The following is a 144,179-nucleotide window of genomic DNA, read 5'->3' as shown; positions in this document are numbered from 1 at the left end:
GTCAGACTTTATTTTTCTGGGCTCCAAAATCACTGCAGATGGTTAGTGCAGCCATGAAATTAAAAGATGCTTACTCCTTGGAAGGAAAGTTATTTCCAACCTAGATAGCATATTCAAAAGCAGAGACATTACTTTGCCAACAAAGGTCCGTCTAGTCAAGGCTATGGTTTTTCCTGTGGTCATGTATGGATGTGAGAGTTGGACTGTGAAGAAGGCTGAGCACCGAAGAATTGATACTTTTGAACTGTGGTATTGGAGAAGACTCTTGAGAGTCCCTTGGACTGCAAGGAGATCCAACCAGTCCATCCTGAAGGAGATCAGTCCTGGGGTTTCTTTGGAAGGAATGATGCTAAAGCTGAAACTCCAGTACTTTGGCCACCTCATGTGAAGAGTTGACTCATTGGAAAAGACTCTGATGCTGGGAGGGATTGGGGGCAGGAGGAGAAGGGGACGACAGAGGATGAGATGGCTGGATCGCATCACTGTCTCAATGGACGTGAGTCTGAGTGAACTCCGGGAGTTGGTGATGGACAGGGAGGCCTGGTGTGCAGCAATTCATGGGGTCGAAAAGAGTCAGACACGACTGAGCGACTGATCTGATCTGATCTGATCTGATGCTGACTTAAACACTTATCCTTTAAGTAGATACGATATTCTATATGGAAGTGAATTCAGTGAGCTTCCAATAAATTCATAATGGTTTAGCATAACTGGAAAAGACTCTTGACAATCCCTTGGACAGCAAGGAGACGAACCCAGTCAATCCTAAAAGAAATCAACCCTGAATACTCATTGGAAGGACTGATGTTGAAGCTGAAGCTCCAAAACTTCAGGCACCTGATATGAAGAGCCAATTCATTGGAAAAGACCCTGATGCTGGGAAAGACTGAGGGCAGGAGGGGAAGGGGGTGACAGAGGATGAGATGGTTGGATGGCATCATCGACTCAATGGGCATGAATTTGAGCAAACTCGGAGATAGTGAAAGACAGGGAAGACTGACATGCTGCTGTCCATGGGGTTGCAAAGAGTTGGACATGACTTAGCAACTGAAAAACAACAAAAGCTCCCTTTGGGATCAGTTTGTGTCTCCAACACCTGCGGTACTAGATATTCTTGAATTTAAGCTGTAAAGCAAAAATAAACAATGCTTGTGAAGATGATGAAACAGAACCTGAGTTCCTTTAGTTCTAACATTCTATGTGACCACATGCTTTCTATTTGTGTTTAAAAGCTTAAAACAATGAAACCTCCCACCCTTGCCTTCTCCCACTGATGATTTGAGAGAATAGCACTGAAACATGTAAATTACCATATGTAAAATAGATAACCAGTGCAAATTCAATGCATGAAGCAGGGAATCCAAAGCCTGTGCTCTGGGACAACCAGAGAGACAGGGTGGGGAGGGGTGTGGGAGGGGCGTTCAGGATGGGGCAGGGGGTAACATGAATACCTGTGGCTGATTCATGTTGATATATGGCAAATCCATCACAATATTGCAAAGTAATTATTCCCCAATTAAATTATTTAATTTAAGTAAATAAATAAAACAGTGAAACAGAGTGACCAGGGTGATTATTTGAAAATATGCTCAAATGAATCTGAAATCCAAATACCTCTCCAACGTACTCTTCAAGTGTGGGGTTGGGCCCTTGTGTTTTAAGGGCCCATTCTAGCTACATAATACCATTAAATATCAATAGTATTGCAGTAAGTCTTTAAGTCTTCAGTTCAGTTCAGTTCAGTTCAGTCACTCAGTGTCCGACTCTTTGCGACCCCATGGCCTGCAGCACACCAGGCAGTCCATCAGCAACACCCAGAGTTTACTCAAACTCATCTCCATTGAGTCGGTGATGCCATCCAAACATTTCATCCTCTGTCATCCCCCTCTCCTCTTGCCTTCAATCTTTCCCAGCATCAAGGTCTTTTCAAATGAGTCAGTTCTTCGCACCAGGTGACCAAAGTATTGGAGTTTCAGTTTCAATATCAGTCCTTCCAATGAACACTCAGGACTGATCTCCTTTAGGATAAACTGGTTGGACCTCCTTGCAGTCCAAGGGACTCTCAAGAGTCTTCTCCAACACCACAGTTCAAAAGCATCAATTCTTCGGCTCTCAGCTTTCTTTATAGTCCAACTCTCACATACATACATGACCACTGGAAAAACCATAGCCTTGACTAGATGGACTTTTGTTGGCAAAGTGTTGTCTCTGCTTTTTAATATGCTGTCTAGGTTGGTCATAATTTTCCTTCCAAGGAGTAAGCATCTTTCAATTTCATGGCTGCACTCACCATCTGCAGTGATTTTGGAGCCCCCATAAAATAAAGCCTGCCACTGTTTCCCCATCTATTTGCCATGAAGTGATGGGACCAGATGCCATGATCTTAGTTTTCTGAATGTTGAACTTTAGGCCAACTTTTTCACTCTCCTCTTTCACTTTCATCAAGAGGCATTTTAGTTCTTCACTTTCTGCCATAAGGGTGGTGTCATCTGCATATCTGAAGTTATTGATATTTCTCCCAGCAATCTTGATTCCAGCTTGTACTTCTTCCAGCCCAGCATTTCTCATGATGTATTCTGCATAGAAGTTAAATAAGCAGGGTGACAATATACAGCCTTGATGTACTCCTTTTCCTGTTTGGAACCAGTCTGTTGTTCCATGTCCAGTTCTAACTGTTGCTTCTTGACCTGCATACAGATTTCTCAAGAGACAGGTCAGGTGGTCTGTTATTCCCATCTCTTTCAGAATTTTCCACAGTTAGATAACAGTTTTTCTTTTCAGTTCAGTTCAGTTCAGTCACTCAGTCATGTCCAACTCTTTGTGACCCCATGAATCGCAGCATGCCAGGCCAACCTGTCCATCACCAACTCCCGGAATTCACTCAGACTCACGTCCATCGAGTCAGTGATGTCATCCAGCCATCTCATCCTCTGTCGTCCCCTTCTCCTCCTGCCCCCAATCCCTCCAGCATCAGAGTCTTTTCCAATGAGTCAACTCTTCACATGAGGTGGCCAAAGTACTGGAGCTTCAGCTTTAGCATCATTCCCTCCAAAGAAATCCCAGGGCTGATCTCCTTCAGAATGGACTGGCTGTATCTCCTTGCAGTCCAAGGGACTCTCAAGAGTCTTCTCCAACACCACAGTTCAAAAGTATCAATTCTTCAGTGCTCAGCCTTCTTCACAGTCCAACTCTCACATCCATACATGACCACAGGAAAAACCATAGCCTTGACTAGACGGACCTTTGTTGGCAAAGTAATGTCTCTGCTTTTGAATATGCTATCTAGGTTGGAAATAACTTTCCTTCCAAGGAGTAAGCGTCTTTTAATTTCATGGCTGCAGTCACCATCTGCAATGATTTTGGAGCCCAGAAAAATAAAGTCTGACACTGTTTCCACTATTTCCCCATCTATTTCCCATGACATGATGGGACCAGATGCCATGATCTTCGTTTTCTGAATGTTGAGCTTTAAGCCAACATTTTCACTCTCCACTTTCACTTTCCTCAAGAGGCTTTTTAGTTCCTCTTCACTTTCTGCCATAAGGGTGGTGTCATCTGCAATCTGAGGTTATTGATATTTCTCCCAGCAATCTTGAGTCCAGCTTGTGTTTCTTCCAGTCCAGCGTTTCTCATGATGTACTCTGCATAGAAGTTAAATAAGCAGGGTGACAATATACAACCTTAATGTACTCCTTTTCCTATTTGGAACCAGTCTGTTGTTCCATGTCCAGTTCTAACTGTTGTTTCCTGACCTGCATACAGATTTCTCAAGAGACAGGTCAGGTGGTCTGGTATTCCCATCTCTTTCAGAATTTTCCATAGTTTATTGTGATCCACACAATCAAAGGCTTTGGCATAGTCAATAAAGCAGAAATAGATGTTTTTCTGGAACTCTCTTGCTTTTTCCATGATCCAGCAGATGTTGGCAATTTGATCTCTGGTTCCTCTTCCTTTTCTAAAACCAGCTTGAACATCAGGAAGTTCATGGTTCACGTATTACTGAAGCCTGGCTTGGAGAATTTTGAGCATTACTTTACTAGCATGTGAGATGAGTGCAATTGTGTGGTAGTTTGAGCATTCTTTGGCATTGCCTTTCTTTGGGATTGGTATTAAAACTGACCTTTTCCAGTCCTGTGGCCACTGCTGAGTTTTCCAAATTTGCTGGCATATTGAGTGCAGCACTTTCACAGCATCATCTTTCAGGATTTGAAACAGCTCAACTGGAATTCCATCACCTCCACTAGCTTTGTTCATAGTCATGCTTTCTAAGGCCTACTGGACTTCACATTCCAGGATGTCTGGCTCTAGGTTTTTCTTTTAGGAAGGTGTATTTTATTATTATTTACTGGCATATGACAATAATAAAAAAAAGACCAACTCACAGATGGTTTATAATTTTAAAAATTTCCTTGTAAAAAATGCACCCACTCATTTCCTGCACGCAGGGAAAACCATTCATGTGCTTCTTCCTTGGTATGCCAGATAGGGCCTGATTCTCGGAAATAGCATAGCAATGTCGCATTAAACAGCCTCAGTTCTTAGTATGAATGGACACAGACCAGAATGAAAAGACAGATTGGCATGAGGTCACTTCTGCATGATTGTACAATCCACACAGGACTATTTAACTATCAAAGAAATCAAGTAACTTGCCTAATTGCCTAGTTAATGAATTGCTAAATGAGACAGATTTCTGTGTCTCACCAATATGTATTTTCTCTCTTTCCTTGGCACACTACTGGATCATGTTCCCAGTCCCTTTACATCTAGATGGGGCCATTTGACTAGTTCTATCAATGGAATGAGGCAGGAATTAACTTCTGGCATTTACAGCCCTTAAACCAACCAGACTCTCCATGTTCTTTCTCTTTTCTTGTCTCCTGGCTAGTTGCAGAAGATCCAGTGGAGGACTCAAAGAACACACTAGGTGGAAGGATCCTTGGTCCCTGAATCTCTACATGACTATACATGAGTGTGATCATGCACAAGTTAGCCAGCTGGAGGACAAGATACCATCCCAACTGAGCCCTCTTAGACCTGCCAGCCAGCCAGCTATGCAGATCATCACAGATGTGAGTGAAGTGTGTTAGTTGCTCAACCATGTCCAACTCTTTGCAATCCCATGGACTGTAGCCCACCAGGCTCCTCTGTCCATGGAATTCTCTAGGCATGAATACTGGAGTGGGTTCCCACTTCCTTCTCCAGGGCATCTTCCTGACTCAAAGATCAAACCTGATCTCCTGCATTGTAGGCAGATTCTTTACCATCTGAGCCATCAGGGAATCCCACTGCATATGTATAGGGCACCAAATACATAAATATATAGATGAGCAGTGACATAGGAAAGAAATACACCTTTATGGTGTGAAGCCACTGAGATTTTTATGTTTTTATACCATTGAGATTTTATAGCCATTACTTCCACACTGACATAATGCCATGATTGGAATCAAGGCCAGTTTGACTCCAAAGCCTGTGCTCCCAAACAGCACAGAGCATGACTGGTAACAGAGCCCCCCTGCTAGACCAGTTCACCCACATTACACTTGGCACAGTAGAAAATGTCCCTAAAATCCCAGCCATATGATCCCACCAGTGGCACTGGGCTCCAGGAGAACCCTTAGAGAAATATCTGTGTCAGTTAACTTTTGCTACATAACAAAACACTTCAAAACCAGGTGGCCTACAACAACAACAAAAAGAAAAAGGGGAAACAAAGACATTACTTTGGCTCACAATTTTGATAAGTTGTAGTGTAGGCCTCTTGTGCCTGAGTGGTTCTTGCAGCTTGGGACCATACTCTGCTAATAACAGCTGGGCACTCATACATCTATAATCAGCTGTAGAGTTGACTGGCAATGGGCTAGTCTATGATGGCTCAACTGGGATGGCTTATCTCTGATCATGTGGTATCTCCTCCAGGAAGCAAGCTTGTGCTTGATCATTTGGTGGCAGCAACAGTGGTTGCAAGGCCAGCAAGAGGACCAGCCCCAATATACAGGTGCTTTTCGGGCTGCTCCCTTGGCCAAATCAAGACACGTGACTATGCCAAAAGTCAGCACAGGGGGGCATTATCAAATGCCTGGATACAGGCGGTGGGAACAAATTCAGTCATTACTACAATTAATCTACCCCAATATCCAAGAGTCACTGGGTGGAGACCAGAACACAGAACAAGTGTATCCTAGATATTAAAGCGCCTCAAATAATTTCTTCCAGTTTCTGACTTCCATACGTGCAGCAATCCCATGGTAATACTGATATAATCTATGAGACAACAGCATCAGTTGGTTGTTTCTTGTGTGTGTGTGTGTGTGTGTGTGTGTGTTTTAGTTTATTGAAAGCCATGCTTGGGAGGAAATGACCAACTCACTGCTCTTGTGGATGGTTTGGCAGAACCCTGGAGGCAGAGCCTTCTCCATCTGACAGAAGGATGGTTTTTCTGGGTGTGAGGAATCTTCTTCCTGTAAAAAGAAAAATGAGTCATGATAAGAATAGAGTGCCAGACCTCCTTCGTACTCCTCATGTGGAAAGGAGAATGTGACCAAATCCCTGGTGAATACATCCCTTTTCCTAAGAGGGAAGAGATAAAAGGCTGTCAGGGAGAAGAAAACTGCTATTGAAGCTACTTCCTGGTCTACTCTCTCCTAGAAGTTTCCCTTTTGTCTTGATTTCTATGTTCAAGATCTTCTCTTTGTGGCTTGCTGTTATTTCTATAAAAATGCCTTTCACTTGGCAACATCTTAGCCAAGAAAAGCAAAATATCTACCATGAAAAAACACAGCATGTCTGTCATTCCAGTGACTTAAGGCCAGAGCAATAATGAGTTGTTACAGATTAAATTGTGCTCTCTCAAAATTCATATGTTAAAGTTTTAATCCTCAGTATCTCAGAATGTCACCTTATTTGGAAACAAGAATATTGCAGATGTAATTAGTTAGGATGGGGTCATAGTGGACATTCACACAGAGAACATGCTGTATGATGATAAAACCAGATTGGTGTGATGCAGCAGAAGACAAGAAACACCAAAGACTGGCAGCAAAGCAGCAGAAGCTCGGAGAGAGGCATGGCGACAAAGTTCAGAAGGAACTGACCTCACCACACCTTGGACTTCTGGACTTCAGAACTATGAGACAAATTTCTGCTCTTTAAGCAGCTTGGTTTGTGGTACTTTGTTATAGCTGTCCTAGCAAACTAATACACCAGTGAACAACCACCCATGTCATGGGCTATTTCAAGCTCATTTTCTTTTTTAATACTTGCCCCCCTAAGACTGTTGGCCCCTGTTTCAGGCTGAACCAGAATGGCCAAAAGCCAGATTCAAATCTGGCTCTCCTGACCCTCTCTATACATTTCCCTTTATTCACTGTTGCTGTGTAATGGTTGCTGGCAAAGGCTGGTGGCAAAGCAAAGGTTGGAGCGGCAATTCTAAAGATAGTCACATCCCCCTTGTGCAATAGATCGGTTTCTGAAAGAATTGATTCTTAATCGATTCCTTATAAACTCAATGATATTTTAACTGCTCCTTAGCAGTTTCCTATTTAAAGGAGCCCTGTGGGAGATCCTTTTGTTTAGAACAGGGTCTCTTTGGATTGTGAGTTATCACCTGCCTCTCTCCAAATTCATTTGCTTCACGAGTGTAATTTATTTTCATATGAGAGTTTTTTATGAAAGCAGGCCTGCTGCCTTCAATTCTGCACCTCTGCCTCAGCTGGCAGGGGCTCGGTGAACACTGGCTGTTGCCATTGTGGTTAACGATGGTAATGAAGGACACCCACCAGCAGCACTGTCTTTTAAATACACGTGATGTCTGGAATGATTTCCTCCCCTTTCATGCCATTTGAGCATCCTCAATTTAAAATCACTGCTTGGGTAGAAAAAGGGGAAAACATTTTGTTAAATGCCAACATTTACCTATTAATTACTCCCTAACTATTAGTGAGCTCTGTGCTAATTATTATTCAAAATACCTAGGTGTTTGTAAATTAGCAGGTGTTTCATTGCCTTTTCTGGGTCTGCTGAGGCTGTCTATGCAAAAAGATTCCCCTTAGGGGATGCACATGGTTCACTGGAGATGGGACAGCTGTGGCCAGAGTGACTAGAATCTTACTATTTTAATAACAGCCTCTATTCGGGAATTCAGGTTGCCGAGTTGCCAGTGTTTTCAACTAGTTTCAAGATTCTTTCCTGCAAGTGTTTTTATTATTAACTAATTTGTTAATTTCACAAGCATCATCTGAGTTTGTACTAAGTGCCAGGCACTGTCCTTGAACCTGAGGATGCAGAGGTGAAAAGAACTTTGCCCCCACTCTTTACAACTTCACTGTCCAGTGAGAAGATAAACACGTAAGAGTCAATAAACACAATAATGTGGTGAGTGCTATATTAGAAGGTAGGGAAAAGGCTGGGAGCACAGAAAAAGAATTGCTACACATTGATGGAAATGGCAGAAACCATTTCCCAGAGTTGGGTGGCATTATCACTAAATCTTGAAGGATGAGTAGGAGTATGCCAAATTCATAATATGACAAAGGACATTTCAAGAAAAGGGAATAGTGCACAATGAGATGCAGCTCTGAAAGCCAGGTACTTGGAGACTGGTGGGTGGCTAGACAAGAGAGGTGATGAGGGCACAGCAGGAAGTGTATCTAGAATGATTTTCTGGAGCAAGATTACAAAAGAGCTTGGACATTTTTCTACTAGAAATAGGTAACCATTGGAGGGTTTTATCTTCAAAGGAAGGGTAGCTTGATTAAATTCAGTGGCATGGAAGATGGCCTGAAACATGAAGAGGCTGGAGACAGGGGCTGAACTAGGAGACAAATACAACAGACAGAGGACTAAGCTAAGGGAGTACCAGTGGAGATGGGAAGAAGAGCAATAGTTTAAGCAATAATATCAAGGTCAAATTCTGAAAGTTTGTCACTGGTAAATGAGGGAGAGGAACGGTCTGGGATGACTGCACACCTCAGGCTGGGCATCCAAGGATACTAATGAAAAAGGAGGATGCAGGCAGAAGAACACTCATGTCCAGTATATTTAAAGTGCAGAAATTGCAAGGAAACTTTCAGAAGTGAGAAGTATGCTCACTTCTTCAAGAACAGTTTGGGACCTACTCGCTCATTCTGACCCAGCAGCTCTTAAAAGGCTGCACCTTTAATCAAAAAAACAAACAAATGACATCTCTTCATGTTTGCTTAAAAAGGAAGCACTTGAAAAGGAAGTCTTACCAGTCAACAAAGGAGAGTTTTTTCAGTCAGGTTCTCAGTTACACATAACAGAACTTCCTCTAGCTACCTTAAGCAGAAAAATAATTTATTAAAGATTTTGGGGAATTTCCTTGGTGATCCAGTGAGTAAGAATCCACCGTATAATACATGGGACTCAGGTTCGATCCCTGCTCAGGAAATTAAGATCCCACATGCCTCAGAACAAGTTAAGCCTGCCAGCCAAAACTAAGATCCGACCCAGTCAAATAAATAAATAAATATTAAAAAAAATTAAAATTGGAGGGTTAGCTCAGAAAATCTCTAGAAGGGTCAGAAAGCCAGCCTTGGAGGTGACATGATAAGGTATAATATTTGGACCATACTGATGTCTTCCTTGGAGATCCCACTGAAGGACTTGACACAGCACAGATTTCACACTGCTGACACTGGGACCTGGAAGCCTAAAACCCTGCCTCTGCTGCTCCCAACAGCCAAGTGCCCCACCGTCTTCCTCATCATCAACTGGGCCCCTGCTTCTTCACTCTACTCTTTTCCTAATCAGAGTTTCCCATCAGCATATCTGATTGGCAGAACTCGGATCTGTGAATATACATAACCCAACTGCAAGGACAACTGGAAAAGTGAGTGTCTACTTTTCCCCTGGGGGTGGGCGAGACTTGTAATGCAGAAACTATCCCAAATATAGGAAGGGTTTTATAACATGTGGTTAGAAAACAGATACGCACTAGCTTCAGAGGGCTACTGTTTTAAGAAGAAGCTTGAATTAAGGGTTCTCTTTCTCCTGGGTTTTGTGAGTCACTGCTTTTGTAGACATTACAACTTTTTTATTTTGTACTACAGTTCTTTGCCCCAGACTGCAAAACTCACTATGGCAGATGAGGTGTCATTTTTAGTTTCGTGTACCACAAGGTTGCTGCCACACACCCAGGAAGAGCTCAATAAATGCATCCATCTCCAAGCCCATGGCAACTATAGAACTCTCTCTGCTTATTCATTCAGTGAGCATTTCCTGTGTGCCTACTGTGTGTCCTGACCTACATCAGGCATTTCAGTGATTCAGCAGACATTTTGGACACACATATGCTTATGCTTACAGTCAACAATGCTTTCTAAGCAAAGTGCACAGAGACGATGCCTGGCATTTGTTATCACTATGATAACCTATCATCATTGTATGAGTCATCACAACTGGCCCTTAGGAAGAGCCCTTCCTAGTCATTCAAGGAGGTGATGGCTTTGCTTGTACTTCCCTCCACTGGCTGCATTTCCTCGGCATTGGCTTCTATGGACTCTGCCTCAATAAAAAGAAACTAAATGGGAAATGATACTGTTTCAGGAAGATATAAAGTAAGGATCTTCTAGGCTATTTAGCCAGACTGTTTTTTTTTTTTTTCTTTCTTAAAGATGTTTTTGTATTTATTTATTGTTGGCTGCACTGGGTATTCACTGCTGCAGGGCTTTCTCTAGCTGTGGTGAGTAGGGACTACTCTCTAGCTGCAATTGCATGAGCTTCTCATTGCCATGGCTTCTCTTGTTGCAGAGCATAAGCTCTAGGTATGCAGACTTCAGTAGTTGCAGCACACAGGCTCAGTAGTTGTGGCTTGTGGGTTTATATACCTCTGGGCACGTGGGATCTTCCCAGATGAGGGATTAAACCCATGTCCCCTGCATTGGCAGGTAAAGAGTTCTTAACCACTGGACCACCAGAGAAGTCCTAGCCAGATTCTTTAAAATAAGGATCCTAGACCTGGGAGGCTTAGCCTATAGGTAACTCCTTCCCTATCTGCCTATCCCCAGAAGGTAGTCATCAGGGATGCTCAACCATCCAGGCCACCAGTTCCCCTGCAGCATAGGGAATGGCCCAACACTTATTTCTTAACCCAGCAGAGCTGATCCACCCAGGAAATCTGAATTACTATTAAGGAAAGAAGGTAGTTTATCAAAACTCTGTTGCCACAAAGTTAATCATGACTCCAGTGGGCAGAATTGAGGCACTAGAGGATGGCTTCACTTCTCGCTCTTCAGTTCCAGTGCTGAGGTGTTAGGAGGTCCCATGGGCTCAAGCTTGTTTCCCTAGAAACACAGGCAGAAATAATCTTCAAGGAAGCCTGGAAAATCTACTGTGACCAGGGACCCAGGCCCAACCCTGTCTGATGACTTCATCAACTTCCTGCAGATTGGGGCAGCTGGGTTTCCTAGAACCAAGAATACAGTAATGCCCCTTACCCATGATGATGAGGGTTTAGATGCCCTGCTCCAGCAGTTTTCAGCAGGGTCTAGTGTGTGCTTTTGATCTGAAACAGGGTGGAACTGATTATATCAACTTTAGGCATACTAATATTAGTCACTTGCTCCCTATTATGTCATAGATTTCCATGCTCTAGGTTTTTGTGACCATGGCATTATTTTTTTGGATCTAAAGCATCTTGAAATCAAATCTTTAAGCAATCTCATCTTGAGCTATTTTCATGTTTATGTCTACTTTCAACAAAGATGAATTGAAAATGCCTAAAGTTACCCTCTCTCCTTAGACAATTAAAATACAAAATATATGATTTTAGACATTGGGAATAAGCAGTAAAAGACAGAGTCCCCTGACAAAAGAAGAAACAAGCAAAGGAAGCCCTATGGTTGTCCCAGACTGATGCCTAGGAAGTGTTTCCTAGGCAAAGAACAGAGAGAGGAGTCCAGGGTAAGTTGAGTTGAGGAGATAGAGTTGGGAGTTTGGGAAGCCCAAGGCAGCTAGAGTTCACAGCGTGAAGTATCAGAGAAATAGACTTGCATACAGAAAGGGCTCCAGAGCTCTGCAGAGGGTTCACTTTGATACTTTGGCTGAATACTGATTACTGCTTATGTATGAGGAAACTGGGCTTCCCCAGAGGCCCTGACAGTAAAGAATCTGCCTGCAATGCAGGAGACTTGGATTCTGCCCCTGCATTGGGAAGATCCCCTGGAGAAGGGAATGGCAACCCACTCCAGTATTCCTGCCTAGAGAATTCCTTGGACAGAGGAACCTGGCATGTTACAGTCCATGGGGGTCACACAGAGGTGGACACAACTGAGTGACTGACAAACATATGAGGAAAGTAGCTTAGGTAGGAGGAAGAACCACTGGAAAAGAGCAGAATAAACAACTCTCAAAGCTATACAGGGCTGGGAATAGTTTATGTTCCCAAAATTAGAGTGGAATAGGTTGGGTTTTCAGGAATAGGATTCCAAAGAGTATTGCCAAATTAGCCCCATGTAAAAGATTGCCTGACCTGTCTCTTGAGAAATCTGTATGCAGGTCAGGAAGCAACAGTTAGAACTGGACATGGAACAACAGACTGGTTCCAAATAGGAAAAGGGGTATGTCAAGGCTGTATATTGTCACCCTGCTTATTTAACTTATATGCAGAGTACATCATGAGAAACGCTGGGCTGGATGAAGCACAAGCTGGAATCAAGATTGCTGGGAGAAATATCAATAATCTCAGATATGCAGATGACACCACCCTTATGGCAGGAAGTGAAGAACTAAAGAGCCTGTTGATAAAAGTGAAAGAGGAGAGTGAAAAAGTTGGCTTAAAGTTCAACATTCAGAAAACTAAGAATATGGCTTCTAGTCCCATCACTTCATGGCAAATAGAAGTGGAAACAGTGGCAGGCTTTATTTTTAGGGGCTCCAAAATCACTGCAGATGGTGACTGCAGCCATGAAATTAAAAGACGCTTACTCCTTAGAAGGAAAGTTATGGCCAACCTAGACAGCATATTAAAAAGCAGAGACATTACTTTGCCAACAAAGGTCCATCTAGTCAAGGCTATGGTTTTTCCAGTACTCATGTATGGATGTGAGAGTTGGACTATGAAGAAAACTGAGCGCCAAAGAATTGATACTTTTGAACTGTGGTGTTGGAGAAGACTCTTGAGAGTCCCTTGGACTGCAAGGAGATCCAACCAGTCCATCCTAAAGGAGATCATTGGAAGTGTTCATTGAAGTGTTCATTGAGTGTTCATTGGAAGGACTGATGTTGAAGCGGAAACTCCAATACTTTGGCCACCTAATAGGAAGAGCTGACCCATTTGAAAAGACTCTGATGCTGGGAAAGATTGAGGGCAGGAGAAGAAGGGGACGACAGAGGATGAGATGGTTGGATGACATCACTGACTCAATGGAGATGAGTTTGAATAAACTGTGGGAGTTGGTGATGGACAGTGAGGCCTGGCGTGCTGCAGTCCATGGGGTCACAAAGAGTCAGACATGACTGAGCAACTGAACTGAACTGAACTGAAAAGATTGCCTGGTCCCACTTACCAAAGTTTAAAAACAAACCTCAAAAGGATCAGATGAAAGAACTATTAAACAAAGACCTTAAAACAACTATTAGATATACAAGTACATTCCATATACTCAAGAAGATAGTGGAAACCATGGACATGTTAAGGAGATATATAAAAGATATTTTTTTAAAGATCCAAATTGAATTTTTATAGATGAAAAATACTCCTAATATGAAAAAATATAATAAAAAATGTTAAGAGCACTGTAGAAGATAAGTTCAGTAAATAATAATAAGAATAATGATAGAGTATTCTAAATAAACTACAGAGAGAAAAATTATTGAAAAAAATTACCAAAGTACCAATGAGCTGTGGAAGAACTTTAAGTAGTCTAATATATGTATAATTGATGGCCATAAATGAAAGGAAACGGAAAGAGGAAGAAGATGTAAAAAAATTTTGAAGAAAAAATTTTTTTTCAAAATTTGGTGAAAACTATAGACACAGACCCAAGAAGTTCAAAAGAAGAAACATTACAAAAAGTATACCAAGGCATATCAAAATCAGATTGCTCAAAACCCATGATAAAGCAAAAATCTTTTTTAAATGGAGACTAAAAAGCAAAAAAACATATCACATGTAGAGGAACAGGGTAAGAATCACAGGAGATTTCTCTTTGAGTACAATATAAGGCCCAAGAAAGTGGAGCAACATCTTTAAAATGCTTAAAGAAGAAAACCATCAACCTAGAATTCCGTAAATATTTAAACATTAAACAACACATATATAACTAAACCATGGGTCAAAGAAGAAATCACAAGGGTCCATATAAAGTATTTTGGACTGAAATAAATCTAGTGTAAGAAGAAAGCAAATAATAACAATCTAAACCAATAAAATAAAAAGAGAATAACAATAGATAAAATCAGTGAAACAAAAGCTTTTTCTTTGGGAATATCAATAAAACTCATAAACTTCTACACAGATTGTTCATGACCAAAAAAGAGAAATGACACTAATAACCAATTAGAACAAGAGATTGGATTTCACAATATATCCTATGGGACTAAAAAAAAATAACAAAGGAATATTATAACAAACTTTATGCTAATAAATTCAGCAACTTAGATGAAATGTTAAAAATTATGTTTAAAGGCATTATCTACTGAAGCTCTCTTAAAAAGAAGTATATAATCTGAATAGTGTTAAGCCTATTAAAGAAATTTCACCTGTAGCTAAAAATCTTTCCATGAAGAAGTCTCCAGGCCCAGATGACTTCACCAGCAAGTTCTACCAAACATTTAAGGAAGAAATAATACTAATTCTACACAAATTTTTCCTTTAAAAAATTGAGTAAAAGTAGGAAGGAAGAACAGAACATGTTACCTTATATGGCAAAGGGGACTTTGTAGAAGTAATTAAACTTAAGGACCTTAGGATGGAGAGACTAATCTGCATTATCCTGATGGACCCGATGTAATCACAAGAGTCCTTTCACTTCAGAGAGAGTCAGGAGACTTGAAATGAGAGATCAAAAAAGATGCTACACTTCTGGCTTTGAAGATAAAGGAAGATGATATGAGCCAAGGAATGCAGGTAGCCTCCAGAAGCCAGAAAAGGCAAGGAAACTGATTCTGTCCTAGGGCCTCCAGAAGGAAGTCAGCCCTATCAATACCTTGATTTTACCTCAGTAAAATTCATCTTGGACTTCTGATCTCCAGAACTGTATGATAATAGATTTTTGTTGTGTTAAGCCACAAAATCTGTGTTACTTTGTTGAGCAGCAATAAAAAACTGATATGATAAAGAAGGACCACTTACAACTTATTCTATGATGCCTGCACTACTTTGATAGAAAAACCAGACAATGATATTACAATAAAGAAACCACAGAATATAAACACTAAATGTCATTACCACATTTTAGCAAACCCAGTCTATCAGTATATAAAGAAGATGATTCACCATGACCAAATGGAGTTTAACCAAGGAAAACTATTATGGTAATACTCTATTGTTTTTCCAACCTGCTCCAAATTCATTGAAAAGACCTAGCCTCCAGCAACCCATCCTATATTGTCTTCCATCTTTCCCCATTCCACCCCTAAATTAGAATTTATCTGCATCAGTCTTCTCTCCATTTCCTAAATACTTAAAATACTTCCATATGCTCATACCTTTGCCCACGCCATTCCCCTGCAAACACCACCCCACAATGGCCCTCTCAATGGGGAATGCTTATTCATCCTTCAGATCCTAGAACATCTATCTTCTGTTCTGAGAAGACTTCCCCCTCTGCCTCAAGCTTCTCTTCCCTATCTCTCCTATCTCTCCCACAACTTAAAACTTCTATTATAGAACTTCACTGTCTTTTATATTAATTTCTTTCTTCCTAGACTGTGAGTTCTACCAGGGCAAGAATAGTATTTACCTTTGAATCTTCAATGGCTAGCATATTGTCTGGCATGTGGGAGATTTTTCATAAATTATCAGTCAATAAACACCTTAGCAGAGAATAGTTGACAGTCACTTGAGATACAGTCTAGTGCTTTACAGAAAGAGGACATTAATCCAAAACGAAGAAAAGATCCTCAGAGGGGCTTACAAGAGTTCCAGAAACAAACACATCATCTTTTCCACTCAAAATGTCATCATCTGACTTACGCATTCATAGTCCCACTATGTCCAAGTATTTATACATATAATATTCTATTTGGAGGCAATGAGGAAGGTGTGACTAATTCTACTTTTCTGATGAAGAAACTGAAGCTCAGAAAGGATAAATTATTCACCCAAGGTTGTAGTATGAGATAGTAGATGAGCACAAAGTCTACTTCCAACCTGGCTGACAGTTCCCTACTCTGACTTCTTTTGAGCAAATGCCACAGTTGTCAAACCCCCGTTTCAAGAAAGTAAAAATTAATCGAGCCTTTGTGCTGGCCTGTATGTATCGCATCTGATTTCTGAATTGCCCATCCTTTGGATGACTTCCACCACGGGTCAAGGTGTTAGAAGTCTTCCCAGCCCTGTACCATGCTACTCTTACCTGTAGACCTTCTAGGCATTGCTTTTACCTCCAACAAAGTGCTCAGCTCCCCTTACTTCTCTCCTCAAAATACTAGTAACAACAGAAAAAAGAATGTTTGAACTGAAGCTTAATAGGTAAACCCACATAGTAGGTTAACAGCCCACTGAGTCTTTCCCATTTCACATCTTAGAAATCATCTAATCTCCCAGACACACCCTACCAGCTCCAGGACAGTGCTGCCTTCCACCCTGGGGGAGTCAGGGGTCACTGCCCCAAGCTAATGTGCCTGCAGGTAATCCCTTTATGCCTATTTGCCATGTATCTTATCACACTAATTTCCTCGGTCTGCCTTTTGGTTTTTATCATTTCTGCTTATATATCTTCTTTACACATTCTGCTCAGTTGTCTCCACATCCCCCTGAAACTTGGATAAAGTAGGTAAAATCGCTTTTGCTTTTGCCTCTACTCCTTACCTTGAAAATTTCCTTTAGATTGCCTCTTTTCAGATGCCATTACTCTCTGTCATCTGGAAAAGGAGCTGAATTCCCTTCCATTGATCATTTTTTCATTTGTTTAATGTCATATTTTAATTTCTTCTTCTTTGAGGAGGAAATTGCTCAATTTCTTTATACCTTTGCAACATTTCTCAGTTTTGCATTTATTTTAGTTATTACCATAGATAGCTTGCTTAGAAAGATGCTATCTCTACAGAGTGGCCTTTGGTCTCCAACAACCAAGAAGAACAAACAATAACCTTTGTGTAATGCTTTCCAGTATGAAAATTGAGTTATCAAGTCTGAGGACACAAGAAGAGAGCACTTTAAGCTGCATAAAATAGTAACAGTAATAACAATATCTGACTAAGTGATAAACTTTCACATACATACACTATCCACCTGATGGCCCCCGTCAACCTTTAACAACCATATAAGGTAAGCAGGGCAGGGCAGTTTCCAGCAATAATAAAAGGAATTACTTATTCCAGTGGTATGTGCTCACAAAGGTTTCTGCTTTTGTGTTTTTGCCATTTTGAATGTGACCTGGTGTATTTGGGCCTGCCTTCTCCTTCAGAAAGAAGGATTGGCTTGGCTCAAATTCTTCTTATCTATGCCCTCAGAGGAGAAGGCAATGGCAACCCACCCCAGTACTCTTGCCTGGAAAATCCCATGGACAGAGGAGCCTGGTAGGCTGCAGTCCATGGGGTCGCTAAGAGTAGAAAACCACTGACTGACTTCACCTTCACTTTTCACTTTCATGCATTGGAGAAGGAAATGGCAACCCACTCCAGTGTTCTTGCCTGGAGAATCCCAGGGACGGGGGAGCCTGGTGGGCTGCCATCTATGGGGTCGCACAGAGTTGACACGACTAAAGCGACTTAGCAGCAGCAGCAGCATGCCCTCAGAAAATTTATTCACTTTTCCAAGGTTTCTGTCAACTCCAGGAAGTTTATGTCTCCATAGGCTCTTTTGACTCTAACTTCATGTCACTTCTCAACTCTTGTTCTTATTCTAATTCATACAGTTGTTTGCCCTTTAATTGACCCAGACATGGGTGGAACTCAGTCCTATTCTTTAATTTACAAACACACACATACACCCAATGCCTTTGTAAATAAGGAAGGTTGTATTAAAGGTTTGGGAACAAAGAGGAGTGGGTTTTTTACACGAAAAAATAATACAGAACTTCTATACTGGAAATTAGATATCCCTGTTCTAATCTTCCTACCCAGAGAGCAGGCCACCTGCTCTCACCTCTTTCCTCTCTCTTCCCTGTGCTACATTCTCTTCCCATCCCCCAAGTTCTATGGGAGAAGCAACTACCAGGTTTTTAACCAGGTCTCAAGTTCCTGTTGTCAAATTCTCATCTTTTGCCCCAAGCAAAGTTTTTTCCAAAAACAAAAACAAGAGGAAATCTGGAGATAACCATGAAGATCATCTTTTTGAATTACAAATCTAAACAAGAGGCTCAAAATCTTTCTGTGACTTCCTGGGACTAGAGAGTTGATATCATTTTCAATCCTCTAAAAGCCAATTAAAATAAATAAATTTAAATTAAAAAAAAAAAAAAAGCCTCAGAGACATAACTTTCTAATAAAGCTCCCAGTGCCAGGCTTTGGGCCTATTTTAAGATGTAATCAATTGTGCTTCAAACATTTTGGGGAGAGAGCATGGCATTCTCCACCCAGCTCCATGAGGTGTTTATGAAATAAAATGCGTGACCTACTTGATACTTGTCTCATGTTGGTACAGAATTGTGGGTGTTGCCTCAGGAAGTGAAAACACTAATGTTATTTTGCTTCTACTGTGTGTGATACTTACTGAGCAATACCAATAAAATTAGTTTCTGTTTCAGTAAAAACCCAATTTAAAGATCTTCTCTGTTTTTCTCCTTCCCTTTTGTATTGTGTTCATATACTACTCATTCCTTTTATTATAATGTGATTTGGTCTTGTTTTCCATCAATCACTATTTCCCAACAGTAATAAAAAAAAAATAAAAAAATAAATACTTTTTTCAAATGGTAAACCCTCACTAAGAGTTCTACCCTAGACTGTATTTCTTTAGCCTGGACCAAGCCCCAGGTTGAATTTTATGAGTAAATACAACCCACATTAAAGCACTCCACACAATCAGTACCTGGGAATCCACACACCATCTCATCACAACCTCTTGTGCTATCTCCAGATACATGTCCCCAACACAATTTGGATGAGGAAGTCCAGGAGGGGTAGGACTTGAAACTAAGGAGGAGATCCCAAAGCTGGCACTGAGAGAAATGTGTCTAGTCCTGAAACCACGCAACTCAGATTGGGACTCGAACCCATGGTCTTTTAACTGAGATCGCACCTGGTCCCAAGACTTAATGAAGCTTAAGCTCTTGACATCTCATCGCATAAAGAATTCAGTGAGAGAAAAATTGACAGGTAAGTGGATTTATTTAAAAAGAAGCACACTTCACGGATAGAGTGCAGATTATCTCAGAAGGCGAGAGAGGCACCAGGGTAGGGAGTTGTCAGTTTTTATTGTTGTTGCTGCTCAGTTCCCAAGTTTTGTCCAACCCTTTGTGACCCCATGGACTGCAGCACACAAGGCCTCCCTGTCCTTCACTATATCCCAGAATTTGCTCAAATTCATGTCCATGGAGTCAGTGATGCTATCTAACCATCTCATCCGCTGCTGCCTTCTTCTCCTTTTACCTTCAATCTTGCCCAGCATCAGAGTCTTTTCCAGTGAGTCGGCTCTTAGCATCAGGTAACCAAACTATTGGAGTTTCACCTTCAGCATAAGTCCTTCCAAGGGATATTCAAGGTTGATTTCTTTTAGGATTGACAGGTGTGATCTCCTTGCAGTCCAACGGACTCTCAAGAATCTTCTCCAGCACCAAAGTGTGAAAACATCAATTCTTTAGTGCTTAGCCTTCTTATTTTTTGGGGGGGTGGGGTGGGGTGGGGAGGAGTTGGAGGAAAGGAATAGGGGAGTTTGGGGACGTGAGCAGAGAGCAGACCCTGGGTGATGGGTGGAGTTTGGAGAAGTGGAGGCATCTCGGGTGAGAAGGGGCGGAGGGGCAATGAGGTGGGAGAAAAAAGATGGAGAGAGACCAGCTCTGCCCCCGGACAGGGGCTGGGACCACAGGGTGGGGCGTGTCCCTGACGTGGTGGTGGCTGAGGATGTCTGTGTTCTTTGCACTTGAGCAGCATGAAAAACGGTGGATGGATGGATGGATGAGACCAAAGGAGAGACAAAAGGGTGAGGGAAGGAGAGACATAAAGACATAAAGAGAGAAGGCAGGGGGGACAGAGAAGAATCTCATAGGAAAGAGAGGTAGGTATCTAAAAAAGATATAAAAGACAATGGAGACAAGGAGACAGGGGCCACCAGAAAGGAAGAGAGGAGGAAAGATAGAAAATCAACTGACATTAAGGACTTCTCTAGCCGTCCAATGGCTAAGACGCGGGGCTTTGTCTGCAGTGCAGGTGGCGTGGGTTTGATCCCTGGTCAGGGAACTAGATCCCGCATGTTGCAGCTAAGACCCAGTGCAGCCAAATAAAGAAATAAATATTAGTTATAAATAAATAAATACCTTTACAGCTTAAACAAACAAACAACAAGCCAGCCGACATAGAGAATGAGACTGGAGGCAGGGAGAAAAAGAGATAAGGACCAACCTAGCCAGAAAGATGGGGAAAGGCAGGGAGAAGCAGAGACGAGAGCCAGAGAGAGGGAGAGACAGAGGGGAGAGATATAGATGGAGGGAGAGACAGAGACACAGAGGAAGAGGGAGAGGCTGAGATGAAGAGAAACAGGAGCGAGACAGAGGGAGGAGGCAGAGACAGCAAGAAGGCCGGATGGGGAGAGACTGAGAAGAGGGAACTCAGGTAAGGGCAGGGACCCAGCGCTGGGAGTGCTTAGCCTTCTTAATGGTCCAATTCTCACACCCATACATGACTACTGGAAAAACCATAGCTTTGACTAGATAGACCACTTTGTTGGCAAAGTGATATCTTTGCTTTTTAGTATGCTGTCTAGGTTTGTCATAGTTTTTCTTCCAAGGAGCAAGTGTCTTTTAATTTCATGGCCACAGACACCATCAGCAGTGATTTTGGAGCCCAAGAAAATAAAATCTGTCACCGGTTCCACTTTTTCCCCTTCTTATTTGCCATGAAGTGATGGAACCGGATGCCATTTTCTTAGTTTTTTGGAATGCTGAGTTTTAAGCCAGATTTTTCACTCTTCTCTTTCACCCTCATCAAGAGGTTCTTTAGTTTCTCTTCACTTTTGGCCATAAGGGTGGTGTCATCTGCATATCTGAGGTTGTTGATATTTCTCCAAGACATTTTGATTCCAGCTTGTGATTCATTCAGCCCAAGATTACACATGATGTACTCTGAATATAAGTTAAATAAGTAGATTGACAATTTATAGCCTTGTCATACTCCTTTCCCAATTTTGAACCAGTCAACTGAGAGGTCTGACAGAATGTGGTCCACTGGAGAAGGGAATGGCAAACCACTTCAGTATTCTTGCCTTGAGAACCCCATGAACAGTATGAAAAGGCAAAAATGATAAGATACTGAAAGAGGAATTCCCCAGGTCAGTAAGTGCCCAATATGCTACTGGAGATTAATGGAGAAATAACTCCAGAAAAAATGAAGGGATGGAGCCAAAGCAAAAACAACACCCAGTTGTGGATGTAACTGGTGATAGAGTCAAGTTCTGATGCTGTAAAGAGCAATATTGCATAGGAACATGGAATGTTAGGTCCATGAATCAAGGCAAATTGGAAGTGGTCAAACAGGAGATGGCAAGAATGAAAGTCAACATTCTAGGAATCAGTGAACTAAAATGGACTGGAATGGGTGAATTTAACTCAGATGACCATTATATCTTCTACTGTGGGCAGGAATCCCTTGGAAGAAATGGAGTAGCCATCATGGTCAACAAAAGAGTCCAAAATACAGTACTTGGATGCAACCTCAAAAATGACAGAATGATCTTTGTTCATTTCCAAGGCAAACCATTCAATATCATGGTAATCCAAGCCTATGCCCCAACAAGTAATACTGAAGAAGCTGAAGTTGAACGGTTCTATGAAGACCTACAAGACCTTTTAGAACTAACACCCAAAAAAGATGTCCTTTTCATTATAGGGGACTGGAATGCAAAAGTAGGAAGTCAAGAAACACCTGGAGTAACAGGCAAATTTTGCCTTGGAGTATGGAATGAAGCAGGGCAAAGGCTAATAGAGTTTTGCCAAGAGAACACACTGGTTATAGCAAACACCCACTTCCACCAACAAAAGAGAAGACTACACATGGACATCACCAGATGGTCGACACCAAAATCAGATTGATTATATTCTTTGCAGCCAAAGATGGAGAAGCCCTATACAGTCAGCAAAAACAAGACGGGGAGCTGACTGTGGCTTGGATCATGAACTCCTTATTGCTGAATTCAGACTCAAATTGAAGAGAGTGGAGAAAACCACTAGACCATTCATGTATGACCTAAATCAAATCCCTTATGATTATACAGTGGAAGTGAGAAATAGATTTAAGGGACTAGATCTGATAGACAGAATGCCTGAAGATATATGGGCGGAAGTTTGTGACATTGTACAGGAGACAAGATTCAAGATCATCCCCAAGAAAAAGAAAGGCAAAAAAAGCAAAATGGCTGTCTGAGGAGGCCTTACAAATAGCTGTGAAAAGACGGGAAGTGAAAAGCAAAAGAGAAAAGGAAAGATATACCCATTTGAATACAGAGTTCCAAAGAAAATCAAGGAGAGATAAGAAAGCCTTCCTCAGGGATCAATGCAAAGAAATAGAGAAAAACAATAGAATGGGAAACACTAGAGATCTCTTCAAGAAAATCAGAGATACCAAAGGAACATTTCATGCAAAGAAGGGCTCAATAAAGGACAGAAATGGTAGGGACCTAACAGAAGCAGAAGATATTAAGAAGAGGTGGCAAGAATACACAGAAGAACTGTATACAAAAGAGCTTCACGACCAAGATAATCACAGTGGTGTGATCACTCATTTAGACCCAGACATCCTAGAATGTGAAGTCAAGTCACATTTTCTAAGTCAAGCCTTAGAAAGCATCACTATGAACAAAGCTAGTGGAGGTGATGGAATTCCAGTTGAGCTGTTTCAAATTCTGAAAGATGATGCTGTGAAAGTGCTGCACTCAATATGCCAGCAAATTTGGAAAACTCAGCAGTGGCCACAGGACTAGAAAAGGTCAGTTTTCATTCCAATCCCAAAGGAAGGCAATGCCAAAGAATGCTCAAACTACCACACAATTGCACTCATCTCACATGCTAGTAAAGTGATGCTCAAAATTCTCCAAGCCAGGCTTCAGCAATACGTGAACCGTGAACTTCCTGATGTTCAAGATGGTTTTAGAAAAGGCAGAGGAACCAGAGATCAAATTGCCAACATCTACTGGATCATCGAAAAACCAAAAGAGCTCCAAAAAAACATCTATTTCTGCTTTTATTGACTATGCCAAAGCCTTTGACTGTGTGGATCACAATAAACTGTGGAAAATTCTGAAATAGATGGGAATACCAGACCACCTGACCTGCCTCTTGAGAAACCTGTATGCGTGTCAGGAAGCAACAGTTAGAACTGGACATGGAACAACAGACTGGTTCCAAATAGGAAAAGGAGTACGTCAACACGGTATATTGTCACCCTGCTTATTTAATGTATATGCAGAGTACATCATGAGAAATGCTGGGCTGGATGAAGCACAAGCTGTAATCAAGATTGCCAGGAGAAATATCAACAACCTCAGATATGCAGATGACAGCACTCGTACAGCAGAAAGTGAAGAGGAAGTAAAAAGCTTCTTGATGAAAGTGAAAGAGGAGAGTGAGAAAGTTGGCTTAAAGCTCAACATTCAGAAAATGAAGATCATGGCATCTGGTCCCATCACTTCATGGGAAATAGATGGGGAAATAGTGGAAACAGTGTCAGACTTTATTTTTCTGGGCTCCAAAATCACTGCAGATGGTGAGTGCAGCCATGAAATTAAAAGACGCTTACTCCTTGGAAGGAAAGTTATGATCAACCTAGATAGCATATTCAAAAGCAGAGACATTACTTTGCCAACAAAGGTCCGTCTAGTCAAGGCTATGGTTTTTCCAGTGGTCATGTATGGATATGAGAGTGGGACTGTGAAGAAAGCTGAGTGCTGAAGAATTGATGCTTTTGAACTGTGGTGTTGGAGAAGACTCTTGAGAGTCCCTTGGACTGCAAGGAGATCCAACCAGTCCATTCTGAAGGAGATCAGCCCTGGTTTTTCTTTGGAAGGTATGATGCTAAAGCTGAAACTCCAGTACTTTGGCCACCTCATGCAAAGAGTTAACTCATTGGAAAAGACTCTGATGCTGTGAGGGATTGGGGGCAGGAGGAGAAGGGGACGACAGAGGATGAGATGGCTGGATGGCATCACGGACTCAATGGACGTGAGTCTGGGTAAACTTCAGGAGTTGGTGATGGACAGGGAGGCCTGGCATGCTGTGATTCATGGGGTTGCAAAGAGTCGGATGCAACTGAGCGACTGAACTGAACTGAACTGAAGGTTCTGTTTCTTCTTGACCCACATACAGGTTTCTCAGAAGACAGGTAAGGTGGTCTGGTAAACCCTTTTCTTTAAGAATTTTCCACAGTTTGTTGTGATGCATACAATCAAATGCTTTATTGTAATCAATGAATCAGAAGTAGATGTTTTTATAGGCATGGGTAATTTCCTAGGCTAACGAGTGGCTGAAGTATTCCAGCTATTTGAGGGAAGGGATGGGGATTTCTAAGAATTGGGCCACTGCCCACTTTTTTACCTTTATGGTCAACCTTTGAACTGTCATGGGATTGGTGGGTATGTCATTTAGCTTGCTGATGTGTCAAAATGAGCGTACGCTGAGGTACACAAGGTCCAGTGGAAGCCAACCCATCAGCCATCTTGGGCCTATTTTGTTCTAATCAGTTTGAGTCATGTCCTTGGCCTAGGTCACTCTTTTAAAGGTTGTGCCCTGTCCCTTTCCCTCCTGTCAGAAGGACTGGGAAACTGGGCAGGTTACATCACCCTCATTTGACATTTTGTGAACAACCACTATGCATTGGGCATTGTTTTGAAGGCTGGAGAAAACAGCAATGACAAAATTAAACATAGTCCCTACCCTTACGGAGTCTATAATCTAGAGATGAAGACAGAGAATAATTAAATAATCCCAGAAATGATTATTAATAATATGATACATGGTGTGAGGAAAAGGTACAGAGGGATTTAAGGATGCACAATAGTGAGCCCTCACTGAGTCCGGGAAGTCAAAAGCATTGCTGAAGGAGTGGCATTTACGCTGAGATCTGAAGGATGAGTTGGCTATGTGAAAGATATGTGACAGAGAGAAAAGATCTTAATGAGGAAGGGAATCAACACACACTAAGTAGTCCTGCAGTCAATAAGTATTTATTAAGCACCCACTATATACTGGCATTTGGAATACAAAGATCCCTGCCCTTATGGAGCTTACATTTTTGCAGAATGTGAAAGTGGAGAGCACATGGGTGAAAATTAGGCAATGCTAATCACCTCGGTGTGACTAAATTTAAACAGGAGAGTTTGGAAATTAGGTTGCAGATTACAAAATCTTTCATCACGTGGTGGAACAGGAGATCACAAGGAGCCTACTTCCCTGGATTCTGTAAAGGCAAGGGCGGCATCTCACTCATCTTTGTAAGTCTAGAGTACAATAGTGCCTGACCGGTGGCAGCTGCTCAGCACACGAATGAATGAATGACTTTAGACAGGCCAGTGAACAATGAGAAATACATTTCAGAAAGAGAATCTTTGGTATAAGGCAGATAAATTAGGAGCTTAGGGTTAATGTATATATACTACCATAGTATACCCAATATAGATAAACATATACACACAATATAGATAAACAACAAGGACCTACTGTATAGCACAGGGAACTATATGCAATGTTTTGTAATAACCTATAAAGGAAAAAAAATTGAAAAGAATATATATATTCTTTTTCAGATCACTTTTCTGTACACCTGAAGCTAACCCACATTGTAAATTAACAAAATTTCAACTTTTAAAAAGAGATTGAAAAAAAAGAGATAATCCTCAGTGTAATATACAAGATGGGATTGAGCCAAGACCAGTTAGAAGGAATTGCAATTAGACAATTGCAAAGATAAAAGATCAGTAGTTGCCATATGGGTTTGCCTGTTTGATTATAAATTGTATCCATCAGTACCACAACACTGATACTGTATAGTCATTAATAAAACACAAATAAAATAGGAATTTTATTATTTTCTTCCTCTCCTCCAGTGGAGACTGTCCTGGAGACTAGTGCTCTGGATGATGAGGACTGAACACAAATAGAGACAAAGGAGTTGGAGAAGGGTGTGTTTGAGGACAAGTAGGGGTCTGCTTCCCACACAGTACAAGAGCTGGACAGCAACTAATGAAAAATAATCATGTGTGGATAGACAATGGCACCAAATTGTTGCTCCAACAAATTCTATTGTCTGACCCACATGAAAGAATTTGGTCAGACACATCTCTTCCAAGATTAGTTGGAATTTGGCAGGATAACCTGAGACTGAAGTAAGAAGAGAAAAGGGAAGTTGTCTAAAAGAAATGTGGTTGACAGCAAAGCAAATCCAGGTGCCTGCCTTCTGCTAAGGGTGTTTCCTGACCTGATCTACTGTGAGTAGAAATCTCACCTGGGGCCTCACGCCGTGAAATCAGTTTACAGTTTATCCCCTTGAGTCATGAAGCCAAAATAGAGAAGCTTCTAAAGAAGTGAAGTCTCTCAGTCGTGTCCGACTCTTTGCGACCCCATGGACTGTAGCCTACCAAGCTCCTCTGTCCATGGGGTTTTCCAGGCAAGAGTACTGGAGTGGGTTGCCATTTCCTTCTCCAGGGGATCTTCCTGACCCAGGGATTGAACCCCGGTCTCCCTCATTGTAGGCAGACGCGTTTACCATCTGAGCCACCAGGGAAGTATGACCAAAATAGAGAAGGGAGAGGCAATAGCCAGAAGGCCTAACACATGGATGATTCATCCACTCTAGAAATCCCTATAGGCAGAAATGATATTTTCTCTATCTGCCCAGACTCACACTGTCCATCACCTACCCTGGTAATGATGATCACTACCATTTATTGAGTGCCCACCATGGGCCAGGCATTGACCTAGAAAATTTACATCAAGTTAATGCTCATAGCAGCCTTGTGAAGGAGACATTTTGCTTTCCCTGTTCTCATGTGTAAACAAGGAAAGTGAGAATTAGGAGCAATGACATTGTACCACCAGTACTTCTCCAAACTGAGATTAGAACTCAAGTATGTCTGACTCTGGGCTTCCTGGGTAGTTCAGCTGGTAAAGAATCTGCCTGCAATGTCGGAGACCTGGGTTCAATCCCCCTGGAAGATTCCCTGGGGGAGAGCATGGCAACCACTCCAGTACTCTTGCCTGGAGAATCCTCATGGACAAAGAAGCCTGGTGGACTCCAGTCCATGGGGTTGCAAAGAGTCAGACATGACTGGGAGCCATGGCCTCTGGTCCTAACCTCCTTTCTGGGCTCATCAATCCCCATGCCTGCCCTTTCAGGGGCTATTCTCTGCCGCACTAAATTTCCTACTTCTCCCTTACACACCATCCTCTCCATCATGCTTCTCAACTTGTCTGCCAATGCTATGAGTCCACAAACCACATTTTGAATAACAAGGACCTAGAAACTGACTACAAAGGCAGAATCTCATTTCTGGGCCCCTCCATGCCCCCGCCCCAGACCTACTGAATCAGAATCTTTTAACAAGATCCCCAGGGGATTTATACATGCATTACAATTTAAGGAGCACTGATCTCAACCCGAAATATCCTTTCCTTTGTTCTGCACCATACGACTTTTTACTCAATATCATTTGAGCATTTACTATTTGCCAGGCACTGTGTTTAGAACTAAAGACACAAAATCAAATTAAATATGAGGCACAAACTTAAGATGATAATGTATTCATGAGAAAGATATATAATAAATAGTATTTTTAAAAGGGTGAGTGCTATGAACAACATAAGAACAGGATGTAGTATCTTACATATCCAATTCTAAGCACCATCATAATATCAGATACTAAAAAAAGGTTCAATGATATTTCTGAAGGAAAATAAAGAAGAGAAGACAAAAGACATAAAAGGAAGGAAGGAAAAATGATAGAAGGAATTGCACTAAACTGTAATTTCCAGGAAATTCTCTGGTAGTCCAGTGGGTAGGACTTTGCACTTCCACTGCAGGGGGCACGGGTTCAACCTCTGGTCAGGGAACTAAGATCCCACAAGCCACGCTGTGCGGTCTAAAATGCATAAACAAAATAAACTGCAATTTCTAAAATGACAACTCAGACAAGACACTCATCAATGACTTCCCCATGGGGTAGCTTCATTTGGATGCGCGGTTATATCCCGATATCAAGATCACTGCAACCCTCAACCCACCAAACTCTCCTTCTCTCAAATTAGCCCAGAAATCTGGATTTATCCTTAATGCTTTCTTCTCCTTTAATCTTATAAAGCTATTAAAATTGCTATTATTCTATTCATTCATGTATGAGCTATTCAGTGTCCAATGTATGCTCTGAGCAGGAGTTCAGGGGTTGAAAAGATCATATCTAGCTGAAGTGCTTGCAGAAGTTCTCATGAGTCAGGGGGTCAGATTGTGTGGTCAGACAGAGATCTGAATCTTGACACAGCCACTTGCTATTTGATCCTGGGGCAGGTTCCTACTCTCTTTGCACCACTGTCTGTAAGACAGGATAATGATATTGCCTCACAGACCTAGAGGAGGAATCAATGAGACATACACCATTGCTATTATTATGATTGTGTGGAGCAGGGTGGGATATGAACATTCAGTCAACAACATAACTTACAAAGAGAAGAGGAAAGAATGGCGACCTCTTGAGGGACGGGTGAGCCATCTGCTTGGCTTGAAATCCAGGGTATAGTAGAAGTAGAGAAAAAGGGCTAGAAGCACTGCTTGGAGTTCCGTCAATGGAGCACTTCAACACCAACTCAAAAACCTGTGGTGAATTCAAATAATAACAAAAAATACCCGAAATTTCTAGAATAGGCGGGATTAGGATCAAAATTTGCTCTGCCTTGATGTGTGGGAGGAGAATGGCAAAAATGGAGAGGGAGGAAGCTTCACCTAGAAACAAGGTCATCAAGAGGAGACCCTGGCTTGCAGGAAGAGAGGTGTCAACTCACCGAGATGAACAAGTTGGCAGTATATCCACACAGAAACATCTAGAGGCAGATGGACAAGCTGGTGTTGAGTTCAGGAAATGTTTGGGCTGGAGGGAAGAACTTGGCACACAGACATCACTGAATAATAAATAATTTTGAAAATAATAGTTAAAACCAGAAACATGAGTAAATGCCTTGAGGGAGTTCAGGCTGGGGAGGAGGGCTCCTTAGGAAATATACCCTGGGGGAAGGCAGGAAGTAAGAGGAGTCAGAGAAGCCAAGAGAACTGGGATTTGCAGAATCCTGGAATTAAAAGAAAGCCTTCAAGGGATATCCTTAGTTGTCGAGTGGCTAAGACTCTGTATTCCCAATGCAGGGGGCCCAGGTTCAATCCCTTGTCAGGTAACTAGATCCCACATGCTGCAACTAAGATCCAGTGCAGCCAAATAAACATTTTTTTTAAAAGCACATGCTGTGTGTATTTAAAAAAGAAGAAGAGCATCAAGCCCTGCATATAAGGACTGAGAAAAGGATTTTGTGGCAAAGACAGGCACAAGTGACATTCAACAAGACAGCTCACCAACTAGGCCATCCTTGGTAGTCTCTGCAGCCTATTTTAATGCGAGGCTACTAGAAAAACTTGATGAATATTGGCCACTTGAAGAAGCTGCTGCACCTTGGACTGAACGCATTCAGCAAAGCAGCCTGAGTCCATTGCCAGGGTCCACTTCCTGTTTCCTGTAAGGCTTCTTAGCCGAGCCTGGAAAGGAAACTGGTTACTCTGACTTGAAGTGGCGGTAGGAGAGCTTTACCCACCGCCCCCGCCCCCCCACCGCCCCTGCAGGGAAGAGTCGTTTCTTTAATCATATTCTCTAAGACCTTGAGGATTCAGTTAACCCCTTGCTTGCCTTCGGACCATCTAAGTCAAATAGAAATTATCTCCCTTTTAAGAAATTCCAGGGGTAATTCCTCAACAATTTTTGGTGGTCTGTTACAGTCTCTGAAAACTCTTACCAAGATCAACTAGAAAATAGGCCTTTGTGACCCAGAGTTTCCAAAAAGCTCACTTAACAAATTGAGTAATGAGTCAACTGATAGGAAAAATAAAGTCAGAGATTGACCAGCTTCTAGAAACATGGAGTGTGGGGTCACTGGAGGCTGAGGGAGGCAGTTGTAAAGGGGATACAGAGGCCAGCATCCTGGAGAGTGCGCGCTAGGGCTCTCACTCGGGGAACTGAGAGGCTCTGTCATGCACAAGAACATCAGAAGCATGAAGTACAAAGGAGGAATTGTGTGTGCCCTGAGAATAAACTCGAATGAAGTTATTCACAAGGAATGATTGTCTCCGAGGTCCTGTCATTAAAGCTTTTCCATTTCTTGGTGTTCAGAACTGATAACCTTTGAGAGGAGATAATAGTGCTCAAGACAAAGGATGTCAATTTGACATCAAGTAGGGATGCTAATCGAAGAAGGCAATGACACCCCACTCCAGTACTCTTGCCTGGAAAACCCCATGGATGGAGGAGCCTGGTAGGCTGCAGTCCATGGGGTTGCTAACAGTCGGAGACGACTGAGCGTCTTCACTTTCACTTTTCACTTTCATTCATTGGAGAAGGAAATGGCAACCCACTCCAGTGTTCTTGCCTGGAGAATCCCAGGGACAGGGGAGCCTGGTGGGCTGCTGTCTATAGGGTCGCACAGAGTCTGACATGACTGAAGCAACTTAGCAGCAGCAGCAGCAGCAGGGATGCTAGAGAGAGAGACAAAGTGGGTGGGGGACAAAGAGGTGCCATGCAGAAAGAAGTAGATTAAAAAATATATGCTCATTGGGCTTCCCTGATGGCTCAGTGGTAAAGAATCCGCCTGCCAGTGCCAAAGGTACGGGTTCAAATCCTGGTCCAGGAAGATCCCACATGCCATGGAGCAACAAAGCTCATGCACCAAAACTACTGAGACACAACTACTGAGCCTGACGCGCTGGAACCGTGCTCCACAAAAGACGCCACCACAATGAGAAGCCCACACACCGCAACTAGTGAAAAGCCCTCATGCAGCAACGAAGATCCAGCATAGCCAAAAATAAATAAATAAAATTAATTAAAAATATATAAAAATATATGCTTAATGTAAGTAAAGAGACAGTGCTCATAGTTAAGTTATGGGAAATAGTATTTTATCAGATTAAAAAAATAAATTTAGTGATTCAAACATTTATGGAGCAGCTCCTAGGTGCCAGGCACTAGGCTGGGCAACAGGGCAGACGACACATCCCCTTGAGAAGTGTACAGCCTGCTGAGGGAGACAAGAGTGAGCAAACAACCATGAAACAGCAGGAAAGATGCTAATAGAGGCAGGTACATGATGCTCACAGAGGCAGGGGAGACTTCACCAAGAGAGAAAGAGAAACTTACAAGAGCAGCAGAGAGGCATCGTCACACTTCTGAGGACTCTGGTTTGAGCTACATGCAGCAGCCCATTGCTCTTTGCAGACTGAGTGTTAATGAACAAAAATAGTCTCTACTGAGTGACCTGAAACATCCCTGTAGTTAGATACTTTGCTGAGACACAAATTTGAATGGTCTGCTAGGAGGCCAGAGTGTACTTGCCAGCCATTTACTAGTGAATGGATCACACCCCACACCTGGCATTTGTGCCCCAGCACAGCTTACCTCTTCTTTTCTCATTGGCATCTATGTAGTAATTCTCACCCTGTGATTAACTTTTTTTCCTTTGCAGAGTCAGAGAAACATGGAGTTAATAAGGTACAGATGTAATGAAGTAAAGAGTTTATTTTAATGGCAAAATTTATTTAAGAAGCTTTAGAAATTACCTTGGCCCCATATTTATAGAACCATTAAGAGTCTAAAAAAGATCCCTTACATTTTTCAGTTACACTTTACTGCTTTTTATAGTGGAAATTATAAGTCATGGTGATATTCATGATTCTGGTAAGGTCATGGATGAACCCTTTGAGAATGTCAGGGGTCCACGTCTGTGAATAATGAATTTTATTTTATTGGCACTCTACTGGATATAACACACTCTCATTTTAAATTGGAAAAATAAGATATATTCTCTATTATATGATTTTCTTATAATTTGGAGAAGACTACTATTGCCCTTCCCTGTTTATAAAGGCTCAGTATGTATTACCAGAAGACAAAGAATAATATTTATCCACAAAATTGCAGCCTGACAAATCAACATAGATAACTAAATTCCCCCAACTGAATGCTTTTCCCTTAGTCTATTTCCTGTAACTTAATAACCACTGAAACTTCAATCTGGCCCCCTCCCCAAAATACCTCAAACTTAACATGACAACACACAACCTCAATCTGCTTCCACTTGTCACCTTGTTTTGGCTATTAGGATCACATGTATTTAATTGCTGAAGCTGGAAAACTTAGAACTGGCCAGACTCTTCTCTTAACATCTAATCAGTTACCAAGTAAATCGATGTTACCTCTTAAATGACTCTCAAAAGCAATCGGGCCTCTCCAGTCCCCTGGCACTGCCCTAGCTCAGACCCAAATCATCTGGCATCACAATATTCTGACACAGTGCCTCTAACCTGTCCTTCCTCTATCCCCCAAGTTGATAGAGAGTAATTTTTCTCAAAATGCAAATCTTGCATTCATTAGTTTCCACTGAAGATAAAAATATGGTTCCATCAATAACTGGTTCCTGGCCAGTGAGTCTGATGCCCATGGGTCTACACATAACACTTTGAGAATTGCATTGACTGTGAGCTGTTTATTTTCCTAATTATGCGGTGTTCTTTCATACCTCTATGCATTTTTGTATTTATCCAATTCTTGTGCTGCCTGGCCTTTTCACTCCTGTACTCTTAGCGAATTTCTACCAGACCTTGTAGATTCAATTCAAATGCCACTGCTTCAGGAAAGCCACGTGTGAATCTCTCAGTGGCTCCTCTATCTGGGCTCCTGTGGCCCTGAAAACATGCTATTAAAGCACGTGTCACAGTTCACAGCAAGAACGTGGTTCTTCTCCTGTGATCCACAAGCTCTTGTCTTTGAATCCTAGTATTTAGCACGATGCTTGGCTCCTGCCACGCAGTCAGTGTTTGCTGAATGGAAGGACCAGCGATTGAGATTGGTGGTTACATGGTAAAATGAGAGAAGCATGTTATCAAAGGGCAAAAACTACATTTTTTGTTAACTCTAAACTGAATCAAGGTGCCAGGAAAGTTAAAATAAGGATAGGGTACTTTTAGATCTCAACTGACTTTTAAATTACTCATCACATCTGTCCTTAGCTAAAGACTAACTCTAACCAGCGTCCTGTGCAGCCTAAGTCAGAATATTTCATACTTGGACACTGGATCCAACAAATGCTCAATGACCATGGAAGAAGTACTTAAAAAGAAGGTACTGGCTTTAAAAATACAAATGGGAAAAAAATGCCCAGTAAAACCATTTGCTTTTTTTTTTTTTTTTTTGGTATTTTAGAGCACAATATCAGACACAGGGCATCACACTGTACACAATGTCCAACATCTGTGGTGGCAGTCTCCACTAAACAGTTACTGCGATGCTGTTTTTTGTTCACTCATTCATTCACTCACAGAAACTGCTGTGCAGCTACTGCGGGCCAGTCACCAAAGCACAAGTAAAGGAAACAACAGGTCCCTGAGATCCAGGATTTCTACAGGACAGATGGATTACTACAAATGGCCCTGGACTTGTATCATTAAGCAGTTACTATTTAAATCCAGCCCGGTTCCAAAAATGTTCTCAAGTTCTCCTTGTACTTAACAGGTCACAGGTCACCTTGGGTAACCTCAAGAAGGCTGCTAAGCATTCTAATGCAGCCAGTCTGTAACGCAAGGCATAACCCGTCTTGGGACACAGCTACATTCAAAATGCAGCGTTTAGGGTACGTTCACTACTGTTCTAATCTCCCAGTGGGTAGGGGTTTGCTGAAAGTCGGTTTTCTAAGAAGGAAAAGATTTGGATGAAGACAGATGATGAGTGAAGCTGAGTTCGAACTTCAACCAAAACTCTTGGCGTGTTAGGGCACGGATGAATTCTCTGGATACCCTCACCATGTAGAGTGGTGCAAAGAAAAGCTTCCAGGGCAAACCCAGTCAGGGAAAGACGTAAATTCACTGCATTTAGCACCATACTGGAGCCCAGACTTCGGCCTTCTTCAGGGTAAAATACTAGGGGAGCTCAAGCCTAATTCTTAACAAACTACATTATAAATGACGGGCCAATCTCAGATATAGCTGCTCCCCTAACCCTTAGGCTGCCCCATAGGTTCACTGCCGGGTTCCCACCCAGACTCTGGACAGCGCCCCGCCCTTCTCGGTCCCACCCACTCACCCCAGAAGGGGTCCCCGCAACCCCCAAGCCCACCCCTGGAGAACCACCCACTGCAGCCCCGCCCCTCCCGAGACCCACGTGTCGGGCCCCACCCCAGCGCTGGCGGCCCTTTAAACACCCCCACCCTTACACAGTACCCCCCCCAACCCCGACCCGAACGGCAGCCGGAGAGGGACAAAACTCATGGCGTTCAGCCAGCTTCCTCCGCGGATCTCGTCCCGGACTGCCCTGCCCGTGGGGCCTTCCACCCTGGGTCACAGCCCCTTGCGGCCCCGAGCCCGCGGCGGCCCGGCAGAGGAGTGTCGCAGCGGCCCAGCTGCAGGGCTGGGCCGGCGGGAGAGCAGGTCTCCGCCGCTGCCACGGCTGCCTCCGCCTGCTGCTCAGGCCGCCCGCTCGCCCGCCGCTGGGTGCGCTGCACGCGGGGGCCGCCGCGGTGCAGAGGTTCATGCAGCGGCGGCGGCGGCGGCGGCGGCGGCGGCGGCTGCTGCCGCTGCCGCCGCGGAGGCAGACAGACCGGGCGCTGCCGCCGCCGCCGCCCTCCCCCGGCTCCATGCCGCCACCGCTGCCGCCTCCTCCTCTCCGGCGAGGGGCGGGGGGCTCCGGCCCGGGGTGGGCACCACTCCTCGCAGCGCCGCTCCCCTCCCTGCCCTCCGCTAGGGCCCTGGAGCTAGCGGGGGCGCCCGCTGCCTTCTAGGAGCGCACGCTCTCCGCGCGCCCTGCGGGAGAGAGGGGGCGGGCGTGGGCGGGGGCGGGCGGGCGTCGGGGCAGCCGGGACCCCGCAAGGCGGCGAGAGGAGGGGGCTGCCTCGGAGGATGCCCGGCGGCGGCTCCCCGCTCTTGGGCGCGAGCTGAGCCGGACCCAGAGCGGGCGGCGCGTCGCCATGCCGGTGTGACGGGCGCCCCCGGCTGCCCGCGCGGTCCCCGGCGCTGCCCCACGCCGCGCCGCGCCGGCGCCGGGCGGCAGGATGGGCTGTATCCAAAGCATTACCTGCAAGGCGCGGATCCGGCGCGAGAACATCGTCGTGTACGATGTGTGCGCCACCATCGACCAGTGCCCCACGCGCATCGAGGAGACCTCGCCCATCGTCCTGCGCTACAAGACCCCCTACTTCAAAGCTTCAGCCCGCGTGGTCATGCCCCCCATCCCCCGCCACGAGACCTGGGTGGTGGGCTGGATCCAGGCGTGCAACCAGATGGAGTTCTTCAACACCTACAGCGACCTGGGCATGTAAGCGACCGGCCGCGCGGAGTAGGAGCGGGCTTCGAGGCAGGGTCTCTCCCCACCCCGACCCTCCTCCCCAGCTCCTTCTTACTGCTCTCCCCATCCTTTTTATAAACCTTCCTCCCGCCTCCTTTTCCATCTCCCTCCTCCCTACGCTTTTGTCTCAGTGACAGGGCTGATGTGTGTAGGGAGGCTCCTCGCGAAGGCATTTTCTCGTAGTTTGCTTCTGATTCCCTATGAATGCTAGGAGCACGGTGCGGGGCGGGAAGAACGCTCTGAGGAGGGTTCAAGAGACGGAGGTGGGGGTGGCTGGCTAGTGCCCTGGGAGTTTCGGGGCGCCGTCTGTGGTTTGCAGGGCTTCTGGGGAAGAGTTTGGGGGGACCTGTAGAGAGTAGTGGAGTGTTGGGGGCGCGTGGGCTGTACCGCGCGTGCTTTGGAGAAACCCGAGCCGGTTTGGAGAGGAAGGTCCCAGGCGTCCAGCCTGGACTTGGTCTGCCCTTGTTCCTTCGACTGTTGACTTCGAGTTCTTGTACCCCGAACCGGAAAGCCTGGAGGCGTTTCCATCCGGAACCGCACACCCGACAGCCACCTCTCTGGCTCAGCGCCCTCCTGAAGAGTACTGGAGGTGGTGGGAGTGGGAAGGCTCCGGGCGCGTCCCAGCGGAGCGAGGCTGATGGCCTTGTGCGAGCAGCCTCTGATTGGCGTGGTGCGATACGTGTCTTTGCTCAGTGAAAGTATGGGTCTCATGTCGGTCTAGGGTCTTTACTTACTCCAAACTTTATTCTCCGGCGCTGGGAGGGATTCCCCAGCGCCCACCGCCGAATTCTGTCGGAGAGGTGGGAGCTCTCCAACTTCTTTCAGCAGCGCCGCTCGGCGCGCGCCTGGCTCCGCAGCTGCGGTGGAGACCCGGGATCGCGGCGACTCCTCTGCCGCCAGGGGCCGACAGCCTGCCCCGGAACCGCAGGCTGCTGACAGTCGCGTCCAGGACTTTTTTATTAACTAAATTTTCATAACTCCCTGCCAGACTCCTTTCAGAAGTACACTCTACACAGTTGGCAACTACAATGGCTAAAAGGTTTGGGGCCTGCATTTTGCCTGCTGTTACAACGTAGGTCTAAACACCCTAATTAGCTTGCAGCCCGTAGGGAAACCCTCTTCTGAAAAGTCAGCCTCATTTCATTAGTAATCTAAAACTCCAGAGTTCCCAAGGTTCATCTTTTGAATATGGATATAAGGTGGGAGAGTTTCCATTTTAAAAGGTCAAACTATCTTTTTAACAGCAGTTTGCAGGCTTTTTATTGCACTTTGGGAGCATGTAAGTTAACACTAGTCATAGGTGCTAAAAGGAATTCTGACAGGTTGCTTTGTCTCTCCCGGCTTCCACTCCCACCCTTTTCCCCACCCCAGAGAGTCTGAACTTTCCTCTCTAATCATAAAAATACAATTCTGGAGAAAGCTCCTTCCTAGGGAAGATGTGTGACAGCCCGGTTTACTCCGTCTCTGCACCCGGAGTGTTCTTGTCTTTCTGGAAGGCAGCTGGATGTGAGAAATAGGGGAAATCTTATTTGGGGTGAATTCTGGTGGCTCAGATGGTAAAGAATCTGCCTGCAATTCAAGAGATCCTAGTTCAGTCCCTGGGTTGGGAAGATCCCCTGGAGAAGGAAATGGCTACCTACTCCAGTATTCTTGCCTGAAGAATCACATGGACAGAGGAGCCTGGTGGGCTACAGTCTCAAAGAGTCGGACACAACTGAGCAACTAACACACATGCCATTTAAAAACATACAGCCCCTCAAAAGAATTATTATATCTGAACATGTGTGTCTTTTAAAGATTTTTTTTTTTTAAGAAACTCATTATTTCCAGCTAAATCAGAGAAAGCCCCAGACAGGGCAAGGGCACCCTCACGTTTGTTCTCTTGGCCTGGCCCTGATGGCAGTGTGCAGCATTGGTTGGGGGCAGTAATTGCAGCCTGGGGCCACTCTGGGAGACACAAGGTGGGACTGAGCCGAAAGTCTTATTTTTCCCAAGACTGCACAGCCAAGAGTCTCTGCTGCCTCACATCTCCTGTAAATTAGTAATCTGAAAGTAAATAAATCATTCTTTCATAAAAGAGAATATATTCCACCTCAGGAGAAGCCAAGGTGAGGTATAAACAGACATGGTAGTTGAACTTCCTTGACTCTATGAGATGTGTCTACAAGGGAACCCACTTTAGGGTGTGAGTTGGTGTCCGCTCAGAGGGACACATTCTCCCTGACCCTTCCTTGCTGAGTTCTTGCCTTTGGGATTTGGAGGGGAAAAAAAGTTCTGCCTTTAAACTACCACTTTCAGTATTTTAAGATTCTTGCTTTTCATGTTGTTGTTGGGGGGGGACAAAAATAGTCCCCAAGAAATCGTAAAACATATTATTTTAGATTTGTGTCCAGGGGCCTCCTGTCTTTGTGGCTGCAATAATGGCTGTGTGTGTTTAAGGCCTCTTTGGAGCCTGCATTTGATTGAACCAATTTCCACGAAATGTTTGAGCCCTGAAAACTTGGCCAATGTAAACTTTCTGATAGAAACCCATATTGCATGAAAGTCACTGCAGCCTATTAGTTATTATGTCCATTTTAGCCAGTACCTTGAGTGGAGAAAACACCACAGGCTGAATTCTCCCCTCTGTGTAATGCTCTTGTTACATGAAGTATGGTATGATGAGAGACTATAGGTTATAAAACTGCCTTTTTCAACATTTAAAAGGGACTATGCCAGAGGAAACCTGCAACTTAAAATGCCAAGAAAATTTATCTATAGGTTTAAAGAAAACATGAGCTTTCATGGTTTAAATTTCTCCACATTTCCAAGAAAGAAAAGGCTTCTACAAGAGCATTTGAAGTAGCTGATGGTCAGGATGGCCAGAGCTTAATTTGAACTTTAACTCAAGTGACTTGAAACTCCCTCTAGTGATTCTGTAGGAAGCAGGCTATTAATGCTTGTGGCCCCCATTTCTTTCTCATTTGGCCCTGATGAACCTGCTCCTGCAGCCCTGCCAAGACTGCTGCAAGGCTTCATCCTTCAGGGAGGAAGAACCACTGGATTTTCTCAATCAACCCATCAATAAACAAATGTTTATTTTACCAACTGCCTCTGATGTACCAGTGCCAGCAAAGAAAACAAAGGAATAAGCAGGCAGCTTCAGTGTTCCTCAGTGCAGGAGGTAAGTAGGGGCACAGGCAGAAAAGGCCAGTGCTCCCAAGTAATATAGGAGAAATGCCAGAGAAAGGGACCAGGCCAGGTATTCTCGATATGTAAAGACTCAAGCTGGATGCAAGGGACTGGTGAGATTCAGCCAGGCAAGGAGGAGGGGCTAGTTCTAAAGGGCAAAACCAGCAAATACATGGAGTAGGCAAATATAAGGGGGCGCACAGAGGCAGTAGAGGAGCTTTCAAGGTGAAGAACAGTGGGCGATAAGGTCAGAAAGGGTCTGCTGGGAAGGCCTGGAAGAGTAGATCTGGAAAAGGGAAGCTTGAGATCAGATCTTCTTAACCAAAGGAGTATGAGGAAGCGCTTCATACCCTTTCAGTGCCTCTTGGGCATACAGGAGCTTTTCAGTAGAGACTTAAGACCTTTATGATAGAACAGGGTTTGTTTTATTTTCTAATTTATTGATATAGTTGACTTACAGTGTTGTGCCAATTTCTGCTGTACAGTGGAGTGATTCAGCCTACATATGGACAGGGAGGCCTGGCATGCTGTGATTCATGGGGTCACAAAGAGTTGGACACGACTGAGCGACTGATCTGATCTGATCTGTTATTTGGGGGGGCTCAGCCCATAAAGAATCCACCAGCAATGTGGGAGACTGGGTTCAATCCCTGGGTTGGGAAGATCCCCTGGAGCTGGGCATGGCAACCCACCCCCGTATTCTTGTCTAGAGAATCCCATGGACAGAGGAGACTGGCAGGCTACAGCCCATGGGGTCACAAAGAGTCAGACATGACTTGGAGGACTAAGCACAAGTACATATATGTGTACACACACACACACATTCTTTTCTGTTACGGTTTATCACAGGATAGAGCGCAGTTCCTGTACAGCACGGTAGGCCCTTGTTGTTTATCTGTTGTATGTGTGATAGTTTGCATCTGCTAATCTCAGACTCCCAATCCATCCCTCCCCCCACCCCATGATGGAAGTTTTGAATGCTAGAGTACAATACCCAAGAGTAAGGAGTGGGGTTCATGTGCCAAAGATGCAGGCAAAGCTGAGGTCAGGGGGAGAGCCGGCAGCGGCTGAAGGCCCTTCCCGCTCCCTCCGCGCCTAGGTGTGGTGTCTTCTAGAGCTGTAAGGGTCAGCTGTGGTCAGCTTAGGGCTGACAGTGTAGGGCTTGGAGAGCCTTGGCCTGGGTGCAGTTTGAGGAGCTGGGAGCTTACGCCTCACCTTCAGGAGACAGCTCCTGCCTGTCTCTCTCCTCCTCCCGCAGAGCCAACATTACTGAGGGTTTGACTATCCCCACCCACCTCTGTTACCGTTTCAGTTTATTCCAAGCTGGTTTCTCTCAGTTCCAAATTTGCGCTTGCTCAGCTCGTCTGGGCTTTCCATATTTCCAGATCCAGCGGACACTTACCTTTTCATCAATATTCCGCATGACAGCTTTCCTGTGTCTTGAGTCACTTCCATCATTTAGCCCTCCTGCTGTTTTTCTGGCTGTTCCTCTATCTGACCTCAAAGTGCAGTTCACTGGGACACTTCTCATTCTGTACTGGATGGATAGTTATTTCATCCATCCCAAGGGCACCAGATGGCCTCTGGGACAGAGTCACCTGCAGTACAGGCGTATGTGTCTACACAGTGTCCACTTGGCTGGCTGGAAGAAATCTCAAGCTCAGCGTATCCAAACCTGTGCTCTCGATCTCCGCTGTAGCTCCCACCCAAAAGCTGCACCTCTGCCGTTCTTTCCCATCTTAGTAACACCTTCAGTCCCTGGGTTGCTTCAGCTGAAAATCCGTTTGTCACTGTAGATATTTCCCCCGACATTCATTCCATTATCAAATCCTGCTGATCCCATCCCGCAGATAACTAATCCAGCCACCACTTTCTATGCCCACCTCTTCCAGTGTAGGACATGTCACCATCCCCTATCACTTGCTCCGACAGAGGATTTCTGACCAAACTTGCCACTTCTGTTCTTGCCCTCCCCCATATGTTCCAGCCTATCCCCCATATGATAGTCAAGTGACATTTTAGAAATGTAAATACTGTTGCTTTCTTGCTTAAACCCTTTAATGGCTTCCCTTTACAATCCCAGGATGAAATTTGCAAATCTCTTCCCACTCTGAATGTCTGTTCTTAAGCCTCTTCAACCTTTTTTCATTTCTTCAGAGAAACTAGCTTCATCCTGATTCAGAACTTCTCCATGTGCTGCTCTCTGTCTGAAATGCTCTACACACCTACCCTTTTCTAGCAAATTCCTACTCCTCATTCAGGTCTCAGCCGTTACCTCAGAGAGGCAACCCTGAGTTCATAGTTTATATTAGGGTTGTCCTGTTCTCTTGAATAACACGCTATTCTTTTAGTTGTTACCGTTAATAAGCCAGTATTTATATGTTTATGTAACTTCTGATTTATCTACAAGACTGTAAGCCCCATTAAAGCAGGTATTATATACATTTTATTTCTCTGTGAATAGTGCTTGGCCCATAACAGGTGTTAAACATTTGATCAAAATAAAGGAGCCCTTTTTCTAACCTCAAATAGTCTGTGTCCCTTTCAAAAAATCATGTCTCTCTGGAAAATTAGCCTTTCATGTAAAACCTAGTGCTAATTCCACAAATCTCTCCAACTCCCGACACTCCAGCAGTCACTTGACACACGAGCAGTTGAACTCCACCGTGCTTCTGTGTCATTTTGAGCTGCATCGTCCCATGAGATTCCCTGCTCCTCAACCCAGGGCACGTGTATGCCGCTCCCCCTGTTTCCCTGCGGTCTTCTGCACACCAGGAGTGGGGTTCAGTAAACACTGAGGCCTGCCTGTCACGTTGCCTGCTGCAGAGTGGCATTCAGCTGAATGCCATGTCCCATGCCCAAGGAGCTGGGACATGGAAGCCGTGTCCTAGCACAGCTCCACCTACATCATCAACTCATAGCCTGAACTCCGGGACTTCTGGAGGTGATGGTCCTAGCCAGGCCGAGTAGGGCGATTGCCCCCCTTGTTCAGGGCAGCACGTGCAGCATAGCTTTGAGCGTGGCCCTCACTGGTCATCGAGATGCCTCCTTCAGGCACTTTGCTCTTGCGTCCCAGGAGCCAGATGAGCGTGAGGTGCAGTGTCCCACCAGGCCCAGTGCCCCTCAGCAGCTGGCAGCCACGTTCTCAGTCTCCCTGTGGAGACCAGAACCGACACCCCTCCCCCATTCCCATGACGCCCCCAGTCAGGGGCCTTATTATCTGGAAGTAGTGAAGGCAGATCCTCACCAGAAATGATGGGGACCCCTGTCCCAGAGCATCAGATGGGAAAGCAGGATGCAATTCCCTTATTAAAGTCCTGAGTGCCCTTGAAAGGGAGGCAGCCTAACCCTTTGCCTCTAATCTTCTCCATCTCGGCAAAAGAGGAGCAGCAGCAGATTAGCTGGTCTTATCAGGAAGCATTAATCTCACTGGAGATAAAGCACAACTCTGGAGTTGGAGGGGGTTAGAGGAACAGGCAAGGAAACATGATTCAGAAAAAGAAGGGGAGCAGTACGTGGGAGTTAAAAACAAAATGTGGCTTGTGTAGCATGGGATGCTGAAACACAGCTGCGCTGGGTGGAGAAAGCAGGACAGGTGAGCTGGGAGGTGCGGGACTGCAGGGTGTCAGCAACCTTCCCCATGACAGCAGTGGCAGATACTGTTTGTGGGGTGAGGTCTGCACATGCTTCATGATCCAGGTTAAAGGAGGCTGCCAGTTGAGTCAGGAAATGCAGAATCTAGTGTAAGATGCAAGATCCCAAACATCCCCTTCCCTCTGATTTGTGGAGTGCTGCGATCTTGTCTCATCCTCCCTATTATGACCCTGGGAGCTAGATGCTCTGATTATATCTGTTGAGAAAACTAAGGCTCAGGGAGTCAGAGGACTTGCCTGAGATCATGCATCTAGTTGGTGGCTGAGCTGAATCTTTGTGAGAGGGTAGGGCCAGGAGGGTGAGATACCAGGTCCATCCATTGCTGAGCTCATTCCCTGGGAGCAGGGGGACACCTCCTCACCTCTCAGGGACCCAAGCTGGCCAGGACTGCAGGTTTTAGTCCTGTGCTGTCTCCTCCAGGATCTTCCCTTGGGCTCACATGTCAGCCCAAATGGGCAGCCCTGGACCCCAGACCCCTCAGTTATTGTACTTGTGAGCCCTTTCATCCCTCAAACTCTCCACACAATTGCTGTTTGGACAGATGATTAAGAGGAAAAAAGAGGACCCCCTTCTGGTAGTGGGAAGGACCCCTGGCTCTACCCTCACTCATCGGACTTTCCGCTGGCTCCTAGGAATTCTTATACTATTATTGCAAGGTTCACTCAGGCCTAGCTGTGTGGACTGTGTGCGCTGTGTTAGCTGTGTGGACCCCACTCCCTCAGCAGCTCTGACACAAGCCAGTTGGAACTGTCCACTATGCCAGTTGAGGGTATACCAGCTCTCTTTCCAGCACAGGGATTTGAGTCAGAAGACCTTGGATTTGATTCTGAGCCATATGACCTTTGGCAAATTCCTTAACAATCAATCTAGTGTCTAGTTCGCATTCATGTAAATAGACAGCAAAAAGTCCTGTGCTGTCTACTTGGCTGGGGGTCAGGAATCAAGTGAGATGAAAACCGTGAAAGTGCTCTCCAGACTGGTGTATTGTGCACGTGTTTTTTTTTTTTTTTTTTTATAGCGCATGACTCTTGTTGGGCTTCCCACGTGGCTCAGCAGTAAAAAATCTACCTGCCAATGCAGGAGATGTGGGGTCAATCCCTGGGTTGGAAAGATCCTCTGGAGAAGGAAAGGGCAACCCACTCCAGTATTCTTGCCTGGAGAATTCCATAGGTGGAGGAGCCTGATGGGCTCCAGTCCATGGGTTCGCAAAGAGTCAGACATGACAGAGCAACTAAACAGCAACATGGCTGTTGTTACTAGAGGGTGACTCTGGATCAGCCTCAAGGAACAGGGAGGTTGTGGCTTCCCGCACAGAGAGAAGCATTCACACTCTGGGGAAGGGTCCCTCGTGCATCAGCCACACTCCCCCAAGTGCCACTCAGAGTCAGAGGGGAGGAGAAAGGCTCACTTTATACTTCAGATCCAGGGCTGTTTTTCATTCATACTCAGAGGAAGGGGGTAGCTGCTACCTTTTGTCCCACCCAGAGGTTGCCCTCCCAGATCTGCTCTGAGCTGTGGACTCTGGGCAGCAGCCAGGACCCTGCCGCTCCCAGTCCTTGGCGCCATGCCTGCATCTCAGCCAGGTCCTCATGGGGACTGCCAGCCCTGCCCCCAGACCCCCTGATGTCAGTGTCAGTTAGGCCCCAGATGAGAAGTCAGGGACTTGGGGCTGGAGTGATACTGTGCTGTCCCTTTTCAGGAAGGTCTGGAGTTTCCAGCCTGAGTGGGCAGTGAGACCCACACCTGAAATAATTTGTGTCCAAAACTATTTCTAATACATTCTTCCTGATACATCTTATAGTAGATCTTTAACTTATACTTTCATGAATTTGTCCCTTTAGAAGGCAACCTCACGTAATCCTGAAATCATGAGACCTATGTAGGACAGCCATTTTTCCTATTTTAGATAAGCAAGCTGATTAAATAACTAATGTACTCAAGGTCACTCACTGTGGCAGGCACTGGTAGAATCAGGGCTGCCTCATGCCCTCCTGTGCCAAGTGCATGGTCTGTGCCAACCCTGTACAGGAGGTGGGGATGAGAGAGGTCATCCCCGGGGTTGTGTACATGGAGCCCCAGGGGCAGTCGGTGCACAGGCATTTTGGAGGGCATCATTTATGGTCTCTGAAGATAAGAGTGGGCAGATAGGAACATCCAAATGTGTTCCAAAAAGGCAAACAGAAATTTTCAGGCTGTCCAATTAAGCAAAATAAATAAGGCCGTGTGTCACCTGACGGTGCCTCGGTGGGGTTACTGTGACAAGCCTGTCTCAAAAAGCCTCTGGCTGACTGACTCTCTGGAGACCTGACCTTTCCAAGCTGGCGTGTGGGCTATGTCAGGCCAGGGTGCCTAGAGGCTGTCAGAAGTCTGGCTAATGGGAAGCAATAAATCGGCATCCTCAGTCAGCAAGCTCAGCAGCATCCTGAAGGGACAGGCAGGCCAGGGAGGTCACGGTTTGTGGGCACGAGTGGTGACAGGGACAGCCTTTGGCAAGGCTGGAAACTGCCAGAAACAGGCAAAGGAAATGTTCCTTTGCCCTGGGCATGGGTAAGGGGAGTGAGTCAGGATCTGGCATGTGTCGGGAGGGAAGGATGAAGAATGAGAAGTGGCTTTCTCCCTCCTCCTCCTCCCAAGAACCACCAGCTGAGCCTCCATTCCAAAATGGCAAATGACAGCCTTCACACCAAAGCCTGGGCAACTCGCTTCAAGACCAGGCTTTAACTGACTCGAATATCTGAGGCTGTTTCAAATTTCCATAAATAAACTTCACTGTTTTTTTTGTTTGTTTGTTTTTGTTTTTTGAGGAAGGATAAGAGATTTGTGCTAAAGAACTAAACCCAAATTCCTGTTGAAGATGTCTTCCTGACCCTTGGAGCCAGGGAGCTTGTCTTCCTGGGACACATGTACACTTTAAGAAATGGGCAGGCATTAGGCTATTGTCTGTCTCCCACGAGGCTGTAAACAATGTATTCAACTTAATGATGATCACAGCCACCGTTTACTGAAGACTTCGCCGGTGCTAGATACTTCGTATGCTCTGAGAGCCAGGTACCATACTATCCCCACATTAGAGATGACAAAACCAAGGCCCAGAGAGAGTGGGTAACTTCCCTAGCATTAACCAGCTCACAAGCAACAGAGCTAGGATCGGAACCCAGAATTCCAGTGACTCCTTACGATGTTTCACTGCTGCATTAAGGCCAAATGGTAGAGTGAATGGATGAACACATGGGTGAGCAGAGAGCGTTCAATATAATGCCTTGAGTGCTTGCCTTTGTCCTTGCTGTGGAGACTCAGGGAACAAAGCGTTTAAATCACTTTGGAAGCAGCCAGTCTCGTCGCCTCCCAGCTGGTTTGCTCAGCTGGTCCAGGCATGTTAATGAGATCAGGGTCTTGGGGTCAGACCCAGGGGACCCTCCCAGCACCCAGGTCAGCACTCTCTGCCCTTCCAGCTGCCTCCCACAAGACTGCTTCCAGGTACCAGTCATAGCAGACTCTAGGTTACAGGGCAGAGGCACAGCCGGGAAAATGCGAGTCAACAGAGTCACCCTTGACTTGGGGGTGTTAGGGCCATGTGAGAAATCGTGTAGCCCAGCCGCTCACATTACAGACGGGGACAGTGAGCCCCAGAGAGGTGCACTGACACAGCGAGTGAGTGCTGGAGCCGGGAAGAGACCCGGGTCTCTCTGACTCCACAGCCAACGTTCTTCACCACCAGGCTGCACTGGGCCTGACGGGGAGCAGGTAGCTCACTCCATGAGTCAAGGCTGGTGCACCCCGGTCTGTAATGCAGTCATCAGGGGTCAGCGCCACCTATTTCTCGTTTGTTGAGGGTCCGAGTCTGTGGGCCACCCAAGGGAGGCCAAAGCACAGCCCTTCTGCACAGAGAGGAAGTCAGATGGGCCCTGGGGAACAGCTACCCAGGTGCCAGGAGCACAGAGACCAGCCTCTTCCCAGTGTCCATAGGCAGTGATTAGCAAACCAGAAAGGAGAGGGGCTCCCTGGAGACGCCCGGCACAGATGGCAGGAAACGGGAGGGCTTGGCAGCCAGGGGAGGAGGCATGCATGGAAAAATTGAAAATTGAGATTCGGCCTGGATGCCCAACAACCCAGAATCCATTTCCTCCGCCCCTCAATGCTCCCCATCCCCAGCCCAGGTGCCGAGGCCATCCCCGGGCCCCTGGTCCCCTGCCCACAGGCAGCAGGGTAGCTCCAGGGCCCCTGGCAGCTCCAGAAGAAATGAGATCCAAGTGATGTCAGAGATGGCAGATTGTGAGGGGGCCAGGGCCCTCCCCTGACAGCAGGGCTCAGCTGGGTGGCCCCTGTGGAGCGGGAGCAGATGGGGAGTCTGAAAGGGAGATCCTGGAAGCCTGGAGACTGTTTCTATTGTGGCTTTTAGTTGGGTTTTCTCCTTTTTTTTTTTTTTTTTTGTGAACTCAATACAGTTTAGCATCGGGTTCTGATCCAGTTTTGCTGTGTCTGCTTACTCTAAAGGAGGTGAGGGCGGGGAGGAGCAGGAGTGAGCAAGCTGGGCTACAGCACAGTTTGCTTTGTCCTTGTTGGGATCTGAGGGATGGATTAGAGGAAGAGGGAGCTGAGTTTGTGCCTCCAAGCAGCCTGTCACCTCTGCCTATCTGGCTGAATCCAAGATCTTTGCACCACTCCAGGCTGCCTCTCCTGAGGAAGATGCTAGAAATTCAGCATGATGTCAGGGAGTCTGCTTTCTCTACACATGGTCCCATTCCAGCGTTAGCCCTCCCTTTCAAAACCTGTACTAGTGACCTACCTCTGGCATTCTCTAGAGGCCTCCGTGGAGGAGGAGGCACCTTTAGGTCTCCTGTCTAATCAGCCTATATTTGGGAAGGCTTTGCCTGCCTTTATCCCTGTCCAACACTTGTGCTGTCTCCGTGTCCATCTCAGTATCTCCCTGCTTGCCCTCTGACCCTGTTTCTGGTCAGGCGCTCTTTCAAGCTGTTGGGCTTTAGCCAGATGCCTGCTCCCAGGCGCCCTGTCTCCTGGCCCTCCTTGTCAGGCTTACTCTGTCCCTCTGATGGGGAGACACAAGTGCAGAGGGAGCTGCTGCCAGAGAAGTCCACACACGCCTCTGTCCTTGGACCCTCCAAGCCTGTCCTGAACTTCCACCTTCGTCTCTTGAGTGAGCATGATCTCTGTAAAGAAAACTGCTTGTGCCTTAAATGGGCAACTAAACTAGTGTTCTGGAGGTCTGATGAGGCAGCCGGAAGAGCTAGAACCAGAGCACCAGAGACAGCCTCAGAGCAGGTGGGGGCAGGGATGAGGAGATCAGTGTGACAAGCCTTCAGGCCTAGGCAGCACACAGTCTGGAGCAGGGAGAGGGAGCATAAAAGGAGGTTCAGAACCTGCTTTACAGCCCTTGGCTTCCCAGCAGCCATCAGAAAGGCCTGGGTGTCCAGAGCAGACCCTCAGACAGAGAGGACAAGTGGCAGGGATAGATGGAGTCCCGGGGAACCATGGGCAGCCTCATTCCTGCCCAGCATGCCGAGATAAGCTCTGGACGCTTTGTCTTCCCAGGTGTGAACGTGGGGGGGACTGGCCCATCCTTGTTTGGACCCCACCCCACCGCACAGCCGATGCCACAGAACAACCTCCCGCAGAGGCTTCCCTGCAGAAAAGCCCCCGCAGGAAACTTTCTCCACATGGGTAGTCGAGCTGAGAGGCTTCTGAGATGGAAGGGAGGACCGGAGCCGGGAACTCCAAAGTGGTCTCTCTGCAGCCAAGGCAAACATCCTCCTGCCCGAGCCAGTGCCGGCTCCTCTCAGATGTCTCTGGAAGAGTTCATCTTTTCAGGACCTAAATCCCACCGGGAACCTAGACCATCTGGCTACTAGTGGGGTTGCTAAATCACTGTTGAAAAGACTTTCAGAAATGGACCTGATGCATAATTAGATGGAGAGTTGGACCCAGAGCAAGGCTGACAGAGAGGGGTCTTGCAGATGTAGTGCCAAGGGCCCCTCTCTCCTGCAGAAACCCCAGGCCTCACCGCCGAATGGAAGGAGAGAATTTGTCCGCATGAGAAGAAGTTTTCATGGAAACTGTCAACCTTAGGATCTGTGCCCAGTTACCTTTCCACCAAGTGGCCAATGGTCTTTCACCAAATAGTGGCGTGGATCCCACATTAAGGCTGAGACATGGGTACAGCCCTCATGGAGGATTGTTTGTATCTACTTGGAATTGAAGATGGTTTCCTCTCCACTCACAGAGGCCATAGTTTCTGCAGTCTGTATCAATGCCTTCAGACTTGGGATTGAGGAGTCACAGGCCAGGTACCCCTACCATCGGACAAACAACCACTATTGAGCCGAGAAGAGTGGGGGTGCTTCTGGATGAGAACACAGGCATGTTTGTGTGGTTATTCTGAGAAAGAAATCCCCTACTTGGATGCCAAGAGGTTTTTTTCAAGATTTACCCTCAGCATCTGGTGCCTCCTGAAACGTCTGGTTGTCAGAATTGGTATCTAGAGTTACATGCCAGTGTCTGCGTCCACGAGAAGGAAAAGCACCTTGGAGTGTTGTCATGCCATCTTGAAAGAACAAAGACATTGAAAAAGTATTCTCCTAGAAATATCTCTGGTTAAATGGAAGCAGAGTAGCCAGAGAGAAAGAAGTGGGTGGGATGGTCAGGCTGTTTTCACTGGGACAGGTCAAGGGCTAAGTATATATCAACAGTTCAAGAGCGCAGACCAGTTTACAAGGTAGCAACGAACTCCTGAACTGTTTCAAGTCTACATGCAGTTGTTTCCAGTCTCAAGTGTTTATTTTCTTCAGATGCATCCCTGTTTGTCAACAGTGGGATATTTACATGACCCAGGATAGAACTGAGGTGGGTCTCCCTGACAGAAATCACTTTTCATAGGAGCTCAAAATTCCAGTACCAGGCCACTCCATTTAACTTCTAAACATTCCCAACGGGCTTCTATGTATGCTTAAAATGAATGTATTTTTACTATTTCTTATGTCCATAAGCTCAAGCTTGTTAGCTGTGTTACGGAAATGTTCTATATTCTTGCCAAGTTTTATCTGCTCAGTCTATCAATGATTGAGAAAGTGTGTTGAAATTTCTCTCTCGCTTGTGTATTCATGACTCTTCCTGCAGGGCTGTCCACTGTCGTTTTATACATTTTGAGCCTGAGCTTGTTTACCTGTTTGATTTTCAGTTTCCTCTTCATTGCTGACTCCTGGGGATTTGTTTTGCAACCTGAACTGTGGATTCAGTAAGAAATTTGTAACGGAGGGTTTTTCAAGATATTTAGTTTACCACAATTATGATTTGCGTACTAGATTCTTCTGTTCCTCAACTATAGACAGAGCTTTTAGTGGCTACTTTTTCCAGTTTGAAGGGATGCCTTTCAAAGCAAGCTGCCTATCTAGGAAAGGTGCTAAGGTGCTTTGATAAAAAGAGCTGAAGTTTCTTAGCACTGACATTGAGGGTGAAGAGAGGAGCTAAGGCACTGTAAGGATCTTGGGCCCACAGCTCAGGACAAGAGTGTCCAACAAGACCCCTGCTCTGTACTGGGCATGAATGACAGGTGCAAACCACTGCCTCAGTGGACCCAGCGCCTCTGCAATGTGGTAAGCGACTGCTGAATGATAACTGCATTTGCCAACCATTTGTACACAATTCAGGGCCCCGAGATAGCCTTGGCAGGACAGAATGTTCTGCTGGAGAAGAAGCTGCTTTCCTAAGAAACCTCAAGTCCCCACTCAAACACAGGCATCCTCAGTGACTCTCTGTAGTGGCAGAGACATGAGTTGGCTCCAAGATTCCCCACTGTCCTTCCCTGGGCCTTCCCCACCCCCCCGCCCCCACCCCGAGGCTCACTTTGCACTGGCATTTGGCTTCTGGCAAATGGTGAGCTTGTTTTACCTCCTTCTGTTCCAGATGGCTCTGAGAAGGACCAACAGGAGGAAGGAGGGTGGGAGGGCAGCTGGGAGGCAAAGCTGTCTGCTATTTGGAAGGCATATCCAGGGACCCCTGAGAAGGCATACATGCCTGGCATACATGGCCCTGGCACTCAGCAGGCTGACTTTCTCCAGAGGTAGGGGCAGGGGGTGGAGATTCCCTGTATTGAGCTATTTAGGGCTGTGTAGATCTCAAGGTGGTTGGGGCCACATAAAGCTCAACTTAGATAAAGAAAGACAAAGCTAGCATGTCAGCATTTACAAAAATGCTTTCAAGTATGTTACCTCTGTTGAACTTCATGCTCACTCTTAGAGATGATATTGTCCATATAACAAGGGGAAAACCAAGGCTAAGCAAGTTGTAAGTGATTTGTCAGGTTAAGTGAGGAAGTGGTAACACTTGCTATCTGATTCCAAGTTGATTGTTCCCTTTAGGTAGCTGATATTGGAAGGAAAAACAGTGATAGACCTTTGGAAGCTGAAAAGATGTTGAAATTCCATGCTCTGACTCCTTTAAATTTTTTGCAGGTTAAAAGAAGAGGGGAAAAAAAAAAAAAAACATAAAAAGAGGTAAAAGGAATTGTCCAAGGTCATATAAAAAGTAAAATGGCAGACCACTTAGCAATCCTCAAAGGATTGCATTTATTTTAAAACTTTGTGTTTCTGATAGCATATCAATTCAGTGAATTTCATTTTTTATGAAAGCTTATCATTTCTTTGGGAAATACACTCCATAATGTAATGATAGTCTACAGGAATGGCCTAGCCTAATAGACAACTATATTGGTAAGAAAGGTCCTGACCACAATTGTCAGCTGGGCCTCCTGACTCCTAACTGGTTGAATGAATTGTCTCCTCCTTCACATCCATTTAGTACCCATCAGAAGTCTGAGCTGTGTAACCCACTTGGCTGTCAGTGTAGGTCCATTCCTAACCCAGATATCTATTACTGATTCATCACCTGATAAGCACAAGACGAACAGGAGATGTTAGGTGTTTTACACAAATTGTTGTTGTTCAGTAGCTCAGTCATGTCTGACTCTTTGCGACCCCACGGACTGCAGCACGCCAGGCTGCCCTGTCCTTCACCATCTTGTGAAGCTTGCTCAAACTCCTGTCCATTGAGTTGGTGATGCCATCCAAGCATCTCATCCTCTGTTTTCCCCTTCTCCTCCTCACTTCAGTCCTTCCCAGCATCAGGGTCTTTTCCAATTAGTCATTTCTTTGCATCACTTGGCCAAAGTATTGGAGCTTCAGCTTCAGCATCAGTCCTTCCAAAGAATATTCATGATTTGATTTTCTTTGGAATCTGGTTTGATCTCCTTGCAGTCCAAGGGGCTTTCAAGAGTTTTCTCCAACACCACAGTTCAAAAGCATCAGTTCTTCAGTGCTCAGTCTTTTTATGATCCAACTCTCACATCCATACATGACTACTGGAAAAACCATAGTTTTGACTATATGAACCCTTGCCGGCAGGGTAATGTCTCTGCTTTTTAATATGCTGCCTAGGTTTGTCATAGCTTTTCTTCCAAGGAGCAAGCGTCTTTTGATTTCATGGCTGCAGTCACCATCTGCGGTGATTTTGGAGTGCAATAAAATAAAGTCTGTCACTGTTTCCATTGTATCCCCACCTATATACCATGACATGATGGGACCAGATGCCATGATCTGTTTTTTGAATGTTGAGTTTTAAGCCAGCTTTTTCACTGTCCTCTTTGATCTTTATCAAGAGGCTCTATAGTTCTTCTTCACTTTCTGCCATAAGGGTCCTGTCATCTGCATATCTGAGGTTATTGATATTTCTCCCGTCAATCTTGATTCCAGCTTGTGCTTCATCCAGTGCAGCATTTCATGTAATGTACTCTGCATAGAAGTTAAATAAGCAGGGTGACAATATACGATCTTGAATCTCCTTTCCCAATTTTGAACAAGTCCGTTGTTCCATGTTCAATTCTAACTGTTGCTTCTTGATCTGTGAAACCTATATAGGTTTCTCAGGAGGCAGGTACACAAATTACATCTCATTTAAAGTTCATTTATATTCATCTTATCTCTGTTTCACACATAAAGAAACTGAGGTTTTTGAAAGATCATGTAACTTGCCCAAACTCAACAGTGCTAAAACCAGAATTTAACACCAGGTTCAAAGGACTCCAAACATACGCTCTGACCACCAATATTAGTATATTATTGCTTCATCTGAAAGAATAATTCAAACTCCAGGCGGTGGTTGAGAATGCTGGGAACAGCAAATAATTTGAACATCTGATAACAAAACTATTGCAAACATTCTTACCAAACTGCATGCATATGAAAGGTATTTCAAGATTTATCTGTTAAGCCAAAAAATCAGACTTAACAGAATAGTATCAAAGATTTCAGTTCTTTTTGTGTTAACAGCTGTCTAGACCCCTTACATCTTACCTTGCATTCATCTGGGGTTTCTGTGTAGGTGGACCACAGCATTGGAGACTCATTGTTGTAGTTATTATTGTTAAAGATAAAGCCATAGGTGAACAGGTAGAGTGTGCCCCTAGGGAGAAGAGCATGGGGTTCATAGCCACTGGTCACTGAAAATGCATTGTGCTTTACTCCTCTCTGACGGGAAGCACTGTAGCATTAAAAAGCACTGACCTTGCAGCCTCTGTACACAGGTTCAAATCCTGCCTCCACCACTTGTGTGTGTGTGTTAGTTGCTCAGTCATGTCTGACTCTTTGCGACCCCATGGACATCTTCTCTGTCCGTGGAATTCTTCAGACAAGAATATTGGAGTGGGTTGCCATTCCCTTCTCCAGGTGGTCTTCCCAACCCAGGATCACACCTGGGTCTCCCGAATTGCCGGCAGGTTCTTTACCATCGGAGCTTCTCGGGAGCCCCTCCCTGCCTCCACCACTTACTAGCCGAGTAACTTCAGGCAGCATAACTAACCTGTCTACAACTCTGCTTCTCCATCCATAATGAGAGGTAATAATATTTCCTACATCATAAAGTTATTAGGAAGATGTAATGAATTCACATTTATAAAGTGCTTAGTATGGTGCCTGATGAGTCGCAGGCATTATGTTTTTGTTACATTTTAAAAAATAGAATGGAAACCACAATTACAGAAAACTAACTAAACTGATCACATGGACCACAGGCTTGTCTAAGTCAATGAAACTACGAGCCATGCCATGTAGGGCCACCAAAGACGGACGGGTCATGGTGGAGAGTTCTGACAAAACATGGTCCACTGGAGAAGGATATGGCAAACCACTTCAGTATTCTTGCCTTGAGAACCCAATGAGCAGTATGAAAAGGCAAAAAGATACGGCACTGAAAGATGAACTCCCTAGGTCAGTAGGTGCTCAATATGCTACTGAAGAAGAATGGAGAAATAGCTCCAGAAAGAATGAAGAGGCTGAGCCAAAGTGAAACCAGTTGTGGATGTGACTGGTGATGAAAGTAATAGCTGAGAAAAGAAGAGAAGCAAAAGGCAAAGAAGAAAAGGAAAGATATATCCATTTGAATGCAGAGTTCCAAAGAATAGCAAGGAGAGATAAGAAAGGCTTCCTAAGTGATCAGTGCAAAGAAATAGAGGAAAAGAGTAGAATGGCAAAGACTAGAGATCTCTTCAAGAAAATCAGAGATACCAAGGGAACATTTCATGCAGAAATGGGCACAATAAAGGACAGAAACTGTATGGACCTAATAGAGGCAGAAGATACTAAGAAGAGATGGCAGGAATACACAGAAGAACGACAGAAAATCTAAGATCACTTACCTAGAGCCAGACATCCTGGAGTGCACAGTCAAGTGGATCTTAGGAAGCACTATTACGAACAAAGCTAGTGGAGGTGATGGAATTCCATCTTTGTATCCTCAGAGATGATGCTGTGAAAGTTCTGCACTCAGTCTGCCAGCAAATCTGGAAAACTGTGCAGTGGCCACAGGCCACAGGAAAAGGTCAGTTTTCATTCCAATCCCAAAGAAAGGCAATGCCAAAGAATGTTCAAACTACAGCACAACTGCACTCATCTCACATGCTAGCAAAGTTATGCTCATAATTCTCCAAGCTAGGCTTCAACAGTATGTGAACCAAGAATTCTAGATGTTCAAGCTGGTTTTAGAAAAGGCAGAGGAACCAGAGATCAAATTGCCAGAAAAAGCAAGAGAATTCCAGAAAAACATCTACTTCTGCCAAAGCCTTTGACTGTGTGGATCACAGCAAACTGTGGAAAATATTTCAAGAGATGGGAATACCAGACCACCTTACCTGCCTCCTGAGAAATCTGTATGCAGGTCAAAAAGCAACAGTTAGAACCGGACGTGGAACAACAGACTGGTTCCAAATCAGGAAAGGAGTATGTCAAGGGTGTATATCATCACCCTGCTTATTTAACCTATATGCAGAGTTTATCATTTAAAATGCTGGACTGGATGAAGCACAAGTTGAAATCAAGATTGACGGGAGAAATATCAATAACCTCAGATATGCAGACGATACCACCCTTATGGCAGAAAGCGAAGAGGAACTAAAGAGCCTCCTGAGGAAGGTGAAAGGGGAGTGAAAAACCTGGCTTAAAACTCAACATTCAAAAACCTAAGATCATGGCATCCAGTCCCATCACTTCATGGCAAATAGATGGGGAAACAATGGAAACAGTGACAGACTTTATTTTCTTGGGCTCCAGAATCACTGCAGATGGTGACTGCAGTCATGAAATTAAAAGACACTTGCTCCTTGGAAGAAAAGTTATGACAAACCTAGGCAGTGTATTAAAAAAGCAGAGACATTACTTTGCCAACAAAGGACCATCTAGTCAAAGCTATGATTTTTCCAGTGGTCATGGATGGTTGTGAGAGTTGGACCATAAAGAAGGCTGAGCACCAAAGAATTGATGCTTTTGAGCTGCGGTCCTGGAGAATACTCTCAAGAGTCCCTTGGTGAGCAAGGAGATCAATCCAGCCAATCCTAAAGGAAATTGGTCCTGAATATTCATTGAAAGAACTGATGCTGAAGCTGAAGCTCCAATACTTTGGCCAGGCGATGCAAAGAACTGACTCATTGGAAAAGACCCTGATGCTGGGAAAGATTGAAGGCTGGAGGAGAAGGGGATGACAGAGAATGAGATGGTTGGTGGTATCACTGACTTGATGGACATGAATTTGAGCAAGCTCAGGGAGCTGATGATGGACAGGGAAGCTTAATGTTCTTCAGTCCCTGAGGTCGCAAAGAGTCGGACATGACTGAGCGACTGAACTGAACTGAATGAACAGTGCCTGATGAGTAACAGGCATTATATGTTTCTGTTACATTTTTTGAAATGGGTGAAGAAATTATTAAATGGACAAATATTTATTGAATACCTGGTATGTGGCAGGAACTGTGCTGGGAAATATTTCATACTGTGAAGAAAAGCTTGCTGTGGTTGTGTAAGAACCCTTTATCCTGCTGGATCAGCCTGGTGGTACTGTGCAGCACCTTGGTACTTGGCACCATGCTGGGTCCAGGAGGCCCACCCAGAGGAGGGAGAACCCTGTAGATGTGTAAAGACCAGCTGACATCCACCATTAGTTCACCTTTTCATCCAGCTTTTCTAGGCAGAATTTCTAGGTATCCAGTTTCCTAGAGTATCCTTGTGGGGTCTAACTTGCTCATCCCTGGACTCTGTTCTCAGGGAAGATCTAGCCTGAGCAGGCAGCAGCCATGAGAGACTTCCCCAGGCCTCCTGTTTACTGATTTCCATCTGGGTGTTATTTTTCCCAGTGTTGTATCTGCTTCCTATCTCTGGAACCATAGCATTCCAGTAAGAGATACCAGCTGTTACCTTCAACAGCCCCTAGGACTTTGCTGACTGTCCTCACTTCACACACAGCCGGTCTTTCCTGTCCTGGGTTTGAACAAATTTCCTTTCCTTGTGTCAATTGCTGGCTTGCAAAGTTGCACTTTGTTCTTCCCGGACATCTCTGTGCTCATCTCCTCCTAGATATGGTCTCCCTTAAACACCAGGCAGGTGAGATCCAGAGCCAGAGCTCAAAGCCCTGGAATTAGGTTATGAACTCAGAATTTCTAGGAACCCTGATGGCAGGGGGTGAAACCAGCAAAGAGGGACCGTAAGTCATTATCACAAAGTCATAAACTGAGCTTGAGCACGGACTACTGGGGAAGGCTAAGGAACTAATGCTTCACCAGAAGGAAGCCCAGGAAAACTCCAGGTCCTGTGAGCCCAAATGAAATGAATACCAGTGCTCAGGAGGCTCTTTGCCTCTGCTGAGAGGTTGGAGGAAATGTCCCCCAAGACGTGTTCCCTGCTCTCGGTCCACTTTGACATCCTGTTGGCTTTATAATGTGCCACCCCTGGCCCAATAATCAAAAAGGTTAATTCAGAGATAGAAAAGGTGACTCAGACAGGACCTTCAATAAACCCAATGTTTTGTGGTCCCAGATGCCATAAAACCCTGAATGGAGAAGTTAGAAATTGGCCCTTGAGGTCAAAAGCCTTTTCAACAAAATGGTGGTGGCAGTAACTCTGAGATATTAGTCTGTTGGACTAAAGGCCTAAAGCACACCTCTGAATTGTCCTCAGGGAAGATTCTGGCCCTTGCAAGCCATGTTACTACTAACCATCCTTCATCCTGGTAATAAAAGCTTACAAAGTGCTTTTGCTTATAACATTTCTTTTGCTTCTCACAGTAGCTATGAAAGTAAAAGTAGAGAAAGTGTCATTTCTCTTCCAAATGAAGAAATGAAGACTCAGAAGTTATGTGACTTGTCCAAGGCCAGAAGGTGCAGATAGACTAAAGTATCTTTACCATCCTACTAGCCTTTCGGGTCCTGAATTTGAGAAACAGTTTAATGTGCCACCAACCAAGAAAAAGAGTCAGTCCCCTTTCATTTGGAAAACTTGCCTAGATGGGCCCCTTTGGGTGCCACAACTGTGTCAGACTGGAGATTGTTTTTGATCATATACAGACCCAAGACTGGACATTCTGCTGACTTTTTCTAAGATAATGCTTTGTGGCGTCTCTCAAACTTGTGAAGCAACTGGAACGGAATTGGGGGAAACATCTGACTCTTCCTCCCCCTCCTCCACACCGCCCAGAACAGGTGGGTGTCCTGTACCATGCAGGCCCTTCCACACATTCCCTCTGCCCATTAGGAAGCCCTCTTTTCCTTTTAAAGCACAGGCAAAGTGCTGATGCTATGATGGCACCTGGTGCCAACCAGCAGGATGCCCTGGAGGCAGGATGCCAGATGTGCTCCAGGATGATATTTTTTGCCAAACAGGTTGGGCAGGGGAGTGAGGCATGTGGGAAATCATGCAAAATGTAAAATCTTGGCTCTGTTCCTTGTCTAGGAGGCACCTCTAACTTGGAGAGGCAAACGTGACAGAGGCAACCTTGATGGAACAGATGAGAATCTGAAGCAAGGATGGTTGTGCCTGCAGTCCTTGGCCTCCTGAGGATGTCACACAAGGGTTCAGCTTTTTTTGTCCTCAGGCACATTCTTCACTTTAACTATAATGGACTCAACCCAGCCTGAGGGCACCCTGCCTCCTGTCTTCTTTGACAAAGTTTGAGATCTAGGAAACTGGGAGCAGATGTGTGTCTTTCAAATGATGGTCATGTCTGGCAGGTACTGAGTCCCCACAATACCCACCCCATCTTTGGCTTTTTCAAAGAAACCCCAAAGTTCTCCCTTTCCCAGGCAGGAGGTTGGAAGAGAGTTGCTTTTCTTATGGAAAGATGAATGAATTCCTAAGGAAGCCTCCAGGTGAGGTACCTCCGTAGAGAACATAGAGGGGGCTTCCCTGGAAGGTTTGTCCTTCACCCATAGGCTCTGTACCTTTGGTGTGCTTTTTCCCTTTGCAGCAGAAGATCTTGCCCTGAGCGAAGTTAGTTTACACCTTGTTACTGAAGAAAATAGCTGAGGTTTGAGAGATAAACAGCCACCCACTCCCTGTCTGTCAAGAGCCAGTACAGCTGAAGATGAATGGGAGACCTCACTCTGCTCCCATCTCTGCCCGCCCCATTACTCTCTAATTCTTCCTGCTCCATCATGGGGACAGCCAGCCGCCTCTTCCCGGTCCTTGCCTCCCACCTTCCAGAACTGAGCTTATCCTTCAGGAAATATTTAATGTTCGTATGCCTCCCTTGCATAGAAGCAGTTTAAGGGTTCCTGTGATCCTGGATTTAAATCTGTCTCTTTCATTTTCTACAAATTTATTGCCATCTGTTGATTTCATTCCAGTGACACCCACATCACGATCATTCATAAGGAGAATCAGACTCATTCCTAGACCCCTCCCTTACTCACAGCTCTTTCTTCCCATCCAAATGCTGGAGCATGCATGAATTTGTGAAAATATAGTCTCTCTCTCTCTGTCTCACACACACACACACACACATTTGACAGACTGCAGACTGTCAGGCAGTTTTACATGTTGATATTTATTTCCTGAAGCATTAGCAGTAGAGACCCACCGACTCCTTTATGCTTTGGGAGCCCTGGTTACTGTGCCCACTGATCTGTGTTCAGGATTTCTTTGGTGCCTTTTGTCAGCTGTTTTGGCTGCCTCATGATTACTTACTCCTTGATAAAATTTCCTTTTTTATTTCTATCAAAGGTCAGTTAGTAGGAAGTGTCTTATCTGTCCTCTAGTCCCTAAGTGCATCTGTCCTTCCCTCATCCCTCCACCGCACCCCTGTGAAGTTCGTAAGGTAGGAGTAAGGACTAAATGAGATGATCCATGCGGGCTATTAAGCCCAGGGCCTGGACCGTTGTTGAGGGCTCCATATGTGTTATTATTGTTGGTAATTTAGTATATGCCAGTCTTGTTGTTTAACACGACTTATTTAACTAATCTTTCTGGGATCTGTCTGTCCTTTTCTCTCTGTCCCCACTTCTTTACTGCCAGCCTCAGCATCTCATCTGCCTTACTGCCATGGCCTCCTAACTGGCCTCCCTGCCTCCCATCTCCACACTCTTCACCTCTACCACCCATCCTCTGCATCACGGTCAGAACGAGCATCTCACAGTATAAATCTGATCAGGTCACTCCCTCCTAAGGTTCTGCATGCCCTTCAAGATAAAATTTAAACTCCTTAGCAACTAATGCCAGACCTTCCCCACTTAGAAAATCCGAGGCATCTCTTAACCATCTCATCTGTGGTCCCTCCGCCAGGTCCATGGACACAGTCAGTCATGTCCAACTCTTTGCAGCCCCATGGACTATAGCCTGCCAAGCTCCTCTGTCCATGGAATTTTTCAGGCAAGGATACTGGAGTGGTTTGCCATTTTCTTCTCCAGGGGATCTTCTTGACCCAGGGATCAAATCCACATCTCTTGTGTCTCCTACATTGGCAAGTGAATTCTTTACCACTAGTACCACCAGGGAAGCCCCCCTCAGCCAGAGCCATACCACATTACATGCAGTTCCCAGCCAGGATGTGTCATCTCCCCAGAGAGTCCCCCTGGCACCTTCCCCCAGCTTGGATTCAGTGTCCCTTCCCCCAGCCCAGCCTCTTCTATGTGTTAATAACTAGCACTTACGTGTTTCCAGATACTTCATATATCTTAACACATTTAAACTGGGATCAAGATTGCTAGGAGAAATATCAACAACCTCGGATATGCAGATGACACCACACTAATGGCAGAAAGCAAAGAGGAACTAAAGAGCCTCTTGATGAGGGTGAAAAAGGAGTTAAAAAGCTGGCCTCAACATTCAAAAAAAAATTTTTTTTTCAAAATATTAAGATCATGGCTCCAGTCCCATTACTTTATGGAAAATAGATGGGTAAAAAGTGGAAACAGTGAAAGATTTTATTTTCTTAGGCTTCCAAATCACTGCAGATGGTGACTGCAGTCCTGAAATTAAAAGACGCTTGCTCCTTGGAAGGAAAGTTATGACCACCCTGGACAGCACAAAAAGCAGAGACATTACTTTGCTGACAAAGGTCAGTCTAGTCAAAGTTATGGTTTTTCCAGTAGCCATGTACAGATGTGAGAGTTGGACCATAAAGAAGGCTGAGCACCAAAGAATTGATGCTTTCAAATTTTAGTGCTGGAGAATACTCTTGAGAGTCCTTTGGACTGTAAGGAGATCAAACCAGTCAATCCGAAAGAAAATCAACCCTGAATATTCATTGGAAGGACTGATGCTCAAACCGAAGCTCCAGTATTTTGACCACCTGATGCAAAAAGCTGACTCATTGGGAAAGACCCTGATGCTGGGAAAGATTGAGGGCAGGAGGAGAAGGGGATGACAGAGAATGAGATGGTTGGATAGCATCACTGACTGAATGGACATGAATTCGAGCAAACTCCAGGAGATGGTGAAGGACAGGGAAGCCTGGAATACTGCATTTCATGGGGTCACAAAGAGTCAGACATGAGTTAGCAACTGAACAACAATGACAAAACATTTAATCCTCACAGCAACCCTGTGAACTAGGCACTGTTACTGTGGCCACTCACAGAGGAGGAAATTGAGACACAGAGAAATTAACTGATTTGCCCAAGATCTCACAGCTCTTTGGAACTGGGATTTGAATCCAAATGAACTTGGCTCCAGAGTCTACACTTGTAACCACTGGGCTCTGTCACGTCTAGTGCTGTCGGCCAAGCCACAGTCCTCTCTGGTCCCAGCCCCTTGACCTGAGAAGCCCTGTGCTGTGCATGTTTGATCCTGGAGCCCATCCCACTGTCTCACTCAGGGTATAAGCACAGTTCCTTTTTAGGTAACCTTTCCACCAAACCATCGTTCTAAGTCTGTGGCACTCAGTAGATTTAAGATTAACCCAGTTTGCCACCAGTTGCCCCTGCATCATTCCATAAAAAAAGGTCTAGAAGGCCTTCATGTGCTAAAACTTTGGAGTCAGAGACATAGAAGATGCAGCTGCACCCTTGGGAGACTTATAATTTGGTTGAGATAGAGAACATTATACGCAGGCCTAAAGTAATGATATTGATTCCTCAAATCACAAACAAAATCAGTTTCTTTGTTTTATAACAAGTCCTTGTGTAAAAATAGTCTCCCATTCATTCCCACTAGATCCCAAGTCCCTTGAAAAGCAAGCCAGTGAACTGCAGCTCCACGCCCAGTGCTCAGCAAGGGCTTCTCTGTGAACCTAAGACTTCTGCAGCTGCACTGTGTCCTAGCTTCGGTTATGCAGTCTTCCCAGGCCTGAGTAATAAAGGTCATCTGAGAGATTCCAGGTTGGAAGTGGATTTCTGGGCACAAGAGTCCCAAGCGGCAATAGACCCAAGTTGTTCAGGACACTGGAGCCTCAATAAGTACAGCCTGACCCCTCCACTCGTTACCAGTTGTTTTCCATTGCACAATACACTCTACAAGGCAGCTGCCTCCATCCATGCAGACACGCCCTAGGGCAGAGCAGGGCTGCCTGCCACTGTGTCAAGTCACCCCCGTAGCCAGTCTGACCACAGGGAAACTATTCTCAGAACAAGGAAACCCAGGACCTCTCACAGTTGGCACATCTTGCCAGGATTGCAAGAAACACCACATTTTTGCGAGAGCAGCTCACTACCTATCAGCCTGCCTCCTCGCCTTCTCTACCTCATCCAGCCCAGAACAGTTTCCCTCTAACAGAGTCAGGGGCACTTGCAGTCTATCCCTGGCTTATACAGCTTTGCATCCTTCGATGTGGATTAAAAGGCAATGCACGCTGTCAGGGACTGCCTCTAGAAGCACCTTGGACAGCCAGAGGGTTGCCCACTCTTCTATAGGTCACTCTTTACCAGGTCCCGCATGCATATCCAACTGTCACCTTCTAGTAGGAACACACTTTTCTCTTCTGTAAAATGGGAATAAACATACCTACTTTGCAGAGTGTTTGTGGAGATTCTATAGCTGTTTGTTTAACAAATATTCAAGTACCTATTAGGGACACAGCTTCCGGTACATAGTAAACACTCAAATGTAATAGCTTTAAGAAATTCTGTCTTAGACAAAGTGGTTTCAAAACAACATGGAAAAACACACAGGTAGCAGTATTCCAACTCTTTTCCTTCAATTGTTTGATGCTTTTAGAATATGCAGGGAAATAGAGTGTCTTATTCGGTAACTAGAGTCAAACCCACAGAGATTTCCATGTCTCCAAACCTCTTGTGGTGGGGCACTTGCCCCATTAGTCATCTGTCTGACTATAATGTAACTGTGTGTTGACTTATCTCTTTGTTGCACTAGAGACCATGGGGCAGAGACTGTCTCTGCACCTTACATGTTGTTGCCCCAGTGGGCACATCATACAGATTTGTTGGCCCATGGCGGGTGAGCCATTTATGCGCATTTTGCCTGCTCACTGACCCAGCCTTCAATATCAAGGGAGCATCGCAAACACATAAAGGTGTCCACTTTTTGGACACTTAGTGCCCCTCTAATTGAGCTACTTTCACTTACAGAGGCAGCCTGGGCTTTAGTGTCCGAAGGTCAGATTATAGTCACAGCTCTGCTATTGGTTGGTCATAAACTCTGAGCAAGTTGCCTGATTTTTCTAACAATCATTGTCTCTTCATCTAGAAAACAGACATTAATAGTAAGATCCCAGCCTCATGGGAGTGTTCTGAGAGTGTATAAGATGATGGGAATAGGAAGATTTTGTAAATTTCAGAGCACTGCCCCTCCTCTCTTGCTATAAACCAGTGGTCAAGACTGATACAAACCATGGAGAAAAAAAAAAAATTTTTTTTTAAGTCTTCTTTGTAGTTTTCTTATCAAGCGTTTTCTTAGAAATGTCCACTGTTTCCTTATATTCAGCAACTTTGCCCACTGTTTGCAATAAGGGAAACTGAGGCACATCATATGACTTCGCATTGGCAAAATAGAAAAGGACGGAGGCCTTCTGCAGGTCAGTTTCCTCATCCCACCCTAGAGCAGAGATGAGGGTGCCTCTTTCCTCTGGCTCAGATTCATTAGTTGCCCTAATGATCATTTTCTGAAGGCCCAGTGCTCTGTAATGCTGCTGTCTGACTTCCCAGATTTATAATCAGTCTCTAGCCCCTAACAATGTCTGGATTCTAATTTGCATATTCACATTCACTGTCCAATCCAGATCCCCCAGGCCGCAGTCTGGCTGGGGCTGGTTCTGTCACCTAATTGTGGTTGCTGCTCTTGCCTCCTCTCTCCAGGATGGGGGCAACTCTTAGGAGTCGTATGTTGGCAGTTGATTGTGAGGTGGACGAAAGAATGAATAAGGAATCTGCACATTTGAAGGCTTGGTGGGGAGGGGGATGCGATGGGTAGATAGCAGTTCTGCTCCTGGAATAGAAAGGCTATCTCCTAGCTAAGAAGAGTCCAGCCCTGCTGGGTGGTGTCAGGAACACCTGTGCTCTGCAGCTCTCTTTCCTGGTCATTTAAAGCAGTCCTCCAAAAAGGTTTGGAGAAATCTCCCTCCACCCTGCCCCACATCCTGTATGGCCATCATTACATCCTGCCTTTGAGGGTCCCCTGCTGATGGTGGTAGTGAGGCTGCCACCCTGGCTCTGCATCATAGTAGAGTTCAGCCTCTAACCTTCATCCCCAAAGTAGGACAGCCCAACTTGGACTTGCCTAATAAAGCAACGGCAGCAGGCTGTTCAGCTCTTTGGCCGAAAGAACGTATTTCTGGGGCAACACAAGCCTGGCTGATGGTGTCCACAGGAAGAGTAGCCCATGGGATTTGCTAGTATGGTTAAGACCAGCCCTGCACCCCACTCTGCCAGCTACACATCTGTATGTATCAGGGTTCAACCTGAAACCAGTGGCAAACCCAGACCAGGCATGTCTTGGTGGTGCTTACTGGTGCTCAAATGCTCCTTCCCTCTCCAAGAAGCCTACCCCACCTCCTTGACACTGACTGAGTGGCTCCTCTCTCTCTATTCCTATTAACTCTGCCCCTGTATCACTGTGGCCATTTTGTCTGCTTGGGTTTCTCCACTAGACTGTAAGTATCAAGTATATAGAAGTCTAAGTGTCAAGTGTATAGAAGTGTGTCAAGTGTTTTTCCCTCAGCTTTGTAGCCTCAAAGCCCAGCACAGTTCATAGCACACACTGATTTGTCAACAATGCTCGTTGAAGAAATAAAAAATCTGACTAAATAGGGAGCCATAGTCGTTAGTTTCCTTTTAGAGACACCTGTTTATGCTACTCACAGGGATAGCATCAAAAAGTTGGGAAATGCATTGGGACTTGTTTTACCTACGAAGTTTCTGCATCATAGAGCTTATCAGTTGTGTCTGATGTTGGCCTGCATGCCAAATCGCTTCAGTCGTGTCCAATTCTTTGCGTCCCTATGGACTGTAGCCTGCCAAGCTCCTCTGTCTATGGGATTCTCCAGGCAAGAATACTGGAGTGGTTGCCATGCCCTCCTCCAGCGGATCTTCCTGACCCAGGGATTGAACCTGGATCTCCTGCATCTCCTGCATTGGCAGGTGGGTTCTTTACCACTAGTGCCACCTGGGAAGCCCTTATGTTGGCCTACCTGCTACTTAATAAAGATTTGAGCCTAGGCCTCTCCTCCTAGCATAGTTGATGTGCCTTTATGGGTCTCCAAGTTTGAGTCTAAAGTGAGAACATGGATTAGCTCGGAAAACATCAGTTATCCCCCTTGCTGTCTTGTGATTCTGGAGCATGTTCAGAGAACACCCCAAGATGGGAAAAGGTCTGGATAAACTTCAGATAATATTTAAGGGATTGTCAGTATTTAGGGATGGAGGAAAAAGACTCAGGGATATACCAGTTGTTTTGAATTATATGAGGTGCTATAATATATAAGATAAAAAGAATCAGACTCTCTCAAAAAGCCCTAAGGGCTAGAAAGAAGACCAATTGTTGTTCAGCAAATAATTATTAAGCATCTTCCATATGCAGGCACTATTCTAAGCAATGTTGTTTAGTCGCTAAGTCATGTCCTACTCTTTTGAGACCCCATGGACTATAGCCCACCAAGGTCCTCTATCTGTGGGATTCCCCAGGCAAGCATACTGGAGTGGGTTGCCATTTCCTTCCCCAGGTGATCTTCCTGACACAGAGATTGAACATGCATCTCCCACGTTGCAGGAGGATTCTTTACTGCTGAGCCTCCAAGGAAGCCCTATTCTAGGCAATAGGGATGCAGTAATGAAAAAAAGAGACAAAAATCCTTACCTTCATGGAGTTTGCATCTAGTGAGCAGTGACAACCCAAAAATAAAATAAATGTATTGGGTGGAGTTTCTTGGACTCCCAAAATGGGCTGCCTGGGAGCTAGTGTTTGCTGTGTTCAGGGATACTTTTCTAAATGAGTCACAAAGGACTCATATATCTGTACTCATAGAGCTGGAACTGAGTTCAGTTGCTCAGTCGTGTCCAGCTCTTTGCGACCCCATGGACTGCAGCACGGGGGAACTAGGTGTTGGGACCAGAATATCTGACATAATGAAAACGCACTGGACTAGTTGTCAGGAGTCCTAGCTTCAGATTTCACTTCTGCTACAGTCCAGCTGTGTGACCTCAAATACATTAATTTTAATATTTATGATTTGTTTCCAGTGGCTGGTTAGACTAGAGCTTCTTAATGCCTTTTAGCTCTGCAATGTTATGAATCTAAGGCTAGTTAAGATGAGTGATCTGGCTGTATTCTAACACCTCTAGGCTTAATCATGGCCTCTACTCTGGTGACTTTCATTCTAGGAGAAAAGGTAGATGCTGTGGCTGTTTTTATGAAAGGCATGCAAGCTCAATACTTCACAAACATGCATGGCAAGGGGTGGGTGCTTTTTCTTGATATCACTGTGATACTGAGGCTGAAGAAGGAGGACTTCAGAAGCTATGCAAGTCGGTTGAAGAACCAATAAGAGTGAGTCAGAAGGAGGAGGAATTAGCAAGCCTGAGAGATGGAGCCTTTGATGAGCAGAATGAGGTGGGAGCAGAAGTAAGAGACAGACAGAAAACCCCTGAATGCAAAGCCAGAAATCCTAGCTCACTCTCCTGTAAGCCCTAATACTGACAAGTGGGGAGGCTACCTGCAGTCCAGAATTCCAGTCACACAACTCATGTTCATTGACTAGGTCTGGGACATGTACTCTGGAAAGTAGGCTAGAAGGATGAGTGGGATATAAGAGGACAAAGCTTCTACCTCCAGTCCCATGCTCTCCTCTGCAACATACACAGACCGACTGCCTCCCAGGGGACTGAGGACTGCTTCTCTGTTAGTCTTGCTTCTCTCCCGTCCTGAGTGTTCCTGAGCTGAGCCCATTTGGCTATAGAGAGAAAGCCTGCAGAGCACCTGCAGGTGTGGAGCAGATGCAGCTGAAGAGAATCTAGGGCTCCAGACTCCTCACTTCCAATAATACTGCTTTGCATTTTTAGGGCTGCTTTTGCCTTTCAGTGTTTTCATGTCTATTGATAGCATCGTGGTGCAGTAGCAAGAATGTGGGCCTGGAAGCTTCAAGTTCTGAAATTCTGGCATTTCATTTGGTTTTGAGTAATTCTGAGACTGATAAAACAGGGTTTTATCTCCTCTAATCTGCAAGTGAGGAAACAAGAGTCACAGGGGACTGTATTTGTATCTGTATTTGTAGAGCTAGAACTAAGTATTGGGGCCAGGATATTATTATGAAATAGTGAAAGTGTACTGGACTAGTAGTCAAGAGTCCTGGCTTCAGATTTCACCTCCCTTCCGTCCATCTGTGTGGCTTTGAATATATTAATTTTCTAATAGACTTTATTATCTATAATACAAATAGGTAGACTAGAAAAAGAAATATGACAATAGATAACATCCTTGGTTCTGTTCGCCCTTTCCAGACCTGTGGCAGACATGGCTAATCGGTCACAGCACACTTCTCCCCTCGGCAGCCCCAGAGTTCTCAGTGCCACGCTCCCAGGGGGTCGGCAGCCACCACTGAGAATCAGAGTTCGCACATAGAAGGAAACTGCTTGTCATCCCCCAGCTATTTCGCCAAGTTCTTTTCTAGCCTAACATTCTGGGGCGTAGAAACCTGGCCTCCTCCCTTCCAACTCATGCTGTTTCTACTAAGTCAGCCTGGGACATTCCTTTTCTACAGACATTTAGAAGAAGTTATGGAATGAGATGATCTGTGTTCAGGCGCTTTCTCTCTCCTTTAGAGTCGTAGTGTTCTTGAGTTTAATCTGAGGCTCAATAGCACCATGGTAGTTACGAGAAGTGAGGGGATGAGGTGAGCAAGCACTTTACTAAACTATAGAATGCAGTACATGTACGGACACTTAACAGACACTCGGTGAGCACCTGTTGTATGCCAGGCACTGAACTGACACGTGGGGTAGAGCCTTATTTGTACTGGGCCAGGCCAGGACCTAGAGCACCCCACCAGGCAACTAGATCTTCTTCCTGCCCAAGGGCAGAGAGCCTAGCCTCTCTGGAGCAGATTCATTCCCAGCTATGGGCAGGGTGGCCTGGGACCTTAGGCAGGAGGTAGATTTGTCCACCCCATACTTACCATGTGCTCATTGTTTTTTTCTTTTGGCACATCTTTCTGTTACCCCCTTTACTCACTTATCTGCTCTTTGGCTCTCTTATTTTTGGTTATTACTTAATAAAGTTCTGCTGCCATAAAGAAAGTGAGAAGTAAGGAGTCACAGTTTGGAGTAACACTGGCAATGAGAGCTGTCAGCACTGGCAGCAGCAATCAGGGCAGAAGGATGAGGCATCTGGATATGGCTGTCTTGGTACCCACATCACTGATCTGCTCTGGGGGGCCAGCACACAGCTATAAGTCTGCTTCCCCAACCTTACACCCTGTCCCTGAAGGCTCAGGCTTTCCATTACCCAGGCTCTGGGAAGATTAACATGTCATCTTTAAAGCACTTGGCACTTCTTGGAATAAGCCATGCTGTGAATTCAGACATTGGTATAGATTGAACTCATTAAATCTCTGACACCCTCCATGCATTAGAATTCTTAGAGCCTTGTTCTGTTACATCTCCCGTGTCCTTTGCTAGTTCCCAGCTGGTCTCATAGACAAGCAAATTACTAGCAGGGTTTGGTTAAGGCATTGTACTTAGCCCATCTTGAAATACTGGTGATTGACAAGTCCCCCTCAAAGGGGCTATTTGAAAAGATTTAGTGTTGAGGCTTGCTATGTTTATACATTCCTTCTGCTCCATCTTACAAATGCATGAACCCCTGGGGATTTCCTGGGTCTTGGGAGACTAGATCTCTTCTTAATACATAGAAAACCGGCTTTTGGAAAGTGGGTTTGGTCTGTACTGATTCTAAAATACCTCAGATTATTAACCTTTGCACTATCTCTGTGGAATGCATACAGATTGTAAATCTATTTAGAGGAGAGAGAAGCACATTTGGGCACCAGCCTCCACTCTCCTCTGGACAGACGCCATGGTGCTGAACTAGAAGCACTCTGTGCCTGTGTCGGTTGGGGCTGCTAACGCAGAACCCTGCACCTTAGTGGAAACTGCTCCATCTGGAATTCTCTCTGGCCCGGTTTTCTCTCCATCCCTTTCCTGCCCTGACCACAAAAGGAGACTCAGAGGGTGCCATCTAGCTGTTCTTTCTTTGAGTCTGGGAAAATGTCTTCACCCAACATGTCTCATGCTATGGGCTGAATAGAAAACAACGGAAGCTTATTCCTTATTGTTAGCGAAACAGAGGCGGGGGTGGGGGTGGCAATGCATACTTTCATTAAACCGTGATCTGGAAGGATTCAGGTGATGAAATCTGAATCTTCATCAAAATGCTGTTTCCTACTATCCCATCTCCCAGCTTTAGCTATGGGAGTCAGTTAACCATTCCCAACATACCTTTGTTCAGAAAGGAGTTATTGTTGGTTTTGGACTTTGAAAACAAAAGAATGCATTTTCACGATGTCATTGCTATAAGACTCTAGTTACAGATTATATATCCCTGCCCCTCAGACTCCCTATTTTCATTTTTCTTCTGGGGAAGCCACAAACCATGCCCACACAGGCATGAAAAGAAAATTCCTACTGAAGTAGATTCTACCTGGAAGACATCTGGAGAAGATCAAGTCCTGTAGGTGGACTGAACTCTTTCAGGAAACTTGTAGGAACCTCAAAATTGGCCTAATTAACGCTTTTGCGTAGTAAATATACCTGTTTTCATTGTAGACTTAATTAGCTGCTTTAAATATAATTCTTCAGGTGAAAGATGTTAATGGCTTCTCGTCCTGACCTGCTGAGCACAGCTAGAGAGCTTGATAGTTTTAGGCCAATAAAAGGAAGTAGTACTTTACACTGTAGGTAGTAAATGTGTGAAAACCGTTGCTCCTAGAAACAGTATGGACTGAAATTATAAATAGATTCCAGGAATGAACTTTTAGAGTCATAGATGACAAATATAAATTGAGCTAAGGAACCTGATAAGTTAGGCAACATTTTCCAAATGCTTAAGTTAACATTAAAGATGAGTCTCCCATATTTTCCCTCGACCCTTGGTGACACCACCATCAGCGGCTCTGGATAGGGTGGAGTGAATGTTGGTCTGACTCACTGAGGTGTTTTAAATTCTCATACTCCATTCCTTTTAAGCCATTTTAACCAATTGAACCTCTTGTTTTTTCTTTCCTTTTCATTCTTTTCTTTCTTTCTGCTGTTGATGATTATGATGTTCTGATCGTTTCAACAGCCACTTTTTCAGAATTCTCTGAAATGGTCTGAAAAACCTACAGGGGATTAGTGGAGAAAACATAAAAATTCTAAGTAGGAATAAAGAAAAAAATCTTACAGGGTACTACAGTCCAACCGTAAGACAGGGCCGTTGAGTCCAGCCCTGCCTCTGCCACTAACTAGGTGCGTGACCCTGGAGTGTCACTGCATTTGTCCTGCCTGGTTTTCTTCTCAAAGAAAGGGAGTCCAATCAAATGCCCTCTGAGGTCCCATTCGTGGTGAAATTCTCTGAATCTATAAATAAGTATGTTATGCACATTCATTCAAGTAATTCATAGAGTAAAGAATAGTGGGGTGGAAGAGCTGTTTTGTCTTGTTTTACACTAGGGATAAAGTAGAGAATTTCCCCCTTCTGATAGGAAATGGACATTATAAGGGTGGTGCAAGGAAGCTGGTGTCAGCACCAGGAAGCTCATAACTTCCTTTTCTTTGAATTTGGTAGATGATGTGAGACAGAGAGAGGGGTGAGACAGTGTGTGTAAGAGTGAGGCAAAATCTGAATTCAGATGTGGCCCAGTCACCAGCAGAGTCCAGTCTTTCGATGGTAAAATGGAAATAATAATGGAACTTGTGGCATTGTAATGAGGCTGAAATGAAATTAGTGGCAAAAAGTGTTCTGTCCAGTTTCTGGTATAGAGTCAGTACTCAGTAAATCATAATGTTTAGAGAAAAGAGAGAGGTGTTCCAAAACAGAACAGTTATAATGGCAAGCTCCTCGTTAGTAGCCTTCAAGGAAGGAGAAGCTGGTGCTGCTGAAGGAAGCAGCCTGGGAAAAGTTGCAGCCTGCAGTCCACAGCTGTACAAAGTCTTCTGCAATTAATTAGGCGTGAAATTAGCAGCGGAAAACATTCCTAACCAGTAAAAGTCAGATTCAGTGTTCCACATTATATCCATGTTTTCTTTTCTTTAAAATTGCTCAGCCTTGCATATAATATTGTTCAAAAGTTGTACATGTTTTAATAAATCAGTGGACATAACAGTTATACACTTGTGGAGTTTGGGGGGAGATCTCCACAGAAGCAGATGTCTTGTTTGGTTCACATCATTGTCCTCTACTGGCAGAGTATGTAAATTGCAGGTTCTTTCAAGAAATTGTACCTTAGGAAAGATAAACCTAAAGTTATTATACAAGAACAACAATCATCTTTTCCTGAGATGTAGCCTGCTCTTCAAAAAGAAACAAAGAGGGCCTTATTAGGAGTTTCAGGCACTGCCTTCAGCTCCTGGATCGAGACATTCAGCTCTGCAAAGCTCAGCCCTTGTTCACCATAAAAAATGCCAAGAGAACACTGGGGTCTGGACTCTAGCAGAAATACTGTTCTCAAAGATGAGAAGGAAGCCACTTTGTCCTTCTTAGATTCAGCAATACCCCTTTCCTGCCAAGATCCTGCCAATTTAATAAACAACCCATCGCTTCCCACATTATTGGAAGCACAGTGGCCCAGCAAATACCCAGTGCTGCTGATGACATTGGACTGGCCCAGAGATTGTCCCCATATCCCTGAAGGACACACACGGGACAGTGGACATCCTTACAAACTGCTCTTCCTGCTTTCATCATGCTTCATCTTAAGAAGCCAGCAGATATTGTGAAATATTGTTTCATCACACTGATAAGCCAGTGTTATAACTCAGGTCACTGTTTATCTAATAATACTTGGGGGCCATTAGCAACAAAACTGACCTTCCTGGTTCACATAGTTGATGAATTATACTATACTTTACAGTTGTTCCTTCACAGCAAACAACTGGAAGTGAGTGGCTTTTTAACTTGGTGCCTTCATCTTAACATGAGAATCTTTGTCTAGTTGGGCAGAATAATTCAGTGAGAAGAACAACTCTTAGGTGGAGAATTGTGCAATGGAGGGAGGCAGAGCAGATTCTTCCTCTGCTGCGACTTACAGCAGTACAAGGAGAGGGAAATGACTTGGGAAAGCCCTTTGTAATGATGGCTGACATTCAGCAGCCACGTGACCACACTTCCTGTGCCCTGTATGAACATCTCGTTTAATCCTCAGCAGTCACCCTATAAAGGTAAGTAGTAGTATTATCCCAATTTTACAGATGAGGGAACCACAATGTGAAAATTACATGACTTACCTAAGGTCACCTGTTAAGCTGCAGTGTCAGATTTTGAATTCAAGAAGTGGCAGTCAACGTCAGTGTATCGTTCTCTTCATACTGTGAGTGTTGGGGGAGAAGAGAACTGGCACCACCCCTCTCAGTAACAAAGTGAGAACAGAAAAACCACTTTTCAATTGTTTACTGAGCCACTTAGCCCCCATGTTACACAAAAGTAATAAGATACCACTGAACATACCCACTTTATTACAAGTTTTCATAATGATAACCAATACATGCTGACTCTTCATAGCCTGTGGCACTTACCATAGAGACATCTGCTAACAAATTTTAAAAACTGGAGAAAACTGTACTTAAGCGAGTTTTTACGGCCTTCCTGACTTTCAGTCTCAAATTGAAGCGGAAGTCTTTCTCAACTGAAATCAACAGCTTTGATCAGAGTGAAAGCAGTGCATATTCGTCACTGTCACTGCAAAATTTAAGACCTAGGTCTTCTGAGTTGAGCTGAACGTCTCCTGCTATGTGGGGGCAGGGCTTTTTCAAGTCACATCACCATCCCAGACCAATCATAAGCTTAGACCCTGCAATTGGCACATTGCCTTTTCTTTCATAAAGCACACAGGATTTGGGAGATATCTAATTGGGAACTTCTTCAACATCTCTTGGAGATCATCTAGCTTACTCAGAATCCCAATGATACGGAACTTCATGCAGTTGTGTACGTTGTCTCTATTCTCTCTCATATTGGGCCCAAATCTGTCAAATTTTATCCTGTCCATGAATCTCAGTTCTACCCACAAGAGCCCCCAAGATAATTCCTTCTCAGAGATCCACATGGCTGTTGAGGAAGCGGTCATACCCACCAAGCCTCTGCGCTCCCCATCAGTCTTCCTCAGCCCCTTTCCATCCTATTGCTCTCCTACTGATGGTAGGTTTCAGGACATGGGCCCAAATGCTAAGAAAAAGTGGTATCTGTGTCTGTCAAGCCCTCCATGCCAGCATGCTGCCTCTCTTGAATCAAGGAATTCAGTAAGCAAGCCTTGGTGTAGGGTTTCCCAGCATGACATTTTCATCACTGGATATTGACTCCCCTTGGGCCTCTTCCCAGACTTCATACAACACTTGGAGCAAGGAAAATTGACCTTGATGCTATTCGATCTCCACAAAACCACTATCTGCTGGAGGGTTCAATTGTCTATTGATGGGAAGGGCGGTGTTTTCCTCTCTCTGACACCCTTCCCAACATGGCACAGTGGAGTTGGTTCAACCCCAGAGCAATCTGGCCCTACCTCCTGGGATGGGGGTCCACTGCCCTCTGGCATTGCCTTATACTATCTTGTTCAATTTGGAGGATCTATAGAAGAGCATCCTGGAGCACGGGTGGGTGGTAGACCAAGTTATCCAACCTGGGCCTACCCGCATGGTTGTTTTGGCATCAACCAGGCTTAATAATAGCATCTTCATCAGGTCTGGTGCCTCTGAGTTCCTGCCATGGTGTCTGCTCTGTAGATGGATGCATAATCTAAGAGAAAGAATGTAGGGCTGGAAAACAGGGAACCTGGAGTTTAGACAGAGGAAAATTACTGTCACTTAAACTGCTGTGTTATTGTGGGGAAATCATCTGTCTTGTCAGTTCTTCATCTGAATTATGGGGTTAATATGCCTGCTTTACATTAATCTAGGGTTTGTCAACAATAGCAGTGTTGATATTTTGGCCCAAATAATTCTTTGGTGGAGGCCTGAGTGGAGGACTGTCCTGGGAATCGCAGCATGTATAACAGAAGGCCAGGCCTCTGCTCCCCAGATGCCAGTATCATTTCCACCTTGTGGCAGCCCAAAGTGTCTCTAGACATTGCCAAGTGTCCCCAGGTGGGAAAAACTTCCCTCTGTTGAGAAGCACTGCATTAACTCATAAGATTATCGGGATACATGAAGTAACAATGTGTGCAAATACAGGACATCATAGTTGACATCATCATGCTTTTTACATTTTAGTGTTCTCTGATTTGACTATAATTCTGTAGAAGCAGAAACACCCTCTTCCAATGACACAAGAGAAGACTCTACACATGGACATCACCAGATGGTCAACACTGAAATCAGATTGATTATATTCTTTGCAGCCAAAGATGGAGACACTCTATACAGTCAGCAAAAACAAGACCGGGAACTGACTGTGGCTCAGATCATCAACTCCTTATTGCCAAATTCAGACTTAAATTGAAGAAAGTAGGGAAAACCACTAGACCATTCAGGTATGACCTAGATCAAATCCCTTATGACTATACAGTGGAAATGAGAAATAGATTTAAGGGACTAGATCTGATAGAGTACCTGATGAACTATGGACGGAGGTTCATGACATTGTACAAGAGACAGGAATCAAGACCATCCCCAAGAAAAAGCAATGCAAAAAAGCAAAATGGCTGTCTGAGGAGGCCTTACAAATAGCTGTGAAAAGAAGAGAAGTGAAAAGCAAAGGAGAAAAGGACAGATATAAGCGTCTGAACGAAGAGTTCCAAAGAATAGCAAGGAGAGATAAGAAACCCTTCCTCAGCAATCAATGCAAAAAAATAGAGGAAAACAATAGAATGGGAAAGACTAGAGATCTCTTCAAGGAAACTAGAGATACCAAGGGAACATTTCATGCAAAGATGGGCTCAGTAAAGGACAGGAATGAAGGACCTAACAGGAGCAGAAGATATTAAGAAGAGGTGGCAAGAATACACAGAAGAACTGTACAAAAAAGATCCTCATGACCCAGATAATCATGATGGTGTGATCACTCACACTCACCTAGAGCCAAACATCCTGGAATGTGAAGTAAAGGGGGCCTTCATCACTATGAACAAAGCTAGTTCATCACTATGAACAAAGCTAGTGGAGGTGTTAGAATTCCAGTTGAGCTATTTCAAATCCTAAAAGATGATGCTGTGAAAGTGCTGCACTCAATATGCCAGCAAATTGGGAAAACTCAGCAGTGGGCACAGGACTGGAAAAGGTCAGTTTTCATTCCAATCCCAAAGAAAGGCAATGCCAAAGAATGGTCAAACTACTGCACAATTGCACTCATCTCACATGCTAGTAAAGTAATGCTCAAAATTCTCCAAGCCAGGCTTCAGCAATACATGAACCGTAAACTTACAGATGTTCAAGCTGGTTTTAGAAAAGGCAGAGGAACCAGAGATCAAATTGCCAACATCCACTGGATCATTGAAAAGGCAAGAGAGTTCCAGAAAAACATCTATTTCTGCTTTACTGACTATGCCAAAGCCTTTGACTGTGTGGATCAAAATAAACTGTGGAAAATTCTGAAAGAGATGGGAATACCAGACTACCTGACCTGCCTCTTGAGAAACCTGTATGCAGGTCAGGAAGCAACAGTTAGAATTGGACATGGAACAACAGACTGGTTCCAAATAGGAAAAGGAGTATGTCAAGGCTGTATATTGTCACCCTGTTTATTTAACTTCTATGCAGAGTACATCATGAGAAACGCTGGGCTGGAAGAAGCACAAGCTGGAATCAAGATTGCCGGGAGAAATATCAATAACCTCAGATATGCAGATGACACCACCCTTATGGCAGAAAATGAAGAAGAACTAAATAGCCTCTTGATGAAAGTGAAAGTGGAGAGTTAAAAGTTGGCTTAAAGCTCAACATTCAGAAAACTAAGATCATAGCATCCGATCCCATCACTTCATGGCAAATAGATGGGGAAACAGCGGCCGACTTTATTTTTGGGGGCTCCAAAATCACTGCCAGAGACGGCAACGGCAACCCACTCCAGTACTCTTGCCTGGAAAAATCCATGAACAGAGGAGCCTGGTAGGCTTCAGCCCATGGGGTCGCTAAGAGTCAGATACGACTGAGCGTCTTGACTTTCACTTTTCACTTTCATGCATTGGAAAAGGAAATGGCAACCCACTCCAGTGTTCTTGCCTGGAGAATCCCAGGGACGGGGGAGCCTCGTGGGCTGCTGTCTGTGGGGTCGCACAGAGTCGGACACGACTGAAGCGACTTAGCAGCAGCAGCAGTAGCAGCAATATCAACTGTGTGTTAGGTGAAGAGCCAGAAAGATGAGTGAAAGTGAAAGTGAAGTCACTCAGTCTGTCCCACTCTTTGTGACCCCATGGACTGTAGCCTCCCAGGCTCCTCTGTCCAAGGGATTTTCTAGGCAAGAATACTGGAGTGGGTTGCCATTTCCTCCTCCAGGAGATCTTCCTGACCCAGGGATTGAACCCAGGTATCCCGCATTGTAGGCAGACACTTTACCATCTGAGCCACAGGGAAGTCCTTTTTCCAACATATTAATATCAACTGTGTGTTAGGTGAAGAGCCAGAAAGATGTGTAGCCATGCCTATTTTCATGGATGATAAATTCCAGTGGGAGGAATATTTAAACACAGAAATGACTGGAAATGCAGAGTATACATACCTAAGACCAGAAAGAGGCACTCAGGTAGCAGAGAGAAAATACTCATCTAAGAGGCGTTTTTTGGGACAGGCCCTGAGGGTTGAATGGGATTTCAGTAGGAAGCAGTGTGATTAAGCGCAGAGAAGCACATAGGATTAGATGACAGGGCGGCAGGAGATAAGACTCTATGGCCTGTTCACGGAGGCTCCAAATGCCATGTTTGCACAATGTCTTTAGCTTGATGGGGGAACCATGGAAATTTTCTAAGCAGTGGGATGGCAGGGTCAGAGCTGTATTGAAGGGGGTTGGCAGTAGTGTCAGGGATGAATTTGAGTGAGGAAGGGCCAAGTACAAGATGCCTGAGGGGTCAGATTAGAGTGATAGTGGTTGGAATGGGGGATGAGGAAGTGGAGAAGAAGGTGCAGGGGGAGAAACAACAGAACTTGTAGGAGGTGAAGGAAGAAGGGAAGGAGGCAGAGAGGACATTGAATCTGATCCCTGAGAAAGAGGTTTCCATTAATAGAACAGGAGGAGATGGAGGCAGAACCAGGAACCAAGAACTTTGGGCACTGGAGAGGAGCCAGGGAAAAGCATTAAATGTGTGTGTTTCCCAAATCCTTCCACATCCATGCATGACTCAGTCTAGCACACTTCCTGTGGGAAAAGGCACCCCGTCGTTTGCTCAATGCTTTGTCTTTTCAATGCAGGTGGGCTTCTCAAATCCATTTATTACTTTTGAGGGACTACTTATGTCCCTAACATTCAGTGAAAAGTGGGAGGAAAAAAAACCTCAGCTTAGGGCCTGAGTCCCTGTGCAAAGCACCTTTTATAAGCAAAAAGAATCAGAGTTTGGAATTAACTAAGTTAACAGTAGGAGCAGAATTGCATGCAGAGTATATACCATATGCTGTTTTTTCCTAATATTCTAACAGTACACCGGGATGCTCTAAATCAATATACACAAGTGTGTGCCCACAACAGGGGCTCTGAGCTCGAATTGGTCCACCTGCTGGAGCAGGTATCCCCATGCTTATGTTGCCACAAAAGGCTTCACCTTTCCCAGGGACTCCTCTGTCACGTTCCCATCTTGTCCTGTCAGCAGGTGATAACGGTTTTGGTTTATTTTTTCTTTATCCTCACCCTGTGTATTATTTTATTCCAACGTACTCTGCAATTATGATGTTGAGATTCTTAAATGCATCTAAGAAGGGACAATCAAAGGGATGGCTCCCAGGACACTCATCCGTCTTCCACCCTACATACATGTTTAGTCATTAATTTTTATCTGCTAATCAGCCAAAGAGATGCTTCCTGCATATGTGGGGCTGTCACGGGAAAGATGGCCATGCTGCCTCGGCCACTCTCATTGACAGCCCCATGCTGGGTTCACTCTCAGGGGGAGAGTGGGAGGAGAGGTCCAAGGACCAAGTCCTCTGGCTCTGGTTTATAGAAGTTGGCAGTGGGAGCCAGCTGTGAATCTTCTTCCCTCCGTTCTCCAGCAATGATCAAAAAACCACACCTTACCTGTGGATACCTGTTCATAAATGATCAAGAATTTTCATGCACATTAGCCCAGCCAGCTGGCATGATGGAAACTAGCATAGGTATTAAGTTGCCCCTGCTTTGTAGGGGACTGAGGTGCAGAGAGGTGCATGGCTCACCCAGGGCCACACAACTTTGTGCCAGAGCAAGGGCCGGAAGCCCAGTCCTCTGTCCAGGCTCCTGCCCCCTGGTGACTTTTGTCAAGTCCATCATCTTTGCTTTCCTTTCTCCTGCTGCAGGCTTCCCCTGGTCCATTCCATTGCTGATTAGGGCTGCCATGGAGTGAGGAACAAATAAGGGAGGAAAAAAATAAATACATAAAATAAGTGACTTGGGGATGAATAAATAATGTGTAAATAAATGAATGAGGAATGAATTAACTAGAGGAATAAATAAAGAAAGGATATGATGTACAAAGAAGCAAAGTTTAGCTCCTGGGAATAGATCTAATTATGGTGTCAAAACGATATTTGTTGGCTGAGCTCTTCTATTTCTCTGTTTACCCATCTCCTTTAGCTCCTGTGTCCTGGGCTTTTGTTTTATACATGTTTCCTGAGGTTCCTACAGTAAAGTTTATACTAGTGAGGCCAGCTTCACACGTGGTTTTTATCTCATAGAAAAATGCCTTGTCCGATATGATGGCTCTACGTTTTATATTGGTCACTTTGAAGATAATCACAGGTGCATACTCAGTAGTTCTGTGCAGATCATCCATTGGCTGCCTGACCGACCAGGACTGCCACAGGTGAGGTGTGATCTTGGTACCCGCCCGAGAGTTAACCCTAGCAGGCAGTCTGTGCTCTCGCATCTTGGTGCAGCTGTGTCACTGACTTGCCCACATATGTAATGGCTGTTCAGACAGATTTGTGAACTAAATTTATCTTTCTCTTTCCATCATTAAGTTTTCCCTTTCCAGTGTCTGTTCAAATTGGCAAGACAGTTTTGGTGGCAGTGAGGTCCCTTTCTACTAGTAATAGCGACAACCGTTTATTAAGTACCTACTACATGTCTGTCACTTTAAACAGAGCTGCAAGTGCATACAGTAGGGCCCCAGCTGAGAGGAGAGGAACTGCGGAGACTCACGGCTGGGGACCTCCGGAGATGAGGGTGGAGGACAGTGGACTCGCCATGCACAGGGGCAGATAAGGGGGACGGTGCCCCACAGTCCCAGGGAAAGTCCAAGCTCCCCACTATATTGGCAATGATTGCAGGGAGGCTATTAATACATATCCTTTCTCTCCGTGTTGTTGCAAATGTCATTATTTCATTCTTTATAGCCGAGTAATAATCCATTGTGTGTATGTACCACGTCTTCTTTATCCATTCCTCCATCAATAATAAGGACCTACTATATAAGACAGGGAGCTCTACCCAATATCCTGTAATAACCTATGTGGGAAAAGAATCTGAAAAATAATGGATACATATATATGTATAGTTGAATCACTTTGCTGTATATCTGAAACTAACACAATATTATAAATCAACTATACTTCAATTAAAAAATTTTAAATATATATCCTGTCTCTGTTTGAGACAGGGTTGAACTTTGAGATTGGATTGTCACTGACTGCAGCTCCAAGAAGCTGGGGGAGAAGATAGAAAAAAAAGATGAACTGTAAGCATTTTTCAGAGCCCTGGTACATACATCATTTCATTTAATCTGCACAACTATATGAGGCAGGAGTGATTGTTTCCATTTTACAGGTAAGGATACCTGTCAAATGTCATATGACCTGTCACCCAGCAAGAGGGAACACCCAGGCTTCAGCCACACAGTCTATTGTTCCTTCCACAATACCAGAATTGGACGAGAAGATTTCTAGCGTTCCTTGCAAGTTCAGAAACTTCTGAATCTTGGGTCCCACTCAGCCTAACTTGGTTGACATGGGAGGGTATCAAGAAACTTCCTGGTTTGCCATGTGTGGAGAGAGGGGGTATATAGTATTAGGATATGCACATGGGTTGTGATTGTGGTTAAAGCTGGTTAATTCCCGGCTCTAATACAAATTGTGGCGTGTTGGGCATAAACTTTCTCTGCCTTGGTTTGCTCATCTGTAAAATGGAGATGATAGTGGTATTCATCTTGTGGCCTACAAAGCCCCACCCCACGTGGTCCCTCGTAGCCTCTCATCCCCACCTTTCCCACCTCACTTCTTTCCGGCCTTACTGGCCTCCTCACCACTCTCTGAACACTCCTGTCATATTCCCACCTTCAAGCCTTCACATTGGCCATTCTCTCTGTCTAGAATGATCTTCCTCTATCCACACAGCCTATTCCTTTACTTTCAACAAATTTTTGCTCAGATATCATCTTCTCAATGAGGACCATCCCCCAGCACTCCCGGTCCCTCTTATCTGTGCTTCTGGTTTATCCATAGTATTTTTCCCTAACCAACTACATATTGACCTTGTAGTTTACTACTTGTTTATTATCTTTATTGCTTGCTGTCTGTATGCAAGTTAAAGGTCTTTGACTGTTTTGTTCACTACTGTGTCCCAGGTGCCCAATACAGAGCCTGGCATATACAGATGCTCAGGTCATAGCATTGAAAGGATTTACACAGATTTGTGAGGACTAGAGAGTGTTTCTTAATCACTTAGCTCAAAGCCTGACCCATAGCAAAGACTCAATAAAAGGCTACTCTTGTATCTGACCTTCACGTTGATTAATTTGTTGGGTTGAGGTCCCACTGGAGGGAAACTCAGGGTATGTTCCACAGGCTCATCCATTGTAGGCAAGTTCCCTGTTGCTACCCACCTTCCTAATGGACACAGATAGAACATTTTGTGAAGCTCTGTGACCCACTCGGGCTGGAGAAGCCAAGTCAGGGAGCATTTGGTAGCTTGTTTAAGGAAAGACGGTGAGTCAGATACCTGCCTATGTGGCCATCCAGCAACGGAAGGAAGGTGCAGATACGCTGAGAAATGCCTCAGCCCTGGGAGAGAATCCCCTCAGGACGGTGCACCCCAGCGCTGGCCTTACCAAGTTATGGGTGGAAAAGAACTGCAGTCATCAGAGCTCAGTGCAGAACCTTCCTTTTTTGTGCCACTAGGCAAGTCTCAGAAAACCATAGGAGAAGCCAAATTTGCCTAAAGAATATGGAGACAAATTGGAGAAAAAGAAAGTGTGGCCCAGTCAACCAGAGATATTCCCCAGAAATGGCCGGGTGGGCAGCAGGGCCCAGCCAGCCTGTGTGGTATCTGTGCCCGTGCCCCAGCCCCCACCCAGTCCTGTGACCGCCAGGGCACAGGCGATGTGAGACTGGACTCCTCTGATTCCGTCCTTTCCTCGGCCCTGCAAACCCAGCTCCCAGGGGCCCAATTAGCCTTTTCTCCTTCCTTCTTCCTCCTTTTGTCTCCCAACAGAGAAGGTTCTGTTGAGTCCTGTCTGGTAGTGTTTTGTGAAGGCCCGCTTAGCCATCACTAAGCATGTGAGGATGGTTGTCACTGTCCCTGAATCAGGGCTTCCAGCCCAACACTACCAACTAAGGCTCTTGAAGCCATTTCTAGAGACAGTAGTTAGGAATACAGACCCAGAGCCACCCTGGGTTTGAACCTGGCTCCCATAGATAGAGGATCCTGGTGGGCTGCAGTCCGTAGGGTCGTACAAGTCAGACACAACTGAAGCTACTTAGCACACACTACTACTTATTAGCTCTGTGATCTTGGGGAATGAGGACTAATAATAGTGCCTATATCATCAGGTTATTGTAAGCTACAAATGAATGTCAAGTGCCTAGAACAGTGCCTGGCGTATAGTAAATGTTTGTTTTTCTTGTCATTATCATTGTTTAGTGTTATTCTGTAGTAAGTGCTATAAAGATTCACAGGGGTTCTAGGAGTCCAAAAAGAAACTTTATTCTGGGGAAGATTCCTGAAAGAGGTAACAATGACCTGAATCTGGAATGATAAGTAGACATTACCCCAGTTGAGAAGGTGGAAGGTGGTGCAGGAAAGGGGTGTTGATAAACCATGAGTGTGACGTACCCGAGTGTGTTAGGAACTTCACGGAGGCTAGTTTTGCTTCTGTGTTGAGGTTTGAGGCGGGATGCTAAGGGATGAGACTGAAGCAAGATCAGATCATGGGGGGTTTTATTAGCTCAGCACCTTCTTCTGAATTCTGTTAGCCCAGATCCCACTCTTCTCACTTCCTTTAGGTCCAGGTAGCCATCACCTTCCCTGTACTACTGGCTACAAGAGTTTTGGAGAGATCGGTGTGTTCCCCAAGCTGGCCAATCATTATGGTCCCTGGGGAATTTCCGCTGGGGCCTGGGAGGACCAGCCCACAGCCCCTCGTGGCATATTGCTGGAGGAGTGTGGTTCTGGGGAACTACAGGCCTCTTTCCCACAGTGACGTGGTCCCCAGTCCTGGCCTCTCAGGTCCTGGGACTGCCCAGGTGCCTGCAGGCCTTCCTTCTGTGCTGTGAACTTTCCCATTGTCCTGCCAGCAAACCTGTTTATAGAATCTCAGCTTCTTCTAAGAAGTTTCTGACATTTGCAAATGAAAAAGGCCTAATAGACCATGCCAAAGAGCTGGGATTTCATCTGCTGAGAGTGAGGAGCTATTGAAGGGTGTTAAATTGGGGTCAGTTGGGCCTCTCAGAGACATCTCCCTGACAGCACTGTGGAGGATGAATTAGAGAGAAAGATTGCAGATGGGGACACCAGGTACAGGCTGTCATCCTCAACTAGGAGAGAAGTGGCGAGGGCCTGACCTGAGAGAATTGAAGTAGGAATGGGGATAACAGGCAGATCCTAGAAACGGAGGCAGGTGCCTGAGGAGGCCCAGAGCGGGAGGGATCAGGAGCTGACCGGCCATCAGCCACGTCCCCACCCGTGAAGCCCAGGGCCTGAGGCCTCTCGACCAGCTGCAGGTGGCCTGGCTTGGAAGGTCAAGGCCAGGTGGTGGCAGAGACAGGGAGAAATGCTGTTCTCCCCTTGCAGCAAAGCCTTTCTGCTCGACACACTGTCACCTGGCCATGGAGGGTCTGCCTCCACCCCCCGTCCACCCCAGTGGTCTGTTATCTGTCACTGCCGAGGGGGTTCTTTTAAATGTGTTTGTCCATTTTCCCATCTTTCTTAGAGTGATTCCTCATCAAAAGTAGGCCCTGCTCTCTGCTGCCTTTGTGCCTTCTTCCTGGGGCTCCCAGCCTGACCATGTTTCCCCTACATGGAAGAGGCCTCCTGGAGCTGGGAAGAGCCCCCCCCACAGGAGCCTAAAAGAGGCAAGAGAGAGGCTTGCCCAGGGGAGGAGTGGAAGGGGAGATGGCTTACGAGTTGGGGAGAGCACGTTTTAAAAGTACATTCTATGGGAGGAACTTAAGGATCCATCAACAGACAAGTGAATACAGGAAAGGTGCTATATATATATATTTATAAATGGAATACTGTTTAGTCAATAAGATTGAAGTTTTTCACTTACAGCAACATGGATGGACTTGGAGGACATTAGGCCATGTGAAAGAAGTTGGACAGAAAAAGACAAATACTGTATTATGATGTCATTTATATGTGGAACCAAAAAAGTACAACTAACTAGTGACTATAATAAGAAAGTATAAGGCTCACAGAAATAGAGAACAAACTAGTGGTTTCCCGTAGAGAGAGGGTATGGAGTAGAGAAAAAGGAAAAAATTGTTACTGTGAGATTATATAAAACCATGTATGTGAAAGCTTATAAAATCATAAAGCACTATAGCATTTGAAGAACCTTTCATTCAAGTTTTTAAAATTTAAAAAAAAAATTAAGAAAAAAGTTCATTATATATACAAAAGACTTTACAAATATCATTTGATTTAATTCTCACAATACCTTGGTAGATACTTTCTACACCATTTTACAGGTGAGAAAGCCAAGGTTCAGGAAAATCAAATAACATAAACAGCATCATGCAGCTGCTAAGGGAAAGAAATGAAGTTTTGAGCCCAGCTCCTTGGTCATTCTCACCTTTAGACGGTTTTTTTTTTTTTTTTCTTACCATTTTAGAGTGGGTTGCTATTATCTAAGTCCAGCAACTATAATTATCTAAGATGTGAGTTGGTTGACATAGCACTGGATAATAAACTTTACAAACATAATGTCAAACTGATGGTGTTTTTCTTCACTTTAATTATCTGATTTAAGTAGAGATGGGTTGCACTTTTTAAAGAACCAAGTTGAGGTACAGAAGTTTTCTTTTTGTTGGTTTGTACTTTCCCCCAGTTTCAAAGCAGGTACCATCGCTGGCTTCTAGAAACCTCGTTCATCTGGGGTGTTTTCCACCTCTCACATTTTAGGCAGATCTGTGTCCTGAGGAGAGCAACTGTTTTCTGGTTATCAGCCATGGCATCAAACCACACAGGCCCTCAAACCATGCTTACCCCTTCCTTAGGGAAGATTCAATTCCTTATCTCAGCTGAGTCAAGAAAAAAAATCCATCTTCTAAGTTACTTCCAACTCTTCAAAATGATCCTTCAGCAAGTCTACCACACAGACCTGGGAATTAATCTGTGATTCATCAAAGGCATCAGAGATGCAGGGATGTGACAAAAAGTTATTCCAAACATTCAGGCATATGGGCAGCAAGTATCCTGTAGGTGCTCCATAGTGCCTGATTGGAAGTTATCTTGAGGGCCATGCATCCCTCTGGGAGGGAGGATCCTGGGCATGTCTTCTTGGCCCTTCAGAACTCCATACACTGTGGGGTGCAGGACTCTCTAAGGCATGGGGTCTAAGGACAAGGGTCTAAGAGTGGTAAGAGCCTTATGTGCCCCGAAGGTGGGCTTTACCATGTGAGGAGGGACCTGGAGTGATGGATAAGAGTGAAGACCTATAGCCAGACAGCCCACTCCATCAAATATAACCCTGGGCAAGTAGCTTGTCAGTTCTGTGTCTCAGGTTCCTCGTCTGAGAAATGGCGATAGTGGTACCTAGCTCATGGAGTTGTGAGAATTACCTAAGTTAAGCCCCATAGAGTGCTTAGGACAACTATTATTACATGATGCTCAGTGGGTGTCAGAGAAGATCATTATCACTCTTAGACCCTTGTCCTTAGACCCCATGCCTCAGAGAGCCCTGCACCCCACAATGTATCACGTTCTAAAGGGCCAAGAAGACACGTCCAGACTCCTCTTTCTAGACCATAAGCTTCAGGTACCACGACTTCAGAATCTCCATGAAACGGCCTCATATTTGCTTCTAGAACTCCTGTAGACCTTTTCCCCACATCTGCCTCTTGTGGGTGGACTCCACTGCCTTGGGAAACCCCAGAGGCCCCATGTAACTGAAGATGATGGTGTGGATGGAACCTGGACCTGTGGACTTTGGTGTCCCCACCTGGGTGTGATCAGCTCTCTGTGGACCACAGGGTCTGCACCTGTGTGTCTGTGGCCCCTCATGTCTCTTGGGGATGTGGGTGTGCTCCTCATGGACTGCAGTGTCCACATCCATGTGACTGCTGTGTCCTGCCACCATGGTCCTGCAGAACTCAGTGGAGTCTGATAATTCTAAATTTGGGTCCAGTCTTCCAGACATGAAGCTTTAGAGTTGTCAGGGTCAGAGAAGAGCACATATTTTGTTTAGCAATTTGTAAGATTGACCTATAACTTTAAAATACTTACTCATACTGTATGTGGGCTTTTCTTTAAAAAAAATCTTGTCCCAGACCCTGAAATTTTTAGGGGAGTTGAGGGAATGCACTGCTGATATTGGTTGTGAAGGGGGAAATGGAGAGTGTTTGCCGAGCTGATGCTCTGGGCCCAGCACCTGGAAGTGACAGCGATGTATTGATTTGCTTTCTCACTTCCTCCCTCTGCTAACTGGCCAAGTGGAGAGAAGGCAGAGGTGCTGGAAACTTAGGAGTAACAAACAAAACAGTGTGTGTAGGTGTGGCAGGGTTCCTCGAGGCAGGCCGAGCCCTCCCACCGCAAACATCTATCTGGTTGCGCAGGTTAACTGGGAGCTCTCGGTGGGGATCCCACTCTCCCTTCTCTTGGAAGCAGCTTTCGGCTCCTCCTGTTTTCTCTACCCACCTCACTCCAGATCCAGCTGGAATCTTGTGTTTCTGTTATCTTCGGCATCCCTGCAGAGGCCTTCAGGGACCCCTCTTCAGGAGCCCTAGGGTCTGACTTCACACAATTGTCTGTACATCTGGCTCTCTCACCAGCCAAGATAATTCACATGATTCACGCCAACATAAACAATTGTATTTCCACATAGATTGAGTTTGTTCTTCCCTGCCTCACTCTCCGCATTCCCTCTCCAAATGACCTTTGAAAGTTCCAGAAGCTCTGGTTTCAACATGACATAGAGTAACTCAGTGCCCTTGGTTCCTCAACCCAGGTTCTTGCAGCTGCTGAGCACCCCACTAAGTATGTGAGGCACAGTCAGCCAGCACCTGCAGTGAAAGAAAGTCCCCAGATGTGAGAAGTGGCACAGAGTGATTGGAAGCACCCACACACAACCATGAGTTCAAAGCCCAGCTCCAACACTTAATTCCTGTGCATCTTTGGGCCAGTTACTTAACTTCTCTGAGCTGTGAGTGCTAGATGTATAAAATGAGGATAACAATGCTGACCTTAGGGCTGTGCAAGGATTTAAAGAACTGCACATGTAACACCCCTAGCGTAGGACCTAGCACAGATAAATTCTCAATAAATGTGAAGACAGTGACCTTATTTAGTTTTTATTCCCAGCACCCCATCCAATGGCTGACATAATACATGTGGGTTCTCTTCTTTAAGCTATTAGGAGCTGACTCTGCTGAGAGGAGCAAACTGGTACAAGTAACAGCAGATCCACCAGCTGAACCCCAAGCACAGCTGCCTCTGTTGATCCATCTTCTCTCTCAATCATTGACTTTCCTCCCTTGACTAGAAAATGTCATCCTTGAAATTCGAGCTTGAGTTGGAATTGGGCAGGAGTACTGTGGGCCCAGGGAACCACACACATGTCAAATGTATTGCCTTGGCAAGGCTTGCGGGGTCTCCTGTGGCCACTTACAAACCTCATCATTTATTCTCTTGACCACTTATGTCAGGGCTGCTGATGCACTTTAATCTCCTGCATGAATATTCTTTCTTATCTGTCTAAGAGAGATGTGTAATAGAAGTGGAAATGCAGAAAATGTAAAGGTTTATAAATGGCAAGGAGGAGGAAAATAGCCCTCTTAGGGAGGCAAAGTAGGGGTTGGCTTTCAGCTTATACTCTCTAGGACAAATGTAGATTGTTCTATTGGTCTGATTGATCCTCATCGCTCTGGGAAATCTCCCACAGGGAAAGTGGAGGCCTGACTTGGGCCTCAGATTGCCTGTTTGTTCCTTTAAATATGATTGTGGGTACATAGGGCTTGGGTTTTTTCCCCTCTCCTTTTGCACTGTCTCCTTTGGGATCCGTTATTTCAAAAGAAAGTAAATATCAGGTACTCATATGTTTTGCTGTTTGTAGCAGATGCCACCAAAGAAATTGAAGGCAACTGAGTGTGTTAAAATCATTTCAGCCCATCAGGGCTGCTTGAAGTAATTTCCCTGGAAACCTGTGAAAAGGGTTTTCAGGCTGAACTCAAGACAGTTGTAAATGTGTCCTTTGTTGAATAACAGAAGGTGAATGTTAATGCTGAGAGGGACTCAGGGAGCCAGATGAGTGCTAGTCTTAGAAGCTCTCAGAAGCTCGCACTGCCTCCCAAGGCCTCAGTCTTCCTGGAGGAGCAGTTTGGAGCTAGCTCTGTCGGGTCAGAACTTGCAAATGACCATGGGCCAGTCAGTCCACCTCCGCCCTGGGGCCCTGGGTCTGTAAAATATGAATGTGGCAGGACGTGAAGAGGTGCTTGTACAGAGAACAGCCAGGGTTGGGAAATATGGAATGAGGTAGAGAAACACAGGCTTGAGTGTCAGATGCTGTGATTCTTAAACCAATTCAGTCACCAACTAACTCAGACTAAAGGGAAGTCATTGAACGATGTCAGTGTCTGTTTTCTTTTTTTTAGGTTTTGGCTGTGCTGGGTCTTGGTTGCTGTGCACAGGCTTTCTCTAGTTGCGGCGAGTGGGGGCAACTCTGTAGTTCTGATGTGCATTCTTCTCATTGCACTGGCTTCTCTTGTTGCAGAGCACAGGCTCTAGGGCACGTGGGCTTCAGCACTTGTGGTGCATGGGCTTAATTGCCCTATGGCATGTGGGAGCTTCCCATACCAGGGATCAAACTGGTGTCCCCTGCATTGCAAGGCAGATTCTTAACCACTGGCCCACCAGGGAGACCCAGCCTCCATTCTCTTACCTATAAAATGGGGGACTAGATTAGACTGAGGACCGTACACCACCAGGCTCCTCTGTCCATGAAATTCTCCAGGTAAGAATACTGGGGTGGGTAGCCATTCCCTTCTCCAGAGGATAGAACCCTAGTCCTCTGCACTGTAGGCAGATTCTTTACTGTCTGGGCCATCAGGGAAGTCCTGGATTAGATTGAAGGGTGGCAAACCTTTTCTCTAAAGGGCCAGAAAATAAGAATTTTAGGCTTCATAGTCCATTTGGTCACTGTTGGAACTACTCAGTTTTGCCATTATAACATGAAAATAGTCAAAGAAAATATGTAAGTGAATGAGCATGACTGTTCTAATAAAACTTTATTTGTAAAAACAGCCAGCAGGCCATAGTTGACCAACCATGGATTAGATAACCAACAAGGTCCTGGTTTTTTTAATTTACAAGTTTTTAATTGACAGCTTTATTGAAGTATAACTGATATACAAAAAAACTGCACATATTTAATATTTAATTTGATGAGTTTGGACATATGCATCCACCCATGAAGCCATCACCTCAATCAAGGTAATAAACATTACCAGTAAGGTTCTTCTTAATAATAAAGTTACAGGTTTTATCCTGTGAAAGCACAAACCCATTAGAATGTGAAATTGTTCGTGATTTTATTTGCTATGTGGTTAGCTAAGTTACACATTAGATGACTATCTTTTTTTTTTTTGTTTTTTGAGATATGTATTTATTTATTTTATTTAAATTTATTTATTTTAATTAGAGGCTAATTACTTTACAATATTGTATTGGTTTTGCCATAGATGACTATCTTAGTATGCACTTTTAAAAATCTCATAGAATGGTGGACTCATAACTTAAAGGGTCTTGGGGACCACCACCTGCTTCACCCTGGAAGCCCCTCATGAGTTCCTGATTCGTGCTTACCAGTACTTTGCTCTAAACTTCTCATCTCAGGAGATAGCCCAGCCCATCCAGGCCCTTACTGCTGTCAGTAAGTTCTCAGCAAAGGCAGACTCTGCTTCCCTGTGACCTACCCAATTGGTCCCACTTATGCATGCTTCTTGCTTCTACCTTCTCTTTCTGGCCTCAACCCCCACAGATGAGTAGCACATCCTCTTTCGAGTCCAAGAGGTTTGCCTCAAAGGACCATTTCAATGCTGCCTCCGTCCTTCCAGTAGAAAGCTGGCCCACTGTCCCTGACTCCTCACACCTTCCCAGCTGCCACATGTCAGGCTGGCTCACCCAGGTCCAGGCTGTTGGGGGAAGCACTCCTGCTCTAGAAGGTCTGCATGTTAACTTTCCATTCCAGCTGCACTCCCAACTCTACTTCTTAGACCGTACTTGGTTCAGCCCCTATGCCCTTCCCAGATATCCAGAAGCTCTTCCTGGATAGCCCCTGGGCCCCAGTTATCCAGGAACATTTAGAATACATGATAACTCTTTAGATATTTAAAGTCCACTCTTTTTCAGACCAAGCAGACTCCCTAGTGTCTTTCAGTTCAGTCCAGTTCAGTCGCTCAGTTGTGTCCGACTCGTTGCGACCACATGAATTGCAGCACACCAGGCCTCCCTGTTCATCACCAACTCCTGGAGTTCACCCAAACTCATGTCCATCAAGTCATTGATGCCATCCAGCCATCTCATCCTCTGTCGTCCCCTTCTCCTCTTGCCCCCAATCCCTCCCAGCATCAGGGTCTTTTCCAATGAGTCAACTCTTCGCATGAGGTGGCCAAATTATTGGAGTTTCAGCTTCAACATCAGTCCTTCCAATGAACACCTAGGATTGATCTCCTTTAGGATGGACTGGTTGGATCTCCTTGCAGTCCAAGGGACTCTCAAGAGTCTTCTCCAACACCACAGTTCAGAAGCATCAATTCTTCGGCACTCAGCTTTCTTCACAGTCCAACTCTCACATCCATACATGACCACAGGAAAAACCATAGCCTTGACTAGATGGACCTTTGTTGGCAAGGTAATATCTCTGCTTTTCAATATGCTGTCTAGGTTGGTCATAACTTCCTTCCAAAGAGTAAGCGTCTTTTAATTTCATGGCTGCAATCACCATCTGCAGTGATTTTGGAGCCCAAAAAATAAAGTCTGACACTGTTTCCACTGTTTACCCACCTATTTGCCATGAAGTGATGGGACCAGATGCCATGATCTTTGTTTTCTGAATGTTGAGGTTTAAGCCAACTTTTTCACTCTCCTCTTTCACTTTCTTCAAGAGGCTTTTTAGTTCCTCTTCACTTTCTGCCATAATGGTGGTATCATCTGCATGTCTGAGGTTACTGATATTTCTCCTGGCAATCTTGATTCCAGCTTGTGCTTCTTCCAGCTAGTGTCTTTAGCCTACCTATAAATCCACAGTTCAGCCATTCCTGCTTTGAAAAAAAAAAATAGTTAACTGCCTTTTCAACAGAAATCTATGCTAATGAAAGCATATATCCATTGAAAATAAGTGCCATTAAAACTGGGAATGAAGCAGCAGCCCTAGGAACTTTGACTCTTGGGTGGGAGTAAATGGACACTTATGTTATTAGCCTGTCAGAGAAGTAGGAGCTGTGCTGATGAGGAGACACAGCTCTGAGGGTACCAAGGTGGCAATGGCTGCACGTCTAAATGAGCAAAGAAAAACTTGCTATTTGGGGGTCGGTTATATTGCTGTTGTGTTTATTGACCACTAACAGTTAACTACATGCTCCACACAATATCATATTAGGCAGGAATCCCCTCCAGCAACTTGTGTCTTTCCCTAAACTGGGGCGAGATGCAGAAAGAGACCATGGAAAGGCAAAAGTCAAGGTAAAATCAAGGGACATGGTGACTTCTCAGACAGGACAAGATGGCAGGGTGGTATCATTGAAAATGAAGAGTCCTGTGACCTTGGAGTCATCTGGTCTCATTCCCTCATTTCACAGACAGTCACTGAGGCCCAGGTGCTCAGAGTCATAGAACCAGTACTTAAACCCAGCCAGTATTCCCCTATGAATCAAGAATGGGTGTTTCAGTTGAGGAGGGTGAGGTTTCCATAGGACAACTCTGATTGAAGAAAATACCCTGGAACATGAGGTGCATAAAGCCCACGATAATTGAAAGGAAATTCTCTTCCTCCTAAAGGGACATAGGAAAAAGAGCTTTTCAATCATGGAATAAGATTTGTGGAAAGCACTTCATTCTAAGTTCATTGGGGATTGTTTGGTGTTAAACTATGACCTTGCCAATCTGCTGATGAAAATTTGCTCCCAAGATGGACCTTCTTTATAAAAAGAACAGCCTTGCTCTTTCCCTGGCTGAGTGCCTCTTACTGCAGAGAACTGCCTCTCTGGACAGAACCAAGTCTGGTGTGTGTTAGTTGCTCAGTTGTGTCCAACTCTTTGTAATCACACGGACTGTAGCCCACCAGGGCCCCTCTGTTCATGGGATTTCCCAGACAAGCATACTGGAGTGGGTTGCCATTTCCAGCCCCACTGGTGCCCACAGTATGTAAAGAGTCTACAGGATGCAACCAGGCCTCTGGTTGATAAGCTTGGCTTAGATCTTCACACACTGAGCCACCAGCTCTGGTTGGGCTCCAGAGGAGGGAGAGAGGCCAGGAGCCTGTGCACTCACACAGAGTCCTAATACATAGGAAAAGAAACCCATGCAATGAGAGAATAGCAGTGTTTTATATCTGTTTGGGGCTTCACAGTTTTCAAAGCATTTTGACATCTATGACCCTGTTTTTTTTGTTGTTGTTGTCATTCAATCGCTTATTCGTGACCAACTCTTTGTGGCCCCACGGACAGCAGCACCCCAGGCTTCCCTGTCCTTCTCTATCTCCTGAAGTCTGCTCAAATTCATGTCCATTGAGTCGGTGATGCTCTCCAACCATCTCATCCTCTGCCAATTTTTTCTTTAAAGAACAGGTATTATTATTCCCATCTATGCATAAGAAAGTAGAGGCTCAGAGAGGAATTGGACTGACAGAGCAAATGAGCAAAACTGGATCTAGAACACAGAACACTGGATTCTTGCCGGCTCTAGTGACATCTCTGGAAGGTCATTCCTGAGCCCTTGGCCCCTCCAAGTGCCCCCTCAGCACTGACCCTGGGGTCCTGGGCTCCCTCTCTTTGTCTGTCACCCTTCCCTAGACCATAAGCTGCATGAAAGTGGGGGCCACGACTGTTCACCAGAGTATCGCCAGGTCCTAGGACATGCCTGGCCCAGAGAAGATGCTCAGCAGATCCCGAATCATGCGCTCAGGTGCACCAGAGTCCATTCAATCTGGCTTCTAGGGCCCATAACATCTGCCTCACCCTTGGATCCACAGCCCCCATGACCTAACCTCTACCTACCTTCCCTAAGATGACCTCAAATGCATGAAGTGCTTCCACTGCGGGGCCTTTGCCTTGGAATCCCCTCCTTTGCCTTTGCATATACAAGCAGCTGTCTTCCTCACTTCATTCTGTTTTTTGCTTAAAATGACAATGGGACCACATTCCCAAAGAGCCTTCCTTGCACTTCTGTCTTAAAAAGCAGCCCCATTCCTCATTACCTCTATCCTGTTTGTTTATTTATTATCTATTTCTCCTACCACATAAGCTCCCTGAGGGCAGGAGCTTTGTTTTGTTTGCTACTGTGACCCGAGAACTTAGAACAGCAGACATCTTTCAAATGAATGAACAAGTCATGCTGTTCCATGTTAAGGCACCAAAATTTGCTTTCTTGTTACATCTGGAGAGCATAGTGGTACCACATGCCCCTCCTCATCCCTCATTTGCATCCTCCACCCTTCCACCTACCGACCTGCCCCCCAAATTGAAGAATCTCCATCTCCATGCTAGCAATTAGAGAATGCTACAGGTAACCTCTTGTACAAGACCAGACTGTCTTCCTAGGGCTTCCCTGGTAAAGAATCCACCTGCAGTGCAGAAGATTCCTGGGTCAGGAAAATCCACTGGAGAAGGGATAAGCTACCCACTCCAGTGTTCTTGGGCTTCCCTGGTGGCTCAACTGGTAAAGAATCCACCTGAAATGTGGGAGACCTGGGTTCGAGCCCTAGGTTGGGAAGATACCCTGGAGAAAGGAACAGCTACCCATTCCAGTATTCTGGCCTGGAGAATTCCATGGGCTGTATAGTCTATGGGGTCATAAAGAGTCGGACACGACTGAGTGACTTTCACTTAGACTGTCTCCCTGGGAGTCAGGAGCCCTGAAGTTGACATTGCTAAGACATTGGCCGCCGCAGTTACAGTTTCTGAGTTTTGGGGGGAAAAAACCCACAAAGAACCTAAGCTGCATTGTTGCCTCTTTTAAAATAAGGAATCCACGTTGTTATACTCTCCTGAGCTGGCAAAACGCCTTTCTCTTCTGTGTCCTCCGAGGTGACTAGCACAGGGCTGGGGAAAGGAGGTGCGGGGCTGGGAGTTGGGGCTGGGAGCGGGGGCGGGGGCTGTAAAGGCCACGGCCCTACCCCGACTCTATTATAATGCGGGATGGACTACATTTTTTTTCAAGTCCTACTGGAAATCTCCTGCCTGGAAACCTTCCCAGATGTCCAATTTTCTTGCTTGAAGTGCATTTCTTTTCTCCTTGAAAATTAGTACAGGAGAATTTGTCTCCATTACAAACCTCGTCCTGGTGACACGAGTGTTCAGTATCGCACAGAACTTCCTAAACACTTGGTGTGCGCTGAGCACTGTGCAGGGGCCTGGGCTCCTAGGGATAGGGTGCCAAGGATGTGGGCAAGGGGCATTCACTCAAAGGAATTTCCGTGGACTCTGGTCTGACTCAGGGACATGTAAACTGGCCCAGGATTCCTCTGTGTCAAGACTGGGAAAAACTCTCTGTAAGGCTTAGGTCAGGAAATTGAGGGTGCAGATCTACATCCCAGAGGAGCCACATGCCCCATTCCTTTTTAAACTTCTTTTCTTCCCTCAGGGACTAAAATTGCAGGGAGCCCGGGCCATTCCCATCTGGAGACCCAGAGGAAAGCAGAATTGGCCTTTTCTTTGGGAACAATGGGCTTCCCCGGTGGTTCAGATGGAAAAGATTCTTACTGCGGACAATAACTCAGACCTCAGGAATGTCTGCATTATTTGAATAAGTCCATCACACACCTAAATAAATGGCAGCCCTGTTCTGCGTACAAAGAACAACTGGACATAGACCCTGCCTCCAGGATGTTTCCACTCTGAAGGAGACAGACGTGTAGGTTCATGGGGACACAGTGGGAGATGAGGTCAGAACATGGAGAACTTTGGGAGCCTCATTAAGGAGCCTGTTCTTCATGCTGTAGCTGACAGGGAGCCACTGAAGTGTTTTGAAAAGAGGAGTGCTTTGCTTAGTTTTTCATTTTCAAAAGGACTCTCAAAGGGGATTCTTAGGAAGATGGCTGACGTGGACTCGTCTTGGAGGTCCCCAGCCTCCCTTGACCATGAGCTCCACCTCCCTTGCCTCCACCAGCTGGACCAGGTGCATCTGCCAGGCTCTCATGCTACGCTTGGACTTGTCCCTGTGACAGCGCTCATCCTCACGTAGGGCTGCCTGTTCTCCTGTCGTGTCCCTCACTAGAACAGCAGACACTAACTTATGTGTCTTGTTCTATCCCAGTGTCCAGCACACAGCCTGGGACACTGCTGCTACTCACTAACTGTACACATATTTTTTTTTTTAACAAATGTCAGATGGAATGATTGCAGTAGCACAAGAGAGACAAAATCAGGGTCTGGGTGAACTAGAGCCACGACAGCAGGAGGATGGAAGGAAGGAGAGGACTTGCAAGATGGTGGGCAGTCCTGTAGTGGTCCGTGCTCCTGGCAACCTGCAGGGCAGTGGGGGGATGCAGCAGCTCTCTGCCTCCTGTCCCTGTCCTGCTTTTCCCTTTTGGAAAGCGAGGTTTTCACACCTCCTCCCACAGATGTTATGGAGATGAAAAGAGTGTGTAACATGGCAGCTGACCGCCCCCCAGTGTGATTTGTGATGCTGGGCTTCCTGTGTCCTCTGTGTCATGGTCTCTGGACCCATAGGAGCTGAGCAAAAGAGAGGCACAGTTTGAAGTCGGTAAAAGTTCAGTTTTCTACCTGTTACTCCTCCCTCTGTGTTCAAGAGAGCAGCCACTGTCCTAGCAAGACCACATCAACCAAACAGACATCTCTGTCTCTCATAGGCCACTGGATTCTCTGGCCTCAACAGTCAGTCTTTTCTAAAAGATGACAGATCTACACCAAAATCAATTAAGAAAAATCCCAGCCACTTTGTGAGTGATGAATAAATGAACAAATGGCCTTTGGCCTGAGCTCTGTTATTTACTTTGATTCAGGGTACCCTCTCTGAACCTCAGTGTCCCAACCTCTAAATGGGCATTAGACTATGTTCTGCAGTTTGTTTCAAGGACTCAGTTAGATAACACATGTGTGAGCACCTCAAAAATTCTAATGTGCATTAGAAATGCCTTTTTATACCATATATCTTATTCCCCAATGGTCCCCAACATAGAGTGAGCACAGAGTGGGCCTTTGCCTGAATATTAAGAGCATAAACGATGTCGCTTTGATTTACTTACTGCCCTGCATCTTGTTACATAAAGAGTCTGCACACCAACAAGCATCCTCAGGGTGATGAATCTCGGGACGGTAGGGGGTGTTACAGGTTACGATGGGCTGCCTCCTTTTGGCCTGTTTGACCTTCTTTGGATTATACATTTGGATCCTGACACAGCTCCTGCCAGAGGTAGCATCTTCCCCCAGCTTCCCCATCTTGCATGGCAGAGCTGAAGTTTCACAGTGGCTCTCATCTGTGTGCAGGCCCCACTCCCTACTGCCCACCCCTGGAAGCCCCTCTGTACCAGGAAACACCAGCTCATTTCTGTGCTGGGCTGTTCACGGAAACACACTTGAGTGTGGGTGCACCAGGCTGTTCAAGGAAACACTCTTGAGTATAAATGCACAGAGACCAGCTAGAACAACACAGCAGGGCCAGAGTCTTTCTGAAGCAAGGACAGCGGGCCTGCCTGCTGGAGGAAATAAATGGGATTCTTGGATTCCTGGTGTCACATCAACAACCCAGGGCTTCAGCCTGATTTGTTTTGTCAGATTCCTCTTTTAAAATGCAAGTACGCTTTAAAATGCAAAACTCCTAATGGTCATTCACACCCTGATGAAAATGAGTCTTGTTATATATTTAACTGCTAACATTTACAAAGCTCTCCTTGTGTTCTCTCACCACACATTTCATGTATCTTCACAACTGTGATGGACCGATTAGCTAGCTCTGCTTCACAGCTGAGGACACCAAAACTGGAGTGCTAAAGTCATCTGAACATATAGGTACAAATAGGAGAGATGGAATTTCAAATCCAGCTTTCCCCTTCCCCCTCCCCGACCCCTACTTGTCTCCTGTCTCCAAGGAAACCTGTTGGGGGGCAGGACCCTGATGGGGAAGGGCTGTGAGTCCAGAGCCCACAGAAGGGGAATCCTGTCTGAGTACAGCAAAGCGGTCCGGAGGCTCATCATGAGAGTCAGCTTGCTCTTCTGCTGCCCACCCGCCCACACCCACCCCCACACCTGGACCAGGACAGGGCATGCAGCGTCTGCGGGCCAGTGACTATCTTCGGGCTCAATAGCCTGATGAATGATAGTAAGTTTCTGTAGTCTTATTTTTTAATTAAGAAGCATGTTTGTTTTTAATCTCTCATCTCTCTAATTTAGCCATGTACATTTAACGATGTACTTTGAGTGGACTTCCCAAGAACGCAGTCTAATGGTTTCATGTCTCGGCTCTGGCACACATTAGTGACTTTGGTTAAATTACATACCCTGTCTGGGCCTCACTTTGCACATCTATAAAATAGGGGTAGCCTAGTCTGTGCTTTTTGGTGTTGTTGCAAAGATGAAATGAGGTGACTATATAGAATTCTTAGCATGGGGTCTGGCATATAGGAGTACTCCCAGAATGGTAGACGGTCCAGGGCCTTGTTGTCAAATCCCCGTCCTTCTTGATTTGAAGAATCAAGGAGCTCAAACAATACCTGCCTCTTGGGGTGACGGAGCACCTACTGTATTTTAGCTGCTTCTTGAACGGTGAGCCATCTGCAGAGGAGTGGGACATTGGTGTGTGCTCTGCTCTTCAGGGAAATCCACGAATTAACATCTCCCTCAGGGCTTTTCCTCAGGTACATCACTGAGGCAGTGCCGTGCGTGCTGAGGGCTGGGAGCTTGGTCTGACAACATTTAAAGGAGGATTATGAGGGAAGCTACCCTTTTGGGTTCCAGAGGTTTCTGTCCAAGGTAATTCAGATTGTTGACCTAAGCAAGAGCTCTGGTTAGTGCTTAACAGACATAGAGAACAGATTTGTGGTTGCCAAGTTGGAGGGATGTGGGAGAGGAAATGGATTGGGAGTTTGGATTAGCAGATGCAAACTATTGTATATAGGATGGATAAATAACAAGGTCCTACTGTACAGCACAGGGAACTCTATTCAGTATCTTGTAATAAACCATAATGGAAAAGACAAAAATAAACTGGGTGAAGTGAGGTGAAGATTGGGCTTCAGTGGTGAGGTGGCTCAGTGGTAACAGAATCCACCTGCTGATGCAGGAGACACAGGTTCGATCCCTAGGTCAAGAAGATCCCCAGAGGAGGAAATGACAATCCACTCTAGTGTTCTTGACTGGAGAATCCCATGGACAGAGGAGCCTGGCGGGTCCCAGGCCATAGCCACAAAGAGTCGGACATGAGCACACACAAATGAGGTGAAGAACAAAAGAGAAGAAATAGGCTGGACTCCATAGAACCCTGCTCTGGGCTTGGGCCTGTATTTTCCCTTGACCTTTCTCTCTGTTTTGTGTCTGTCCAGGGACTGGGGTTGTGAGTATGATTGTAATAGAAATGTGATAAATAAGAAAGTTAATCTCTAGTAAGTCTATTCTGGAGAAGGAATGACTACGCTGAAAGAGAATTGTAGACAGAGCCAGTGGGGAGATACACCCCAAATTTAGACAGAAGCAGCAACGCCAGAGACCTGGCTGCTTCTGGAAACAAGATTACAGAATATAACCAGGGAAGTTCATAGTGCTGAGTAATGATTCCTGATGTTAATCAAGTCTCTGAGAACCAGGATCATGCAACTTACTGAATTCAATTTATATTCTCTTAGGCAAAATCACTATGACCTGGATAGAAATTTAGCCGGAGAGCATTAAAAACTGGAAAGCCACAGGTAATGAATTAGCCTCTGGGAAACCAGGAGCCCTACTTTCTGGCTGGTTATGTTTTAAATATTGTAGGAAATTAGATAATTGAGCATTTCCCAAATACTTACTATGTATTAAGAACTGTACTTCGAATAACCTGCATTCACTGGATCCCCTCTAAAGGCCCTATGCGGGAGGCATCCTGGTTTAGTAAGCACTTGACAATTTTCTGTTATAAAGACATATTCTGGGACCTTGTGGTTTGGCTTTTCTCCCACTTTGGGTGGCCAAAAAGACGGCAATTCCTAGTTATTTGTAACTACAGGAAGAGACTGATTACATTTCCAGAACAAACTGTAGGTACATCAGAGACTGTACGTGAACCACAGTCAGTGTGTCCTTGTTGGATGACAGCTATTCTAGCCTCTGTTACAAGTTGTCCTGTACTTGTCTGAGACTTCTGGTTTTCTGTCTGCATTGATGAGATCATCATGTCAGGCATCTTGACTTGACAATCAAGCTCTGAATGCAGAGGCCCATTTACTGGGGTGCAGAGTACAAACGTAACACCCAGTATAATCTTATCCTTCCTATTTCTGCCCATAAGTGCTGGAAAGAGTACCTACTTTTAACAAACCTCCTAATATGGAAGGAGCAGATGCACTGAAAGGCGCATTCTCTGGACTGATCTCAGCCGCTTAAATCCCACGGTTGCTTGATCCAGGGGACATATGAAAGAGAAGCGTCAGGTCCAGACCAGCATTTTCAAGGTGGTCAGGAGACCCTTATCGACAGTGATCCCATCTGTTGTCTTCACGAAGAGGCTTAATTCTTTCCACTCTCCAGCTGTGATCATCAAAGACAGCTCATCCTGGTCACTGGGTTTCACACAGCTATGGTGTCCTTCTTCATGCTTGCTCAGCAGGGACCTTTCAGGTTTCTTGGTCATTCCTGTCGACACTTGTAGGGCACAGGACCTCTCAAAGCCTGATGGTATAGTGCCAGCCCAAGCTCACAACTGTAACTTTTTAATTCTCAGTATTGTAAGCAAAGAAGCTGGAGGCTCAGAGCTGATGCCTGTCCCAGGCCATGCCATCCCATACCTTCTGCCTTGCTCCTCACAAGTCCAGGCGTGCTCAGCTTCCTGGAGCTCTGCCCAACAAGATAGCAGAAGCTGAATCTTTCATAGTTGAGGGCCACAACAACTTTGTGGAATCTGAAGTGCCTGATGCCCACCTAGCCAGCAGCCAGTGTGCGTAGGGTGGGCTCAGAGCATCAGTGACCAGCAGGCAAGAAAGGAGCAGGGAAGGTCACTGTTCGCTGGGATTTGGCCGCTCATGGGAGGAAAAGCCAGCCATTGCTCACCGCTTACCTTGGCCTCAGCCACAGGAAGAAAAGATAATGAATAACGTCCAAAACAGCAGAAGTAAGACAGCAGTTACAGTCTCTTACTGCCTGACTCTTCAAAGGTGCCCAGCTGTGCTGAGGAAGGATGTGAAGTCAGGATTTCATGATACCCAGGGTCAGGGCCAGAGAAAAATCCTGCTCTTTTCCTTTTGAAGACAGCTCTTCATTGTCTCTTGATCCTAGGACTCCAGCCTGGTTTCCCTGGTGACTAGACTGGCTTCCAGAGGCAGAGGTCAGGGTGCAGTAAGATGCAGAAAGACCTGCCGTGATGGGTGTTCAGGACAGGAAGGCCAACTGGGTGAAAAGAGGATGAGAACACTGGAGCAGTCCTCTCTGGTAACTTCAGGGCAGCCGGAGATATTCTTCTCCTTAGTCCTCATCTTGGATGATGAAACTGAACCAGCTAAGCAGCTAAGTAACCTGCCCTAGGTCACATGGGAAGGACACTGTAGAACCAGGAATTAGATCTATCATGGAGTGACTTTTCCTTGTTTCCAAAGAAAATGCTGCCACTGAGCAGCCATCAGGAAGCTGAGTGCTTACAGTCGCTTCTCTTGGAGAAGAGACAGGTGTACAGTGAGGTGCATGGGGGGCTGTTAGGGCTGGCCAGTGGGGTGAGCTTCTGGCCCACAGGTGGGAGTAGACCCACCTCACTGCCCCTGCCGGACCTGCCAGTCCACCTGCTGGCCAGTGGCCAGTCATCCCCAGCAGTCTCTCCTGGGTAACAAGCAACAGGGACCCAGAGGAAAGCTGGAGGTCCAAACTTATGTTCTTCCCACCAGTCAGAACAAGTCAGGATAAAAACTTGCTGAGAGCAGCAGAGAGTCTCCTGGGATGACTGGCAATTTGAGTTTCTTAGAGACAGACACTGCTGGTACCAGACGTCATTTTAAGCTAAAAGCCTATGGTTATGTTGCATAGCTGATCTTCTTTATTTACTCTAACCCATAATCCAGAAGCCGCTCTAGATTGAATGTGGGCTGTTAAGCATTCCTGTGAGAACCACAGCTCAGTATTTTTAGGTGTTGTCATTGCCAGCTGGGGAATTACCTTTCTGTCTGCAGCTTGTACATTTAAGATCTGATCATCTCTGTGCTTCTTCTAACCATCACCAGTCCTCGGGAGTCAGCGCCTTGCTCCTCTCTGCCAGTGGAGTGTCTCCACCCACAAGGGTTCCCGATTCCCTCCCCTGCTCCAGCCCCGGAGGCCTCTCTGGAGAGGGTCTGTGCCTCACTAACTGTATCTATCACTTGGGCAATGCGCTGCCTGTTTCCCCCCGCCTCTGTCTTGGCTGGGGTGACGAGAGGGATGACTAGGGGTTGCTCAGGGTCCCCAGGGGCTCAGGAGTTGTGGGGCAGAGGCAGGGAGTGAGGATTCTCTGCCAGGACCTTGCTCAGCAGTCTGTGCTGGAGGCTCCAGCTGTACCTCTCCTACTGAAAATGCTCGTGGTGGCCTTCCTTCCCATGAAGTCCCTACCTCCCATCTCCTGACAGCCCCTGCTGCCCCATCAGGAAGCTGTAAAGTGCATCCATGCCCCCGATGTGCCTGAACCTCGGGCCAGCATGGGGCCAGCCTCTGTGTGTGTTCTGACTCCTCCCTCTCCACGAGCTCTCCTGCCTGCCTGGCCTGGCTCCAGGCCCACTGGCCACTTGGACTGCCGCCTCTACCTGCCTCTCTGGCTTTTATTTAAACTGTCCAGATGCTTCCCGATTACCCTGGTCTCCACCTCTGCACTCCTCCGGGCCTGGCCTGCCACTGCAGAGGGGCTGAGACAGAGGGAGAAGCCTGTGCACTGAGCTTGCCACACTCAAAGGAAAGGAAACTGCCACCACAGGGCCTGGCAAGCCCTTGGAGAATGGGAAAACACAGCCACCTGAGGCCCGGCCGCCCGAGCCCCCAGGTGTGTGGCAGCCTTGCTCCTGCAGGGTCCTAAGGGCAGGTGCAGATGGACAGAGGTCTCCTGCGTAATGAGGAGGGCAAGCATCTTGCCTACCAGCTTGGCCACCTCTGACTCACCAGCTCCTTGAGCTTGCGTTCTTATATATTGAATGGCTCTAACAATACCCACTGTGCAGAAGCATGGTTCTCAGTACTAAGGGAAGAAACGTCTATAAAATGCTCTTCACCCTCTGGCACGTCACAGGTGCATAAACCACAGTAACGAGTACACTCGTATTACTGTCACTGCAACAGAAGCCTTCCCTTGTCCCTCCCCTGCACTTCTCAGCTTCAGGTGGCCCCAACCATCCTCCTCTCCTCTCAGGGCTCCTCCCAGAATATGTGACCATTTCAATTCATAGCAGCATCCATACGGGGCCAGAATGTTCACTTCAGAAGAATTAAGGCACGTTCTGTCCCCGTATCTACAGGACATTCCTGCCCCGTCAGCCTTCTAGCTAAAGTACAAACCGTTTGAAGCAGAGGGAAGTGTTCGCTGACAGAACACAACAGCAGGAATCCGCAGACTCATTGCAGCCCCAGTGCAGCCTGGCCAAGGGCAGCGAACGCTGGGTCCACCTTGACTGGAAAATGCCTGCCGCAGCCTTCTCATGGAGAACAGGTCAGCGTGGCGCACACCTCCGGGAGAGAGGCTGGCAGGCTGATCCCACAGGGAGTGCAGCACATTTCCTGCCTCTGTAGGCGGCTGGTGGCCTTCCACTTCCATCCCCTCCTCCTGGCTGCAGCCTCACACTCCATCAGGACCACATCGACTTTCATTCCCACCACCCCTGTTTGCTCTTCATTTGCCTCCATGTTTCTCTTGGGTATGGGCGCTTCCCTAGGCACAGTCCCCCTCAAATGGCTTCTACTGTGCGGCTGCATTCAGCGTTTGCTGTTTGAGATCAGCCCTGCATCCCGACCTCCTGCTTCCCCTCCCTCTGCTGGCCCGCTGGCTCTGTAGAATGTGGACTCCAGAACACACACACATACGCACAGATTCACACTCCTCACGTGCCCCGCTCTCCTGCTCCCCACATCCACATCTGCCTCTCCCCTGTGCAAACATTGTTCCCAAGATACGCAGTCTCTTCCTTGCAGCCCTATTCTATCATCCGAGCCAATCAGGAGGCATCAAATCTTCCCTAAAAATCAATGCCTGCCTTACTTCCAGTGCCTAATCTACATCTGCTCATCCTCTCCCTTTCTTTTTAAAAAAAAATAAATAAATAAATAATAAAACGCTCTTTTCGCATGACCTGCTTGCCTGCCATTGCCAGGGCCCTGAAAAGCTTCTGCTGATCAGGAATCTTTTATTCTGCAAAGAATTGGTCTGACACACTTTTCTCTCATGAGTTTGTCCTCTGTTCATGTGGCACAGGTTTTTAGAGGCTGTACTTGTGAGAAGGGCCAGGAAGATATTTGATAGCAAAGAGGGCTTTTAAAAGGGTTCTCTGAGCTCTGGGTCCCATAGCACCTGGCAGGGAGTGACATATTAACCTCTTTCCTTCTGCTTTTGGCCTAGAGAGAAGGGAAATAAAAAGCAACAGATGCCCCTCCCCACCACTACACACCTGTGTCAAGAATTCTTTTTTAAAAAAAAATCTTTGTGTTGAAGTAAAGTGGATCTTCCCAACACAGGGATAGAACCCTGGTCTCCCTCACTGCAGGCGGGTTCTTTACCAGTTGAGCCACCAGAGAAGGCCGTAGTTGTTTTACAATGTTGTGTTAATTTCTACTGTATAGCAAAGTTATTCGGTCGTACATATATATACATTGCTTCCCTGGTGGCTCAGATGGTAAAGAATCTACCGGCAGTGCAGGAGATCCTGTTCAGTCCCTGAGTCAGGAAGATCCCCTGGAGAAGGGAATGGCAACCCACTCCAATATCCTTGCCTGGAGAATCCCATGAACAGAGGAGCCTGGCGGGCTACAATCTGTGGGGTCTCAAAGAGTTGGACACAACTTAGTGAATAACACACATAAATTCTTTTTCATATTATTTTTCATTACAGTTTATATTATAGGATATTGAATATAGTTCCCTGTGCCATACAATAGGACCTTGTTTATCCATTCTATAAGTACCAGTTTGCATCTGCTAATCCCAAACTTCCAATCCATATCTTCCCCAACTCTCTCCCCCTTGACAACCACAAGTCTCTGTAAGATCCCTTTTTTTCTTGGTAAGAGTAGTAGGAAGGGCAGGGACTTAGAATAGCTGCTTGAAAATTAGAATTCATGATCAGCTGTGTATTCGCCCTGCTATTCACAACCACCATTCATGACTAGACTTGAGACATGACTTGGCCATGTCTTCCCACCACCCCTTTCTGCCCAATACTTTTTCTGGGTCATTTCTCACAACCTGACACGCCCACTTTAAGGAATTGGACATACAGATTTAGAGAAACTTATAAAACCAGAAAACTAACGGGTGCTTATTTATATTACATAAAGATTTTTCTGTTCCACAGTGCTTCCCAGACAAGCTCGTTTAAGGAGCAGCTGCCCAGTATATCTGTCTCTTTACATATCCTTAACTACTGCTGAAGTTCCAAGTGGATCTAAGAGTATAGGCTTGGGGCTCAGACAGGCGGAGGTTTAATTCTAGCCTGGCCACTTAGTGGCAAGTTAGAAGACCTCAAGATCCTACGTGCTCATCTGTAGAGTGAACATGGTTGAGAGTATTAAACAATTTCCTTGTCACTTCACTCATCAAAAATGTGGTTTATAATGGCATGTCTGAGAGACTCCTTTACTGTTTCACACAAAAGAACCCGGCAGATGTGAGCAAATTTAAGAGACTATGTTTGGGATGGTTGGACCTAAGATAAAAACTCTGCTGTGCACACAAAATTCACTTTGGGGAGCCCATATCCATGGCTCCCAAGTGTCAGGACTGGAGTTCTGGGTGGCCAAGGCTGACTTGTAACTAAGGGTCATGGAGTAAAGGAGAAGCCAGGTCTGCATCCTGATTGACAAGAGCAGGCTAAGGAAGCCTGAAGCGTGAAGGCAGAGAATAGGTAGAGAACCAGAATGGAATCCAAGGTGAAAGGTCTGCAGAAGAGAAGACGACGAGCAGGACTAACTGGAGGCAGGAGGGGGGTTGGGACCACTGACCACCTGGAGGGGTCCCTTTAAACAAAGCCCCCACAGAGAGTAGGGTCAGGACCGTTAGGCAGGTTTGGGGGGCAGGCCAGCCCAGGACCCCCAGCTGGGGAGCAGGGCCATGGCCCCACCATCTAAGAGACGGTTTCCTGTGACTTTTTACCTCCTCCCTCAGTACCTGTCTCTTTGGGCACAGATAATTAGCACTGATGGTAGCTTATTAGCTAATTATTTCTGCTTCATGTTTACCAAGTGCGTTACGGACAACTTGGACACGTCTTTCTGAGAGTCAAGTACTGGAAAATTCTTCAGAAAAAATAGATGCTTGATACATAAGGCTCCCATCCCTCTGTCTTTCAGAAAAATGACAGCTCAACTGTGTCAACAACAGTGTTTCTACATTTTCCTCCATCTTGTCTCAGTGACGGCCGTGGGGAGTGTGGCAGGAGACACAGAATGTATATGTGGGCTCAAGACCTGTCTCCATTGCTGACTAACTATTGAACCTTGAGAAAAATTAGTTAGCTTTTCTGAGCTTCGGTTTCCCTGTCTATGAAATGGAGGACATATTGTCTATTTCGTAAGATTATCATGAGGATTAAACAAGATCCTTTATAAGAGGGGTATGTTTTGGGACCTCCCTGGTGATCCACTGGTTAAGACCCTGTACTTCCAATGTCAGGAATGCAGGTTCGATCCCCTGTCAGGGAACTGTGCTATGCTTAGTCACTAAGTCGTGTCCAACTTTTTGAGACCCCATGGACCGTAGCCTGCCAGGCTCCTCTGTCCATGGGGATTCTCCAGGCAAGAATACTGGAGTGGGTTGCCATGCCCTCCTCCAAGGGATCTTCCCAACCCAGGGATCGAACCCAGGTCTCCCGCATTGCAGGTGGATTCATTACCCTCTGAGCCACTAGGGAAGCCCAAGAATACTGGAATGGGTAGTCTGTGCTTTCTCCAAGGGATCTTCCCGACCCAGGAACTGAACCGGGGTCATGGAACTAAGATCCCACAAACTACGTGACATGGCCAAGAAAAAGCTAAGAATGTTGTGAAAAGTAGAATACTAAGCCAATATTTGTTGGGCTTCCCAGGTGGCGCTAGTGGTAAAGAACCCACCTGCCAATGCAGGAGACATAAGACCTGTGGATTTTAATCCCTGGGTGTAGAAGATCATCTGTAGGAGGGCATGGCAACCCATTCCAGTATTCCTGCCTGGAGAATCCCATGGACAGTAGCCTGCCAGGCTCCTCTGTCCATGGGATCACCCAGAGTCAGACAAAACTGAAGCAACTTAGTACAGCACAAGCCAATATTTGGCTGTCATTTTTTTCTCGTTCAGTCACCAAACGCTGTGGAGCATTTCCATGGCTGCAGGAGGTAACAGGACCACAGGGTCCTGTTCTTGAGACCCTACATCCCTGTACCAACCTGCTCAGACAGCCCTGGGGTAGTTGTCAAGGCCACTACCTCCCCTCCAGCCTTGTCCTTCTTGTTTTTAGCCCAGCATCTGTTCAGGTGATACAGAAATTACTTCTTCTACCTTTTCTGCCCACCCCACACATCAAGGCCTTGCTCACACTGCTTCCTCTTCTGCCACCCATTCTTTCTCCTGATTCTGCTCAGGAGGCAGCTGGCCTGCATTCAAATCCTGCATTACCCTAAGACTAGTTTCTTCACCTCTCCAAACCTCAGTTTTTCCCACTTAAAATGGAGACAAGGCTGGGACTTCCCTGGTGGGCCAGTGGCTAAGACTTCATACTACCAATGCAGGGGTCCCAGGTTTGATTCCTGGTCAGGGAACTAGATCCCACATGCTATAACTGCAGATTCTGCATGAGACAACTAATATACAGAGCAACCAAACAAATAAATAAATGTAAGTATTAAAAAAATAAGTAAAATGGGGACAAGGCTGGTGCTGCTGCTAAGTCACTTCAGTCGTGTCCGGCTCTGTGTGACCCCATAGACGGCAGCCCACCAGGCTCCTCTGTCCCTGGGATTCTCCAGGCAAGAACACTGGAGTGGGTTGCCATTTCCTTCTCCCAGGGGACAAGGCTAGTTCCAGCCTTACTGGGTGACTGTGAAGATTAATCAGATAATACATGTGAAGGGCCATGAACAATGCCCACACAGAGCAGATGCGGCATCAGCGTTGGCCGTCGATATTGCCACCACCACCCTCTCTCCAGAAAAAGCGCTCCTCCCATGACGATGTGTCTCTGTCCCCAAAGGTACCACACTGTGTTGGAGTGGTCTGCCTCTAAGTCCTCCCCAAATAATGTTGACATTGTCTGAGGACAGGGACCCTGTCTTATGAGTCTTGATGTTCTCTGTGCCCAGACAGAGCCAGGCACATGGTACAGGTTCAAGAAATCATGGAACTGACTTCAAATATCCCTGTGGTGGTTTTTCTTTCTTTAATACCATTTTTTATTATACAGGTAATTCATCCATAAGCAGATAAGGCAGAAAACAAAATCACCCTCAGCACCACTCTCAGAAATAACATGACATTTCAGTGTACGCTGTAGATGACTTCTGTCCTGTCTAATGGCATCTGAGCTTCGGGTCTGGAATGAAGACTCTACAGTTGGGTGGGACTTCAGCGTAACTTCTTTCCACGATTTATCTAATTAGGTGTGCAAGCAGGATGCTGCTGAAAGGAATTTGGCAAACTTCCCTGCCTCCATATCCATTTGATCATGATTGTTTTTTTAACTGAAGTATAATTTGACCTACCACACTGTTAATTCCTGGTGTACAACATCAGATCAGATCAGATCAGATCAGTCGCTCAGTCATGTCCGACTCTTTGCGACCCCATGAATCGCAGCACACCAGGCCTCCCTGTCCATCACCAACTCCTGGAGTTCACCCAGACTCATGTCCATCGAGTCAGTGATGCCATCCAGCCATCTCATCCTCTGTCGTCCCCTTCTCCTCTTGCCCCCAATCCCTCCCAGCATCAGAGTCTTTTCCAATGAGTCAACTCTTCGCATGAGGTGGCCAAAGTACTGGAGTTTCAGCTTTAGCATCATTTCTTCCAAAGAACACCCAGGACTGATCTCCTTTAGAATGGACTGGTTGGATCTCCTTGCAGTCCAAGGGACTCTCAAGAGTCTTCTCCAACACCACAGTTCAAAAGCATCAATTCTTCGGCGCTCAGCCTTCTTCACAGTCCAACTCTCACATCCATACATGACCACAGGAAAAACCATAGCCTTGACTAGATGAACCTTTGTTAGCAAAGTAATATCTCTGCTTTTGAATATGCTATCCAGGTTGGTCATAACTTAATATCTCTGTACTTTACAAAATGACCACCACAATGTCTAGTTACCATCTGTCACCATGGGGTGGTTTTTCTTTACTATCAATTTTGACTGGAACAACGTTCCTTTCAGCAGAGCTAGTCATAGTCATGGAAGAATGGACTTAACCTATGATCTTGTATGGCTCTGACTCCATTGTCATCATCAAAGTGGTCAGCTTCTGGCACCTGCTTCTCCTGATGACCTTTACTTTTTCAGCCTGTCTTCCTGTTGCGTGAGGGTCAGTTTCAGTGGCTCTGGAATGTGGTCTGTCTGTCTAGGGGCAGGGCTTGTGAATGAGCAGATGGTTATCATGGTCCTGGCTTGGAAAATGAAGATTTACCCCCACAGCTTATGCTTAAGAGCCCTGAAAAGTGACACACGGGACAGGGCTTCCTGTTTCCCAGTTTTCATGTTGACATCTTTCAATCCACATGAGAGCATCAGGTCAGAAAGTGGACATTGAGAAGAATTGTAGGCCTGGACAGGACAGGGCGAGTGTTGTTTAACTGCCCTTGGTATGAACCTTTGTATTACAGAAGAGCTGCTTCTGCAAGAGGCTATTACCAGCTTCCTATCTGGCCTTCCCTCCATCCTCTGCTGTTCAGCTTTATCATTGCCACCAAGAGGATGAAGAGCCCCAGTGTGGCCCAGGGGCAGTGAAAGCTGAGACTCACAGAGTCCATGCAGCGTTTTTGGCCACACAGCTCCAGACCATGATGGAAAGCTGCTGCTTGACTCCCACTGCAGTTATGTTCACAGAACCACTGCCTCCCAGAGAGAGCTCCCTCCTGCTGAGTCCAAGGGATACATGTGAAATCCCAACTCCCGCAGATACCTGGAGGCAGGGCTGCCCCATCCCACAGGGTCATGACAACACAGGAGTTCACTCCTACTTCCTGGTCTGTTCCCTAGCTCCCAGGGCCTCTGGATGCCCCAACTGCACAAGACCCAATCAGGAGGCAGCACGTACCCCTTCTGGGAGCTTCAAAACAGACCATCTTTCAAAACTGCTCCTATGAAATCTTAAATTCAAATACTCACTCTCAGGTCTTCCACTGGACTCATCTTCCATCTCATGGAGCCCTCTGCTTTCTCCCTGCCTCCTCACCTCCCAGGCGCATAATCATCATCACTCATTTTGCAGCACTCTCCATCCTCTTGCCTCTTCTGCAGACATTCACCCTTCCACAAATTCATGAAACAGCACCATGAGCCAGACTCTGGCAGGTGCTGAGTCTGTAACAGTCATCAGAGTCTACGTGTCCAGTCAAACATGAAGAGACAGAGATTAAGCCACAAATGCATTCACACATCTGTGATTGCAAGCAGTGATATGTTCTATGAATCTGGGCTCAATAAGAGACCTAGTTTAGTTCAGTGATCACATGCAGACCAGAGAGGATCCCAGAGGAAGTAATACTTGTACTGACAGCTAAGATTACTCAGTTATCCACATTAACAGTGGGAAAAGTGGTTTCTCAACAGCGTGCGCCAAGGCCCTGAGTCAGGAAAGAGAAGGCACGTTTCAGAACTATAACGGAACCTGCTGGGGATGGAGAGCTGAGAGCTTAGGGAGTATAGTGTGAGGTGAAGCTGGGGAGAGAGTCAGAGACCAGAGTAGGTAAGGCCATGTGGAGCAAGTTAGGGCTCTGCATTTTATTCTACTTGTGATAGGAAGCCTTTAAAGTGTTATGACGGGGGAGGCCATCAGCCCAGCAAAACCCAAACCCCAGATTAATCCAGCGTCTGCTTCCTGTGCCCATACATCTGGGAAGAAGTCACACAGCCCTCTGGAAGTCAAGTGGGCTAGACTAATCAAGAAGCCCTTCACAGAGATTCAGAGGGTGGAAATGACTTGGCTGTAGCTGAAAGTTACTCGGTGAAGCCTAGAAGTTGTAATGGACATAAAACCTAGCATTTCACTTACTTCTCATGTAACTCACATGGTGGATCCACAAGAGGGCATTATTATCTCCATTCTACAGCTCAGACAACTGAGGCCTAGGAAATTGTGACTCATGAGAGTCAAGCCGCTGACAGCTGGGAATGTGGACCTGGAGCTTCTGCCTCCCAGTGTTTTTTCTGCCCCACCCAGCAGGGTCTGCAGAAGAAAGAAAATTCCCTTGGAAAGAGAGTGAAGTGGAACATGGTGGGGCTGCAGGCCATGCAGGTGTGATACTGGTGTTCTTTCTGAATCCACAGTGGCTCCCAAAGTCATAAAGCTCTGCTTTCAACTCACCCTTTAAAAAGCATGAGGTTTCAGAGGCCTCTGTTGAAAGCTAGCTCCCCTCCTGGCTCTCAGGCTGACACCAGAATCATCAGAGCAGAGATGATCCATCCAAGGGAAAGAGCCAGTCCCATGAGTATTTGATGGAGGTGATCAACGGCTTGAAGGGAACGGGTTCAAAGTGTGTAAGCCTGGACTTCACACTGGAGAAGGCTGACTCCTGAGCCATCTTCCGCAGGGTGTAGAAGGAAACAGTGGCAGACGCACTGTTTCAGGTGCTCCCTGAGTCAGCTGCATCTCCATACACTAATAATGAACTATCTGAACAGGAAATTAGGAAACAATCCCATTTACAGTAGCATCAAGAATAAGTGCCCTCTGCCATCCCCGACACCCCCAAAATGTTCTCTGGTTGAGCAACACTCGTCACCTTCCTCCTTCCTCCTCGGATCCCAGTCACCATACCCACTGGGAGCCAGACTACAGCCAGCTTTGGTTCCCTCCCCCATATTGCCTTGGACACAGAAGGACTTCAAAAATTACATGTTAAAGGAATTAAACAATCAACAAGCAAAGCACTGTCAATAAATACAGCTGTCCCTCTGTATTCACAGGATATTGGTTCCAGGCCCCCCGGAGTATACCAGAATCTGGGAATGCCCAAGTCCATTATATAAATGGCATAGTATTTGCATATACCCTACACACATTCTCCCATATAGTTTATTTTATTTTATTTTTGGCCACACTCCATGGCATGTGGAATCTTAGTCCCCCAACTAGGGATTGAACCTGTGCCCCCTACATTGGAAGCATGGAGTCTTAACCACTGGACTACCAGGGAAGTCTTACTATATACTTTAAACCATCTCTAGTTTATTTATACCTAGGTATAATACCTAACACAATATAAATGTGTAAATAGTTGTAAATACAATATAGAAGTGAAATGAAGTCGCTCAGTCATGTCCGACTCTTTGCGACCCCATGGACTGTAGCCTACCAGGCTCCTCTGTCCATGGAATTTTCCAGGCAAGAATACTGGAGTGGGTTGCCATTTCCTTCTCCAAGTGCTATGTAAATAGTTGGCAGGAGGAGATGGGGACAACTGAGGATAAGATGGTTGGATGACATCACCGACTCAATGGATATGAGTTTGAGCAAACTCCAGGAATGGTTAAGGACAGGGAAGCTTGGCATGCTGCAGTCCATGGGGTTGCAAAGAGTTGGACATGGCTGATGAACAACAACAATGGCAATTTTAAGTTTGCTTCTTGGAACTTTCTGAAATATTTTCCCAAATATTTTCAATCCATTGTTGGTTGAATCTGTGGATGCAGAACCTTTGGATGCCAAGGGCCTGTTGTAGTGTAACTTCTTAAAATTGGAAACACTATACAGCCATGTAGGAGGCACACCATGCTCTTTCCCATGTTAGGGGAAAGAGCATGGCATCGAGGCATCGCTCTTGGGCTAAATCTCAGCTCTGCAGTTACTAGCCAGGAGAATGTAGATAGGTTACCAACTTCCGTCAATCTAAGTTGCTTCATTTCCAAGTCAGGGCTTTGCCTCCTTCACAAGGACAGTTATGAAGCTTGGATGAGTTGACCAAGGACCTAGCATGCTGCCTGAAGCATAGCAGGTGCTCAAGAAAAAATATTTTTCTCTCTCTCTGAAGAGCCAAGTGCCTGAATATGGGCCATGGAGAGAACTGCTTGGGTGTGAATCCTGGCCCCGTGGTTACCACTCACGTGATCCTGGGCACCTCTTAATCTTTCTGCATCTGTTTCCCCCTTTGCAAAATAGGATGGCAATAATATTGGGTTGGCCAGAAAGTTTGTTGGGGTTTTTCTGTCACATTTAACAGAAAAGCCCAAACGAACTTTTTGGTCAGCCCAACAGAAAGCACCTGGTAGTGATTCAGATGCAATGAGGACAAGCGTGTGAAGCACTTACCTCCACTGGAGCCCAGAGGGGCATCACACCTGGACATGCGGCACTGGGAAACACTGAGATGCCCCGCATGGAGCCCTCTGTGCCCACGCATGTGCAGATCTCAACTCCCTGGACACGGGTGCTCCTTCCATGTGCTAAGCAGGCACCTGTCTAATGAGTCCTCTTCATGGCTCTGTCACCAGAACACACACTGAGCTGCCAGCATCCTCATGGTCTGCCCCCAGCTTAGCTGCTGCCAGTAACTCCCCACATCTGCTGCCCTGCTCAGCCTGTGGTGAAATGTGGCCTGGGATGAACACACAGTGGAAAGCTAATGAAAACAGTCAACTGTGATTTTCAAAGCCTGTGCGGCTACACGCCTCCACCTCCATCCTCAGCCTGGTCCGTTCTGGGTCTCTGTGTCTGCCTGTCTCCTCAGCTGAGCCTGGTGAACCTGACCCTTCCCTCTGCCTCCTTTGCCACTGAAAGTGAAAGGAAGTCACACAGTCATGTCCAGCTCTTTGTGATCCCATTGATTGCAGCCTGCCAGACTCCTCTGTCCATGGAATTCTCCAGGCAAGAGTACTGGAGTGGGTTGCCATTGCCTTCTTCAGGGGATCTTTCTGATGCAGGGATTGAACCTAGGTCTCCTGCATTGCAGGCAGATTCTTTGCCAACTCAGCTACTAATAATACCTTGGCCATTATTTGGCAGAACATAGGAGCTCCCTGAAGAAGCAGTGGAAGGATTTGGCAGCTGGGAGAAGAACAGGCATATCCATATTCTGCCAATGTGGCTCACAGCTGCACCTGGCCCAGTACTGGGGAGAGAGAACTGGTCCCAGCAGCCAGCAGCCAGCAGCAGCAGCCAGCAGTCTTGTCCTTCTGCCATCATGCCTCCCCTGGGGACCTGCAGTGTCACTCTAGTGTCACCTGTACAGAGAACCAGTGTTTGGGGGCTACTCAAGCAATCAAGTTAGGGAACGGTGGTCAATAACTTTGGTTCCAGGCAAAAGATGGGCACAGGTGCTAGAGAGTTAGGTTCACAGCAGCTCGGCCACCTACTTGCTTTGTGACTTTGCCAAGTGACTTAACCTTAGTTCCCTTAAGTGGGGAGAAAAAAGGTGGAGGGAGTAGCAGTGCCTCCTTTGAAGCTGATGTGTCAGGCATTTAGTAGATTTGCTTGGCACACAGTAAGCCTCCAGCTCTTATGAGTAATAGCAGTATTAATAATACCTGACTTCTGAGAGTCTCCCCTCTGTCTGCCTTGATCTTCTCGACCTTGTCAGCATGGCTCTTTTGCTCAGTCTGATTCTCCTGGTCTTGTTCTTGCTCCAATTAATGTCTTTTTAACTTTGACTTTGTTTCCCAGCTTCCAGATTTTAACCTCCTCTAGACCACTGAGGCTAAGGAGCCCACCCCCCAAAATCCTGCATTGCCCCCCCCACCCCTCGTACCCAAATTATTGGGCCACTCTTGAGCCCAAGCCTTGGCTCAGTGGCACAGACCAGAGTCTGTTAGCCTCTCTACCTGCCTCCCTAACTCTAGTCCCCCAAAGCATCCAGAGCTCAGTGGGATGTTCCTCGGGCCAGCTGATGGGGTGGGCAAGAGTGGAAAAGGGCAACATTTCCTGTTCCCCAGGCTGGGATCAATGAGCCTTGAGCAGCTCTGGTCCAAGGAGCTAGGTTTAAATAAGTTGACAAGCAGACATGTCCAAATCATGGTCATTTCTCACTTGGTCCCTGAGACCTCTGTAACCAGAAGCAGGAGAAAGGTAAGGATGCTCCCTGACACCAGAGGGTGGGTGGTGCCCTGCAAGCCTGCACAGAGACTTGTGCCCAGGAGTCCTGCTCTGGTTCATTCATTCACTCCGATGGTAAATATCTAGGGACTTCCTGTTCATCTCTGGGAAGACTTGACAATTGTGTCATTACCCATACCTCCTTGATCTTGAAGAATTTTTCCCCTTAATAGTCCTCAAATTAGATGGAAATCTAGAAATCACAATAACTCCTGCCCAGGCCAACAGATAGGAAGACTTCTGAGTTCTGGCCTCAGCCCCCTTCCATGTTAGGTGCAGATGACAGACTGGGGTGGCAGAGTGTCTGTCTCCTCTGGGCTGCCCAGGGCTCCCATCCAACCTTCCTCTTATTGCCTTCATCATACATATGTGCCACCATCAGATTCAGCCCCCAGAAAACTAGCCGTATCTGTATAAATAACAGTTAAAGCTGCATATATTCTGGGGTAAAAGGGTCAATGAGACTGCAGAGCACGCAGGGACAGATGGTGTCAGCTCACTGAGATGGAGTAAATGGGAGGACCTCAACATGTCCACCCCTAGGATCAACAGAAGATTCCATACTAGGAATCCTACTTTAATAACAAAAAAAGAAAGAAGCAAACCACACCTCCTCCCAGTCAGGAACAAGAAACAAGAAGAAAAATGCAAATAAAGAAAGAGATTGGATATTCACACTGTGAAAGGCTTTTCGTCATCACAAAGCTCCCAGATTCCAGGCTCCATTGGGAACTGTAGGGGAGGCCTGGCTTGGGGCTGGGATCCAGGCCATGTGAAGGCAGGTATGATGTCTCCCTCCACCACCAAGGCGCAGGTTAGAAGCCTGACAACTGGCAAGTCAGATACCCATCAGGGCTCAAGAACTGCAGTGGCTCCCCAGCTGCAGGCTGTGCAGGAACCTCAATCAGGATGATGTCAGACCCTGGAGTGGAGTGTGAATGAAGGGAAGCCACCGTAAGTCCCCAGTGTTCTTGGACCTCAGGGAGAACAATTTGTGTGGGATCTTGTGTTCTGGAACAGTGCTCTTCCCTGTCCTTGGGGAGTACCCATGACATTTCTCTTCTGAAACCAGAGCTTCTTCCTCTGTGGCCCTGCAAACCCCACTGGCCATTAGCACAAGAACTGAGGTCTTTGGTCAGAGAGCATAGGAGCTGAACATGGCCTTATTTATGAAGCTGTTTGTTTCATTCTCTCAGTTTTATAGATGAAGAAATTGAGGATGAAAGGGCTGGTATTGGAGTAGGAGCCCCACAAGTCATCCCAGAAGAGCATGAGAGGGTAGTCTCTCACCAGGCTAGTAGCTTCCAAAAGAGGTATTTTAAAATTGAAAACTCTTCTCCCATGAAATTGTATGCAAAATTTGACAGTGGTGGTGTCTTTGGTCCTCTGTGTTAACCACAAAGTCTGACTCAATGTTGAGAAGAAAGTTCAATTCAGTTCAGTTGCTTAGTCATGTCCAACACTTTGCAACCCCATGGACTGCAGCACATCAGGCTTCCCGGTCCCTCACCAGCTCCTGGAGCTGTCTCAAACTCATGCACTGAGTTGGTGATGCCATACAACCATCTCATCCTCTGTTGTCCCCTTCTCCTCCTGCCTTCAATCCTTTACAGCATCAGGGTCTTTTCCAATGAGTCAGTTCTTCTCATCAAGTGGCCAAAGTATTAGAGCTTCAGCATCAGCATCAGTCCTTCCAATGAATATTCAGGGTTGATTTCCTTTAGGACTGACTGGTTTGATCTCCTTGCTGTCAAAAGGACTCTCAAGAGTTTTTAAACACCACAGTTCAAACGCGTCAATTCTTCAGCACTCAGCTTTCTTTGATAGCTCAGTTGGTAAAGAATCGATCTGCAACGCAGGAGACCCCAGTTTTATTCCTGTGTTGGGAAGATCCTCCGGAGAAGGGATAGGCTACCCACTCCAGTATTCTTGGGCTTCTCTTGTGGCTCAGCTGGTAAAGCATCTTCCTGCAATGTGGGAGACCTGGATTTGATCCTTGGGTTGGGAAGATCCCCTGGAGAAGGGAAAGGCTGCCCACTCCAGTATTCTGGCCTGGAGAATTCCAAGAGGGGTTGCAAAGAGTTGGACATGACTGAGCAACTTTCACGGCTTTCTTTATGGTCCAACTCTCACATCCATACATGACTACTGGAAAAACCATAGCTGGGATGGAAGGGATATACTCAGGTACCCACATCACCTGCATAAAAGGAGGAAATACCTCTTACCCTTTGAGGATGCTTGGGTCCCAGTCAGTCAACATTCTCCCTAAATGAGCTGTGTCTGTAATAACAGTTCCCATTCATGAAGCACCTACTCTGTGCCAGGCACTAAAGAGATTGCTTTGCAAAGCTGTCTCATTTATTTCTAAAAGCAACCTGTAAGATAGGTTTTATTATTATTCCCATCCTTGTTGGAAACTGAAAACCCGAGAAGCCTAGCTGTTTGCCCAAGGCTGTGTGGTGCGTTATGAAGCGCTGTCCAGAGCTACACACAGGTCAGCGTCAGCCGCACCTGCTGCCTCCCCATGTCACCTCCAGTTGCCACTCGCCTACCCAGCTCAATTCATCTTACATTATGTTGCCACTCCTCTTCCTCTTTTTTTCCCCAAATGCATCATGCTCATGATATGCAATCCTGTGAAGCATCTCATCACTTTTGATTGCAGAATAGATACACATTAATTATTTTTTATGTAAGCCCAGTGACCCAGTGTTAGTCACTCTGTCATGCCCAACTTTTTGCGACCCATGGACTGCAGCCTGCCAGACTCCTCTATCCATGGGATTTTCCAGGTAAGGACACTAGAGTGGGTTGCCATTTCCTTCTCCAGGGGATCTTGCCAACCCAGGGATCAAACCCAGGTCTCCTGCACTGCAGGCAGTTTCTTTACCAACTGAGCTACCAGGGAAGCTCCCTTTTATATGAGAAGACATACAAAATAAAAATAAAAGGGAATACCCATAATCTTATCATCATACTTTTAACATTTTGATGGTCTCCACCCAACAATATCTTTTTTAAATTTTAACTAAGATTCTACCTGTAGTAGCAGAATTCCAAAATAAGAAGAAAAAAAAACACATGTCCACTTTCCATCTTATTTTGTCCACTATCTGTCTGCTTCAAGAGATGCCATGCCGGAATTGTGCACCCCCACCACCCGTCTCCTATGGCCTCTCCCACCGCCTGGGGAGCCGGGCCCATGGGCAGTGCTCACTGTCAGGAGGGCACTCAGCACCAAGCCAGAAGCCCCAGGCCATTTGTCCCAATGCGTCTTCATCCAATCCCTTTGCATTCCTTTGGCTGTCATATCCAGCCTGTCTTCCTGGTCTCTTGAAAAGCCTTCCTCATCTCATCCCCTCTGCTGCAGATGCAGCACACCGAAGTTCACAGGCTGTTGGGCAGCCCCTCTCAGGAGGTGAAATTGTAACTGCAAATTGAGGATGAAAAGGAGTCAAGCATTGAAAGAACTAGGAGAAGGGAGCTCTGGGCAAAGAGAACAGAAAGTCCCAAGGCCCAGAGGTGGGAAGGTGTCTTGTTCCAGGGTGAAGACGGCCAGTGCTGGTGGAGTGTAAGGAGCTGGGCGAGGCAGTGGAGATGAGGCTGGAGAACTGACAGAGTTCTCCACAAATAATGCATTGTGGATGTTAAGTGCAAGAGAAACCATCATAGGAGTTTTCAGAGAAGTGAGGCATGACCTGACTTACATTTCTTAAAAACCTCGTTTGTGGCTTGTGAGGGTAGGGCAAGCTTAGATCTGGGGCCCAGCAAGGAGGTCATTGCAGCATCCCAGTGAGAGGAGAAGTGATGAGGAACAGGATGGGGGCCACGCACACAAAGAGAAAAGGTGAATTCTGGTCTCCAACTCATCAGGAGGTGTGGTCTGTCACCTCAGCTCTCTGAGGGTAGATATAGACCCTCATGTGCCAGGGCCTGGTCAGCTCTGTAGGGGACATAGCTCCTCATTCCCACCCCACAGGCATACATGAGGATGCTCCATGGCTAAATCTACCCCAGCCTGTAGCTCGCTCTCGCTCTGCGGGGGAAGGACTTTGCTCCAAGAAACTCAGAACTGGAGTCAGAGACAAACCATCCCCAGACATGACCCAGAAAACTGGCCACTGATCCAAGACCTCAAGGCTATCAAATAAGACAGCCCAGCAGAGGCCCTCTGAGACAGGGGCTTCGAGATGGTAACTGACCTCCAAGTGGTGATGGATAAGTACATACTAAAACGTGTCTCCAGTGGTAGAGAAACCCAGTCTAAACAGAACATGAGAGTGACTGACCAGAGAAGCCTTTCACTTAAACATGGAGTCTTGCCCAACACTGATGACTCTAAAAACACTGGAAATTGTCCTTTCTGCTGTGGGGGAAAAAATGCCTCCCTGTGTGCCAGAAAGAAAAGGATGTGGTCAGGAAGGAAGAGGGCGGAGGGGGAGGTGGGAGGGTGGTATTTACAGGCTTCTCAAGAGTCTGACATAAACAGAGCAGAATGAGGAAAAACCTAATTTTAAGACTTAGTCTGTAATCATGGTGCAGACCATCTGAGAATCAGGACATGTGCCAGCACCCGGGCTGGGACTGGTGCCTGAGCGAGCCGAGGGGCCATGGACTTCGTAACTCCCCTGGGGAACACAGGGTGTTGGTTTCACCCCCACCTCAGCCCTCTCCCAGTTGTGAGCCCCATCCCCACCAACTCTTTCCAAAGGGGCGTATCTCCATCCTCTCCCTCTCAACCTCCCCACCTGCCTTGGACTGCTGCTTCCAGAGCCTCTTCTGCAGTGGGTTGTGGGGAGGAAAGATGCTGGGTGCTGCATCTGCCAGAAGTGATGCAGAGCAGGAGGTTTCCTGGGACATGGGCACAGGGCCCTTAACACAGTCGGGAGAAGAAAAGCTGAATTCTCAGAAAACCTGGTGTGCTCTTTAAACTTTCCACATTCCTGAGTGGAAACTGCATAGGTTCAAACCATGACATAAAGAAAAGGTAGGGGCCTCTTTTCCACCATCTAAATGCAGTAAAGTTTACACAGCAGTCAGACTTCCTTTAAGAGCAGGCTTGTGATGGTGGTTAGGCCACAGACTCTCAGAACAGGGCCTGTGACATGACCAGGACTGAGACTCGATGGCAGAACTTGTCCTCTGCCATGCCTACGCTAACACTTAATTGTTGGGCAGAACCAGAGCCCAAGGAAGAACCTGGGTAGCCTGGGAGGGTGCTCTTAGGGAGAGGGGAGTCAGTTTAGTAATTGTTTCAAAAATGTTTTAATATTTTAACAAGGGGTATGCTGATAGCAGTGTGTGCCAGCCATTATCATCCATGACTGTTATTTTTCAGAGCCTTTGGAGCACTCATTTAATACTAGAGTCAGTGTACGGAATTTAGAATAAGATCTTGTGTTCGCAACTCAATTCTTCCCAGCACTAGCTGTATGACCTTGAGTGGGTTTCTTATTATTATAATGGAAAGTGGAATGATGTCCACCTCATGCAATCGACATAAGAGGTAGATGCAATGCTATTTCCAAGAGTTAAGACTAAGTGGATGTGAATAAAACTCACATACCCAGAGAAAATTCAGAATTGGAACTCTTCATGGTTCCTTGGAGAAGGAAATGGCAACCCACTCCAGTACTCTTGCCTGGAGAATCCCATGGATGGAGGAGCCTGGTGGACTATAGTCCACAGAGTTGCAAAGAGTCGGAGACGACTGAGCGACTTCACTTCACTTTATGGTTCCAGAGTTGTGGATAGAGATCTCCCACCTCTTGTTGTTGTTGTTCAGTCACTCGGTCTTGTTCAACTCTTTGCGACCCCGTGGACTGCAGCACACCAGGCTTCCCTGTCCATCTCTTGGAGTTTGCTCAAACTCATGTCCATTGATTCAATGATGCCATCCAACCATCTCATCCTCTGTCATCCCTTTCTCCTCCTGCCTTCAATCTTTCCCAGCATCAAGATCTTTTCCAATGAGTCCCACCTCCTACCCACCCCTAATATTTTCATGGTCCAAGAGAAGCATGAAGGCCCACATACCATATTTTTGAATATTAATTTTAAGTCAAACTAACAATGCTAAATGTTAAAGTCATACTAACAGAATGCTAACTTCTATCCTCTGACCTTAACAGAGGTATCTTTTTAACAACCTGGAGAGCCAGGTTCAGCTTTAGAATATTTAAGCTCCCAAAATTCTGTGCCAGATATAGCCACATAGGTGTACCTATGTGGACCTAGTTCCATGGCTCTTCCTTCCCCTCGCTCTGTATCATACCCGACCCTCAGGACCTAGTTCCATGGCTCTTCCTTCCCCTGGCTCTGTATCATACCGACCTTCAGGACCTAGTTCCATGGCTCTTCCTTGCCCTGGCTCTGTATCATACCCGACCCTCAGGACCTAGTTCCATGGCTCTTCCTTGCCCTGGCTCTGTATCATACTTGACCCTCAGGACCTAGTTCCATGGTTCTTCCTTCCCCTCGCTCTGTATCATACCCGACCCTCAGGACCTAGTTCCATGGCTCTTCCTTCCCCTGGCTCTGTATCATACTTGACCCTCAGGACCTAGTTCCATGGCTCTTCCTTGCCCTCACTCTGTATCATACTCGACCCTCAGGACCTAGTTCCATGGCTCTTCCTTGCCCTCACTCTGTATCATACTCGACCCTCAGGACCTAGTTCCATGGCTCTTCCTTCCCCTTGCTCTGTATCATGCCTGACCCTCAGGACCTAGTTCCATGGCTCTTCCTTCCCCTTGCTCTGTATCATACCCAACCCTCAGGACCTAGTTCCATGGCTCTTCCTTCCCCTTGCTCTGTATCATACCCAACCCTCAGGACCTAGTTCCATGGCTCTTCCTTTCCCTCCCTCTGTATCACATCAAGATATGGATCATCACACAGAGGCATGTGGACATTTAGTGTATATATGTCCAAACTCCATGAGTACAAACACCTTGGTTCCAGGGGTACACGCACAGGTGGAGTGGACTACCCTTAGGAAAATAGACCAGGAAAAATGCCTATATAAATCTTGAAGGCAAGTTTGGGGCCATCTGAGCAGATACCCAGAGGAGTATCTTGAAGGAGGGGCCCCGGTTATAGGTGGGCATGCCCTCTTGGCCCCACAGACTCCCTGCCCACCATGTAAGGGCATGGCCAGGAGATACTAGAGTGGGTCTCTTTAAAGTGTAGGGCCAGGCAGGGGCTGTTCTTACCTAGGCTTGGTGGGTAGAACCATCCAGGATCTCAGAGCCTTCCCTGGCAGTTATACAGGCTTGAAATCATCCGTCCTCTCGTGTGTGGCTCTCTGATTCCCATTCCAGTCTCCATCAGAAGATGTTAGTATCAACCATGCCCTGCACACCTGCCCACTCCCTGCCTTCAAGAATGCTGCTGCCCCAGCCCACATCCACTTGGTGACCACAGGGCTTCCATGAGAGCGAAGCAAGGCTCCTTCAGAGAGGTTGCTCTGGCCCTCATGGACACCAGGAAAACTGCCTGGGTCTGGGTGGAGGCCTGTACTTAAACCCAGGGACTGGTTATTTGAATGAAATGCTTCACATAAGCTTGTTTGATTGAGATTTGCCTCTTTATTCTAGAAACGGGATTCAGAAAGCATGAAGGTTGCAGTAATCGATGTTTTCATTATCAGCTCCATTGGCGAGTCCATTAGCTGTGAGCTTCGGGTCAATGGCTGATTGTCTAAAACAAAAACACTGTGTATATCACAGTGAAGAGAAGGGTTTTTGGAGAAGGAGGGGAATGAGATGATAAGGATTAACACTGACCTAGTGTGTTACAGTTTACAAAGCAGTTGTTCATACATCACATCACTTCTTCTGATCCTTGGAATAGCCCTGAGATTAAGGAGGTGGGCTTATTTTTCTTCCCATTTTGCACATGAGCAGCCTGAGGCTGACTTGCTAAGGTCAGCCAGCAGCCACCTTGGGACTGACATCCAAGACTCCTGAGGGCAGTGCTGGTGCTTCCTCCATCCATCACACCAAAGACTTCAAGGAAGGAAAGGTGAGACATAAAACTCAAAGGAGCTGTTCCCACAAGTGTGGTGCAGTAGAAAAGGCAGAGTTTGAGGTCAAGGAGATTCGGCTTTAAATCCTGGCGCCACCCCTTCCCGTCTATATGACTTTGCATCATTCTCTTTTCCTTATCCATGCTCAGTCGCTAAGTCATGCCCAGCACTTTTGTGACCACGTGGACTGTAACCTCCCGGGCTCCTCTGCCCATGGGATGTTCCAGGCAAAACTACTGGAGTGGCTTGCCATTTCCTCCCCCTTTCCTCATGGAAGGACACCGCATAATCGTCTCTGCCTCTTAGAGTTGCTGCCAAGTGCTTGCGCATGCAAGGGTCCTGTGGCTGTTTGTTTCCTTTCTCTCTAACCCTGTCCCATCTCTGTTCCTTGTGCTGTGCTCAGTCACTTCAGTCATGTCTGACTCTTTGCAACCCTGTGGACTGTAGCCCACAAGGTTCCTCTGTCCAGAGGATTCTCCAGGCAAGAATACTGGAGTGGGTTGCCATTCCCTTCTCCAAGGGATAAGTAAGTTATATAATATGTTGTTGTTGTTGTTGTTGTTGTTCAGTCGCTAAGTCATGTCCAGCTCTTTGAAATCCCATGGACTGCACCATGCCAGGCTTCCCTGTCCTTCCCTATCTCCTGGAGTTTATTCAAACTCATGTCCATTGAGTCAGTGATGGCATCCAGCCACCTCATCCTCTTTCACCCCCTTCTTCTCTTACTTTCAATCTTTCCCAGCATCAGGGTCTTTTCCAATGAGTCAGCTCTTCACATCAGGTAGCCCAAGTATTGGAGCTTCAACTTCAGCATCAGTCCTTCCAGTGAATACTCAGGGTTGGTTTCCTTTAGAGTTAACTGGTTTGATATCCTTGCAGTCCAAGGGATTCTTAAGAGTCTTCTCCAGCACTACCCTTTGAGAGCATCTATTCCTCAGCGCTCAGTCTTCTTTATGTTCTAACTCTCACATCCATACATGACCACTGGAAAAACCATAGCTTTGACTACATGGACCTTTGTCAGAAAAGTGATGTCTCTGCTTTTTAATACACTGTCTAGGTTTGTCATAGCTTTTCTTCCAAGGTGAAAACATCTTTTAATTTCATGGTTGCAGTCACCATCCATAGTGATTTTGGAACCCAAGAAAATAAAGTCTGTCACTGTCCATCTTTTCCCCAACTACTTGCCATGAAGCAATGGAACTGGATGCCATGATCTTAGTTTTCTTAATGTTGAGTTTTAAACCAGCCTTTTCACTCTCTTCTCTTACCTTCATCAGGAGTCTCTTTAGTTCCTCTTTGCTTTCTGCCATTAGGGCAGTGTCATCTACATATGTGAGGTTATTGCTTATCTTTATTCCAGCTTCTGATTCATCTAGACTGGCATTTTGCATGATGTACCCTGTGTATAAGTTAAATAAACATATAAGTTAAATATATGTACTCTGCATATATCTAATATACTATATTAGACAGTGCTGTAGAGAAAAATGAAGCAAAGATGGGGGATGGGGAGGGCTGGGGCAGGAAGTTTTGATTTTAAATATGGTGATCAGGAAAGATTGCACTGAGATTCAGGCAATCAGGAAAGATTGCCAGGAATGATGGGGCCAAAGGGGCAAGCCTTCCTGATAATTAAAATCCAGGACCTATAAAGACCTGGAGATATCCATGGAAGTGCAGAAGAAAGCTTCCTGGAGGAGATGGTGCATGCAGTGATTCTCAAATATCAGGTAGTTACACACAGTAAGACTTTAGGAGAGGAAAGAGCAGTGCAGGCAGAGGGCACAGCATGAGCAAAAGGGCAGAGGTGAGAAACAGCATGGTTTATAGGGACAGGAAGGCCAGACCACAGAGGGCCACAAACGTCCTGTTAAGGAACTTGAACTTTTCCTGTAGGTGATACCAGTGATGTCCATGTAAAGGAGACTATGAAGGGTTTTAGGCAGAGAAAAGACATAATCATATCTGCGTATTTGAACATCAGTGCAGCCTGGAAGATGAATTTAAGAGGGATCAGAGTTGGATGCAGAAAGACCAGTTGTGGACCATTATAGTAGACCAGGTAAGAGATGCTGAGGGCTTGGATTAAATGAGGGCAGTGAGAGTTTGATGGAGAAAGGGAGATAAAGTCAAGCATCACTTATGGGAAAAAATTCACAATATGTAGTAATACCAGTAGCTGTAGCAGTCTAGGACAGGGCAGAGGAAGAGCCAAAAATGATCACACTTCTGGCCTGGAAGGTGGGATGAGCAGTGGACCAATGCCTGCAGCAGAGACAGGGTGAAAGGACCAAGTTTATGGTGAAGGTTGCTCAGTCGTGTCCAACTCTTTGTGACCCCCATCGACTTTACTGTTCATGAAATTCTCCAGGCTGGAATACTGGAGTGGGTAGCCATTCCCTTCTCCAGGGCATCTCCCACATTGCAGGTGAATTCTTTACCAGCTGAGCCACAAGGGAAGCCCAAGAATACTGGAGTGAGTAACCTAGCCCTTCTCCAGCAGATCTTCCCAACCCAGGAATTGAACAGGGGTCTCCTGCATTGCAGGCAGATATTTTACCAACTGAGCTATCAGGGAAGCCCAAGTTTATGGTGGATGTGGTGGATTTAGTCTGGGTCATGTGGAATTTAAAGTGATTCTGGCATCTCATTCAAAGTAGTTGTAATAGTTATAGAATGACTCCAGTGGTCCTATTCTTGGAACTTATCAGGGATCTCTTTGAAGACTATTACAAAAGCTGCATTAACTAGTTATGTATTTTATAGGCATAACTCTTTTTGTAAAAATCCACTACCTTGGAATGCACATTAATAGCTATTTTTCATAAAAGAAATAAAGATGATATGATACTTTTCAAAAAGAAACCTACTCCCAATCACTAGGCTTAAGTCATAATGAGTTTTGGCTGCTTCCAAAATCAAACTCTTCCTTAACCATTGTAGTCCTGGGGCACCTGGGGCTGTGAAAGAGACCATACCTCAGACCTGAGGGATTTCCAATAGAGCAGTGGGCAAAGTCACAGCAATGGGTGGAATGAACAAGTGTGTAGCCTCCCAAGGTCACCACATTCACTGGCTACATGTTCCAGATGCCTTTGTTTTGATGTGATGATTGTTGTTCAGTTGCTAAGTCATGTCTCTTTGCGAACCCACGGACTGCAGCACTCTGGACTTCCTGTCTTTCACTATCTCCTGGAATTTGCTCAAGTTCATGACCATTGTGATGATTAAGAAGCCTGTTTCATTTCTCTGTTCCAGAGAATCTTCCAAGACAAGGGTATCTTTTTTCTCTTTCAAGACAGGCACAAGAGTGCAACTTTATTTTATTATCTCTGTTTTCAGAAAATCTGGGACCAAACTAAGCTTTGGGCCCAAGTCTCTGCTCACATAATTTTGTGTAGGAAAATAGAGGCAAAGTATGAACTGTAAATACTCTATAGAAAAAAAATAATTTAATGACAAGATATTCAGCCCAGAAAAGGACAGCATTATAACAAGCCAAATTCCCTAAACAACATACCACAGCCGGCCCAGTGTTTAGGACAGGAGAGCAAGTACAGTTTTACACTATTGAGAATACTTGTCCTCCAGTCCCACAGAGGAAACCTCAGGCCAGCAGAGCCCGGTCACTGTAACCAGTGAAGAAGCAGGTTGGAGCAACACAGAAAATGAGTGCCTTGCAACTGAATAATTGTAGCAATCCTTTGACTTGGGACAAAAAGCTACCTCCAGTGTGGTTGTTTCATCAACCCAGCAAGCAGTTCAGTTCTCACTTGACCTGACCCTTGTATGATTATATCCCACTCAAACAACACGTATTCCCTTTTGTACAGTAAGAAGCAGCTATAGAATTATCTGGCAGCTACTTCTTGGTCCAGCTACAACTAGCACAGGTAACAAAATGGTAACAAAATCTCCAACTTTCTGCATCAAGTCAATTCCTCTTACTTAGTTTCTGCTAACCATTATACACTGCAGTTATTGCCAGCAGTTATTAAGGGCATGGAGGCAAGATAAAAGGTTCTTGAAGCTGTGGGCTCACCTTCTCTCCAGGCAATCCAGCCTTCCCTTCCCTTCAGGCTGGGTCTGACTAGCATAGGGAATGCTGGGGCAGGGGGCAGCGGCAGCAGGAGGCAGCAGTTATGTTATCCTTGTATGAAGGATTCTGAGACAGTTCAGTATTAACCTGGCAACATAGCTCCCTTTCAGGCCATTGGTATAAAGTCCTGCAGGATCTCTGTCACTTCATAAGAGGAAGAACATTATATCAAACAAGACTACCTCTTCGCTGATGAGTGGCACAGTCTCCTTTCTTTCCTTAATTATTGAATTCTTACACAATATTACTGAGTTATTCTTGGTCCCAAGAAAGGATATATGGAGGCTGCATAGCCAGACTCTGCTGACTAAATATCTGCCCCCAGTAGGGTCCAGTCCAGCTTCCCATGGCTGCTCTGGGACAGCCTGAATCCCCTCCACTCTGGCTTCTTCCAGCATCATGCAAGGACACTTCAGAAGGCATTGTTGCTTAGTGGTCAAAAGCATAGACTTTGGAGTCAGACAACTCCCAGCTCCATGCCTTACAACATGTAGAACTCTTGACATGTGCCTCAATATTTTTAAGTGTCCATCCTCTCAAGTATAAATGGAAATAAAAATATATTTATCTTGTGGGATATTTTGATCATTAACTGAGATAACATAAAAAACCCAGCATAGTGGCTGGAATAGAGTAAGCACTCAATAAGTATCAGCTATGATGATGATGAAGAATATTCCATAGCATTGGGGGAGAAACATGGGCTAAGAATATGGGCATATCATCTCCTCCTTCCTTCTGTTCAAAGTTAGAAGCAGCCAGGAGGAGTAACAACATGCCCAGAATGGCGTGTTTGCTAAACTAAGCAATTAAACTTCCAGGCTGGACTTAAAGGTGATGGGAGAACAGCACAGTAGACTATGTATGCCAGTCTGTGGTACAACTTGCACATTGAGGTGGTTTCCCAAAGGTGACCCTTATCTCCTGTTACAAGTTTCTGTGTGCAGGTTTTCTAAATACTGGATTGGCCAATGACTAGAATTTAAACATTTTTCTTTGTTGAGTAGAAATTCTACTACTGTGATTTCATATGAAATCAGTATAACTTTTAACCCCAATTCTCTTTGCCCTCCTTTCCACCTGCAACTTCCTTACAAGTATGTCAGATTTCAACCACCATCTTTTCTTAACAAACAAACCTTACATAAGCTCACACTTCCTGAGAAAGTATTTTTATTCAGTTGAATACCCCTAGATAGTTCATTACGATTATACTATTGCAGCAAGTTGATGCCTTTGTGGATCTCACAAATGCTTCTTTGAGATTTTTGCTCTCTGTTGAACTACTTATGGCTTAATTTAATTTGTACTGGTGTTGCATTTTATTTTTGTTTTGTTTTGATTTGTTCTCATTTAATCCTGAAGCAGCACAGCATAGAAATTTTTTACCTGAATTCCCCCTCTAAACTTCCCATTTTGCCCAAGTTGACTGTTAGTAAGTGGTGGGCACCTCTCCAGCTTTTAAAAAATTCATTCAGCCTCTTCTTTTCTTGTGCATCTCTTCTGCTTTGCCAGGTCAAGCTGGGAACTGCCTGACTTGAGGGAAGGGAGAGTAAAAGCCATCAGTGACTCAGATGGGGTGAGCTACCCTTGGTACGGGAACACCACAGAAACTGTGACCCTGGTTGGCCCCACCAACAAGATCTCCAGGTTCTCCGTCAGCATGAATGACAATTTCTACCCCAGTGTGACATGGGCGGTGCCAGTGAGTGACAGCAATGTGCCGCTGCTCACACGGATCAAGAGGGACCAAAGTTTCACTACCTGGCTGGTGGCCATGAACACAACCACAAAAGAGAAGATCATTCTGCAGACCATCAAGTGGAGGATGAGGGTGGACATTGAGGTGGACCCTCTTCAACTTTTGGGGCAACGGGCCCGGCTGGTGGGCAGGACTCAGCAGGAGCAGCCCCGGATCCTGAGCCGGATGGAACCCATACCCCCCAACGCACTAGTGAAGCCCAATGCCAACGATGCCCAGGTCCTCATGTGGAGGCCCAAGCGGGGGCCACCTCTAGTTGTGATCCCTCCTAAGTAGAAGCAGACTGGCCTGACTGTGTGTGGAGCATATGCCACTGAGACACGCAGTGAGGTTGCCAGGGGTGGCAGGAGCCAAACTGAATTTCTGAGCCAAAGCAGACCTCATGGTTTGCCAGCCTTTGCAGCCACTTGTGAAGAGTAAAGCTGCTCCTTGGGTGGTAGAACCATAATCCTTAGGGAAAGTCCCTTCCTTTTAGGAATAAAGAAAATCGCTGCTCTGAAAGACTTGCTGTGATTACCATGCAAGTAGCCATATTTTGGAGCTGACCAGGATGATTCTTTTATCTGAACTATTGACCATTTCTTTCCTGTGAGAGGCAGGGGATGGAAACAAAATTAAACAGTGCCTGTGGCAAATGCTGCTTCCCAACCAATTAGAAGTGAGAGTGAAAACATCCACATCAGGTGTTTGTAAGACATATGTCCCATTGTCTAACTGGAGGGTGCTGGGGAATGGGGTGGAATGAAAGTGAATGGGCAATGGAAAGAGGAGGGGATAACTTTGTTACTGCAAAGTAATACCTGTGCATGTATTAGTTAATCATCAGATCATCAACACACTCACTGAAATGAAAGAAACGCTAAGAAAACAAAATATGTTGGTTCCATTCCAAGGGAGAGCCTCCTAGGAACTATCCAGGGTGCTGACGGTGGTTCTAGTTGATGATGATGACAGCATTTCCATCTACCCACATCTTTCCAAAAACTGTTTATTCAAAGTATCCTCAGTCACAGTATTTGGATAGATAGTTTCTGAATTCTGCAACAGCTGTGATATTTGGGGCCTTCACCATGTTTTTACTGAAACCCAAATTGTGATTTTGTTTACAGCTGCTGCTTCTCTTCCCATTACCAGCCCTAAATTTACAAAAAGATAATTGTTTTTAAGGCACGAACCCATGCAGAGTTTCGAGACCATTTCAACAAGTAAGAATGGTATTTTGCTGTTACACATTCACACATGCAAACACACATGCCAGCATGATTGCTAGCAAATCTTCTAGCTGTATCTGCATGTGTGCTTATAGCCTTTATGCACACACAGTACATATGCTGTGTATCTGTGAATGTTTATTTTAGCTCAGTTTCACAGAAGCTCAACTTTAACTGCTTGAGCATTTGTGAGAAAGTGCTTCATAATGCTTAACTTCAGACTCTTAATGAAAATCTGAGCTACTCACAGGAAACAAACCTGTATTGGTGAGATCCAACCAATAAGGATGAGAGGCCATATTTCCTCTAGTCAGCACAATATAAGTTTTTAAAGGTTTCCAATCTTTGCCATAAGGATCACCACAAAAAAGAACTTTTAAATCATTACAAAAGAACTTTTCCTTTTATTCTTGATAACGCTAATTTTGATTGATAGATAGATAGATAGATCCTCATTCAAAACCCCCCATGCAAAATAATTCTAAAACTCCCACAATACCATTGTGGATTCTATGAGTGGATATTGCCTGATTTCAGAGATGAGAGAGTTAAGGTTCGTGCAATTATTCTAATCCCATGGTTGGCTCCACTGATCTATCTTTTATCTGAGTTTGAAGATGGAGAATAAAAAGCAGGAAGACTTGTTTATTACTTTTATTAAAAATGGAGTGTAGTCTCATTTACTTCAGGTTACTTCAGGTCACAGGAGTAGGTGCTTATTTACATGAGAAGTTTAACAGATCCACTCCAAATTTTAACCTCACACCCTAACCACCAACTCCTCTCTTATAGATTAGTTATTGATAGCAAGCTGAGCTATTTATAACACCACATTAATGACACATCAGTGACTCACAGAAGACCTGGAGACATTCCATTTAGAAACAGTTCAACTGTTACATTTGGATCTCCCTGTCCTTTCCTATCTCTCCTTATTTTATGGGAGAAGTAGTCTGAGAGAGCTCCATGGTTTAGTTTAAGAGCAACATGGTTTAAGTAGCTCCAAAGCTACTTAATTTTCCATGTTGACATCAGAAATAGGAATCTGTCCCTGTGATTGAATTAGATGTTACCCTTATGGAATTCTGGAGTGTTGATACTGATCCTGAAATCTAATCCTTATGGCCCTACTTTAAGAAAACCTGATATTTAAAAATCTAAAATTGTAACAAACAGAAGGTTAAAGAGGAAAGGTTTTTTTACATTACAAAATGCTACGCAAGATTTCTGCCCATGAGAATATGATATGATTTACACAATTATGTTTACACATAGCATAACTTTTTCCAGGGCATATCTGTATTTATAAATGCTACATACTTAGTTAGATGTTTTTCCCACTGAAAACTCACATTTTCTAGAGTTTTAAAAGAAATTACCCTGGGCAAGTTTTCTGGAAAATTAGGTAATAACAAAAATGAGAGAAATAGATAGGAAGGTACTTATAAAATTAAAGGTACTGTGCAAATATACATTATGATTATTGTCAGTGATAGTGCTGTGAACTCTTAGTTGGGTGTCTCAGTTCTGAAATCAACCTGGCAGAATGTTCTATTGCTCTGCAATCTATTATTTTGAAGTTAGAGTTGCTTTACAAGGAAATAGTGTCTTTTCTATCATCCATAGGTCATTACCTTCCAGCTTAGTCGGATTTGGCAAAGGAAAGGCTCTCCAACAAGAGTGAATTCACCTTGAAATCTCTGTTTGGGTCACCTCCATCCTCCCATCAGGCCTTTCTTTCCCTGACAGTCCCTGTGTCTGACACCAGATGCTGTCAGTTTGAAGGGGTTCGTGCGGTGTCTCGATTAGGTTTTAGTTGGGTAGTCTTAGTACTATATTTGGATTCTAAACACACATACATACCACAACAGTCTCTTAGTGGCACAAGAGTTCTTAATTCCTGTGTGGAAAAGAGCATTTTATTAAGTCATAAATTCCTCATAGATTCCTTTGAGATTTTTTTATTCCATAATCTCAAGGAAATTGAGGTCGCATCTATTCAGGGTCACATCATTCTCAGGGTCATAATCAGCAGCAGAGCCAAGAGAAGACCTGGGTTCCTGTATGTCGTATCACAGCATGGTCACGCTTACCTGAGACCCGTAGTTCTCCTCTTGGCTCCAGGCAAAACGTTGTCACAGTCCTTGAGCCATTCACCCTCTTAGCACTAGAGACAATCAAATCCATCCTTTAAAGAACAGTTGTGTCCAAGAAATGAATGTTCCTGATTCTCTTTTATCTATACCAGCTGTTTTGAACTCTTAGTCTGGGTCTTTGCAGCATCTTACATTCCCAGCTTGTTGCTTTGGTCCACAGCACCCAAGAAGGTTGGAAGCTAGTTCTTTCTCTGTCTTCCTTTCCATGGGCCTTTTTGCAGTTCCCTCTTTTCTGAAGCTAGGAATATCTCACAGGTCAAAATCATGTTCTCAGCAGTCATTCTGAGCAGTAAAATAAAAGAACTATGATTTATGAAGTAGTTTACAAAAGGCTTCCACATGCATTTTTTCACCCCCAGACAGTCTTAGGAGTGTAACAGTAAACTGAGATCCACTGAGGTTAAGTGGATAGGCACACAAATAGAAAATGTGGGGAGTTGGGATTCAAACTGAGCCACTTGGCTCCACATCTCTCACCATGACGCTACACTGTGGCACCTCCTGGGTTGTTCCCTGCCTGGAGAGCACAGAAGAGAAGGAAGGAGAAAACAGGTCACTTTCACCTACACAGTCATGTAGTCCCTACCCGTCAACTAAGTGGGCATATTAAACTAAGAGAGGTAACACTGTTTTCTTATGCAGAAAACTGTGCAATCCACAAGGAGATTTGCCCAGAAAAAATTCCTGCCAGGGGCTGCAGTGTGGGTGAGCTGGCTGTCACTCACCAGCTTTTAGCACAGTACTGGTAATCAGTGGAGTAGGAAATCTACTCTCCTGGTCTCAGAATCCCTGAAACACCAAGAGCACAAAAGGGGAAGGAAAGCAAGCATCCCACAGCTGAGGTCGCAGCTGAGCAAGGCCCTGCCACCCACCACCCCTCAATGCAGCAGGAGCAGCCCATGGGGCGGAGGCACTGGAAACAATGGCTTTCCAAGCTCCAGTTGGCACATTGACTATTCTTGTTAGAACTGAGGGCACAATTAAACATTGCCAGAGCCAGCTCCCAACTGAGTTGCAAAAAAAGATGTAAACACACACACACACACACACACACACAGACCTGCTACACTCACACATGCTTCAAGCTGAAAAGAAAATTAATCAAAACCCCAATGAATGCCTGAACTCTATAATTAAGCCTAAATGATCCTTACATAGAAAGGGAGTGGAGTGAGCTAGCTCAGTGCCCAGAGATATTTTTACCCCAGAGTCTTATTGCCATTAATTTCTTTTGAGATCTTGAGTACGTCTGGTTCCAGTTTCTTAGTTAGGACATCTGCCTATGGAAGGCCTTCAGAAGAGTTGCCAGCTCAGTGACTAGAGGACAGCCAAGGTTGTTTGGCCATTTTTAAACATTCATAAAAATGCCTCTGGAGAGATGGAGTCCTGCTGCTTACCTTGGTTAGCCATGCTCCCTCCCATGATGGATCCCATTACTAATTAACCTCAGCCCTCCAAACAATTCCTTTGAGGTCTACAGCACTTTACAGCTTACAAAGGGTGCTTTCTTCCCTTTACATAGAGTATAAAACATCTCTATTCAAGATAGAAATTCTTAGTATTGGTCTAATCCTTATATTCTTATTAACAACAATAATTCCCATTTGATTAGTTTGTTGCAGTTTGCATAACACAGACACAAATACTTTTTGATTTGATTCTCAACAATCTTGTACGGTCTAATTTATATCCCCTTTTTACAGATGAGAGACTTGAAGGTCAAGTGGCCTATCCAAGGTCACACTACTACCAATGATGCTCTTAAGATTTGAATTTCAGTCTTCTGGCTCCTCACCTTTCCTCCACTCTCATGGAGCATTTTCTCCACTGCTATTCCTCAGGAAGGGTGACTCACTTGCAGGGGAAGTCTGTGCACAGCCACCCTAATTGATCTCTGGGTGCACTTTGACCAAGCAGCGTAAGCTCCCCTGAGGAATCTGGGTTCAGTGGTCTTAGGCTCTGTGTTTTCAGTGACTTCTCTCTTCTTCCCTGTTGGAAAGGAGGCCTACTTGGGTGCTCTGAGGTCAGAGGCCAGAGCCCAGGACCTCTGAATGACCCAAATCTTCTAAACCCAGCTGATGAACTAGACTGTCAACAAATCATGTCATTCATCTCAGCCTGTTTCCTCCTTTGCTAACTGAGCCACTAACACAGCCCAGCCAACATCGTAGTCAGGAAGACACAGTGATGTGATGTCTGGAAACACTCCAAAATGTCTGAAGTGCTGCCTGATGTAAGGTCTTGTCGTGTCAGTAGAATCATGGGGCCCAGGAAGAGTTGCAGGCTCTCAAGCCCCATCAGATTGGAAGCCCAAGACCATCTCAGAGAAGCCCACTGTCCCTGCCAGGGGAGGCCTGGCTTTGTGGGGAATGGTGGGGATCTCGAGTTCACCCTGCCCCCAGATACCTTGTTGGTGAGGCCTGGACCCTTGCAGTCAAGGAAAGAAAGCAGGTCTCTACATAGCCCTGTAGAAAGCAGCTCTGGGAAGAATTTATAGCTGGAACTCAAAGAGATCTTTCAGAAAGGAAAAGAGGCTGATCAGATCTGGGCCAGACTTGAAATCCCAAAATGATTTGCCTATTTAAACCTCCTGCAGAAGCCAGCCAGGGACAGTTACATTTTTCCTATCGTGGGCTCAGGCAACAAATACAGAGGGGGAAATTATTCTTATTATTATATGTATACATATCTTTATGTGGGTCTTCACTGGCCTGTCTGTCTCTACACAGTTCCCATCTCTACAAGATGCACCAGATCTTGGCTGGGACTCCAAGTTTGTAACGTTACAGATTTGGTCACATGGGTGCACATAAAAGGAGGAAATGCTTCTTCCTACACTGCCCCCTACCCCCAAGCTGTCTCACCATGCTGGAAATATAATTGGCTATGGCCCCTCTCTCTGCCTGCCCTGCCTGCTAAGGCCCTATTCCACATGCCCCACCCTGGACCAGCCACAGAGCTTGCTTCAGGGCTGCTTCCCAAGGCCCCCTGCTCCCACATCCCAATCTGTGCCTCACTCCTAGGTTGGCCGCACCACAGAATTTCTGGGATGAAAAGCAATTTTGCTCAGCTGGATAGTGATCCCAAAGAGAACCTACTATCTTTTCTCAACAAAACAAACATGAAGTCAGGCCTTTGGGCAGCAGGTCACATGGCCATGCAAAGGAGGCTCTTCTTTGCCTCCCACTCCTATCTGTTCTTCACTAACCCAGAAAATGTGGCCTGACCCTTAAAACAGCTGAATACTGGGTCAGAAATGCCCAAGAGAAGGGAAAATAGATGTTCAACTTATAGGAGAAGGGAGAAGGCCAAGACACAGCCTAGCTGCATGCAAACCTCCCTGGGGATTGTGAGGGGCTCTGATAGTGCACATGAAGCATCTGAATAGAGAGATGGCTAAGCATGGGGGCTGGGCTCAGACTGGCTGAGACCCCACATCACTGGGAGCAAGGAGGATACAGGAGAGAGGATGGAATGCTTTGCTTCAGGCCAGACATAAACCAACCAAGGTGCCTGCCCTGGAAAATCTAAGAAGGCACTCACTCCTGTTTGCAAACACTCGTTCTGCATCTGCTGAGAGGGAGACCCCTTCAGTGTCTGCCCTGGACACCCGATTGCTCACCCCAGGCCCAGCCCTGTTTCATGCCTTCTTCTATGCATTGTTCTCTTCACAGGAAGAGCAGATATGGGAAGGTATTGTGAGGTCCTTCTGGAGACTCACTCTTAAAACAAATATTTATAAGAGGTGTTCACTCTTGTAGGCTAAACAGAGTCTGCAGATAGACAATATTCACAGGAAACTTTAGGAGCTACTCATTTTCCCTTTGGAGTCACACATCTCAGAAAACCCAGGGACCTTGGCAAGAGGTCCCTTTGTCTGTCTGGCCCAAGAGATCGGTGAGGACGGTTAAGGTGACAAGGCAGCACTCTGTCAAGCTCTTTGAGCTCTTCCAAGGAAAGGCATTGGGGAAAACCTATAGTTGCATCAGTGCATACATGGCTCTGGTGATGAGAGGAGCAGCTGGTCATCTCTCCATCTGCTCTCATCCCCTCACCCCCCTCTTCAAACCAATTAGAATATTCCACACAGACATGATCCAATGAAATATTAATTGGAAAAATAACAGGAAAGATAATACATGCACTTCAGGCTGAGAACTATTTCATTAAACTGGGCTTAGAAAGCAAGACAGCCAATTAGATTATTTCCCACTTCATTCCCTCACATACCAGAAACTATAGAAAGCTATTATTACTAATTAATTAGGAAAGAAAGAAGGACTCTGTGTGTGCATATCCAATGAACAGGGACCAAGGCACTATCCCACCTACCTCTCCATGCACAGTGCTTATTCATATACACAGTGTACGTACATGCACACACACACACACACACACACACACATCAGGGACTAAAGACTCACTATCTCACCTGAAGAAATAACAAGAAAATACCACCTCTGAAAAGCCATTCACAATAGCAAAGAGAAATGCTATCTTTGGGTGTGTTTATCATAAAGGAAATGGGCCATTTCTTATGAGAGAATGCTGCTAAGTCACTTTAATCGTGTCCAGCTCTGTGTGACCCCAGAGACGGCAGCCCACCAGGCTTCTCTGTCCATTGGATTTTCCAGGCAAGAGCACTGGAGTGGGGTGCCATTGCCTTCTCCGTATGAGAGAATAACCAACTCTAAACTCAGTTGGATTCCAAACTTTCTGCAGCCAGAACAATCTTGTCTTTTCCTCTTCAGTAGAGAAAGAGTCATTTCCCAAGCCTATTTCAAGTGCTCAGGAGGTCTTCTGGATGCAGAAACCTGACATTGGCCTGATATTGAATTGACTTTATTAGGCAGGACTTCTCATACAGATCACCTGCACTTTTCCATCTATAAAATGGGAAGAAAACCTGTCCTCAGTGCCACAGTCACTCCTTTAAAGCTTTTAGGTTTGTGGGAGCACATTGACAGAGAACTCTAAGCTTCTTATGCCTTGCCTTGGGGAAAACTGGTAGATGAAACTCAACTATGTAGTTGAAAAAAATTTTTGTGCAAAAATTATGCTAATCTAAAGGCATCCTTATTGTATAACTATTATAATAGGAATATGATAATAAATATAATAGTCATATAAAGTGGTCATCACGATGATGTGACTTTCACACACAGGTATCTCTCCACTGTGGTCCATGAGCAGTAGACAGATTCTGAGGTTGTCTCCAAGCTTCTGCACACCTGTATCCACTCAGTACCCCACTCTTCCCCATCACGCACCATATGTGTCACTCTGTGGCATGCGTGACATCAAAGGCTGGCAGAGCCCAGCACAATCAGTCTCTCACTGCAGGAAGGGGAACTGGCATTCATTGATGCTAGAGCATGGCAGTTATTCCAGAGCACAAGATGAAGGGAGGGACAGTTTCTAGAATGGCTTCTAGGCTATTAAGTCCCTATTTGTATATATAATGGGGTTGTCTGCAAACTTCAAACAGTTGGAACAGGTTTATTGCACCATCTCTATAAGAATTTGAGATTTTTTTTTTCTTTCTGAAACTGACACCATGCCTAAAATCTGAATGCAACAGTGTTCATTTGGAATCACAAAAACTCATTGTGCCATAATAGTAGTACATTGCTATAACCAACCCCGCCTATCAACAATCCAATGATACAAAGCATAAACAAATGATCAGGAAAGCAAGAGGAGGATGTCCAATGCTTGGATTTATCTCAAAGAAACTCCTTTCATGCATTCAAAAATTCCCTTTTCATTTTAAAAATTCGGTTCACTTCTTCTTTAGGACCACAACTTACCATATATGCAAGTACTCCCCAAAAATAGTCTTTAAAAAAAAAAAGAAAAATTGATCAACACTTTAAGTTGAGTAATACAGATTCACATTCAAAATGTTTTAGCAGAGCTCGAATATATGCCCATGCACAGGTATACTGGGAGGGCCCTAGATAGAGTTCTGGTGAATCAGCAATTCTTACAAATTACCTTGTGCCTTTGGATGCTGAGAACCAAAGCCATGGAGGGTCTGGAATTCCCACCCATTTCTGTAGACCCTTTTGTGCCTTGCTAATGGGTTACACTTATAGACGATCTAGAATCTAATATTGTTTTTGCTTAAAAACCACATAAATACTATAGACTGTCTTGACAGAGCAATGCATATGTAAATAAGTACTCATAATTTTGCATAAAAATCTCAGGGTCATTGTCTCCTTGCAATCTATTTATGAAGCCCAGATTATAAACATCTGCTTTTAAGGAAAAACATTATTTGGCCACTGTCTTAATGCCCATTTTATTTACATGTCTCCATGTCCACATACAGGTCACCTAGTAGAACAAGGCACGCCCAGGAGCAGAACCACATGGCAGAGACTAAAGAGGAGGAAGTGAGCAATGGCTGCTGGCTCCAGAAGCTGAAGCCCTGGATAGCTGACTTCCCATTAAAATGGGTGCCATCCTATCTGTCTCCTCGCCATCCTCCCATTCCCTCATCCCATGACCTGTCCCCCCTCCCACCCCACCACATGCCATGCAGCACTCTCCATAGGCTGGCTGGTTGGCTCCTGGGGAGCTGTGTTGAAGTGGGAGTTGTGCCTGCTGTATCTTTTTGTGTGGAAAGATTGGGTCCATCCAGATCTCAAGTCCATTCCCACACCTCTAAGTGAAGCTGGGATGAAGGACTTCAGATACTTAAAATGTTCCAGCATTGGTTCCCAAGCCCTAACTTCCCTCCCTATACTTTTGGGCGAAAAAAAGAGGGAATATATATCTCCTCTCTTTCTCCCTCCTCCACATGGGTGGCCGATGTTAATACTCTGTCTAGATTTCTCTGATCCTTGCAGAGCCGGGGCCAAAGCAGTCCTACTTCCTCCACACAACTGGGCTGGTTACCTTCAGGTGACCAAGGGCAAAGTGTATGTCACCAGGATCAATGGGATGAGGAGAGAATCACTCTAACAGAGCAAAAACTGTGTGCACTTTTTTGTTTATTGCCTTGCTTACTGGTTTGTTTACTTATTTATGAAACATGTGTTTATTATATAACAGAAAAATCTACTCCCATCTCGCCCCAGAATTTGTCTTCTTGGCCCCATACAGCACAGTGAATTATTCCTCTTTGAAGTGACAGGAAACGGGGGGGGGAATTTCTCTCCCTGTGCCCAGACACCTCCACCTCAGACAGATTTTAAACCAGAAGTGGGTTAGAGACCTAGTCAGGCTGTAAAGCCAAACAAACTAGTAGAGGCTTGACTGTCCAAATAGAAGCTCTCAGAACCGTCCCCCACTGTCCCCCTTCATATCAACCCATCTCTTCTCCTTCTTCATGTGATGGTGGGGCCTGACCAGTCAGCTCCAGCCTGGCCCTCTCAGAACTAGACTTCTCATTTGCTCTGGTGCTGTCTTCTCAACTAACGCCACATGTACATTTGAGACACCAAGGAGCTTACAGAAAACCCATGTCTGATCCCTGCCCCAACTCATTCCAGCAGAATCTTTGGGGGTGGGGCCTGGGATGGGTGTTTTTAGAAAGTCATGCAGATGATCCTAATGTAAGACTAGGATTGAGAAGCTCTTCTAGTGTCTTCCCACCTTTGCCCCTCCCCCCGCCCACATTCTTCATCTGTGATTTCCCAAGTTTTCTTCTGTGCCAAGAATAAGAAAAGGCCATTGAGGATTGACGAGTTCTCATCCCACTCCTCCAGCTCTGAACCTTCCCCATTTCTGACTCTTCCCCATTAGGTCAGTCAACCAGAGCAAACCCCTGGAGAGCTGGCAGATCCTTCCCGCTGTACCCAAGAGTGGTTCATGCACACGGCCTGGGGGCTGATCTCAGACCTACCCTTTGCTAGATTCTCTCTCGACTTGCCCCTCCCCCAGGCTCCCAAGTCCACATGAATGTCTCCAAACCCCAGTCCAGATGGAAAGGCCCACGCCCAGTGTTTATAACCCAAGCCTTAGGCCATTTCTGCAGAGCCACCTGAACTGAATGAAAATCTGCTGATAATGAAGAAAGGAGCCATGTTGCCCCAAATCAGTCCTTTCCCCAAGAACTGGACCCATCCAAATCCCAGATGGCTTACAAGATCTCTTACTGCGGAGTATGAGGACAGGTGTGTGTGTACACATGTGCAAAGACTGTATACACACCATAGGGATGCACAGAGATGTGTTCTGTTCTTCAAAGGCCCAAGTGAATTCTGTTGGGTTGGCCAAAAAGCTCATTTGGGTTTTCCATAATATGTTACAGAAAAACCTGAATGAACTTTTTTGACCAACCCAATATATTGGGCATATACCCAGAATGTTGTAATATTTACAAACTGTTAGATATACCACACACACACACACTAAGGAAACCTGTGATGTGGGAGGAGGTTTTTTTGCTACCCCATCCCTCCAAGGGTTACTCTCTTGCCCCTGAGTAACTTCCTGGAGTAACTATTAATACGATGTCACACACCCTCAGCTGCCCAACCTGTCCCCCTCCCGCATCCCACATCACCAAGCCTTCTTCCCCCAACAGTCAGAATGTGCCCACCCCTCCATCCCATCTCTCAGGGTCCTACTCTGGATAGGAGACAGATAGTTCAGTCAGTGGGTGCTAAAGAGTTGAGTGTTACCCTCTCCGGTGACACTTATGTTTTAATAGGGGCTATAGACTTTGCCTTAATCTGAAAGCGTGGCTCTCATGGTGGGAATTTCAGGCACAGTGGTGGGCCAGTAAGGGATATTATTTTTTATCAGAAGGGGGCCTTTTAGAGCCCCTAAATCATACCTGTATCTAAAATCAAACCCTCTTCAGTGCATGAGCACAAGCAGGCACATTTACTGTGTACACACTTTCCATAATTTTGAGACACCTCCCTTATATTGGCCCCATCTTAAAAAAAGGAACCAGCTAAACTAATTGAAACCTCACTGGGAAATGTAGCCTATTTTTCACTGGCCGCCAGCCATCAGGCCCACCCCGCCCTGTCCCATTTCCCTTCTGCTCATTCTCTTTTCTGCTCCCACTGTGTCAGTTCATCGATTTGTACATCTTCTCTGTGTTCTTCTGACCCACCTCACCACATGTATTTCCTTCCTTTCCTGTTTCCCAATTGGAATTGTGCTGTTTTCTGTGTCGTCAGGACAAAGAGCAGGTTCAAAGCATGAGCATGTGTGTATCACTTTGAAGAAAGAGAACCCAGGTATTCTGCTACAGTTTGGAGAAAAACCCAATGAAGGAAGAGAATGAAAGCTGGCTCTGCAGAGTGCCTTAAAAATGACTTTAATTAGGAAATTCTGAATTGTCAGTCTTTGGACATTACACAAACTCAAACAGATGTTGCATTTCACTTCTCTGGGATTAAAAAAATGTTAAATACAGTATGTATTCAACAACGTATCTTTTCTCTTTAATTTGGTCCTTAAAGATGCAGTGCTGGGTTTTCCATAAAGCCCAGGGAAGGCTCCAGGAATAAGCAACCCTGGGACATACAGAGGCAGATGCAGATGCCCTGCTCAGCAAGGAGATCTGGCAGACTAAGGCAGAGTGCTGCGACCATCATTGGTCCAGAAGGCAAGTCTCAGTTGAGAAAGAAGCTGGATGACATTGAATAAGGAACAGAAAGGTGTCCTCATCCTTCTCCCTGATGATATTCTATCCTAGTCTGTGACTCAGTGCTATGAAATTAGGGGAAGGAGAACATTCTAGAAACACAGAAGGCAAACCTTGCTCTTCCATCCTCTCTCCACCTTCACTTCCCTGGAGCACTCTTTGACCAGTTTCTGCTTTGCTTTTGCTAAATGATTTTCCTCTAGCTTAACACTTGCTACTCAAGTTCTGACTACACCAAGATATTTGGAAGAAGGCAGTTAAACCTTCTGGGGTATTGCCTTCTCTCCATCAGAATTGCATTTTCAGATGATCAGATGGCAGCTAGGCAAGAGTGGAAGGTGTAGTGGGGATGGACCTCTTGGATTCTGAAACCCAATGGAGACAATAGGAATTGATGACCCAGCCCATCAGGATCCCAGCCCCACCCCGCCTCTCCCTATTACCTAACCCTGAACCTGCTTTTCTGCTTTGGAAGTCAGTGTCTGGATGGTAAGAGCTTGGAGTCATCCAAGTAACAGCTCTTCTCTCTACTGCAACTTTTATTTAAATCTGTCGTGGCTATTTTAAATATGAGCTGTGACCATTCTGTGGGATCAGCAGTTTTAAGAGGGCTAAGAGTCACTAGTTCCATCTCTCTTTAATTCTTTCTCTCTCTCTCTCTCTCTCTCTCTCTGTCTGTCTCTCTCACACACACACACACATACACACATACCACCACCACCACCACTCAAAAGAGGGAGAGCAAGAAAGGAAGCCCAGATATAAAAATAGTAAATAGTGGTTTCCATTCCTGGAAAAAATATTTCTCTATCATACATGTCACGAGGCGAGGGGAATACATTTTTAAGCATATGTATTCTTAATCAAAGACACACAACCCCCCACAACCTTACAAGTTAGCCAAGCCACACATCCTCAATTCCATGGGAAGCAGCTTTGTGGACACATTTTAGGAAAGAATTTCTGCATCTTCTTCACTAGAAAGCATATTCTGAGGTATAGTCTCTGAAAAAGGGCAATTTGCACTGTTTTTCTATATCATTCGTTTTAAGAAATAAACGATGCACTGGCAAAGGCTGAACGCACCAAGTATGAATGTATGTATATATAAGGGTCTCTCCCACTATCCGAAAGCAGAGCATCCAATGAAACCTTTCATTAATCAAAATGGCATAAAGCAAAGAAGTAAGTACCTTAGGACACATCTTGCTAACGGATGCACCAAATAAATTTAGATAAAGCACAGATGCTCACAGACACAATTCAAAGCCAGGGAGGCTTGGTGCTGAGAGCTTAGTTCCTAGGGATGGAGCTTGGCAGGGCCACTGTCACTGCTCTAGGTGACCTTCCAGAATCAGTCCTACCTTATGCCAAAGTCACCCTAGTCACAAATCTCTATGCCTCTGCTTTATGTCCAAGTCAAGGAGCTGAGCCCTGTCCTCCCTGGGTCAGCAGTCTCATAACTCATCCTTCTCTGAGCCGGGGTAGGGGCCCCTTAGAGATCTCAGCTTCTAGCCTGTAGAGGAGTTGGCTCTCAGTCCTTGTAAATGCCCAGGTTCTCTTTGCAAGCTGATGTGTTTCTTCCATGCCCCCTCTCTGAAAGCCTGCTCTTGCATAAGTGAAGGAGATCACTGGATTGATCCCCAGAGAAAAAAGATTTTTTATTTCAACAGATACTTATTAATGACCAATATGTGCCAGATGCTCTGTTCTAGATGCTGAACATTCCTCAGTGAATCAAACAGATGAAAATCTGTCCCTCCTGGTACTTCCATTCTAGCAGGAGGAAAGACAGACAATAGATACAATAAATAAGGACATTGTACAGTAGTTAGATGGAAAGAAGTACTATGGGAGGGGGAAAAAGAATAGATAAGAGGGATCAAGAGTTCTAGAAGATCTGCTTCCAGGTGATTTTCTGTGTAGGCTATATACCAAGAAACAGTGTCAAAAGCACTTACTAATAACAACAACAAATAATTATGGCCTCTCCATATACCCCATTTAATCTCCGCATTAACAGTCATCCTTTTCCATGTAAAGCTTGAGATCTACAGTTTATACATTCCAAAGCAGTCTTAGGTTTATTGTCGCCTATCTTAACCCACGAGGACTTAATTTATTGCAGCTGAGAGAGTTTAAGTGACCTTCCCAAGGTCACATAGCTACTAAGTGTCACAGTGAGAATTCCAATAAGTCTCTCTTGACTCCACTGTGTGATTTTCTCAATGCATTTGTAAAGAGCCCAAGATATGAAGCCAGAAAATCCAAAACAGAGACCCAGCATTGTCTTACTAGGTGTATGAAACCTTGAAAAGTTCCCTGCAAACATAAGATAAGACCAGATTTTAAATTACATTATAAATCATAAGGCACAGCACAAATATGATGCCTTGGGGCAACTCTGCAGGCTGCCTCAACACTCCACACACCTACTATCTGTGTGATTCATTAAGAAAATAAATATAATTAAAAGGAGTTATTTTTATAGCACGCTGCACACAACTCCCAAAGCAGTTCTTACTAAAGTTGGACAAATTAAAACAGTAAATATTTTCTGTTTGTAAACTAATTATCTGATTCAAAGAGACTCAAAGCAAGCCTGCTTTGAAGATGTTCTGTAACTGCACATGCATAATCACACTAAATGTATTGAAGAAGCACTGGTACGTGGACCTTGTTAGGAGCTCCTGAGCATCAGTGCAGACAAAGACATTCCTGTGATACATCCCAGGGTACAGTTGTGGCTGTGAGCAACTAGTTGTGTTTCTTATTCTCTTCT

At 45.5% G+C, this 144,179-nt stretch overlaps 1 protein-coding gene and 2 long non-coding RNA genes across 5 annotated transcripts; 2 read left to right on the top strand and 1 right to left on the bottom strand.

Moving 5' to 3' along the window:
- Nucleotides 1-28,990: 28,990 nt before the first annotated feature.
- LOC138985644 (uncharacterized) lies at nucleotides 28,991-30,062 on the bottom strand. The gene is made up of 3 exons (XR_011462690.1): nucleotides 29,881-30,062; nucleotides 29,322-29,438; nucleotides 28,991-29,134 (listed from the first exon to the last, which is right to left on the bottom strand). It is a non-coding gene; the product is annotated as an uncharacterized lncRNA (long non-coding RNA).
- A 5,367-nt stretch (nucleotides 30,063-35,429) lies between these two features.
- On the top strand, nucleotides 35,430-138,891 carry FAM78B (family with sequence similarity 78 member B). Of its 3 annotated transcripts, none has more exons than XM_070366722.1 (3): nucleotides 35,430-35,875; nucleotides 38,896-39,068; nucleotides 48,281-50,210. In XM_070366722.1, exons 1-3 carry the CDS (start codon nucleotides 35,613-35,615, stop codon nucleotides 48,595-48,597), a joined length of 753 nt encoding a protein of 250 aa, XP_070222823.1. In that variant the 5' UTR covers nucleotides 35,430-35,612; the 3' UTR covers nucleotides 48,598-50,210. The 3 variants fall into 3 exon arrangements, 2 of the variants coding, with proteins under 2 accessions (XP_070222823.1, XP_005888710.1); XR_011463442.1 differs by lacking the exons at nucleotides 38,896-39,068; nucleotides 48,281-50,210 and adding exons at nucleotides 128,168-129,097; nucleotides 138,119-138,891 and having other exon boundaries at nucleotides 35,437-35,875; XM_005888648.2 differs by lacking the exons at nucleotides 38,896-39,068; nucleotides 48,281-50,210 and adding an exon at nucleotides 128,168-131,695 and having other exon boundaries at nucleotides 35,437-35,875.
- On the top strand, nucleotides 55,531-64,819 carry LOC138986803 (uncharacterized). The gene is made up of 3 exons (XR_011463448.1): nucleotides 55,531-57,758; nucleotides 58,009-58,286; nucleotides 60,214-64,819. It is a non-coding gene; the product is annotated as an uncharacterized lncRNA (long non-coding RNA).
- Nucleotides 138,892-144,179: the final 5,288 nt, after the last annotated feature.

The sequence above is a fragment of the Bos mutus genome, chromosome 3, assembly GCF_027580195.1.
Source record: "Bos mutus isolate GX-2022 chromosome 3, NWIPB_WYAK_1.1, whole genome shotgun sequence".
NCBI classification, from domain to species: Eukaryota; Metazoa; Chordata; class Mammalia; order Artiodactyla; family Bovidae; genus Bos; species Bos mutus.
The sequence above is the reverse complement of the archived record's forward strand: the minus strand, read 5'-3'. Positions and strand labels throughout refer to the sequence as shown.

Bases quoted from the DNA above. Each gene is read 5' to 3' on its own strand.
- FAM78B (XM_005888648.2), top strand. From the start codon at position 35,613: ATGGGCTGTATCCAAAGCATTACCTGCAAGGCGCGGATCCGGCGCGAG. The intron at 35,876-128,167 runs GTAAGCGACCGG...CTGCTTTGCCAG, and splicing joins ACCTACAGCGACCTGGGCAT to GTCAAGCTGGGAACTGCCTG.